The 140,494-nt window shown below is 48.2% G+C and overlaps 7 protein-coding genes across 18 annotated transcripts in view; 1 reads left to right on the top strand and 6 right to left on the bottom strand.

Annotated features, from left to right (window-relative positions):
• USP4 (ubiquitin specific peptidase 4) overlaps positions 1 to 43,023 on the bottom strand; it is a 65,068-nt gene extending 22,045 nt beyond the window's left edge. The window contains exons 1-11 of one of the 6 annotated variants that reach the window (XM_030811783.1): positions 42,769 to 43,016; positions 38,322 to 38,449; positions 28,487 to 28,617; positions 26,555 to 26,681; positions 25,735 to 25,880; positions 25,546 to 25,607; positions 13,112 to 13,252; positions 12,219 to 12,336; positions 7,025 to 7,198; positions 2,885 to 3,043; positions 943 to 1,167 (exon numbers count right to left, since the gene is read on the bottom strand). In XM_030811783.1, the coding sequence (XP_030667643.1) occupies positions 943 to 1,167; positions 2,885 to 3,043; positions 7,025 to 7,198; positions 12,219 to 12,336; positions 13,112 to 13,252; positions 25,546 to 25,607; positions 25,735 to 25,880; positions 26,555 to 26,681; positions 28,487 to 28,617; positions 38,322 to 38,449; positions 42,769 to 42,869 (1,512 nt within the window). In that variant the 5' untranslated portion in view covers positions 42,870 to 43,016. Of the gene's footprint in view, positions 1 to 942; positions 1,168 to 2,884; positions 3,044 to 7,024; positions 7,199 to 12,218; positions 12,337 to 13,111; positions 13,253 to 13,382; positions 14,213 to 25,545; positions 25,608 to 25,734; positions 25,881 to 26,554; positions 26,682 to 28,486; positions 28,618 to 38,321; positions 38,450 to 42,768 lie in introns of those variants that run through there. The other 5 variants (XM_030811782.1, XM_003257050.4, XM_030811781.1 and 2 more) reach the window with 5 other exon arrangements.
• On the bottom strand, positions 17,979 to 18,787 carry LOC105740274 (Sjoegren syndrome nuclear autoantigen 1 homolog). The gene has a single exon (XM_030811785.1). It carries the CDS (start codon positions 18,785 to 18,787, stop codon positions 18,404 to 18,406), a length of 384 nt encoding a protein of 127 aa, XP_030667645.1. The 3' UTR covers positions 17,979 to 18,403.
• A 17,187-nt stretch (positions 43,024 to 60,210) lies between the features above and the next one.
• GPX1 (glutathione peroxidase 1) lies at positions 60,211 to 61,742 on the bottom strand. Of its 3 annotated transcripts, none has more exons than XM_003257059.4 (2): positions 61,053 to 61,742; positions 60,211 to 60,779 (listed from the first exon to the last, which is right to left on the bottom strand). In XM_003257059.4, exons 1-2 carry the CDS (start codon positions 61,296 to 61,298, stop codon positions 60,420 to 60,422), a joined length of 606 nt encoding a protein of 201 aa, XP_003257107.3. In that variant the 5' UTR covers positions 61,299 to 61,742; the 3' UTR covers positions 60,211 to 60,419. The 3 variants fall into 3 exon arrangements, with proteins under 3 accessions (XP_003257107.3, XP_030667638.1, XP_030667639.1); XM_030811778.1 differs by having other exon boundaries at positions 60,538 to 60,798; XM_030811779.1 differs by lacking the exon at positions 60,211 to 60,779 and adding an exon at positions 60,843 to 60,920.
• A 1,658-nt stretch (positions 61,743 to 63,400) lies between these two features.
• On the bottom strand, positions 63,401 to 121,250 carry RHOA (ras homolog family member A). Of its 2 annotated transcripts, XM_030811776.1 has the most exons (6): positions 121,043 to 121,250; positions 120,459 to 120,757; positions 82,017 to 82,174; positions 74,723 to 74,843; positions 66,366 to 66,496; positions 63,401 to 63,711 (listed from the first exon to the last, which is right to left on the bottom strand). In XM_030811776.1, the coding sequence occupies exons 3-6, from the start codon at positions 82,170 to 82,172 to the stop codon at positions 63,538 to 63,540; spliced, it is 582 nt and encodes a 193-aa protein (XP_030667636.1). In that variant the 5' UTR covers positions 82,173 to 82,174; positions 120,459 to 120,757; positions 121,043 to 121,250; the 3' UTR covers positions 63,401 to 63,537. The 2 variants fall into 2 exon arrangements, with proteins under 2 accessions (XP_030667636.1, XP_030667637.1); XM_030811777.1 differs by lacking the exons at positions 120,459 to 120,757; positions 121,043 to 121,250 and adding an exon at positions 107,642 to 107,668.
• Positions 120,782 to 125,408, top strand: TCTA (T cell leukemia translocation altered). Its single transcript, XM_003257056.2, has 3 exons — positions 120,782 to 121,288; positions 121,704 to 121,758; positions 123,758 to 125,408. Exons 1-3 carry the CDS (start codon positions 121,066 to 121,068, stop codon positions 123,798 to 123,800), a joined length of 321 nt encoding a protein of 106 aa, XP_003257104.1. The 5' UTR covers positions 120,782 to 121,065; the 3' UTR covers positions 123,801 to 125,408.
• Positions 125,409 to 125,710: 302 nt separating this feature from the next.
• Positions 125,711 to 131,492, bottom strand: AMT (aminomethyltransferase). 4 transcript variants are annotated; one of them, XM_030811772.1, is made up of 10 exons: positions 131,280 to 131,450; positions 131,023 to 131,190; positions 130,412 to 130,492; positions 129,135 to 129,266; positions 128,641 to 128,719; positions 128,191 to 128,336; positions 127,902 to 128,082; positions 126,752 to 126,907; positions 126,548 to 126,651; positions 125,711 to 126,242 (listed from the first exon to the last, which is right to left on the bottom strand). In XM_030811772.1, the coding sequence occupies exons 1-10, from the start codon at positions 131,367 to 131,369 to the stop codon at positions 126,120 to 126,122; spliced, it is 1,260 nt and encodes a 419-aa protein (XP_030667632.1). In that variant the 5' UTR covers positions 131,370 to 131,450; the 3' UTR covers positions 125,711 to 126,119. The 4 variants fall into 4 exon arrangements, with proteins under 4 accessions (XP_030667632.1, XP_030667634.1, XP_030667633.1 ...); XM_030811774.1 differs by having other exon boundaries at positions 131,358 to 131,444; XM_030811773.1 differs by having other exon boundaries at positions 125,711 to 126,651; positions 131,280 to 131,492.
• Positions 131,493 to 131,875: 383 nt separating this feature from the next.
• Positions 131,876 to 138,913, bottom strand: NICN1 (nicolin 1). Its single transcript, XM_003257063.4, has 6 exons — positions 138,691 to 138,913; positions 135,183 to 135,359; positions 134,813 to 134,926; positions 134,297 to 134,368; positions 133,879 to 133,983; positions 131,876 to 133,804 (listed from the first exon to the last, which is right to left on the bottom strand). Exons 1-6 carry the CDS (start codon positions 138,820 to 138,822, stop codon positions 133,763 to 133,765), a joined length of 642 nt encoding a protein of 213 aa, XP_003257111.2. The 5' UTR covers positions 138,823 to 138,913; the 3' UTR covers positions 131,876 to 133,762.
• Between the last annotated feature and the right edge of the window lie 1,581 nt (positions 138,914 to 140,494).

The following is a 140,494-nucleotide window of genomic DNA, read 5'->3' as shown; positions in this document are numbered from 1 at the left end:
GGCGCCCGCCACCATGCCCGGCTAATTTTTTGTATTTTTAGTAGACACGGGGTTTCACCGTGTTAGCCAGGATGGTCTCAATCTCCTGACCTCATGATCCGCCCACCTCGGCCTCCTAAAGTGCTGGGATTACAGGCGTGAGCCACCGCTCCCGGCCCTCAACTTTCTTTAGAGATAAAGAAACCAAAGCCAGAAGGCTAAGCAATACAATTACTCAGTGAGCCATCAGCAGGGTTAGACACTAAGACCTGCTGCTCACACCTCTCATCTGGCCTAATCTTCTGTACAGGCTGTCCTAGGTTATTTGAGGGTATATCTGAGTACGAAAAGTACCCTGCTTCTGGTTCCCCAACATTCAGATTCAAGAACCACTTAGTAGATCAGGTTACTTTGGTCGCGTGAATGAAGTGTGGCCAAAAAAGTGACAGAGGCTGGGTGCGGTGGCTCACGCCTGTAATCCCAACACTTTGGGAGGCCAAGATGGGCAGGTTACTTGAGGTCAGGAGTTCTGGCCAACATGGTAACATCCTGTCTCTACTATATCTCCACTAAAAATACAAAAATTAGCTGAGCGTGGTGGTGCACACCTGTAATCCCAGCTACTGAGTGGCTGAGGTAGGAGAATCACTTGAACCTGGGAGGAAGAGGTTACAGTGAGCTGAGATCATGCCACTGCACTCCAGCATGGGCGCCAGAGCAACTCTGTCTCAAAAAAAAAAAAAAAAAAAAAAAGTGACAGAGAAGCAGAGAAGCCCCAAAGACCTTCACAATAGGCCTTAAATGATATGGGATTACACAAAGCTGTGATGGAGGCCAAGGGCCCATACCCAGGCAAGTACCAAGGGGACTCAGAGGCAGCCAATGCAGCAGATAGGAGCAGTCCCACTGGGATCTGGAGACCACTTGCAGTGAGGGGTGCCATAAGGGTGTGGATTCTGTCACCTGAGTAGGTCTGCAGTGAGGGTCAGCAGGAACCAGGAAAACCTCCATAACTCGATCTTTCTTCAAGGGCAGCGGCAGCGTTAGATAGCAAAATGGGTCAAAGGTCACAGAAACCTTAGCACATTCTGGGCAAACCAAAGTAGATTTGAAGAGGCCATGGAAAGTATCCACAATCACAGAATCATTCCTCAACCTGTGATTCTCCCAGGCTTCCTTTGCCACCACCTGCGTGAAAGGGATAAATAGGACATTCTCAACACCTCTCACCCCTTGCCCCTGCATCCAGAATGACTCACAGCAAACCTGGAGATGAATCAGGTGGCAACCTGTAGAGCCAAGAGCTTGATCCAGGACAAGCAAGGCCAGGACTACTCTTAGTGTATCATACTCATACCACATGCCAGCTCTACACCCAATCCCCACCCCAACACACATATATATATTTCACATGTTTATATATATATATATATATATATATATATATTTCAAATATATATTATATTGATTGATTGAGACATGGTCTTGCTCTGTCGCTCAGGCTGGCGTGATCATGGTTCACTACAGCCTCGACCTCCTGGACTCAAAGCGATCTTCCTGCCTCAGACTCCCAAGTAACTGGGACTATAGGCATGCATCACCATGGCTGGCTAATTTTTTTTAGGTTTGGTAGGGATGGGGGTCTTACTATGTTGACCAGATGGTTCTAGAGCTCCTGGCCTCAAGTGATGCTCCCCCTCAGCCTCCAAAGTGCTGGAACTGCAGGGGTAAGCCACTGCACCTTGCCCTAATCCCCACACTTAATAAGGTTGGCAACATAGGACCTATTGGAAACTAGGGGTCTGTGTGTCCTGATAGGAAACAGAAGCCCAGAGAACACTATGGGTACAGAGACATGGCCAGGGCAAGGAAAGCCCCCCATATATGTTTCCAGTGATCTAAAGTAAGGTTTTTGGCCGGGCACGGTGGCTCACACCTGAAATCCCAGCACTTTGGGAGGCCGAGGCAGACGGATCACCTGAGGTCAGGAGTTCAAGATCAGCCTGGCCAACATGGTGAAACCCCCTCTCTACTAAAAATACAAAAATTTGCCAGGCGTGGTGGCACGTGGCTGTAGTCCCAGCTACTCAAGAGGCTGAGACAGGAGAATCGCTTGAACCCGGGAGGTGGAGGTTGCAGTGAGCCGAGATCGCGTCATTGCACTCCAGCCTGGGTGACAGAGTGAGACTCCATCTCAAAATAAATAAATAAATAAATTTTAAAAATAAAGTTTTTATCTATACTACAGTTCAGCTAACTCACAGTTTTTCTAAGAAGATCTAAATTTTACTTTAAAGCATTCATATTGATTATCCCAATGTGATAGGGTAACTGAAATACTAAAATCCTCTTTCACTGATCAGAAAATCAAGGCAAAAAGTATAAATGTCCTAATGATACTAATAACAAATTAAGTAATCATGGATGGATTTTACTGTGAGCAGTAACAATCTTACGGGTCCTCACTATAGGTACTTTGCAGTTTTCAGAGTGTTCTTAGTCCCTAGTTCACCAGTGAAATATCAAACAAGCTCACTCTAATTTGAAAAAGCCCAAGAGGAAGCATTAGGAGTAACTAGGGTACAGTGCCTCACGCCTATTGTAATCCCAGCACTTTGGGAGGCTGAAGTGAGAGGACTGCTTGAGCTCAGGAGCTGGAGACCAGCCTAGACAACATAGCAAGATTTTGTCTCTATTTAAAAAAAAAAAAAAAAAAAAAAAAAAAAAAGTAGTAACTACAGTTAGCCCCTTTCTGACCAGAGACCATATCCCTATAACCGTAGCTACAGTGAGAAGCAACCAGGGCCCTGGCAACAACACTCAAAGACCAGAAGAATATCCCTGCACTCTCCATAGGAGGCAGCTTCTTTGGCATATTATCGTTCAGACATCATTAATGGCATACCGCGTCTGGCCGCCCACTGGCATCCTTCAGCTCCAAGTAGGGCTTTTTCTTTACTCGGTTCAGATCTTCATGCAATCCATCTAGAAGAAAGGCTAAGAGCTCCTGAGAATCTTGCTGCTGGTAGCCAGAAAATTGAGGAGCAAAACGTCCCACTTGAGTCTACAACAAAAGCAACTGCATCAGAAGGCATAATACGTAAAGAACTAGTTAAATCAAATAAGAATTGTCATCAAAAATAGCTTTGAGGAGTTAGCTGGGGCAGTGAGAGAGAACACTTGGTTGAGTAGTCCAATTAACTCCTGAAGAGCCTACAGGAGGCCAGTGGTTCCCACCAGAGAGAAGGCCTAGATCAGAAAGCCAGGAGGATGAACCTGGAACCTGGGCCACTGCCGTTAAGTCCTAAGGAGGAAGGGTGGGGTACCCTGAGTAACCACACCCAAGTACTGACATGAATCCCTCTCTAACATGTCCTTCTTTGGTTCAGAGTCTTAAACTCCATAAGGACATTACAAACGATACTTTCATCAGCTGGAGGAATCCTCCTGTACATAACAGCCCTCAGGTCCCTAAATACTGTCTGTCCAGTATTACTCTCCACCAGTTATTCTGAGAGTATGGTCCCCAGCCAGCAGCATTAGTATCACCTGGGAGCTTAGTAGAAATGCACATTCTCAGGCCCCACACCAAACCTATTCAATCAGAAACTCTGGGGATGGGTCTAGCAGTCTGTCTTGTATTAAGCACTCCCAGAGATTGTGATGTATCCTATGGAGAACCAGCCAGGCACGGTGGCTCATGCCTATAATCCCAGAATTTTGGGAGGCTGAGGCAGGCAGATCACCTGAGGTTGGGAGTTCAAGACCAGCCTGGCCAACATGGTGAAACCCCATCTCTACTAAAAATACAAAAATTAGCTGGGCATGGTGGTGCACACCTGTAATCCCAGCTACGTGGGAGGCTGAGGCAGGAGAATCACTTGAACCCAGGAGGCGGAGGCCGCGGTGAGCCGAAATTGTGCCAGTACGCTCCAGCCTGGGCGACAGAGCAAGGCTGTCTCAACAACAACAAAAAAAAATGGAGAACCGCCGTTCTACACCTGTTCTCTAATACCATAGCCACTAGCCACATATGGCAATTTAAATTTACATTAATTACAATTAAAAACCATTAAAAATTCAGTTCCTCGGTCAAATGAACCACATCTCAAGTGCTCAGAGGTGCTTGAGCTGGTGGCTACCATAACACAGTGCAGATATATATAACACATCCAACACCGAGGAAGCTCCACACTTTCCCAATATCCCTAAACACTACCTTCCAGTTGTTTATTTACATTAGCTTCAGCACAGTGTGTTGCCACCCAATTCTTTTTTATTTTTTTTTCTGGGACAGGGTCTCGCTCTGTTGCCAGGCTGGAGTGCAGTGGCGCAATCTCAGCTCACTGCAACTTCCGCCTCCCAGGTTCAAGCAATTCTCATGCCTCGGCCTCCCGAGTAGCTGGGATTACAGGCATGTGCCACCACGCCTGGCTAATTTTTGTATTTTTAGTAGAGATGGGGTTTCACGATATTGGCCAGGCTGGTCTTGAACTCCTGACCTCAAGTGATCCACCCACCTCGGCCTCCCCATGTGCTGGGATTACAGATGTGAGGCACCGCACCCAGCCGTTGCCACCCAATTCTAGTTTCTTTGTGACTTAGTATGTGAACAGTCATTTATATATTTCCCAGGGATTAATGTGACCAAGGGGATGAAAGATAATTAGTTTTCGATTTCAACAAACCACCTGAGATTTTAGTTTTCTCACTGAGCTAAGGTGCTATTTTTTTCCTCTCTGAATCATAAATATGCATGTCTTATCATATGCTTCATGAAGCTCCATGAATCCCAGTGGTACAGGCTAAATAGGATCTTTCAGATTTCAGCTTAAATCTGCTGAGCGGGAGGGAGCAAGGCACCTCCACCTCAGCAGGAAAAAGCATTTGGGGCAATGGAAAGCCCAAGTTGCTCTGAGTGTATCCATGTCTTCTCCTTAAACCTTCCTGGCTGAGGGACCCCAGTGATAACTGCCCCTCACATCACCTTCCAAGAATGTGAGCCCAATTCTTAACTCAGGGGGTCCCAACTCAAACCACAAAGCCTGTAGAATCCAGGCTCAGAGAACCTGGAAACAGCCTTCAGATGATACTAGAAGTTAAACTGAATTTTCATTTTTTTTAGAGACAGGGTCTCTGTCGCCAAGGTACAGTGGCACAATTGCAGCACACTGCAGCCTTGACCTCCCAGGCTTAAGTAATTCTCCCACTTCAGCCTCCCTGGTAGCTGGGACTACAGGTACATCACCATGTCCAGCTAATTTTGTTGTTGTTGTTGTTGTTGTTTTTGAGACAGAGTCTTGCTCTGTCGCTCAGGCTGGAGTGCAGTAGCGTGATCTCGGCTCACTGAAACCTCCACCTCCCAGGTTCAAGCAATTCTCCTGCCTCAGCATCCTGAGTAGCTGGAATTACAGGTGCGCACCACCACGCCTGGCTAATTTTTATATTTTTGGTAGAGATGGGGTTTCACCATGTTGGTCAGGCTGATCTCGAACTCCTGACCTCGTGATCTGCCCGCCTCAGCCTCCCAAAGTGCTGGGATTACAGGAATGAGCCACCGCGCCCGGACTTTTTTGTTGTTGTTTTTTCTTTGAGACGGAGTCTCATTCTGTCGCCCAGGCTAGAGTGCAGAGGCACAATCTTGGCTCGCTGCAAGCTCTGCCTCCCGGGTTCACGCCATTCTCCTTCCCCAGCCTCCCGAGTAGCTGGGACTACAGGCGCCTGCCATCACATCTAATTTTTTTTTTTTTTTTTTTTGTATTTTTAGTAGAGAAGGGGTTTCACCATGTTAGCCTGGATGGTCTCGATCTCCTGACCTTGTGATCTGCCCGCCTCGGCCTCCCAAAGTGCTGGGATTACAGGTGTGTGCCACTGCGCCTGGCCAACTTTTTTGTTGTTTTTAAAGAAACAGAGACTTGGTCGGGCACAGTGGCTCATGTCTATAATCCCAGCACTTTGGGAGGCTAAGGCAGGCAGATCACCTGAGATCAGGAGTTTGAGACCAGCCCGGCCAACATGGCGAAACCCATCTCTACTAAAAATACTAAAATTAGCCAGGCATGGTGGCGCACACCTGTAGTCTTAGCTACTCAGGAGGCTGAGGCATGAGAATCGCCTGCACCTGGGAGGTGTTGGCTGCAGTGAGCCAAGATCATGCCACTGCACTCCAACCTGGGCAAGAGAGTGAGACTCTGTCTCAAACAAAACAAAACAAAACAAAACAAAACAAAACAAAACAAAACAAAACAAAACAAAACCAGAGTCTCACTATGTTTTCCAGGCTGGTCTCAAACTCCTGGGCTCAAGGGATCCTCCCACCTCAGCCTTCCAAGAGACTGAATTTTTGTAGTCTGGCTTAGGAAACTGACCATTTATTTAAATACTGCCACCACAGAATACAGCATTCTGAGGAGGCAGCTTACAAATAACTTCTGCACCAGGCTGGAGTGCAGTGGCGCAATCTTGGCTCACTACAACCTCCACCTCCCAGGTTCAAGTGATTATCCTGCCTCAGCCTCCCAAGTAGCTGGGACTACAGGCGCGTGCCACCACGCCCAGCTACTTTTTGTATTTTTAGTAGAGATGGGGCTTCACCGTGTTGGCCAGGATGGTCTCAATCTCTTGACATCATGATCCACCCACCTTGGCCTCCCAAAGTGCTGGGATTACAGGCATGAGCCACAGCGCCTGGCCCAGATCCCATCTTAATCCCAAAATGCGACAAAAGGAATGCCTCATAACAACACTAAACCACTCTCCCCAAAGTGGGAAAAAGTACAGGAGACTATCCCTTATCCGAAAATCTGAAATCCAAATGCTTAAAGATCCATAACCTTTCCAACACTGACATGATATTCAAAGGAAATGCTCATTGAAACATTTTAGATTTTGGACTGGGGATGCTGAACTAGTAAGCATAATGTAAATACTGTAAAAAAACAAAACAAAACAAAAAAAACCCTAAAAAACCTGAAGTCCCGAAACATTTCTGGTCCCAGGCATCTATATACAGGGATACTCAACCCATATATATATGTCTACCTACTTTGAACATGCGAGGTGCCACATGGGCATCCCTTCCAGACCACATCTGCTTAATGAGTTCGGCATAGGCTTCTGCAATTTCCCCTTTCATCCCTAGAGGGTTGTCTCTGTTGATTTCGGCTTCATACTCATCTTTGAGAAAGTAGTCCGTCAGTGGTGCAGTGTTGCTCAAGCACTGAAACAGAACATGGTGAGGGCTTTACACACCTTCTAGACAGTACCAGAGATACAAGATAAATCAAGTTCTAAAGGGTCACTGAGGGACAATGCCAACAAAATGAGGCACTCAGGAGATTCTCTGAAGGCTCACGACAGTAAAGCATAGCCTCAAGGAGGCCAAGCTGGTGGACCCCTTGCAGCTAATCTCTGAGGGACGTGGTCTTAGAGGACAGCATATGCATTGGCTAAGACTTTGTCTCTGAAAAAAACTACCTTAGGAAAAAAGCGGAATAATTGAATAATTCTTGTTTAATGAAAAAGTTTCTTTTTTTTTTTTTGAGACAGAGTTTCGCTCTTGTCGTCCAGGCTGGAGTGCAATGGTGCAATCTTGGCTCACTGCATCCTCTGTCTCCTGAGTTCAAGCGATTCTCCTGCCTCAGCCTCCTGAGTAGCTGACATCACAGGCGCCGGCCACCACACCCAGCTAATTTTTGTATTTTCAGTAGAGATGGGGTTTCACCATGTTGGCCAGGCTGGTCTCAAACTCCCGACCTCAGATATTCTGCTCACCTCGGCCTCCCAAAGTGCTGGGGTTACAGGCGTGAGCCACCGTGCCCAGCCTTTTTCATTAGTTTCTGTTCTTAACGCTATTATTTCTCTCCTTCTACTTCCTTTGGGTTCTTTTTCCTAGCATCATGAGATGGAAGCTTAAATCATGAAATTTTAACCCTTTTTGCCCTAATATTTACATTTAGAACTATAAAACTCCTCATCATTATCCTCACTCAATAGCTGAGGAAAATTGAGGGTACAAAGACTTGGAAAAACTTGCCCATGAAAAGCCAAATCACACCTCTTCTTCAGTACTAGGCTACTTCCACCTCACCACAAGAGGAAAATAATTTTTTTTTTTTTTTTGAGACAGAGTTTCGCTGTTTTTGCCCAGGCTGGAGTGCAGTGGCACAATCTCGGCTCACCACAACCTCCACCTCCTGGGTTCAAGCGATTCTCCTGCCTCAGCCTCCCGAGCAGCTGGGATTACAGGCATGCGCCACCACGCCCAGCTAATTTTGTATTTTTAGTAGAGATGGGGTTTCTCCATGTTGGTCAGGCTGGTCTGGAACTCCCGACCTCAGGTGATCCGCCTGCCTCGGACTCCCAGAGTGCTGGGAGCCACCGCACCCGGCCGGAAAATAATTTCAAAACCCAAGGGTTATCTAATCTTTCAACAAATGTTTTATGTTTTTGCTCACACTACAAAAAAATTCAAAGTTAGACTGTACGCCAGGTGTGGTAGTTCATACCTGTAATCCCAGCACTCTGGGAGGCTAAGGAGGGTGGATCACTTGAGGCCAGGAGTTCAAGACCTTCCTGGCCAACATGCTGAAACCCCATTCTACTAAAAATACAAAAAATTAGCTGGGCGTAGAGGCACATGACTGTAATCCCAGCTACCCGGGAGGCAGAGGTTGCTGTGAGCCAACATTGCACCACTGCACTCCAGACTGGGCAAGAGAGCAAGACTATGTCTCAAAAAAAAAAAAAAAAGGTGAGAATGTAAGTCTTTAAAAAAATTTTTTTTTAATTTTTAGAGACAGGGTCTTGCTTATGTTAGCTAGGCTTGGTCTCAAACTCCTGGGCTCAAGTGATCCTCCCATTTGGACCTCCCAAATCACTGGGATACAGGTGTGAGCCACTGTGCCCAGCCAGATTATCAGTTTTATGAGGATAAAAACCATTGCTGGTTTGCTTACCACTGAGTCCCTATGTAAAGAATATTGGGCCAAGTGCAGTGGCTCAGACCTGTAATCCCAGCACTTTGGGAGGCCAAGGTAGGAAGACTGCTTAAGGCCAGGAGTTTGAGACCAGCCTGGGCATCATAAGTGAGACCCCATTTCCACACACACAAAAAAAACAAACGAACAAAAAATACACATACAAAACAAAAAGAAAAAATAATTAGCAAGGCCTGGTGGTACAAACTTGTAGTCCCAGCTATTTGGGAGGCTGAGGTGGGAGGATCACTTGAGCCCAGGAGTTCAAGGTTACAGTGAGCTATGATCATGCCACTGCACACTAGCCTGGGCATCAGAGAGAGATCCTGTCTCTAAGAAAAAAAAAAAAATGAATTTTGCTTTGCTCAAACAGAAGGTCTAGCTTTGCCCCTGGCTTCTGGGATGTAATCTATTTGCCCCTGGAATGTTATGCCTGATAGGACTGCCTGTTTGCCTGGTGGGCCTTGGATCATACTGGATAATCTAACAATATAATTTTGGAGGTGGAGAAGAGGCTGATCAGAACTGTACAGTCTAGTCTTAGGTTGAGAAGGGCTAGCCACTCCAGAAAAACCAAAAATGTGACTTAGGGTGGGGGCTTTGGGTCACATGGTATCAGTTCACCTAGGTAGCCAATCATATTTATACTTTATTATATATTTTTTTGAGACAGAGTCTTGCACTGTCACCCAGGCTGGAGTGTAGTGGCATGATCTCGGCTCACTGCAACCTCCGCCTCCCGGGATCAAGAGATTCTCCTGCCTCAGCCTCCCAAGTAGCTGGGATTACAAGTGCCCGCCACCATGCCCAGCTAATTTTTTGTATTTTTAGTAGAGATGGAGTTTCACTATGTTGGCCAAGCTGTTGTCAAACTCTTGACCTCATGATCCGCCCACCTTGGCCTCCCAAAGTGCTGGGATTACACGCGTGAGCCACCATGCCCTGCCAGTCAATCATATTTATACAGTGAAGCCCCAATAAAAATTCTGGACACTGAAGCTCACGTGAGCTTCCATAGTTTGCAGCACTCCATATGCATCATTACACATCAATGCCAGGAAAGCACCATGTTCTGCCCAGGCACGGTGGCTCATGCCTGTAATCCCAGCACTTTGGGAGGCTGAGATGGGTGGATCACCTGAAGTCAGGAGTTTGAAACCAGCCTGGTTAGCCAACATGGTGAAATCCTGTCTCTACTAAAAATACAAAAATTAGCCAGGCGTGGTGGCATGTGCCTGTAATCCCAGCTACTCAGGAGGCTGAGGCATGAGAATTGCTTAAACCCAGGAGGCAGAGGTTGCAGTGAGTCAAGATTGCGCCACTGCACTCCAGCCTGGGCAACAGAGAGAGGAAAGAGATGCTGTCTCAAAAAAAAAAAAAAAAAAAAAAGGAAAGTACCACGTACTGACTCCATAAGTAGAAAACAACAGAAGCTCTACATTTTGATCCTCCTGACCTCTACTCTATATGCCTCTTCCCTTGGCTGATTTTAGTTTACATCCGCTCACCACAATAAACCATCATCATGAGTATAACTTTAAGTAAATTCCATGACTCCTTCTAAACAAATTACCAAAACTAAGGGTGGTCTTGGAAACCTGCAAACTTGCAGTTGGTTTCGGAAATGAGAGCAGTCCTGGGGACTGTGTCCTCCTAACTTTGAAGCTGGACTTTAACTCCTTGCAGCCCATGACTATTACAGTGTGTCACATAATATATGCCCAATAAATATTTGATGAATTAATAAACAAGGTTTATTTTCTTTTCCATTTTGAGACAGGGTCTCGCTATGATGCTCAGGCTGGCCTCAAACTCCTGGCCTCAAGCAATACTACCCCCTCAGCCTCCCACAGGGTTGCGATTACAGGTGTGAGCCACTGCGCCTGGCCAATAAACAAGTTTCAAAGAGGGGATTTTGGATTTTCTCTAGTAAGGAGCATGGGGTGGGACAGCTATTTTTTTTTTTGAAATGGAGTTTCACTCTTGTTGCCCAGGCTGGAATACAATGGCACAATCTCGGCTCACTGCAACCTCCACCTCCTGGGTTCAAGCAATTCTCCTGCCTCAGCCTCCCGAGAAGCTGGGATTACAGGTGTGTGCCACCACACCAGGCTAATTTTTTTTTTTTTTTGAGACGGAGTCTTGCTCTGTCACCCAGGCTGGAGTGCAGTGGCGCAATCTCAGCTCACTGCAAGCTCCGCCTCCCAGGTTCACGCCACATTCTCCTGCCTCAGCCTCTCCGAGTAGCTGGGACTACAGGCGCCCGCCACCATGCCCACCTAATTTTTTGTATTTTTGGTAGAGACGGGGTTTCACTGTGGTCTCGATCTCCTGACCTCGTTATCTGCCTGCCTCGGCCTCCCAAAGTGCCGGAATTACAAGCGTGAGCCACCGCGCCCGGCCTCACCTGGCTAATTTTTTTATTTTTAGTAGAGATGGGGTTTTGCCATGTTGGCTAGGCTGGTCTCGAACTCCTGACCTCAGGTTTTTTCCACCCGCCTCAGCCTCCCAAAGTGCTGGGATTACAGGCATGAGCCACTGTGTTGCACCCGGACTTTTTTTTCTTTTTTTTTTTTGAGACAGAGTCTCACTCTGTCGCCCAGGCTAGAGTGCAGTGGCGTGATAGCTCACTGCAACCTCCGCCTCCCAGGTTCAAGTGATTCTCCTGCCTCAGCCTCCTGAGTAGCTGGGATTACAGACGCATGCCACCACACCCAGCTAATTTTTGTATCATTAGTAGAGATTGGGGGTGGGGGGGGGGGGTTCACCACATTGGCCAGGCTGGTCTCGAACTCCTGGCCTCGTGATCCACCCGCCTCGGCCTCCCAAAGTGCTGGGATTACAGGCGTGGCCACTGCGCCCAGCTGGGACAGCTGTTTTTAGTGAAAAGGTAGTCAGCCTTCAGCAAGGCATAATTGAGCTTGGCATCACCTGCTGTAAGTTTTCCTCATCCCATCAGAGACCAATCAGGGATGCACTCCAATATTTTCTAGAGAGATCATACCTCGACAGTCAATAAAATTCAAAATAATCTTACTATAAAACCAAACACAGAGCTGACTACAAAGACATCTGGGGTCCACAAACACTGATGAAGCCATTCTATACCACCTAGTGGGAGATGCCCCAGCAGAGACTACTGAAGCACTAACAAGGGGTAGGCAGGGACTCCTGGGAGAGGATCCACCAAGTACCTTTGCAGGCCACTTCCACCCAAACCTCAAGATGCTGTATTATTTGAATGGAAGTTCTCTCCTCTACCTGCAAAGCGGAGTTCATGAAGCAGGTGTTTCCCAGGTTTCCAAGTCCACAGAGCCCAGGTTGTATATGAGAGGATGGTGGTTCCTGACAATTATACGAAGCAGAAAAGCCAGATCCACTGGAAAACACAACACACATCAGCAATAAAAGCAAGTGCAAAACACATGCCCTCAAGATGCTTTTTGAGGCTCCTATGGGGGCCTCTAGAACTTGTGTGGTAGTAAGCCCATGATGCAAATTCCCCCTGCCCCCTCCCCTGACCTCCAGACCTGCCCCACCCTTTACTTGACACACTAGCAGCTGGTAAACACATCCTTAAGGAAAGAAACGCTATTTGAATTTTCCTCTGTTAGGCTTTGGCAAATGCTAATTTTGCCAGGTGACTTTAGGGAAGACCATTTTAGTTATTAAGAGCTTGCATCTGCTACCACCCACCAGGCCACACCCAGGCTTGACTGGCCCTGAAAGTTCATGCACATTTCCTCACCTCATTCGCCCTCTTCCCCACATCTATGCCATGTGGCAGGTGTGCCTGAAATGCCTGGAGAAAGGATCACGGACATCTACAGCTAAGCACTGTCCCTTTACAACTATTCTGCCATATGTGCTAGCCCATCCCTTCATAAACAAATGCAGTGACCCCCCCACCCCCGAGACTACCTGTGATGTAGGCTGTGGGGAAAACACCAGCTCACAGGAGGACAAGCGACACAGATCAGAACTTGGAGGCACACTTTACTGTAGGTATGAAATGGAGTGAGAAACTACATGCAGCATGTTCCCATGAGGAACTCTAACCCCACTATGCTTAGTGTAGCGGCAGATGAGCTCTCAAGATACAGCCTGGGAAAGGACCGTGGGAAAGGAAGCAGAGTGAAAGGACCTGCTCTTACCCCCTGCTGACACCGGAACTGTGCATCCCACAGGTGCTAGTGCTATCACCATTTGCAATGAGAGAGGCAGACACTGAGGAATAGGGACTTGCTGATGATTTTGGAGAGGTAGTAAAATTTCTGCTAGGCGCAGTGCTTGATCTGGGAGAGAGAAGCAGAAACAATGCTACTGACTTTTTGCAAAGAGCAAGCCCTATTTAATGCCTTAGGTTGCTTCTCAAGGAATAAATATTCTTCATATTAAGTTAAAATAAATTTCAAAAAGCCTGTATTCATACTACTTCAAGGTAAACTTCGAGAGTCCACAAATTAACTGGTCTTCCTGTCACATCAGTCCACACCACCACATACCCTTTCAGTGTGAAAAACTACAAGGCTGACGAGGCGCAGTGGCTCATGCCTGTAATCCTAGCACTTTGGGAGGCCGAGGCAGGCAGATTGCCTGAGCTCAGGAGTTCAAGACCAGTCTGGACAACACAGTGAAACCCTGTCTCTACTAAAATGCAAAAGAAATTAGCCAGGTCGGGCACGGTGGCTCACGCCAGTAATCTCAAGCACTTTGGGAGGCTGAGGCAGATGGATCACCTGAGGTCAGGAGTTTGAGACCAGCCTGACCAAAATGGAGAAACCCCATCACTACTAAAAATACAAAATTAGGCCGGGTGAGGTGGCTCACCCTTGTAATCCCAGCACTTTGGGAGGCCAAGGCTGGCGGATCATGAGGTCAGGATCACGAGGTCAAGAATTCAAGACCAGCCTGGCCATGAGGTCAGGAGTTCAAGACACAGTGAAACCACATCTCTACTAAAAATACAAAAATTATCTGGACGTGGTGGCGGGTGCCTGTCATCCCAGCCACTCGGGAGGCTGGGGCAGAAGAATCACTTGAACCCAGGAGTGAGCTGAGACTGCACCACTGCACTCCAGCTTGGTGACAGAGCGAGACTCCATCTCAAAAAAAAAAAAAAAAAAAGATTAGCCAGATGTGATGGTGCTACTCGGGAGGCTGAGGCAGGAGAATTGCTTGAACCCAGGAGGCAGAAGTTGCGGTGAGCCAAGATCGCGCCATTGCACTCCAGCCTGGGCAACAAGAGCGAAACTCTGTCTCAAAAAAAAAGAAAATAAAGAAATTAGCCAGGCATGGCAGCATGTGCCTGTAGTCCCAGCTACTGGGGAGGCTGAGGGGCAGGAGAATTGCGTGAACCTGGGAGGCGGAGGTTGCAGTGAGCCGAGATTGCGCCACTGCACTCCAGCCTGGGTGACAGAGTGAGACTCCGTCTCTTTAAAAAAAACAACAACAACAAAAAAAAAACAAACAAACCACAAGGTTCATCTTCAAGCATCCTGGTTTGATTTACAAATCATAAACTTCCCTGAATTTTTTTTCTTTTTTTTTTTTTTTGAGACGGAGTCTCATTCTCTCGCCAGGCTGGAGTGCGGTGGCACAATCTTGGCTCACTGCAACCTCCACCTCCCGGGTTCAAACAATTCTCCTGCCTCAGCCTCCCGAGTAGCTGGGACTACAGGCGCGTGCCACCACACCCAGCTAAATTGTTTGTATTTTTAGTAGAGACAGGATTTCACCATGTTGGCCAGAATGGTCTCGATCTCTTGACCTTGTGATCTGCCTGCCTTGGCCTCCCAAAGTGCTGGGATTATAGGTGTGAACCACCGCATCTGGCCTGCTTCCCTAAATTTTAAAAATTATCAGTGAAAGGCAAAGAAAAATGGCAATAAGGCCAGGCGAGGTAGCTCACGCCTACAATCCCACCTCTTTGGGAGGCTGAGGTGGGTGGATCACTTGAGGTCAGGAGTTCGAGTCTAGCCTTACCAACATGGTGGAACCCCATCTCTACCAAAATACAAAAAATTAGCCAGGCCTACTGGCGCATGACTGTAATCCCAGCTACTTGGGAGGCTGAGGCAGGAGAATTGCTTGAACCCAGGAGGCAGAGGTTGTAGTGGGCCAAGATCGTGCCATTGCACTCCAGCTTGGGCAACAAGAGCAAAACTCCATCTCAAAAAAAAAAGAGAAATAGCAATAAGAGATGACTTTCCCCAAAAAGGCTGGATGCAAATTAAATAGCTGGCTATAAGGACATGAGAACAGAAAAATGGCAATTTGGTTTCACTACGCCTTCTATGGAGAATTTTGTTTCTCCAAATTTGCCAGTGTAACCTCTGTTTCAAACTCATGTTTTAATATTTTTCAGGCTCTTATTTTAGATTTCTACTTTCAAATTAATTCAAGGGCTAATTGCCCAAATTTTAAATTGCTATCAATTTCATCAATCTGCTAGAATCTATATAAGGACATAAGGAAGAAAGTAAATCTTATTTTAAAATTTTTAATTTTTACCTTTTTTTTTTTTTGTAATCCATAGCAACAGTCTCCTTATGTTGCCCAGGCTGGTCTCAAACTCCTGGACTCATGCAATCCTCCTGCCTCAGCCTCCCAAAGGGCTGGGATTACATACATGAGCCACTGCATTCAGCCAAAGAAGAAAGAGAATCCTCCTCCATTGTTTCAAATATAAAACTGGGATTTCCCTTCTAGAATACTGGGTTATTTTTAGAATACAGAAAATGACTAAGAAGATGTGCTGTTCCCACACAGTGTTCACCCTCATGGGATCTGATCTCAGCTTGGCTTCCCTGTGAGAAGAAAAACATGGCAGCAAAAACAAGTATGATCTTGTATACCAGCAGTGGGCACATCAGGAAATTATATAGGGCCTAAGCAGGTACCTGAACTGAGGTTTGCTCCACAATGCAGTCACAGTAAGGGAGAATGAGGGCTCCTCAGTCTCTCACCTTCCCATAAGGAAATGTACCCTTCTCTAATCCTAAAGAGGATTTCGTTCACACAGCTTCATCCTCATGCTACAAAGGAGTCCAAGAATTCAAGCAGCTGCACTAAGTGAGATTCACCACAGCCAAGGGTACTCTCATTCACCACATGGGAGACTTAAGCATGCATGCGTTCAATCCTGTCCAGTGAGATGTCCAGTGTGATTTCCTAGCCTCTTATGCATAAAGAAAGTCTGCTGCCCAAGGCTGGTCTGATATGCAATGGCAGACTCAGTCATCTCAGCACCGAGGGCAGGTAAGACAGAATAGTGAAATTCAAATTCTGATCCACAGAACCTCAAGATACATAGTACGGCACTCCTCATTTCAGTAACTATTCATTGATAACTTATCTATTTTCTTGAGCTTAAAAGGGCAAAAATCAGCCGGGCCTGGTGGCTCATGCCTATAATCTTAGCACTTTGGGAGGCCAAGGTGGGAGGACTGCTCGAGGCCAAGAGTTCAAGATCAACCTGGTCAACATAGCAAGACCCTGTCTCTATTTATTTATTTATTTTTAAAAAGGGCAAAAATCCACAAATCATTTGAGATATCCAAGACCTGTCAATTTCTTAAAGAGACAACATTTCCAGGTGATAGAAATTAAAGAAAAATTTTGACGTTTAAAATGTTCTAGAAAATACTGCCAGTAGCTTTCATAGTAAATTCAATCAAAAAGAAACCAAATTAAGGGCATATAAGGATACTTTTTATATGCTTGAAAATTTACACAGTAAAATTAAAAAAAAAAAAACAACTCTATCCTTAGGTTGGGTGCAGTGGCTCATGCTTACAATCCCAGCACTTTGGGAGGCTGACCTTGTCTCTACAAAACAGAAAAAGCCAGGCATCGCAGCACGTGCCTGCAGTCCTAGCTACTCGGGAGGCTGAGCCGAGAGGATCCCTTGATCCCAGGAGTTTGAGGTTGCAGTGAACTATGATCACGCCATTGCATTCCAGTCTGGGCAACAAAGCAAGACCCTATCTATTAAAAAATACTCTATCTTTGACAGACAAGTCAGAAGCAAAACTTCTCTTCAGAAAATTTACTACAATCTGGGAAATGCTGAGCACTAGGGCAGGGACTTGTCTCCAGACCTTCAGGCAACTGTGGAACACACCCTGGGCATTACAGGCTGGAAAATAGGCAGCCAGGGGAAATGTCTGAATCTCAGGCATATATATTAGGTAAGCAAGATCTCACTCTGATTTGTGACTGGGTCTCATGCCACACTCTGAAAACAGACACCATGCCTCCAAACAAGGATACCTCTGCTCCTAAGAGACACTGTAGTCAAGCCTCTGGACTCCCAGGCACCTTTCTACTGGTAAGTCCTGCTCCCCAGGCATATCACGTGATTATCAATTACAACTCAAACACAAGACCAGTCTGACCAACACAGAGGAACCCCATCTCTACGAAAAATACAAAATTAGCCAGGCATGGTGGCACATGCCTGTAATCCCAACTACTCGGAGGCTGAGGCAGGAGAATCACTTGAACTCGGGAGGTGGAGGTTGTGGTGAGCCGAGATCGCGCCACTGCACTCCAACCTGGGCAATAAGAGCGAGACTTCATCTAAAAAAAAAAAAAAAAAAAAAAAAGAGAGACTGACCTCAAGTATCCAGAGTCTGGTACCTGGAATTATAATTAAGATAATGATAAGCTCTTTTAACTTTATTTATTTATTTTGAGAGTGTCTCACTCTGTCACCCAGACACTGGATGGCGTGCAGTGGTCCAATCTCAGCTCACTACAGCCTTCGCCTCCCCAGTTCAAGCAATTCTCATGCCTCAGCCTCCTGAGTAGCTGGAATTACAGGTGCATGCCACCATGCCTGGCTACTTTTTTTATTTTTAGTAGAGACAGGGTTTTATCATGTTGGCCAGGCTAGTCTCGAACTCCTGGCCTGAAGTGATCTGCCCGCCTCAGCCTCCCAAAGTGCTAGAATTATAGGCATGAGCCATCAAGCCTGGCTAATTTATTTTTTATTCATTCATTCAATCATTTATTTACTTTTACAAAGATAATCTTTACTGACAGTCACAGGCCACAGGGGTGAGCTCCGAGGTTTGGGTTCTGGGATGAAGGAGAACCCCTGCCCCTTGCCCTGGGCCTCTGCTGGCTGAGGGGACCCCCATGGTGCTCAGACTACAACCAGGGCCTCCCTGGCAGCCCAGGAGTGTGGGTGCCACAGAGACAGGCCCCTTGCAGAGCTGACCTAGAGCCCACCATCCCCATAGCCTGTGTGAGCACGAAGCCAGGACCCACAGGCTGTGCCCCAGGCTTGTCACTGATGCCAGTGGAGGTTGGCAACTGCCCCTCTGAGCACTTGAGACAGTGAAAGAAGGCAGCTGCTGCCAGGAAGAAGACACTCTGTGGACAGACTTGCTGGGGCTGAGTTGAGGGGCGCACAGAGGCAGGCCCTGCCCATGGTCTGGTCAGCTGTCCCTGCCACCGCTACTTTTCTGGTCTGAGGCTGTAGCCTTGGTCAGGTTCCCAGCTTCCCTCTTCAGGACACTGAGCAAAGTCTGGGAGCTCTCCAGCATCTTGAGGTAGGTGGCCTCCGTCTCCACGATGGTCTGGTAGAACTTACTGCGAGAGGCAATCTTGCGTGCCAGGTTCTCATTGACGCGGGCCAGCTTCTCATTGACGCAGGCCAGCTTCTCTGTCAGCTGCCTCACCTCATTCTGCAGCCGCTGTTTCTCGTCCTCCTCCTGCTGGATCTGCCGGCACAGCTTCTCCTGCTTCTGGCATAGCTCCTCTATGCATTTGACCAGCTTGCTGTCGTAGTTCTGCAGCGCCACGCCCTGCTGGGTCAACATCTCCTAGGGCCCCCAATTTTTTTTTTGAGATGGAGTTTCACTCTTTTTCTGTTTTGTTTTGTTTTGTTTTGAGACAGAGTCTCGCTGTCAACCAGGCTGGAGTGCAGTGGCACGATCTCGGCTCACTGCAGGCTCTGCCCCCTGGGGTTCACGCCATTCTCCTGCCTCAGCCTCCCCAGTAGCTGGGACTACAGGCGCCCGCCACCACGCCCAGCTAATTTTTTTGTATTTTTAATAGAGACGGGGTTTCACCGTGTTAGCCAGGATGGTCTCTATCTCCTGACCTCGTGATCCGCCCACCTCGGCCTCCCAAAGTGCTGGGATTACAGGCGTGAGCCACGGCGCCCGGCCTGAGATGGAGTTTCACTCTTGTTGCCCAGGCTGGAATGCAATGGTGAAGTCTCAGCTCACTGCAACCTCTGCCTCCTGGGTTTAAGCGATTCTCTTGCCTCAGGCTCCCAGGTAGCTGGGATTACAGGCACACGCCATCATGCCTGGCTAATTTTTGCATTTTTCTTAGACACAGGGTTTCACCATGTTGGCCAGACTGGTCTTGAACTCCTGACCTTAGGTGATCCGCCTGCCTCGGCCTCCCAGAGTGCTGAAAATGCCCAGAATTTACAAGGTGGTCCTCTTTAGTGAAAAAAAGACAGTTAAATATAAACAACCGGCCAGGTGTGGTGGCTCACACCTGTAATCCCAGCACTCTGGGACGCCAAGGTGGGTGGATCACCTGAGGTCAGGAGTTCGAGACCATCCTGGCCAACGTGGTGAAATCCCGTCTCTACTAAAAATTAGCCGGGCGTGGCGGCATGAACCTGTAATCCCAGCTACTCGGGAGGCTGAGGCAGGAGAATCGCTTGAACCTGAGAGGCAGAGGTTGCAGTGAGCCGAGATCATGCCACTGCACTCCAGCCTGGGCAACAGAGCAAGACTCCACCTCAAAAAAAAAAAAAATAAACAATCACCACCACCACCAAGGAATCCATCCATGGAAACATTTACTATCCTCTGCCAAGAAATATATAAAATTGGAGGGAGAACTGTTGAGGGATAAATAAATAAATAGAAATATATTGGCCAGGCATGGTGGCTCACACCTGTAATTCCACCACCTTGGGAGGGATCGCGCCACTGCACTCCTGCTTGGGTGACAGAGCAAGACTTCGTCTCAAAAAAAAAAAAAAAAAAAAAAAAGAAATATATAAAACTGACTCTATTGGTAGGTTTTAAAAAAGTTATTAAGCCAACTAGTGACCTTCCTTCAATGACATATTCCCTTGAAGTATGTTTTCTTGTTATTTTTTGAGATGGAGTCTTGCTCTGTCGCTCAGGCTGGAGTGCGGTGGCGCGATCTCGGCTGACTGTAACCTCTGCCTCCCGGGTTCAAGAGATTCTCCTGCCTCAGCCTCCCGAGTAGCTGGGACTACAGGAGCATGCCATCACACCCAGCTAATTTTTTTGTGTTTTTAGTAGAGACGGGGTTTCACCATGTTGGCCCAGGATGGTCTTGATCTCTTGACCTGGTGATCTGCCTGCCTCAGCCTCCCAAAGTGCTGGGATTACAGGCGTGAGCCACTATTTCCATTCCCTCAGTTTCAACTTCTCTGTGTCTTTGACACACAATGTATTACTAAACATGTTTTTTGTTTGTTTGTTTGTTTGTTTTCTGAGATGGAGTCTTCTCTGTCACACAGGCTGGAGTGCAATGGTGCCATCTTAGCTCACTACAACCTCTGCCTCCTGAGTTCAAGCGATTCTCCTGCCTCAGCCTCCCAAGTAGCTGGGATTACAGGTGCACGCCACCACTCCTGGCTAATTTTTTGTATTTTTAGTAGATAGGGGGTCTCGCTATGTTCACCAGGCTGGTCTTGAACTCCTGACCTCAAGTGATCCACCCACCTCTGCCTCCCAAAGTGGGATTACAGGCCATAAACCACTGCGCCCAGCCTTGTTTTGTTTTCTTGTGTTTTGAGACAAGCTCTTGCTCTGTCACCCAGGCTGCAGTGCAGTGCACAATTATAGCTCACTGCAGCCTCAAACTCCTGTGCTCAAGGGATCCTCCCACCTGAGCCTCCCAAGTAGCTGGAACTGCAGGCACAAGCTACCATGCCCGGCTAATTTTTAAAAAATTTTTTGTAGAGACAGGAGTCTTGCTATGTTGACCAGGCTGGTCTCAAACTCCTATCCTCAAGCAATCCTCCCACTTCAGCTTTCCAAAATGCTGGGATTACAGGTATGAGCCACCATGCCTGACTCTTTTTTTCCAAGAGACAGGGTCTCCAGCCTGACCAACATGGAGAAACCCCATCTCTACTAAAAATACAAAATTATCCGGGCGTGGTGGCGCATGCTTGTAATCCCAGCTACTCGGGAGGCTGAGGCAGGAGAATTGCTTGAACCCGGGAAGCAGAGGTTGCGGTGAGCCAAGATCGTGCCATTGCACTCTGGCCTGGGCAACAAGAGTGAAACTCCATCTCAAATAAAAAAAAAAAAAAAAAAGAAAAAGAAAGAGACAGGGTCTCACTCTGTTGCCCAGGCTGGAGTGCAATGATGCAATCATGGCTCACGGTAACTTCAAACTCCTGGGCTCAAGCAAGCTTCCTCAGCCTTCTGAGTAGCTAGGACTATAGGCACACACCACTGTATCCCTGGTGTGGTTTGTCTTTTAAAGTCTGATCTGAGAGTTTGTCTAAGTTGGTAAATTTAACTCATCTACAGTGATTCTAATGCTGTTATTAGACTTAACTGAATTTAATTCAGCCTCCTTATTTCAGTTTTTCTTTTTTTTTCCCCTTTTTCCACATGTTCTAACATGTTTTCTAATTATCATACTTCTTAGTTTTTTTTCCCCTTTCATTCTTGCCTTCCATTAATTTTCCTTTTGCAGGTGTGGCAGTTTGCTAGTCGTCTCCTGATAGCTATTTTCCCTCCTTCCTTAGTTTGAGAACCCCAATTTTTAGCTGGACGTGATGCAGTCCTGCTATACAGTACATCCCAGCCTTCCTGAAAGCCAGGTATTGTCATACGATTAGCCAATGAGATACAAAGGAAGGTTTGATGTATGATATCTGAGAAATGTCCTAAAAAGGAAGGGGTAGGTCAGCTGGGTTTAATATTGCCATGGAGCTGCTACATCAGCAATGGATTGACTGCCTACATCAGAAATTCTTTTCAGAAAGATGTAAGCCTCCATCTTGCTTAATATGCTAATTCGCAGATTTTTCTTACCTGCCAGCAGGCCTTTCCTAACTAACATAGCATGTTTCAAAGTTATACATTCAATTTTCCATTTCTATTAGTTGTTCCATTAACTTATTAGGACCTCTATTTTTATTTTTCCCCATAAATTACATAAAGTTACGATTGTTCACCTTTCTCATCCCCAAGAATAGTAGTTCTGGACATTCTCATCTCTCTCTGCTCTATACTAATTCCTGCCCCCTCACCTATGTTGGAATTACCCAGAATTTATCTCTGGAATATTATAGATATTAGTTGCTTTCTTAAACCTTGATTATTATTGTACCTTTTTTTTTTCTTTTCCTGAGACAGAGTCTCACTCTATCACCCAAGTTGGAGTGCAGTGGCACGATCTAGGCTCACTGCAATCCCCACCACCATTCTCATGCCTCAGCCTCCCCAGTAGCTACGATTACAGGCATGTGCCACTGCATCTGGCTAATTTTCTTCTATTTTTTAAGAGATGGGGTTTCAGTATGTTGGCCAGCCACTGCACCTGGCCTATTATTGATTTTTTTTGGCTGGGCGCAGTGGCTCACGCCTGTAATGCCAGCACTTTGGGAGGCCGAGGCAGGCGGATCACTTGAGGCTAGAAGTTCGAGACCAGCCTGGCCAACATGGTGAAACCCCGTCTCTACTAAAAATACAAAAATTGGCTGTGCATGGGTGGCGTGCACCTGTAATCCCAGCTACTCGGGAGGCTGAGGCACAAGAATTGCTTGAACCCAGGAGGCGGAGGTTACAGTGAGCCGAGATCATGCCACTGCACTCCAGCCTGGGCTACAGAGCAAGACTCTGTCTATAAAAAAACAAAAAAACAAAACTCCTGAGTGTATAAAATCAAGAAATTTGCACCAAGTGATACATCCATGTAACCAGTACCCTGACCAAGAAACAGGACACCCCCAGACCCCTAGGTGTCCTTCTCACAATTCAGTCGCAATTCTTCCCAACACTAACCAGTCCTGACCATGAATCCCCAAGGTTAATTTTGCCTGTTATAAAGTTTTATGTCAACAGAATCATTATGCCCTGCTTTGTTTCCACCTTCTCTCATTCATCATTTTTCATTAGACTCATCATTGTTGTGCAAAGCTGTACAGAATTTCATTGTGTGCTTACACTTACTGCAGTTTATCCATTTACTTTTGGTGGACATTTGGGTTAGCTCCAGTTTGTAACTATGACAAGCAGTGCTAGCACAAACATCCTGAACTATGTATTTAAGAGAACATGGGATATATTTCTATTGGTTATACGCCTAACAACAGGATTGTTGAGTAGCAGAATGTGCGTATAATTCTACATTTTTGCCTCTTTTTTTACTAGTGTTGCCTGACTTTTTCGTATTGACTAGTAGGAGTTTCTTTGCAACTCTGGATATACGACCAGGTGTGGTGGCTCACACCTGTAATCCCAGCACTTTGGGAGGCTGAGGCAGGCAGATAACTACAGGCCAGGAGTTCAAGACCAGCCTGGCCAACGTAGTAAAACCCTGTCTCTACTAAAAATACAAAAATTAGCTGGGCATGGTGGTGGGCGCTTGTAGTCCCAGCTGCTTGGGAGGCTGAGGCATCAGTCACTTGAACCCAGGAGGTGGGGGTTGCAGTGAGCTGAGATCGCACCATTGCACTACAGCCTTGGCAACAGAGTAAGACTCCATCACAGGGAAAAAAAAAAAAAAGAAAAAAAATTCTGGACACAACTTGTCAGACATGGATTACAAATCTCTTCTCTCACTGTATGGCTTATAGCTTGTCTTCACTCACTGGTGAACAGACTTTTTTTTTTTTTTTGAGATGGAGTTTCGCTCTTGTTCCCCAGGCTGGAGTGCAATGGTGCAATCTCAGCTCGCTGCAACCTCCGCCTCCCCAGTTCAAGCGATTCTCCTGCCTCAGCCTCCCGAGTAGCTGAAATTACAGATATGCACCACCATGCCCAGCTAATTTTGCATTTTTAGTAGAGACGGGGTTTCTCCATGTTGGTCAGGCTGGTCTCAAACTCCCAACCTCAGGTGATCCGCCCACCTTGGCCTCCCGAAGTGCTGGGATTACAGGCGTGAGCCACCACGCCTGGCCTTTTAAAAAAAAAAAAAAAAAAAAATAGAGATGGGGTCTTGCTGTCGCCCAGGCTGGAGTGCAATGGCAGAATCATAGCTCACTGCAGCCTCAAACTCCTGGACTCAAGCAATGCGCCCACCTCAGCCTGTCAGGTAGCTGGGACTACAGGCACTCACCATTGTGCTTAATCCCATCTGCAAAGTCCCTTTTGCCATGTCACCTGACATAGTGACAGATTCTGAAACAGATTCTGGGAATTAGGATATGGATATCTCAGGGTGAAGATGAGCACAGCTATGCCTGCCACAGCTATTTTATTCACCTTGTCAACAACTGGCAACCAGGGTTTCTTAAACTGGAGTCCATGACTGGGCTTCAGGGGGTCTAACGTTTCTTCTCTTAAGAACTCATAGTTTTCATCGTTCTCAAATGACCTAGGAGCCCACTACTATGTAATGGTCCCAGTCCAAGGCCTAACAGAGGGAAAAGGACAGAGCGCAACATTGTTCCCATAACTCCTGGAACACAGATATAATTTCCAAAACTTATACCATAAGGAAAATTCATCACTTCTTTATCTCCCTAAGAACATGCACAGTTCCACATACCACATGAATATCTCTTGAGACAGATGTGTCTTTAGTCCAAGTTTTGTAGATGAACAATTCACCCAGCAAGCTCCCAGGGCAACAATGAGTAACAGGCCACTGGGCAGAAACAGGTGGAATCAAGCTATCACCTTTTTTTGTTTTTTTTGCGGGGCGGGGGGGTGGTCAGAGTCTTGCACTGTCACCTAGGCTGGAGTATAATGGTGCGATCTCAGCTCACTGCAACCTTCACCTCCTGGATTCAAGCAACTCTCGAGCCTCAGCCTCCCGAGTAGCTGAGATTACAGGTACCTGCCACCATGCCTGGCTAATTTTTGTATTTTTAGTAGAGACAGGGTTTTACCATGTTGGCCAGGCTGGTCTCGAACTCCTGGCCTCAGGTGAGCCACCTCCCACGGTCTCTCAACGTGCTGAGAGTACAGGCATGAGCCACCGTGCTCAGGCCTCAACTATCACTTTTAAGTCATATAAAACCCCATGCCTTAGCTTTCCTCTTATCCATCAAGGCCTCTAACTACAGGTGGAGAAAATAAAAGCATGATAAAAACAAAGCAACCTCTTGGTAGAGCAGCAACCTTAGACTTGATCCCTCAGATCTCTTCCTCCTTTTCTCATTCTCCACGAGGAGAGGCTCGCCACCTTGCTGAGATATCCTGACAGGCTTCCCTTAGATGCTGCCCTGCTACCAAAAGCCAGGGTCTTCATCCAGAAGCATGAACTCTGGATATACAAAATAGGCGTTGTTCATCTGAATCAGAACAATTTTTCTTAGTACAAGTAGTGCCTTAGTAAAGACTGTCTCTTTTGCACATGTGAGCCTACGACAAGGGAGAAGAAATTCACTTACTTTGACTGCAAGGTCTGCCTGGGCCATGTGCCATCTTCATTTTGAGGCTCAATTACTAGCACCTGAGTGAAAGGGGAAACCAAATGAGGAGAGTTCAAACCACCGCGCTTCCAACATGCTTAGAAGAAAGTATCTGGCCACACACCCTGGGCAGAGCTACCTGCTGGGGAATGGCCTAAGCCCTCCTACCTGACCCTGGTATAGCCCAGCATCCTGGACAGTGTTGTCTAGCTTGCTCAACTGCTCATAGGTGTTGCTCATGTATTTGTTCCAGAGCCGTGTTTCACGCTCCGCAGGGATGTTGAACAGCTTCCGCATCTCTTTCTCGATGGTTGCTATGAACAGGCAGAAATATTACTTGGGGCTTTGTCCACATGCAAGGCTAAAGACAGCCATGGCAAACTAATGCTCATCCTCTTTCTTGTCAGATGCTCACAGGTGCTCTGGATCAACCCCCTGATAACTCTTAAAATCAATCATCTCCCATGGGTGGCCTCTTGCACTCATATGCCTGGAAAGTCTCCCTATGCTTCTTCTCTAACGTGTGTTTCTCATTTATAGGGCAAAAGCAACATAGAAAGTGAGAAAGCTTATCTTTGGAGTTAACTCAGATATGGCTTCAAAAGCTAGCTCTGCCATTTTCTGGCTGCAATTTGTTTTTTAAGAGACAGGATCTTGCTATGATGCCCAGGCTGCAGTGCAGTGGTGGGATTGTAGCTCACTGTAAACCTTGCTGAGATTTTTAAATAAGTTATTCTTAAACTTCTTTGGATCTACATTTCCTTATCTTCGTTATCATAGACAAATGGGCAAGGAGCAGGCCCAGTGTTCTCTCCATAAGAATTCCTGGGGGGAAGAGGCTCCCAGGTCAGGAATGGCAACTACAGCTCGAGATGAGTTAGGTAACAAATCTAAAGAGGGAATATAAAATAATGCCCTCTTCCCTCCCATCAGCCACAATGTCCTACACTCTCTCACCACATACCAGGACCCCAGCCCAGCCTCTCACCAATGGTGTCTGCCTTGCTGAAATGGCAACTCAGCACATTGGTGGGGTCACTGTTCTCACAGAGCTTCAGTTCCAGCAAATACACTTCGACTTTGCAGTGCTTGACAAATAGGCCATGCTCCACGACCTATGAACAAGAGGCAGGGGTGAGGGCAGAGTGGTTTTGCAGCTGGGCAGTCTTGGATGTAGCATATCTTATCAGAAGCAAAAAGCAGAAAACTCATGATAGTCCATTTCCTTTACTGATCAAGGAATCGAAAGAACAGATTTTTAAAGCTACCAGTGCCTGGACAAAGAGTTTAAAAATATTTTTTCTGGCCGGGTGTGGTGGCTCATGCCTGCAATCTCAACACTCTGGGAGGCTGAGGTGGGTGGATCATTTGAGGTCAGGAATTTGAGACCAGCCTGACCAACATGGTGAAACCCCATTTCTACGAAAAATACAAAAATTAGCCAGGCATGGTGGCATGTGCCTGTAATCCCAACTACTCAGTAGGCTGAGACAGGGGAATCGCTTGAACCCAGGAGGCGGAGGCTGCAGTGAACCAAGATTGCTCCACTGCACTCCAGCCTGGTCGACAGAACGAGACTCTGTACCCCGCAAAAAAAAAAAAAAAAAAATATATATATATATATATATATATATATTTTTCTACCCACTAAGACCAAGAGTATCTTGATGATATTAGAGAGAAGCCTATTCTTCACTGTTTTTTGTTTTTTGTTTTTGAGACGGAGTCTTCCTCTGTCAGCAGCCTGGAGTGCAGTGGCTGCTGGAGTGCAGTGGGCCCACCACCACGCCCAGCTAATTTTTGTATTTTTAGTAGAGACAGGATTTCACCATGTTGGCCAGGATGGTCTCCATCTCTTGACCTTGTGATCCGCCTGCCTCGGCCTCCTAAAGTGCTGGGATTACAGGCATGATCCACCGTGCACGGCCTGATCAAAGACTCTATTTTTTTTTGCAATGGAGTCTCGCTCTGTTGCCAGGCTGGAGTACAGTGGGGTGATCTTGGCTTACTGCAACCTCCGCCTCCTGGGTTCAAGCAATTCTCCTGCCTCAGCCTCCTGAGTAGCTGGGACTACAGGCATGTGCCACCACGTCCAGTTAATTTTTGTATTTTTAGTAGAGACGAGGTTTCACCATGTTGGCCAGGATGGTCTTGATCTCCTGACCTCGTGATCCGCCAGCCTCAGCCTCCCAAAGTGCTGGGATTACAGGTGTGAGCCACTGCACCTGGCTCAAAGACTCTTAAGCATAGAGGGAAAAGCAGTATCATAATGGTTTTTTAAGATAAACAAGATGCAGGACATTAACTATATGTCCATTATGCCCCCAGTGAACTCTCTCATAGAATTTTCCAGAAAGTGCTCTCATAGCACTGCTGGGCACATTCCAAGCCACTGGGCAGCTCTGATGTTTAGAGGCCACTCATGATAATATCCTGGGTGAGCAACTTTGCTCACAACCACAATTTCCTAAAGAGAACCAGAAACAGGCCGGGCGTGGTGGCTCATGCCTGTTATCCCACCACTTTGGGAGGCCGAGTCGGGCGGATCACAAGGTCAGGAGTTCGAGACCAGACTGGCCAACATGGCGAAACCCTGTCTCTACTAAAAATACAAAAATTGGCCGGGCGTAGTGGCAGGCGCCTGTAATCCCAGCTACTCAGGAGGCTGAGGCAGGAGAATCACTTGAACCCGGGAGGCAAAGGCTGCAGTGAGCCGAGATCGTGCCGTTGCACTCCAGCCTGGACGACAAGAGCAAGACCCATCTCAAAAAAAAAAAAAAAAAGAGATCCAGAAATAAGGCCTCAAGCACCACTATTCAACCACTGAGGTATGTTCATTTTCCTAGCAAACACTAGTCAGTGTCCAACAGAAAGCACCTGCAGATAGTGACCAGCAGGTGGGACAATTCACATAACTCACTTTTCTGACGATGGGTTGCTGGCCTTCTACACAGCCGTACCAGTTTAGTAGTTTATTCCAGGCCTCGGTGGGGACCAATACGTAGTCCAATTCATCAATTAAGTGTTCTTTCAAGGTCTGACTCTCAGGATCTAAAAAAGGAAAAGAGCACATAAGTCACTGCTCTTTGCCCCAGAAATGATGGTTTTACATGATTTCCATATACTTTTCAGAAATAAGAAAATTATTTACAGAAAGAAACAGGTATGAAATTCCAAAATTCTGTCACTGGTCATTATACAGAGCAGACTTTTGTCTTTATCCATGTTTTGTCTTTATCCATGAACATTTTATGAGTAATTTGTATTTCTTCTATAATTGGAGGGAGAGAAGAGGATAAAAAAGAAAAACTCCAGGCTGGGCGTGGTGGCTCACACCTGTAATCCCAGCACTTTGGGAGGCCGAGGTGGGCGGATCACGAGGTCAGGAGTTTGAGAGCAGCCTGGCCAACATGGTGAAACCCCATCTTTACTAAAAATACAAAACGTAGCTGGGTGTGGTGGTGTGGGCCTGTAATCCCAGCTACTCAGAAGGCTGAGGCAGGAGAATGGCATGAACCTGGGAGGCAGAGCTTACAGTGAGCCGAGATCACCCCACTGCACTCCAGCCTGGGCGACAGAGTGAGATTCCATCTCAAAAAAAAAAAAAAAACAAACTCCAATTTACAAAGGGCTTCCAGATTCCACAATAAAAATTGTTCATTATGAATATTTATCTGTCTATATATATATATATTTGTTTGAGGTGGAATCTCACTCTGTTGCCCAGGCTGGAGCGCAGTGGCATAATCTCGGCTCACTGCAACCTCCACCTCCCAGGTTCAAACCATTCTGCCGAGTAGCTGGGACTAAAGGCGCCTGCCACCATGCCTGGCTAATTTTTCTTTTTGTCTTTTTTGTTTTGTTTTGTTTTGTTTTGTTTTGAGACAGAGTCTCGCTCTGTCACCCAGGTTGGGGTGCAGTGGCATGATCTCAGCTCACTGCAACCTCTGCCTCCTGGGTTCAAGTAATTCTCCTGCCTCGGCCTCAAGAGTAGCTGGGACTATAGGCACATGCCACCACGCCCGACTAATTTTTCCTATTTTTAGTAGAGACGGGGTTTCACCGTGTTAGCCAGGATGGTCTTGATCTCCTGACCTCATGATCCACCCACCTTGGCCTCCCAAAGTGCTGGGATTACAGGCGTAAGCCCCTGCACCCGGCCTAATTTTTGTATTTTTAATAGAGATAGGGTTTCACCAGGTTGGCCAGGCTGGTCTCAAACTCCTGACCTCAGGTGATCCACCCACCTCAGCCTCCCAAAGTGCTGGGATTACAGGTATGAGCAACTGCACCCAGCCAAAATATTCTTAGTGATAACACATTAAAGTCAGATATTGTCTTCCTCTGAAAGATTTCTTAAGAAACTAAATAAGGCACTGAAGTTAAATTCATTTAATCAACAGTCAATTAGCATTTTTAGCTTTAAACACTCTAAATCAAAGCCCAGCTGCATAATCCCCTGTGGAGCGGAGAGAGAACATATGCAACATGCTAAACATTCATCTTACACCCACCAGACAGGCAACAGTACTGGGAGTCAGAACTGATCACCCATGGTCTGAAACACACTTGCTCAAAGAAAGAAGGGAAGACTGATCACCTCTCACGATGGGAGTTTCCCTGCCAAGGCTATGCCCATCAACAGCCACTCAGAGAACAGTGGAAGCCACTGTTCTCCCGATGATCAATGAGGCCATGAAATTGTAAAAGTAAAATGTACACCCCATGTTGCAACTCACCTGTAACTCAAGGCAAAACAATGTTAAAAAAAAAAAAATTGGCCGGGCAAGGTGACTCACGCCTGTAATCCCAGCACTTTGGGAGGCCGAGGCGGGCAGATCATGAAGTTAAGGGATCAAGACCATCCTGGCCAACGTGGTGAAACCCCATCTCTACTAAAAATACAAAAATTAGCTGGGCGTGGTGGCGGGCGCCTGTAGTCCCAGCTACTCGAGAGGCTGAGGCAGGAGAATTGCTTGAACTCGGGAGGCAGAGGTTGCAGTGAGCCGAGATTGCGCCACTGCACTCCAGCCTGGTGAAAGAGCGAGACTCCATCTCAAAAATAAATAAATCATACATGAGGTGGTTAGGGTTTCCTACCATCCCTCCGACTGGTTTACACACCTTTTTCAGGGCAGGATTCCTTTGTTGTCATTTCAACAATGCTCATAACATCTTCACCAGACGTAGATTCCATCTCAAGAAACCATTTTCTTTGCTCACCCATAAGAAGCAACTCCTCAGCCATTCAAGTTTTATCACAAGATTAAAGCAATTCAGTCCGGGCATGTTGTCTCATGCCTGTAATTCCAGCACTTTGGGAGGCTGAGGCAGGCGGATCACTTGAGGTCAGGAATTCAAGATCAGCCTGGCCAACATGGTGAAACCTCGTTTCTAGTAAAAATACAAAAATTAGCTGGGCGTGGTGACGCATGCCTGTAGTCCCAGCTACTCAGGAGGCTGAGGCATAAGAATTGCTTGAACCCAGGAGGTGGAGACTGCAGTGAGCTGAGATCACCCCACTGTACTCCAGCCTGGGTGACAGAGCAAGACTCTGTCTCAAAATAAATAAAAATTAAAATTAAAAATAGGCCAGGCGCAGTGGCTCACGCCTGTAATCCCAGCACTTTCGGAGGCCGAGGTGGGCAGATCATGAGGTCAGGAGTTCAAGACCAGCCTGGCCAGTGTAGTGAAACCCCGTATCTACTACAAATACAAAAATTAGCCGGGCATGGTGGTGCACACCTGTAGCCCAGCTACTTGGGAGGCTGAGGCAGGAGAATTGCTTGAACCCAGGGGGCGGAGGTTGCAGTGAGCCGAGATTGGCGCCACTGCACTCCAGCCTGGGTGACAGAGGGAGACTCCATCTCAAAAAAAATAAAAATAAAAATAAAAAATAAGCAATTCAGTCACATCTTCAGGCTTCACTTCTAGTTCTAGTTCTCTTGCTATTTCCACTTTTGCTGTTACTCCCCCCACTGATGTCTTGAGCTCCTTGAAGTCATCCGTAAGTGTTGGAATGAACTTCTTCCAGACTCCTATTAATGTTGATTTCGACCTCCTCCCATGAATCATGAATATTTTTGTGCGTGTGTGTGGGCAGGTGGGAGTGGCAGGCCTTACTCTATCACCCAGGCTGGAGTGCAGTGGCATGATTACAGCTCACTGCAGCTTCGACCTCCCAGACTCAAGCAATGCTCCTGCCTTAGTCTCCCAAGTAGCTAGAACTACAGGTGCATGCCACCAGGCCTAGCTAATTTTCATACTTTTTATAGGGATAGGGTTTTGCCAAGTTGCCCACCCTAGTCTCCAACTCCTGGGTTCAAAGGATCCACCCACTTCAGCCTGCCAAAGTGCTGGGATTACAGGTATAAGCCACTGCACCAGGTGGAATCATGAATATTCTTTTTTTTTTTTTGAGACGGAGTCTCGCTCTCTGTCGCCCAGGCTGGAGTGCAGTGGCGCAATCTCGGCTCACTGCAAGCTCCGCCTCCCGGGTTCACGCCATTCTCCTGCCTCAGCCTCTCCGAGTAGCTGGGACTACAGGCACCTGCCACCACGCCCGGCTAATTTTTTTTGTATTTTTAGTAGAGACGGGATTTCACCGTGGTCTCGATCTCCTGACCTCGTGATCCGCCCGCCTCGACCTCCCAAAGTGCTGGGATTACAAGTGTGAGCCACCGCGCCCGGCGGAATCATGAATATTCTTAATGGCATCTAGAATGGTAAATCCTTTCCAAAAGGTTTTCAATTTAATTTGCCCAGATCCTTCAGGAGAATCACTATCTATGGCAGATAGTCTTATAAAATATATTTCTTAAATAATAAGACTTGAAAGTTGAAATCAAATTAGGCACGGTGGCTTAGGCCTGTAATCCCAGCATTTCGGCATGCTGAGGTGCGAGGATCACTTGAGGTCAGAAGTTTGAGACCAGCCTGGCCAACATGGTGAAACCCAGCCTCTACTAAAAATACAAAAATTAGCCGGGTGGAGGGACGGGCACCTGTATCTCAGCTACTCAGGAGGCTGAGGCAGGAGAATCACTTGAAACTGGGAGGAGGAGGCAGGAAAATTGCTTGAACCTGGGAGGGAGAGGTTGCAGGGAGCCAAGATTGAGCCACTGCACTCCAGTCTGGGCAAGAGAGTGAGACTCTGTCTCAAAAAAAAAAAAAAAAAAGTTGAAATTACTTCTTGACTCACAGGCTGCAGAATGGATGTTTTTAGTAGGCATGAAACAACATTAATCTCCTCATGCATCTCCATTAGAGCTCTTGGGTAACTAGGTACATTGCAATGGAGCAGTAACTTTTTTTTTTTTTTTTTTTTTTTTTTTTTTTGAGACAGAGTCTCGCTGTGTCCCCCAGGCTGGAGTGCAGTGGCGCGATCCCAGGCTGGAGTGCAGTGGCGCGATCTCGGCTCACTGCAAGCTCCACCTCTCGGGTTCATGCTATTCTCCCACCTCAGCCTCCTGAGAAGCTGGGACTACAGGCACCCGCCACCACACCCGGCTAATTTTGTTTTTGTATTTTTAATAGAGACGGGGTTTCACCGTGTTAGCCAGGATGGTCTCAAACTCCTGACCTCGTGATCCGCCCACCTTGGCCTCCCAAAGTGCTGGGATTACAGGTGTAAGCCACTGCACCCGGCAGCAGTAACATTTTGATAAGATTAGCTCAGTGCTTTTTCTGAGCAGTAGGTCTCAACGCTGAGCTAAAAATATTGGGAGGCTGGAGGCCAGAGGCCGGGCGCGGTGGCTCACACCTGTAATCCCAGCACTTTGGGAGGCCGAGATGGGTGGATCACGAGGTCAGGAGATCGAGACCATCCTGGCCAACAAGGTGAAAACCCGTCTCTACTAAAAATACAAAAAAATTAGGCCGGGCATGGTGGCTCACGCTTGTAATCCCAGCACTTTGGGAGGCTGAGGCGGGTGGATCACGAGGTCAGGAGATCGAGACCACGGTGAAACCCCGTCTCTACTAAAAATGCAAAAAATTAGCCGGGCGTGGTGGCAGGCGCCTGCAGTCCCAGCTACTCGGAGAGGCTGAGGCAGGAGAATGGCGTGACCCCAGGAGGCGGAGCTTGCAGTGAGCCGAGATCGCAACACTGCACTCCAGCCTGGGTGCCTGGGTGCCTGGGTGACAGAGCGAGACTCCGTCTCAAAAAAAAAAAAAAAAAAAAAACAAAAAAATTAGCTGGGCGTGATGGCAGGCACCAGGCGCCTGTGGTCCCAGCTACTCGGGAGGCTGAGGCAGGAGAATCGCGTGAACCTGGGAGGCGGAGCTTGCAGTGAGCCGAGATCATGCCACTGCACTCCAGCCTGGATGACAGAGCGAGACTCCGTCTCAAAAAAAAAAAAAATATTGGGAGGCCGGGTGTGGTGGCTCATGCCTGTACTCCCAGCACTTGGGGAGGCCGTCGTGGGCAGATTACCTGAGGTCGAGAGTTCGAGACCAGCCTGACCAACAAGGAGAAACCCTGTCTCTACTAAAAAAACAAAATTAGCTGGGCGTGGTGGTGCATGCCTATAATCCCAGCTACTCAGGAGGCTGAGGCAGGAAAATCGCTTGAACCTGGGAGGCAGAGGTTGTGGTGAACCAAGATCACACCATTGCACTCCAGCCTGGGCAAAAGAGCGAAACTCCGACTCAAAAAAAAAAAAAAATCGGTAAACTTGTTGTGGTGGCTCATGCCTGTAATCCCAGCACTTAGGGAGGTCAAGGCGGGTGGATCGCTTGAGGCCAGGAACTTGAGACCAGCCTGGCCAGCATGGCGAAACCCCATCTCTACTAAAAGCACAAAAATTAGCCAGACCTGGTGGTGCATGTCTGGAATCTCAGCTACTTGGGAGGCTGAGCCATGAGAATAACTTGAACCCGGGAAGCAGAGGTTGCAGTGAGCCGAGATTGCGCCACTGCATTCCAGGCTGGGTGACACAGTGAGACTCTGTCCCAGAAAAATAAAATAAAAACAAAAATATTTGGTATACTGTGCTGTAAATAAATATGCTATCATGCAGGCTTTGTTGTTGCTGTGTAGGGCACAGGCAGAGCAGATTTAGCATAATTCTTAAGGGCCTTGGGATTTTTGGAAGGATAAATGAGCACTGGCTTCAAACTAAAGTCACCGTCTGCAGTATCCCTTAAGAGAGTCAGCCTGTCCTTCAAGGCTCTGAATCTGGCCGGACAGAGTGGCTCATGCCTATAATCCCAGCACTTTGAGAAGTCAAGGCAGACAGATCACTTGAGCCCAGGAGTTGGAGACCAGCCCAGGCAACATGGCAAAATCCCATCTCTACAAAAAAAAAAAAAAAAAAATACAAAGCTGGGCGTGGTGGCTCAAGCCTGTAATTCCAGCACTTTGGGAGGTCGAGGCGGGTGGATCACCTGAGGTCAGGAGTTCGAGACCAGGCTGGCCAACGTGCTGAAACCCCCATCTTTACTAAAAATACCAAAAAAAATTAGCTGGGTGTGGTGGCGGGTGCCTGTAATCCCAGCTACTTGGGAAGCTGAGGGAGGAGAATCACTTGAACCTGGGAGGTGGAGGTTGCAGTGAGCCAAGATCGTGCCATTGCACTCCAGCCTGGATGACAGAGTGAGACTCTGTCTTACAAAAAACAAACAAACAAACATATAAAAATCAGCCAGGCATGGTGGCAAGCAACTATAGTCCTAGCTACTCAGGACGCTGAGGTGGGAGGATCACTTGAGCCCAGGAGGTTAAGGCTGCAGTGAGCTGTGATCACACACTACAGCCTGGGTGACAGGGCAAGACCCTGTCTCAAAAAAAAAAAAAAAAAAAGGCTCTGAACCCAGGCACTGACTTTTCCCCTCTAGCAGCAAAGAGGTAGATGGCATCTTCCCAATAGAAGGGTGTTTTGTCTACATTTAAAATCTGTTGTTTAGGCCAGGCACAGTGGCCTGTAATCCCAGCACTTTGAGAGGCCAAGGCAGGCAGATCACTTAAGGTCAGGAGTTTGAGACCAGCCTGGCCAACATGGTGAAACCCCATGGTGAGACTCTGTCTCAAAAAAATAATAATAATAAATAAAAATAAAATAAAATAAAATAAAACCTGTTGTTTAGTCCGGGCGCAGTGACTCACACCTGTAATCCCAGCACTCTGGGACGTCAAGGATGGAGGATTGCTTGAGCCCAGGAATTCAAAATCAACCTGAACAACATGACAAAACCTACAAAAAATCTCTGCAAAAACTACAATAATTAGTCGGGTGTGCTGGGGCCCGTCCAGTTACTCGGGAGGCTGAGGTGGGAGGATCACCTGAGCCTGGGAAGGTCAAGGTTAGCTACCTTTTTTTTTCTTGAGACAACGTGGCACCTTGTCTCAAAAAAAAAAATAAATAAACAACTTTCTCCATATCAGCAATAAGGCTGTTTCAGGCTCTTATAATTCATGTGTTCACTAGAGTAGCACTTTTTCTTTTTTTTGAGATGGAGTCTCACTTCTGTCGCCCAAGCTGGAGTGCAGTGGCGCAATCTCAGCTCACTGAAATCACCATTTCCTGGGTTCCTCCATCTCCCGGGCAACATGACAAAACTCCATCTCTACCAAAAAAAAAAAAAAAAAACCATATAAAAATAAGCCAGGAATGCTGGCAAGCACCTGTAGTCCTAGCTACTCAGGAGGCTGAGGTGGAAGGATCACTTAAGTCCAGGAGGTTTACATTTACATTCACAATTTGGCTAGCTATATGGCACAAGAGGCCTAGCTTACAACCTATTTCGGCTTCCTTAACCAAACTCAAATCATTTCTAGCTTTGATATGAAGTGAGAGACATGCAATTCTCCTTTTCACTTGAACATTTAGAAGACGTTGTTAGGGTTACTAAGTGACCTAATTTCAATGTCATTGTGTCTCAGGCAATAGCAAAGCCTGAGGAAAGAAAGAGAGATGGAATGGCTGGTTGGTGAAGCAGCGAGAATACACACAATAATTACCAATTAAGTTCACTGTCTTACATGGGCTCCCTTCAGGATGCCCCAAAACAATTACAATAGCAACATGAAAGATCCCTGTTGGCTGGGCACAGTGGCTCACGCCTGTAATCCCAGCACTTTGGGAGGCTGAGGTCGGGAGTTCAAGACCAGCCTAACCAACATGGAGAAACCCCGTCTCTACTAAAAATACAAAATTAGCCGGGTGTGGTGGCACATGCCTGTAATCCTAGCTACTCGGGAGGCTGAGGCAGGAGAATCACTTGAACCCAAGAGGCGGAGGTTGCCATGAGCCAAGATCGTGCCACTGCACTCCTGCCTGGAAAACAAGAGCAAAACTCCATCTCAAAAAAAAAAAAAAAAAAAAAAAAAGAAAGCTCCCTGATCACTGATCACCATAACAAATAATAATGAAAAACTTTGAAGTATTTTGAGAATTACCAAAATGTGGTAACAGAGACATGAAGTGAGCACATGCTGTTGTAAAAATGGAACTGACAGATTGTCAAGGCAAGGTTGCCAAATACCTACAAAATTTGCGAAAAATGCAGTATCTGCAACATATAATAAAGCAAAGCACAATAAGCCAAAGTATGCCTGAATTTAAAACCTTAAGATTCTCCATTTCATAAAAATAAGAAAAAGAACAAAATGTGAACATAATGAAATGATTCCTTAGGGCAACTTCGTGGCATAGTGCCACCATCTGACCTATTTCAGGAAACAAAGTAAATGATATTGTTTATACCATGTAGACCTCTCCTAAAACAAGGTCTGAGCTGAAGCACTGCTCATTTTTAAAAATATCCAAGTTAGGCCAGGCACAGTGGCTCACACCAACACTCTGGGAAGCCAAGGTGGGAGGATGGCTTGAAGCCAGGAGTTCAACTAGCCTGGGCAACATAGCAAGACCCCATCTCTAGCAAAAAACTTAAAAAACAGCTGAGAGTGGTAGAACACTGTAGTCTCACTGACTAAGGAGGCTGAGGCAGGAAGATAGCTTGAGCCCAGGAGCTCAAGGCCATCCTAGCCAACGTGGTAGAGACGGGGTTTCACCATGTTGGCCAGGCTGGTCTCGAACTCCGGACCTCAGGTGATCCACCTGCCTCAGCCTCCCAAAGTGCTGAGATTACAGGCGTGAGACACCACTCCTGGCACTGCCCTGATTTTTGACACCCATGATAGATCACCTCTATCATGACTTTAAAGAGGTCTGAAGTCAGGCAGAAGAAAGCCTGGGAAAAGCTGACTCTGTCATCTCAGTGCATGTACAAGTGCAAGCAAAGCTCTAGTGTGTTACATGTCAGTTCCCATTGGGAGCTGACTATAGTCATAACTCTGTCTACTGACCTTCAACCTCTCCTCACACTAGTTATATGATAAAAACAGCCATCATAGGAATTCTTGATGAAAGTTCACAGGTTTACAATTTGTTCCACTGCAAAGGTAACAAAAATTCTGGTTCTTAAATTTTAGATACAATTTCAAAATGACATCCTATTTCTTTCCATGCCATATACTAACTTAAAATGTGAAATAGCTAGCAGAACTAATTTGCAAAGAGAGAAAGTTAAAATGTTAGAAGCATGCTCTTATCAGATGCAGTTAATTTAAGGGAAAAAAGTAGCTTAACTTCTCATTAAGGGTTTGCAAAGACTTCTGCTATAGATGCAAAATGAGGATACTTGTTTCTATCTCCTCACACTAGGAAAGTTCACAACATCCATGTTACAGATGCACATAACATCAGGCCACTGCCCAGGTGAATGTTTAGCTAGAAAAGCAACATTTACTATACCTGAAAATAGCCCAGAGTTGTCTATTGGGCCAGGAAATAGGTTATGTTCACCCACATTGTACATGTCCCAGCTGTCAAAGCCCACATACTTCTTCCACTGCTTGAACCACCGGCTGTCAATAAGATACCTAGAGAGAGACAAAAATTTACTGTAGCAGAAAAGCTGAGATTATAAATTTCTGCAGCTGCTTCCTTAATCTTTTTTATGGTCCTTCCACTTGGGGCATATGCAATCCACACTAAAGAACACTGTCACAAGAGCAAGAGCAGGGCCCAGGCCTCACATGGCACAGAGAGTCCGGCCCAGGGTATGCATCCATTAAGTGAAATGATTGTTCAAAGAGTGAATAAAGGAAAGAAAACAAGTGGCTTCAAAATGCTTATTTAAATGGAGTCTTTCTTTTTTTTTCTTTTAGACAGAGTCTTGTTCTGTCGCCCAGGCTGGAGTATAGTGGCACAATCTTGGCAATCACTGCAACCTCGGCCTCCCAGGTTCAAGCGATTCTCCTGCCTCAGCCTCCTGACTAACTGGGATTACAGGCGCCCGTCACCACTCCCAGCTAATTTTTGTATTTTTAGCAGAGACGGGGTTTCACCATGTTGGGCAGGCTGGTCTCAAACTCCTGACCTCAGGTGATCCGCCCACTTCAGCCTACCAAAGTGCTGGGATTATAGGCATGAGCCACTGCGCCCGGCCTCTTTTTTTTTTGAGACAGAGTTTTCACTCTTGTTGCCCAGGCTGGAGTGCAGTGGTATGATCTTGGCTCACTACAACCTCCACCTCCTGGGTTCAAGCAATTCTCCTGCCCCAGCCTCCCAAGTAGCTGGGATTACAGGCATGCACCACCAGGCCCAGCTAATTTTTTTGTATTTTTAGTAGAGATGGGGTTTCACCATGTTGGCCAGGCTGGTCTGGAACTCCTGATCTCAGGTGATCCTCCTGCCTTGGCCTCCCAAAGTGCTGGGATTACATGCATAAGCTACCACACTCAGCCTAAATGGAGTCTTTTTATGGGTAAAATTACCCATAAAAGTCATTAACTTCTTTTTTTTAACTTCTTTTTTTTTTTGAGACAGAGTTTCGCTCTTGTCACCCAGGCTGGAGTGCAATGGTGTGATCTCGGCTCTCCGCAACCTCCGCCTCCCGGGTTCAAGCGATTCTCCTGCCTCAGTCTCCTGTAGCTGGGATTACAGGCATGTGCCACCACGCCTGGCTAATTTTTAGTAGAGACAGGGTTTCTCCATGTTGGTCAGGACAGTCTCAAACTCCCGACCTCAGGTAATCTGCCCACCTCGGCCTCCCAAAGTGCTGGGATTACAGGCGTGAGCCACCGCGCCCAGCCCCAAGTCATTAATTTCATAATGATCTTTACAGAGGTCCCAGTCCAGGCAGACAGTTTGGTTACACTGTTTTGCTTGACATGAACAGCACTAAACTAATGCTCTTTCTGAAAATGGGTTAGAAACACCACCCACTTCAGTTTTCCTTTAAGGACCAAATGAGTTCCAAAAATGTACACACAAGGCCAGGCGCAGTGGCTCACACCTGTAATCCCAGCATTTTGAGAGGCTGAAGCGGATGGTCACTTGAGCTCAGGAGTTCAAGACCAGCCTGGGCAACAAACTCCGTCTCTACTAAAAATACAAAAATTAGCCGAGCGTGGTGGCACATGCCTGCAGTCCCAGCTGCTCAGGAGGCTGAGGCACAAGAATCACTTGCACCGGGGAGACAGAAGTTGCAGCGAGCTGAGATCACGCCATTGCACTCTAGCCTGGGCGACAGAAATAAAACCCTGTCAAAAAAAAAAAAAAAGTATATAACATGTATGTACATATATAAATATACACATACACATGTACATATGATAGTGCCTAGGTATGTTCATCTTGTCAAAAAGCATTAAGTTGTGCTTCATATTCAACTTACCACTTTTTTACTTAAATGTAAGCAAATGTGGTATTTTATTTACCTATTTATTTCCTTAGAGAGAGGATCACCCAGGCTAGGGTGCAGTGGCACAATCATAGTTCTCTGTAGCCTCAAACTCCTGGGCTCAAGTGATCCTCCTACCTCAGCCTCTGAGTAGCTGTGACTATAGGCACATACCACCATGCCTGGCTAATTTATTTTTTTATTTTTATTTTGTAGAGGCTAGCTCTTGCTATGTTGCCCAGGCTGGGCTTGAACTCCTGGCCTCAAGTGATCCTCCTGCCTCAGATTCCCAAAGTGCTGGGATTACAGGCATGAGCCACTGCACCAGACCTGTTTATATTTTTAAATTATCACTACACTGGCCGGTAGCGGTGGCTCACGCCTGTAATCCCAGCACTTTGGGAGGCTGAGGCAGGTGGATCACGAGGTCAGGAGATCGAGACCATCCTGGCCAACATGGTGAAACCCCAACTCTACTAAAAATACAAACATTAGCTGGGCATGGTGGTGCATGCCTATAATCCCAGCTACTCGGGAGGCTGAAGCATGAGAATCGCTTGAACCCGGGAGGCAGAGATTGCAGTGAGCTGAGATCGTGCCACTGCACTCCAGCCTGGTGACACAGCGAGACTTCGTCTCAAAAAAAAAAAAAAAAAAAAAGTATCACTATGCTGTTTTACAATTTAAACAGAATCTCTGTGGAGCAACAAAGCATCAACAATTATATTGGTGCATCCTTAAAATTTTATAACCAACAAATGTGAGAGGAGGTCAGGCAGCTTCCCAGAGGTCACAAGGATTCATAAACACATCCGTCTCTAAAATGCTATTTTTCTTCCAAATCCCTTGAGCAATACCTTCCATACAATTTTACGTATGATTTTAGTCTATCTTAAATTTCCTCTGCTTCTGCTGAGTATTCTTTATGAACCCTATACAGGTTAACTTAAAAAGTACCTCTGCTAGGCTGGGCGCAGTAGCTTCCGCCTGTAATCCCAGCACTTTGGGAGGCCACGGCGGGCGATCACCTGAGGTCAGGAATTTGAGACCAGCCTGACCAAAATGCAGAAACCCCGTCTCTACTAAAAATATAAAAAAAATTAGCCGGCCATGGTGGTGCATGCCTGTAATCCTAGCTACTGGGGAGGCTGAGGCAGGAGAATCGCTTGAACCGGGGAGGGGGAGGTTGCCGTGACCCGACATCGCGCCATTGCACTCCAGCCTGGGCAACGAGAGCGAAATTCCTTCTCAAAAAAAAAAAAAAAGAAAAAGAAAAGAAAACACAAAAAAGGTACCTCTGTTTACCTTGCCTTTCACAAACTGGTTAGCTCAAGGTGAATACATAAGCTGTTATCTGTACTCCTCGTAACCCCAATTTTTCTATTCTCCCGCTCAATTCCTCTGCAGATCATCACCACAATGATTTCTTAAAGATGGGTAACACTCGGGCCGGGCACGGTGGCTCCCACCTGTAATCCCAGCACTTTGGGAGGCCGAGGCGGGTGGATCATAAGGTCAAGAGTTTGAGACCATCCTGCCCAACATGGTGAAACCCGGTCTCTACTAAAAATACAAAAAAATAGCTGGGCGTGGTGGTGTGAGCCTGTAATCCCAGCTACTCGGGAGGCTGAGGCAGAAGAATCGCTTGAACCCGGGAGGCGGAGGTTGCCGTGAGCCAAGATCACACCACTGCACTCCAGCTTGGGCAACAAGAGTGAAACTCCATCTCAAAACAAAACAAAACAAAACAAGATGGGTAACACTCAATCATACTCAATGCAAAGTCTAGCCTTAGTTTTTCTACTCCTACACAATAATATCACCCAGGAATCTCTCCAGTAGTACAAAGTATTGTCCCCTCTACTAAACAATCTATTAAGATGCCTAATAACTCAGCCTGGGTCTTCTAAATTCTGGACTCTTCATCTTCTATCTAGCTCCAGGACCTAGGCTATCCTCCTCTCCCACTCCGAGATACTGCTGCCGCAAATATTTTTGACACTTGCTACCAAAATAATCTGGGGTTCTCAGACATTTGTTCAGCTTCTGACCTTGACATCTGTTGGAAGTTTACAAGTTACAAAGTATCTACTTCTGATTTTCCCCTCAACCCACTGAGGGCGGTGAGATAAAAAATATTGCTATCATAGTTTTAACAGTGAGGAATCCAGGTCTGTGACACCTTCGCCCAAGGTCACACGGCGAGTCCTCATGGTAAAGGGCTCTCCCCACCCTTAGGGTCCCCACCAACATTCCCCTTCTCCACATCCTTCCTCCTGGCCCCCGCCGGGCCCGCCCCCTAGGGCTCCAAATGAGCTGAGACGACCCTCAGGCCCCGCCTGCGCTTTCCCAGAGCTGATCCTGGAGTTCTTCTCCTGAGGGGCAGGTGTCAGGCTACTCTTCCAGGGTCGCTACATATCATCCCCGCCCAGCCCCTACTCTAGCAAAGAAAAAGGAGGCCCCTTTTTCTCGGCCCCTGGTTCTGCATAGAGGAAGAGCGAGCCAGGAGCTCACCACTGCGCCCCGCGTTGGAGTGTGGTCCTCATTAAGGCTCCAAGCTCGGACTTCTGAGTCTCCGCATCCGGTCGCTCACAGCAGCCTCCACCTTCCGCCATCTCGTCCGCGGCCCCGGCCCAGCCGGCCCGGACATCCGCCCCGCGCGCGGCGTGCTATAGACCGCGCCCACGCACGCACGCTCGCGTGCCCGCCCCTGCCCCACCTCGAGCCGCGGCCTTCGGCTCCTGCAGCCGCTGTCTTTCCTCCCCTCCCCTCTCGCGCCACCTAGCTCACCGGCGAACAGTGGAGCGGAGAGGCACACGCGAGAGGAGTGGGCGGGGAGCAGCAGCTGCTACTTCCTCCCGCCCTGCCGCCCGCTACGCGGCCGTCGGGCTCCCCTTCCTCTGTTCAGGATGGCGCTACACTTCGAAGCTCTGTTCAGCCCGCCGATCTCAGGGAGTTAGACAGCAAGCCCACGACCCATCGGGCACCCGAGCCTGGCCTTCGAGGTTATCCTGGTCCTAAATAAATGCAAGCCAGGTGCGAGAATCCCGGTAGTTAGGTCTGCTCATTCTCACCCCTGCCATTCCGCTTTCAGCTGGAGACCTTAGGCGAGTCAGCTGCCCAAACGTGGGATCGGGGCTCCTGCCCCAGCGGCCCTGCAGGGATTTCGGGAAGTACCATGTGCACCAGCGCCTTGGGACCAAGACTCAATGGTGTGCTGTAGTCATTAACAGTCGCCTTAAACAATCGACGCCAGAGCCACCTGGCCCACCGCAGAATTCCGTCAGATCTTCATACTGAGCTACTTGCCAAGCAGCCACAGAGGGGCGATAGCAACAGGGGAAGGAGAGGTACTCCACATTAGTTACCCAGGCACGTACTTAGTTCCTGGAACAAGATACAACGTCCTGAACACTATGTTTTCCAGTCGCCCCGCTCACACACACAACCTTCCTCTTGGAGGGAGAAGTAAACCCAGAGGAAAGAGGAAGTCAGGCAGTTGGTCTAGATGCGTCTCCATACACTTGTCTAACAGTCCTTGTCCTCAGAGAAAAATAAGACCTAGTTCCTGCCCTCATAGAATCTAGTAGGAAAGAAGAGATGTTTCAGAAATAACCCCAATGCCTAGCCATATGTGGTAAGTGCCATTAAAGGGTGTGAACCAGGCCGGGCGCGGTGGTTCAAGCCTGTCGTCCCAGCACTTTGGGAGGCTGAGGCGGGAGGATAGGTTCAGCCCAGGAGTTAGAGACCAACCTCGGCAACATGGCGAAATCCCGTCTCTACAAAAAATACAAAAATTAGCCGGGCAGTGGCGCGCATCTGTGGTCCCAGGTACTCGGGAGGCTGAGGTAGGAAGATCCCTTGAGCCCAGGAGGTCGAGGTTGCAGTGAGTCAAGATGGCACCACTGCACTCGAGACTGGAAGGCAAAGTGAGACCCTGTCTCAAAAAAATAAATAAATACAAATAAAGGGTGTGAACCAGGCCAGGCGCGGTGGCTCATGCCTGTAATCCCAGCACTTTGGGAGGCCGAGGCAGGAGGATCACCTAAGGTCGTGCGTTCAAGACCAGCCTAACCAACGTGGAGACCGAATGTCGTCTCAAAAAAAAAAAAAAAAAAAAAGGCCGGGCGCCCAGCGCGGTGGTTCATGTTTGTAATCCTAGGACTTTGGGAGGCCGAGGAGGGCAGATCACGAGGTTAGGAGTTCGAGACCAGCGTGGCTAATACGGTGAAACTCCGTCTCTACTAAAAATACAAAAAAAAAAAAAAAAATTGCCGGGCGTAGTGGCCCACGCCTAGTCTCAGCTACTCGGGAGGCTAAGGCAGAAGAATCGCTTGAACTTGGGAGGCAGAGGTTGCAGTGAGCCGAGACTGCGCCACTACACTCCAGCCTGGGCAACACAGCGAGACCCCCTCTAAAAAAAAAAAAAAAAAAAAAAAAGGCCGGGCGCTATGGCTCATGCCTGTAATCCTAGCACTTTGGGAGGCCGAGGCGGGCGGATCACGAGGTCAGGAGATCGAGACCACGGTGAAACCCAGTCTCTACTAAAAATACAAAAAAATTAGCCGGGCGTGGTGGCGGGCGCCTGTAGTCCCAGCTACTCGGAGAGGCTGAGGCAGGAGAATGGCGTGAACCCGGGAGGCGGAGCTTGCAGTGAGCCGAGATCGGGCCACTGCACTCCAGCCTGGGTGACAGAGCAAGACTCCGTCTCAAAAAAAAAAAAAAAAGGAGCCTCTCACTATGGAGGCGGCTGTGAGAGAGAAGAGGAGAAACAGAAGAGCCATGTCTATTTTATTTTATTATTCTTATTTTTCTACCTATTCCTGTTGAAAAGATGAGCTATGTTTTGTGTCAGGGGTGAAGGAAGGGGAACTGGCCCAGTGAAAATATGGTAGGTCATTTGAACGGATTTACTATTTTTATGTTGGGTTTGGCCAATTGAAATTAATTTGTATTCCCTGGCTCATCCATCAAACACCATCTGATAAGAAAGGCCTCTTGGCAGTTGGGTAGATAGTAGGAGAAAGTAAATGTGGAATTAAAACTGCCTTAAATAACCACATAGCAATTAATCCCCTGTAGATAAGAGTTACCACCACATGATGATTCTACATCTGCAGAGCCAAACCTAACAAGTCTGCTTCTATGAAAGTTCTTTGAAACTCGTTTTTTGCTTGTTTTTTTTTGTTTGTTTTTTCTGAGACGGAGTCTTGCTGGGTCCCCCAGGCTGGAGTGCAGTGGGGCAATCTCAGCTCATTGCAACCTCTGCCTCCCTGGATCAAGTGATTCTCCTGCCTCAGCCCCCTGAGTAGCTAGAATTACAGGCGTGTGCCACCACGCCTGGCTAATTTTTGTATTTTTAGTAGAGATAGGGTTTCACCATGTTGGGCAGGCTGGTCTCAAACTCCTGACCTCATGATCCACCGGCCTCAGCCTCCCAAAGTGCTGGGATTAAAGGTGTGAGGCACCGTGCCCGGCTGAAACTCTTAAAAATGTTATCAAAAAAGAAACACTACGTTTAGTCCTGTTATTTATGGAAAAAGAAAGTTGAGGCCAGCCGCGGTGGCTCACGCCTGTAATCCCAGCACTTTGGCTTTGGAAGGCCAAGGCAGGCGGATCGCCTGAGGTCAGGAGTTCGAGACCAGCCTGGCCAATGTGGTGAAACCCTGTCTCTACTAAAAATGCAAAAATTAACTGGGCATGGTGGCGGGCGCCTGTAATCCCAGCTACTCAGGAGGCTAAGGTAGGAGAATCTGCTTGAACCTGGGAGATGGAGGTAGCAGTGAGTCAAGATCACACTACTGCACTCCAGGCTGGGTGACAGAGCGAGACTCTGTCTCAAAAACAAAAAAAAGAAACTTGGTTACTGACATCGGTTCAGAATCTACATTTCAGGGTGTCTGCTTCCGTCTTCTTTTTTTAGCAGTTTCACCAAACCATTTATGGCAGTCTTAAGGAGGACAAGTAGGACAAGTCCTCAGCACCACTAGAAAAGGGGACAAAACCTAATTATAAAAATGAAAAATTTGGACAATATTTTTAAGTCAGGAATTTAGTGCTTTTAATAGCTATGAAAATAGCGCACTAATTATTGGTAGTCCTTTAAAATTAATATTAGGATTGCAAAATATCCTTCTTGATATCTGGGTATTTGGAGGGAAAAAAAGAAAAATAAATAAATAAAAGATTGCAAAATGCTGGTAGTTGAAATGTGAAGAATAAAGTGAACTCCATAGTTAGAAGATCACCTTTTTTTTTTTTTTTTTTCTTGAGACAGGGTCTTTGTTGCCCAGGCTGAAGTGCAGTGGTGTAATCACGGCTCACTTGCAGCCTCGACCTATTGGGCTCAAGTGATCCTCCTACCTCAGCCTCCCGAATAGCTGGGACTATTGGTCTGCATCACCATGCCTAGCTAATTTTCGTATTTTTAGTATAGATGGGGTTTCACCATGTTGCCCAGGCTGGTCTTGAACTCCTGGCCTCAAGTGATCCTCCCTCCTTGGCCTCCCAAGTGCTGGGATTCCAGTCATGTGCCAGACTACAAGGTCACCATTATTTACAAAGTCTTTAAACTTTGTTAGCGAGTTTGTTTGATTTAAATGGTGGGGGTGGCCAGGCACAGTGGCTCATGCCTGTAATCCCAGCACTTTAGGAGGCCAAGGCAGGCAGATCACGAGGTCAGGAGTTCGAGACCAGCCTGATCAACATGGTGAAACCCCATCTCTACTAAAAATATAAAAATTAGCTGGGCGTGGTGGCATGCGCCTGTAATCCCAGCTATTCAGAAGGCTGAAGCAGGAGAATCGCTGGAACCCGGGAGGCAGAGGTTGTGGTGAGCCAGGATCGTGCCATTGCATGCCAGCCTGGGCAACAAGAGCAAAACTCCGTCTCAAAAAATAAATAGGCCAGGCGCGGTGGCTCATGCCTGTAATCCCAGCACTTTGGGAGGCCGAGGCGGGCGGATCACGAGGTCAGGAGATCAAGACCATCCTGGCTAACACGGTGAAACCCCGTCTCTACTAAAAATACAAAAAATTAGCCAGGCGAGGTGGCGGGCGCCTGTAGTCCCAGCTACGCAGGAGGCTGAGGCAGGAGAATGGCGTGAACCCCGGGGGGCAGAGCCTGCAGTGAGCCGAGATCGCGCCACTGCACTCCAGCCTGGGTGAAAGAGCGAGACTCCTTCTCAAATAAATAAATAAATAAACGGTGGGGGTTTCTTGTTTGTTTTTGAGACAAGGTCTCATTCTGTCATCCCCGCTGGAGTGCAGTGGCACAATCTTGGCTCACTGCAACTTCTGCCCTGCTCCCCAGGGCTCAAGCGCTCTGTCCACCTCTGCTTCCCAAAGTGTTGAGATTACACGTGTGAGCCACCGCGCTGAGCCGTTTTTTGTTTTGTTTTGTTTTTTGAGACAGAATCTCACTCTGTAGTCCCAGCTACTTAGGAGGCAAAAAAAAAAAAAAAAAACGGGGCCAAGCATGGCTCACTCCTGCAATCCTAGCTAGCACTTTTGTAGGCTGAGGTAGGCGAGTCACTTGAGGTCAGGAATTTGAGACCAGCCTGGCCAACCTAGTGAAAGCCAGTCTCTACTAAAAACACAGAAATTAGCTGGGCATGGTGGTGCTTGCCTGTAATCCCAGCTACTTGGGAGGCTGAGGCAGGAGAATCACTTGAACCCAGGAGGCGGAGGTTGCCATGAGCCAAGATCACGCCACTGCACTCTAGCCTGGGCAACAAGAGCGAAACTTCATCTCAAAAAAAGGAAAAAAGAAATTTAAAAATTTAAAATAAAACAATTAGCCTGGCATGGTGACGTGCACCTGTAATCCCGGCTATTAAGTAAGCCAAGGCGGGAGGATCTTTTTAGCCCAGGAGTTTGAAGTTGCAGAAAGCTGTGATCCTATGATCGTGTCACTGCACTCCAGCCTGGGTGACAGAGCAAGATCCTGTCTCAAAAATAAAACAAAAAAGAGAACTGAAAACAATGAACATCTGCCTGCGTGTTCCTGTTGTGGTAGTGACCTAGGGACTTGGGAGGAAATGACAAGGGTAACTGATTCAGCTCCAGAGACATCTTGGCCCCAGGGCTGTGTTCTATGTTGAGCCACTTTATCCTAGAGAGAACCATAGGCCCGGTAGGACACCAAGATCCCAGAAGTGGACAATCCATCCATTACCAGAGGACCTTGGGCCACAAGAACAGAAGAGAAACCAGGAAGGGAGCTAGAAGAAAACCTGGCTTATTGGTCACGTAGTGGTTGATCTTGGACTGTGATGTCTAATTAAATATTCACAATGTTGGCCGGGCGCGGTGGCTCACGCCTGTAATCCCAGCACTTTGGGAGGCCAAGGAGGGCGGATCACGAGGTCAGGAGATCGAGGTCATCCTGGCTAACACAATGAAACCCCGTCTCTATTAAAAATACAAAAAATTAGCCAGGCGTGGTGACGGGTGCCTGTAGTCCCAGCTACTCGGGAGGCTGAGGCAGGAGAATGGCATGAAGCCAGGAGGCGGAGCTGGCACTGAGCTGAGATTGCGCCACTGCACTCCAGCCTGGGCAACAGAGCAAGACCCCGTCTCAAAAAAAAAAAGGTTCATGATGTCGGGCCGGGCATGGTGGCTCATGCCTGTAATCCCAGCACTTTGGGAGGCTGAGGCAGGTGGTTCACCTGAGGTCAGGAGTTTGAGACCAACTTGACCAACATGGTGAAACCCCATCTCTATTGAAAATACAGAATTAGCTGGGCATGGTGGCACATTCCTGTAGTCCCACCTACTTGGGAGGCTGAGGCAAGAGAATCGCTTGAACCCAGGAGGCGGAGGTTGCGGTGAGCCAAGATCGCGCCACTGCACTGCAGCCTGGGCAACAAGAGCGAAACTCCGTCTCAAAAAAAAAAAAAAAGATTAATAATGTCTGGGTATGTGAACTGTAAGCTTTTTTTTTTTTTTTTTTTTGAGACAAGGTCTTACCCTGTCGCCCAGCCTGGAATGCAGTGGCGCGATCTCAGCTCACTGCCACCTCCGCCTCCTGGGTTCAAGGGATTCTCCTGCCTCAGCCTCCCTAGTAGCTGGGATTACAGGCACCTGCCACCACACCCGGCTGATTTTTGTATTTTTAGTAGGAACGGAGTTTCACCATGTTGGCCAGGCTGTTCCTGAACTCCTGACCTCAGGTGATACACCCACCTCGGCCTCCCAAAGTGCTTGGATTACAGGCTTGAACCACCGCGCCTGGCCTTTAAGCTTTATTTGATTCCAGATCATAAGGTTTCTGTCTTAGCTGCTACCACAGTTTTCTTTACACCTGATAGGACTTGGCTCTCCCAAGTTATTCTTGGTCCACACTTGGCCAGCACTAACAGAGCACACATGGCAGTATTCACAAATATTAGACATACTTTAATTGGAGGTGGCAACAGGGGAGAAATATTTTTGGTTCCTTCTCACCTGTGCCTCCTTAACCTGCCCAGGGGACTGTGAAAAGAAAGACTCTAAAAGTACACTTTAGAAAAATTAAATGTCTTCTCAGTGATTTCTAACCTCTGTTATATAAGGGTTAGGTTATTGCAGAAGATAATAGAGGCAAAAAACTGAACAAATCTCACAGAGAGGAAGTGGGATCACTTTTTTTATATGGGGGAGTTGTGCCAATGGACAGATTCCATTCTGGTTATGCCACTTGTGTTTATGGCCAGCCCTCTTTGAGCAGAGGGTGTGGCAGCCTGGGCCCAGATGCCTCCAGTGTCTTGTCTTCCTCCTGTAATTCTATTACCATCACAGTCTTAACCACGAACCAGTATTTAACATTAATTCGCGTGTATCCTTTGCCCTTTCCAGAGTGCAAATTCTCAGTAGGCATTTCTTGTATAAATGAAAGAAAGAATGATCCAACTATTAGTCATTTATTCACTGGACTAATAGTACTTGAGTATTATGTGCTCATGGTCCCTACCCTCCAGGGGTTCACAGTGTGGTTAGGGATGGAGGATGTTTACATATGTAATACAGTATTGCATGTTGTGTGATAAAAGTGTCACAAGGGCTGGGTGCAGTGGCTCATGCCTGGAATCCCAGCACTTTGGGAGGCCAAGGCGGGCAGATCACGAGGTTAGGAGAGCAAGACCAACCAGGCTAACACCGTGAAACCCTGTCTCTACTAAAAATACAAAAAAATTAGCCAGGTGTGGTGGTGGGCACCTGTAGTCCCAGCTACTTGGGAGGCTGAGGCAGGAGAATGGTGTGAACCCGGGAGGCAGAGCTTGCAGTGAGCCGAGATCGAGCCACTGCACTCCAGCCTGGGCGACAGAGCAAAACTCTTTCACAAAAAAAAAAAAAAGTGTCAGAAGAACATGAAGGGTCATGCTTGCAGATACTTCTCTGGGAAGGAAACTTAAGCAACTAGTGTAGAAAGCAAAGGCATACTTAATATTCCTTTTGGCCTTTGGGGGTAAATATGATGACATCCACAAAGGATGCTCAGGAGACGAGGACTTTATTTTTTATTTTTATGTATTTATTTTTTTAAGACAGAGTTTCACTCTGTCGCCCAGGCTGGGGCACAGTGGCGCAATCTTGGCTCACTGCAAACTCCGCCTCCCGGGTTCACGCCATTCTCCTGCCTCCGCCTCCCGAGTAGCTGGGACTACAGGCGCCCGCCACCACGCCCAGCTAATTTTTTTTTTTTTTGTATTTTTAGTAGAGATAGGGTTTCACCGTGTTAGCCAGGATGGCCTCGATCTCCTGACCTCATGATCCGCCCATCTCAGCCTCCCGAAGTGCTGGGATTACAGGTGTGAGCCACCGTGCCCGGCCTATTTTTTTATTACTATTTTTTGTGTGTGTATGTGACAGAGTCTCAGTTTGTTGGAGTGCAGTGGCACAATCTCGGCTCACTGCAACCTCCACTTCCTGGGTTCAAGCAATTCTCATGCCTTGGCCTCCCCAGTAGCTGGGACTACAGGCACGCGCCACCACACACACAGCTAATTTTTTTTTGTATTTTTGGTAGAGATGTGGTTTCGCTGGGCCAAGCGTGGTGGCTCACGCCTGTAACTCTGTAACTTTGGGAGGCCGAGGCCAGTGGATCACCTGAGGTCAGGAGTTCAAGACCAGCCTGGCCAACATGGTGAAATTCCATCTCTACTAAAAATACAAAAAATTAGCCAGGCATGGTGGCACGTGCCTGTAATCCCAGCTACTCAGGAGCCTGAGTCAGGAGAATCACTTGAACCCGGGAGGCAGAGGTTGCAATGAGCCGAGATCACACCACTGCACTCCAGCCTGTACAACAAGAGCAAAACTCCAAAAAAAAAAAAAAGAAAAGAAAAAGATACGTGGTTTCGCCATGTTAGATGTTGTCCAGACTGGTCTTGAACTCCTTATTTCAGGTGATCCACGCGCTTCGGCCTCCCAAAGTGCTGGGATTACAGGCGTGAGCCACTGTACCTGGCCTGAGACCTGGACTTTAGATTCATTCACTTGTACATGCACACACACACACAGTCACGTGCTGGGGACAAAGGTAACTGGGGTATTCTGCTGCAGGGAGATTTAGATTCCCTTTACTTGCTTCCCTATGAAGCCAGGTGGTCTTCAGAACTGTAGGACACCACTGAGGGTAAGCTACATTTGTTCCTGAATGCTGCTAGAAAAATGCTGCTAGGAATTTGGATCAAGTGGGCTTGCTTTGTGGTCTTCTCTACTGGTCTTGAGGGCCACAATTACACTGGACCTGTGAGGGGCACTAAAAGTGGGTCTCCCAGGAGCCTCTGCGTCTCTTCACAGCCAAAATCAGGTCACCTGCTCTTACATTTACAACAGGTAAGGCTGGCTAGGAAAATATTCTGCCAGCCAGTTAGGGGCAACAAGTTGCCTAGCACCCCTGCCCAACACACCACTGTCATGTCATGTCAGTCTCAATGCTTCTAGATGCAACTAACAGAATCCCCAGCAGCAATTGGCCCACCCATTTGGTGGTTCTTGTTTTTTCACATGACACGTCTGGAGTTGAGTTCTTGGGAAGGTCAAAGCTGAAAGACATCAGTTTGTTTCTCTGGGGCCTTCTAGTTCTTTGCCTTCAAAGCTCCAATGTGGCTGCCTTGCTCCCAGAATTTTGGGTACCCTCAACAACACCCACCAGTGAGAAGGGAGAGAGGAAACAGGATCCTCTTTCCTGGGATCATGGGGGCTTTCCCAGGAGCCTCTGAATCTCTTTGTAGCCAAGATTAGGTCATCTGCCCCTATTTTTACAGCAGGAAAGTAGATTCTGCCAGCCAGCCAGGAGGAAGGACTTGGGAATGGCTGTTGAGTAGAGATCAGCAATGTCTCTGTACAAAGCCTCTCTGAGAGGCAGTGAGAATTAAACCATTTCAGGGCCAAGGCCTATGAGACCTCATTCCTTGGACAAGGACTTCTGACATTTGTCCCCCTCAGCTCCCAATCAGTCAGTGTCTGATGTGAGGCAGATACCCATTAATTTATGTGGCTGGCTGGAGCTGGGCTTTATTTTAGTGCCGGCCCAGGTGTGTCACACCTGTATGTGAATGCATACTCTTCCCGCTTACTTGGTGAGTGCAGTAACAAAAACATGTCAATTCAGAGTACTCTGATAGGGATCATGCCCTGCTCTTTATAAACCCATGCTGTTGGCTGGGCGCGGTGGCTCATGCCTGTAATCCCAGCACTTTGGGAGGCAGAGGCAAGCGGATCACGAGCTCAGGAGACCGAGACCATCCTGGCTAACATGGTGAAACCCCATCTCTACTAAAAATACAAAAAATTAGCCGGTCTGGTGGCGAGCGCCTGCAGTCCCAGCTACTCAGGAGGATGAGGCAGGAGAATGGCGTGAACCCAGGAGGTGGAGCTTGCAGTGAGCCGAGATGGCGCCACTGCACTCCAGCCTGGGCGACATAGCAAGACTCCGTCTCAAAAAAATAAAAATAATAAAAATAAAAATAAACTCATGCTGTGTTTTCTTGGGAAAGAAAAAATTTTGTTTTTTGAGACAGGGTCTCTCTCTGATGCCCAGGCTGGAGGGCAGTGGCACGATCTCAGCTCACTGCAACCTCCGCCTCCTGGGTTCAAGCGAGTCACCCACCTCAGCCTCCCAAGTAGCTGGGACTACAGGCACATGCCACCATGTCTGGCTAATTTTGTTTTTGTTTTTGAGATGGAGTCTCACTCTGTTGCCTAGGCTGGAGTGCAGTGGCACAATCTTGGCTTCTGTAACCTCCATCTCCCAGGTTCAAGCAATTCTCCTACCTCAGCCTCCCAAGTAGCTGGGACTACAGGAGCACACCACTATACCCAGCTAATTTTTGTATTCTTAGTAGAGATGGGGTTTGACCATGTTGGCCAGGCTGGTCTCAAACTCCTGACCTCACATGATCTGCCCACCTCACACTCGGCTAATTTTTGTATTTTTTGGTAGAGACAAGGTTTGACCATGTTGGCCAGGTTGGTTTTTTGGGGGGTTTTTTGTTTGTTTGTTTGTTTGTTTTGAGACAGCCCAGGCTGGAGTCGCGCAGGCTGGAGTGAAGTGGCACAATCTCAGTTCACTGCAGCCTTGACTCTCTGGGCTCAAGTGATTCCCCCACCTCAGCCTCCTGAGTAGATGGGACTACAGGTGCATGCAACCATGCCTGGCCCCTTGGGGAAATCTTTAGCCAGTACTTTTTACTCTATCTTATCCAAAAGTTAAAATGTAAGAGATTTATTAGACTTATCAGGCCAGGAATGCTTTTCTGAAAATAAACTTGTTTTATTTATTTTGAGACAGGGTCTCATTCTGTCTCCCAGGCTGGAGTACAGTGGCGCAATCATGGCTCAGTGCAGCCTCGATCTCCTGGGCTTAAGCAATGTTCTGACCTCAGCTGCCCAAGTAGCTGGCTGGGACCACAGTCATGTGCCATCAAGTTTGGCTCTTTTTTTTTTTTTTTTTTTTTTGAGACAGAGTCTTGCCCTGTCACCCAGGCTGGAGTGCAGTGGCCCAATCTCAGCTCACTGCAACCTCCGCCTCCCAGGTTCAAGCGATTCTCCTGCCTCAGCCTCTGGGGCAGCTGGGACTACAGGCGCGCGCCACCACGCCCAGCTAATTTTTGTGTTTTTAGTAGAGACGGGGTTTCATCATATTGGCCGGACTCCTGACCTCGTGATCCACCCGCCTTTTCCTCTCAAAGTGCTGGGATTACAAGCACGAGCCACCTCGCCTGGCCAGTATTTTTTTGTAGAAACAGTGTTTCGCCATGTTGCCCAGGCTGTTCTCAAACTCCTGAGCTCAAACAATCTGCCCACCTTAGCCTCCCAAAGTGCTTGGATTATAGGTGTGAGCCACTGCATCGAGCCTGAAAATAAACTTGTTTTAAATGTTGTTTTTAAGGCCGGGCGCGGTGGCTCACGCCTGTAATCCCAGCACTCTGGGAGGCCGAGGCGGGCGGATCACGAGGTCAGGAGATCGAGACCATCCTGGCTAACACAGTGAAACCCCGTCTCTACTAAAAATACAAAAAAATTAGCCGGGCGACGTGGCGAGCGCCTGTAGTCCCAGCTACTACGGAGGCTGAGGCTGAGGCAGGAGAATGGCGGGAACCCCCGGGGGGCGGAGCCTGCAGTGAGCCGAGACCGCGCCACTGCACTCCAGCCTGGGAGACAGCGAGACTCTGTCTCAAAAAAAAAAAAAAAAAATAAATGTTGTTTTTAGGACTACATTGAGTCAGAATAAGGAAGTCTTTTTTTTTTTTTTTTTTTTTTTGAGACAGAGTCTCGCTCTGTCGCCCAGGCTGGAGTGCAGTGGCGCAATCTCAGCTCACTGCAAGCTCCGCCTCCTGGGTTCATGCCATTCTCCTGCCTCAGCCTCTCCGAGTAGCTGGGACTACAGGCGCCCGCCACCACGCCCAGCTAATTTTTTGTATTTTTAGTAGTGACGGGGTTTCACCATGGTCTCGATCTCCTGACCTTGTGATCCGCCCCCCTCGGCCTCCCAAAGTGCTGGGATTACAAGCGTGAGCTACCGCGCCCGGCCTAGGAAGTCATTTGATCAACTGCTAATTGTGCAAGAAATGCCTGACCTAATTTTATCAGATTTAATGTTTGAAAAAAAAACCCAAAAGCAGCCCTTCTGCAAGAACTGCTGAAATGGAAGTTTCTGAACCTAGGTCAGTGGCCTAAATGCTGTATGTGTTTTCTGTGCAAGCAATGCTCTGCAGCCATTTCTGCTTTTAAAGCCAGGACTTCACACAGGCTGAATGTCATTTCTACTCTTTTACTTGTTCGTTTGAGCTGCTGATTCACAATGGGGTGGGGTGGGTATCGGTCAGAGCAGTAGCAGTTGCATGGTTGAACGAAAAGAATGTGTATGTGTGAGAGTGTGTCTGTGTGTGTTGGGGGAAGACAGTGAAGTCTTAACTGGCTTTACTCTGAAACTTCCTGGAGAAGAGAGAGTTAGAAAGGACTGGCCAGGCATGGTGGCTCATGCCTGTAATCCCAGCACTTTGGGAGGCCCAGGTGGGTAGATCATTTGAAGTCAGGAGTTCAAGACCAGCCTGGCCAACATGGTGAAACCCTGCCTCTACTAAAAATACAAAAAATTTACCTGGGTATTGTGGCGGGCGCCTGTAGTCTCAGGTACTCGGGAGGCTGAGGCAGGAGAATCGCTTGAACCCAGGAGACAGGTTGGAATGAGCCAAGATTGCGCCACTGCATTCCAGCCTGGGCAATAGAGCGAGACTCCCTCTCAAAAAAAAAAAAAAAAAAAAAAAGAAATGACTTCTAGTTGAGAGAGGAGGCATACAGCTTAAAGTCTGAGGAGGAATGTTCTCCAGCCAGGATCAGGCATACTGGGAGTTCAGAAGTTCCCTTTACTGAAGCTGAGTAATTTCAGGGGAAACCAAAAAAAGTTCCCTTCACTGGTAGTCCAAGGCATAAACTGAGATGGTGGGGGTGGCATGGGGCAAGGAGGGGTGAATCACCAGGCATCCTGGAGAGAAGTTAGAATTTTTTGGAAAGTTCTGTGTTCCCATCCTGTAGCCTAACCAGAGAGTGTGGCCTAGGCCACATTGACCCTGTACAGGAAAGGGGAAAGTTGAAGTGGGATGTCTCTTCTCACAGGTCCAGCTGGAGAACACTGAGTAGGACCCTAGGTCCCTAGACTTTCCACTTCAGCGTCTCTGGAGGTGGGTCATGGAACATATATTTTCATAAGTAGCTGGGTGACTCCTGGGCACTATATATTCATCTCCTAGAATAGGACCTGGTACCTCCTAGACACATGGCTTTCTAGCTTTGGTTCCAGCTGCCCCCTGAGACTGCAGGTGGTCCAGAAGCATGGGTTCCAGCTAACTATTCTTTAGGAACTGTCCCTTCCCTTGGCTCCTTGCTCCAGCCTTGTTCCTCCCCAGCTATTTCTCTCTGCTATCTAATCTGGAAGGATTGTGAATCTATAGGCCTCAGGCCCAGGTGCCCTAATCTTTTTCTTGCCACTTTCCCCACGTGACCTCATCCTCTCCAGTGGCTACTGCTCCCGTGGCTAGACCATTGCCTTTAAACAGTCTCTTCTTCTGCGCCTCTTGTAACTGCCTGCCCCAGATACCTCTGTCTGCATGTCTAATGCAATATATCTGAATCTGAACACATCCACCTACCCCCAAAACCTGCTCCACCTGTTGCCGACTCAGTCAATAATGCCAACTTCCCATCTCAGGATCTCACACACTATACTCCCTGCCTCCCCACCCGCCATCAGCTTATTCCTTAACCAACTGCTTCTTGACTTCTTTTCAGTCTCAATTTTTTTTTTTTTTTTCTCTGAGAGGGAGTCTCGCTCTGTCACCCAGGCTGGAGTGCAGTGGCGCAATCTCGGCTCACTGCAAGCTCCGCCTCCCAGGTTCACACCATTCTCCTGCCTCAGTCTCCTGAGTAGCTGGGACTACAGGTGCCCGCCACCACGCCCGGCTAATTTTTTGTATTTTTAGTGGAGATAGGGTTTCACCGTGTTAGCCAGGATGGTCTCGATCTTCTGACCTCGTGATCCGCCCGCCTCGGCCTCCCAAAGTGCTGGGATTACAGGCATGAGCCACCGCGCCCAGCTATTTTTTTTTTTTTTTTTTTGAGATGGAGTCTCGTTCTGTCGCCCAGGCTGGAGTGCAGTGATACCATCTCGGCTCACTGCAAACTCCGCCTCCCGGCTTCAAGCAATTCTCCTACTTCAGACTCTTGAGTAGCTGGGATTACAGGCGCCCGCCACCACGCCCAGCTAATTATCATATTTTTAATAGAGACGTGGTTTCACCATGTTGGCCAGGCTCATCTCAAACTCCTGACCTCAAGCCATCAAGCCATCCGCCCACCTCGGCCTCCCAAAGTGCTGGGATCACAGGTGTGAGCCACCACACCCAGCCTCACTGTCACGTTTTCCAGGAGGCATGCATGAGCCTCCCTACTGGGCCTGGTTCTCTTATTTATTCTTTTTTTTTAACTAGCGTAAGGTGCCCAATTTTATTCTTGTCTTTTTTTCCTATTCTCAAAGCACAAAACATGCTTTTTTGCTAATTATATACTGTCCTTCTGACTTCTTCAGGAACCTGGCAGAGCACATGGCACAGGACTGGATTATGAATGAATAAGGGAGCAAAGTGCTTTTGGGGAAGAGACATGTAGGACATTAGGGGTCACAGGTAATCTGGGTCTACCCAGATTTACATGTTGCTATTCTCCATTCCAGGAATCAGATTTGAAGTCTACAAATGTCAAAAAGCCTTGGTACCATTTGAGTGGATTTTTTTTTTTTTTTTTGAGAAAGAGTCTCGCTGTGTTGCCCAGGCTAAAGTGCATGATCTCGGCTCACTGCAACCTCCACCTCCCAGGTTCAGGCAATTCTCCCTGCCTCAGCCTCCCAAGTAGCTGGGATTACAGGCGCCCGACACCACACGTGGCTAATTTTTGTAATTTTGGTAGAGACAGGGGTTTCACCATGTTGGTCAGGCTGGTCTCCAACTCCTAGCCTCAAGTGACCTGCCCTCCTTGGATTACTTGGGATGATAAAATGCAGGGATTATAGGTGTGAGCGTCCATGACTGGCCACTCAGGAGTCTTGATTGCATTTGTGAATGACTAATCTTCTTCCCCAAAAGTTAACAGTCTAGGAGGGGTACAGGGGCTAGCCATCTCAGGGCCCACAGGGCCCGGCATATGATATTCATCACAAATATTGGTCTATTAATATAATAACATTCTACTCTGGCAGGGCGCAGTGGCTCACGCCTGTAATCCCAGCACTTTGGAAGGCCTAGGCGGGCAGATCACCTGAGGTCAGGAGTTCGAGACCAGCCTGGCCAACATGGTGAAACCCCGTCTCTACTAAAAATATGAAAAGTAGCCAGGCATGGTGGCAGGCACCTGTAATCCCAGCCACTGGGGAGGCTGAGGCAGGAGAATCGCTTAAACTTGGGAAGTGGAGGCTGCAGTGAGCTGAGATCATGCCACTGCACCCCGGCCTGGGCAACAGAGTATGAGACTCCTGAGAGTTCCAAGGAACAACACAGGTAGAGTGAGGTCCAAAGGGGAAGCTGATAGTTCTGCCTGGGTCACCTCAAGGGGGACTCAAAGGCTGGGGCAGAGAGAACCAGAGGGAGGTGGGCCTGTTCAGTTCTCAGGATGGAGCCAGAGCAGGTCCAGAAGGCCCTACAATCCTTAGTGACCTAAGGGCAGACAAAAGGGGAAAGCAGCAGCAAAGATCGCTGCTTAGGGCAAGAGGAAAAGTCCTTGAGAGTTAGTTCAGACATAAGGACCTTGAGTCACGAATTTGAACACAAATGCTGGGACTCCAGAACCTCTGGTCCACAGTCAGCTGGATGAACAGCACTACCATGTCTCTGGGTACCTGTTTGCACAAGTGGAAGCTACACCCAGGCCCTGCAGTCCCCTGCACTGCGTTAGGAAATGGCTCCAAATCTGTCTTGAAAGATTATTGCCGCTCATGCCTGTAATCCCAGCACGTTGGGAGGCCGAGGCGGGCGGATCACGAGGTCTCAGGGAATCGAGACCATCCTGGCTAACGCGGTGAAACCTCGTCTCTACTAAAAAGTAGAAAAAAATTAGCCAGGCGTGGTGGCGGGCGCCTGTAGTCCCAGCTACTCAGGAGGCTGAGGCAGGAGAATGGCGTGAACCCGGGAGGCAGAGCTTGCAGTGAGCCGAGATTGCACCACTGCACTCCAGCCTGGGCGACAGAGCGAGACTGTGTCTCAAAAAAAAAAAAAAAAAAAAAAAATTAAAGATTATTGGCAGCAGGGTCAACAGATAGGCTGGACCTGAGTGGTGCCCGAGAAGCAGCAGCTGGCTTCAAAGACAAGCCCTTATCCTGGGCCTGAATGTGCAACTGCACGTTTAAGTGTTGGGCAGGGCATAGTCAGAAGGGCCAGTTAAATTGTAGTTTTCTCACTCTTGAACACATGAGGCAGAAACTTGTAAGATCAGCATCACAGCAGTTACAAGCACTTGGTAGCAACATGGAAAGATCTAGCGAAATAACAGAATTTACAACATTGCATGAGCTTCCAACTGTGCAAAATGGGCTTGTGTGGACCTAACAATTGGAGAGGCCATGACTCCAAACGTGAGTGGGGGCTCATGTTATTTTGTGACAGTCATTTCCGTGTGCAGCAAGTAGTCAGAAGTCTATTATTTGAGTTAGGCAGTCAATCCTTGCCTTGTGTCTTTTTTGAAGTAAGGACTTTGTTTTAACTGGGTCTTGGGATGGCCCTTTGCATGTTCTGGTGAAGGCAGAAATGCAGGCCAGGAGCCAGACTTCCCACAAAGGAAAGAGTGGATCCTACACGCTGCAGACAAAAGGACAGAAAGTTCAGACTTGGCTAGGATAAGGGAAGGAGGATTAAGTTCCCACCACTACGACAATGAGGTTAGAAAAAGTATCCCCAAATGACAATGACACAGGACATACACACAGTTCTGCTGACACCCGGCACTTTATTAGTGGGGAAACTCGCCTTGGTCTGGCAGAGACTGGGATGGACAGGACCAGCGCCCATCTCGAGGGGGTATTTTCTGAAAGATCAAGTGTTCCTCCCTTGTAGGTTTAAAGGAAACACCCTCATAGATGAAAACCCCCCAGAGAGCAGCGCTGCAACTGCGAAGCAGCGGGGTAGGAGGGGCGCCCTAGGCACAGCTGGGCCCTTGAGAGAGCAGGGCTTCGATGTCAGGCTCGATGTCAATGGTCTGGAAGCGGCGGCTGTACCTGCGTAGGGGCACACCGTCAGGGCCCACCAGGAACTTCTCAAAGTTCCAGGCAACATCGTTGCGACACACCGGAGACCAGGTGATGAGCTTGGGGTCGGTCATAAGTGCAGTGGCGTCGTCGCTGGGGGCTGGCAGGGCCTCCCGCAGGAAGGCGAAGAGAGGGTGCGCCCCCGCACCGTTCACCTCGCACTTCTCGAAGAGCATGAAGTTGGGCTCGAACCCACCACCAGGTCGGACGTACTTGAGGGAATTCAGAATCTCTTCGTTCTTGGCGTTCTCCTACGGGAGAGAAGGGCAGCTAGGACCCGGGGTCAAGAAGGGGAGGGAAACGTTCTAACCACAAACAAGGGAGTTTTTCTATGAGTCACCGGGATTTTGCCCTCCATGCGCAATCCCAAGGGCGGACAGGAATTTCAGCAGCTACGAGCAACAGAAAGGAAGCGAGAGGGTAGCTAGACTCTCCGCGCATGGAGCCTACGGCACCCACCAGCACACCGCCAGCGCCCCCAGCCACCACTGCACGTCCGCCCCCGCCCCACCCGCCCGGCGCACCTGATGCCCAAACTGGTTGCACGGGAAGCCGAGCACCACCAGGCCCCGGGGCCCGAGGCGCCGCTGCAGCTCGTTCATCTGGGTGTAGTCCCGGACCGTGGTGCCTCAGAGGGACGCCACATTCTCGATAAGTAGTATCTTGCCCCGCAGGGAGCCCAGGCTCACGGGCTCCCCGCCGGTCAGCGGGCGCGCCGAGAAGGCGTACACCGACTGAGGCGCCGCCGCCGCTAGCCGAGCAGCACACATGGCGCAACTGTCCAAGCCAGCGGAGTACCCCGAACAAGCACTGTGAGGGGATGCCAGGAGGCGCCTCCTTTTAACTGGCCGGCGGCGGGTCACGTGGCGCAAGCAGTTTTCTGTACCGGAGGGTCCCACCTCATCCGGTCCCCGCCCTACCCGGAGGGCTCGGCTCCTACTCAGCCGGGAAAAGGCTGGAGAGTGCGCCCGAGCGGGACGCGTGCTCCTCCCAATCGGGGAGGAGCCGCGGGCATGTCTGCTCTGGCCCAGGCAACCAGGCGGCAGCGGTCCAGGTTACCCTTCCAAGGGCTGGGGCCCTCGAGGGCTCCGTTTTTTCTCAGAGGTTCCTCAATTAGGATGTGTGGTTTGGCATAGGAGGCTGGTGGGCGACGGCAGCAGCTGCAGGAGCTGCCCATACACAAACAGCCCTCCTCTCCTGTGCCATGTTACCAGCAGTGCAGGGGACAGCCAGAGGGATCTAGGCTTCCGGTCTCCCTCCTCCCTGTCTCCAAAGCGGCACCGCCCTCATGCGGGTTTTCTAACAGGGCAGAGTCCTGGAAGCTCTGCCCCAGCCTCCTGAAGTGGAGCCCAGTAGCTCGCCAGGGCCAAGGAAACGCGGCCCGAGTCCTCCCTCACTGGCCTCCTCAGTAGGCTGCATTCACCCTACCCCCAAATCTGAACTAGAATGCGGTACAGGGTAATCACTTCCGTGTTGTTGGGCGGGACCAGATTAGCTGCTGGGTGGGAGGGAGGTGGGGCACAAGCTAGTCTTTTGCACCCTCAACAAGCCTCTCCAGGGTGAGCTAGGCCAGGAAGTCCTTGCATCCTCCTGCCCCCAGCCCTGGAGACAGCAACACAAACAACAGGATACAGGAAGTTTAGAAAACTGCCTTTATTCTATTAGTAGTTGGAAAAATTAACTGGTACAGAAAAAAAGTTTAGTCAGCTGGAGAGAAGACTGAGTGCCACCCATGAGAACTGGTGGCTCCTCTGGGAGGGAACCTGGATACAGTGAGGAGAAAAGAGCACTGTGAATTAGAGCCAGACGCTGAAGTCCAGGTGAGACAGGTTATGCCACCTTCCAAAGTGTCTAATTGCCTCAGGCGTGAAACCAATTCCTATTTACTTAGCCCAGCTCCAGATAGGGGTACTGAGATACATGGGGCCGAAAAGGGGTAATATGGCCATCTTTTATCAGAAAAAGTGACAAAACGGGAATTTAAAAAATGAATTTTCCATCTGACTTTATTTCCAAATACACTTTCCTTTTTAAAAAACCAATACACTTTCTTTGGGGATGACAAATATCAGTATTAGGAAATCCAATTATACAAAAAATACTACATCTAGTCTGGGGTAGATATATTTATTTTTGGTAACATACATTAAGTGGCACTAATTACACAGTAACTATAAGGTAACTAACATGAAACCACAGAACTGTAACTCTGCCACAGCTGCATGAACTTGGGCTTTTCTGGTTGAGCCCATTTTCTTTTTTATTTTTTTTTTGAGACGGAGTCTCGCTCCGTCGCCTAGGCTGGAGTGCAGTGGCGCGATCTCGGCTCACTGCAAGCTCCGCCTCCCGGGTTCACGCCATTCTCCTGCCTCAGCCTCTCCGAGTAGCTGGGACTACAGGCGCCCGTCACCACGCCCGGCTAATTTTTTGTATTTTTAGTAGAGACGGGGTTTCACCGTGGTCTCGATCTCCTGACCTCGTGATCCACCCGCCTCGGCCTCCCAAAGTGCTGGGATTACAAGCGTGAGCCACGGCGCCCGGCCGCAAGCCCATTTTCAAAAAACTACCCACCCCAGAGCTATGCCAACAAAATCTGTCAAGGAGTAAAGCCCTGAAGTGGTGACTCACCAGAGTACCTTGCAGCTGACAAATAATAGGCAGGACATGTTAGTTATAAAGTAGTTACAGCCTAATTCACAAAAGTTACCAACTGTTTCTCTTTCTAGAAAGAAGCAAGAAGTTAAGAAATTCCTTGAATTAGCGCCTGGTGTGTCAGGTGGGAGTGCAGAGGAGGGCTGTTAGAGCAGTGTCAAAAGGACCCTGGTGGGCCAGACGGGTTGGACATCATTAATAATCATAGTTGGCTTCTAAATACTGGTAGCAAGATGACTTCTGATTTGTAATCTTAGGTAAATTATAGATAAATGAAAAAGGCCAGTAATCACACACTAAGATTAATAAACAGCACTTCAAAATTAACCGCATAAGGGCTGTGCTTGCAGCAAGGTTTCACAAGACAAGGCACCCAGATTTTTTCTTCCCACGTCTAGCTTGCAGAGCAGCTCTCGTAGCCATTTCAAAAACCTCTCTCACTCCATCTTTGGTCTTTGCTGAACACTCCATGTACCCAAAAGCGCCAATCCTGTTTGCCATATCTCTGCCTTCTTCAGGTTTCACCGGCTCCTAGCAAAGAGAAAAAAATAGTCCTTTTAGCTAATAGTGTCGCATACATATAGTAAGTAAAGAATATTCAAATTCAGCTAAAAGATTTTTTTTTCTTTTTTTGAGACAGTTTTGCTCTTGTCAGTCGCCCAGGCTGGAGTGCAATGGCATGATCTCAGCTCACTGCAACCTCCACCTCCTGGGTTCAAGCGATTCTCCCGCCTCAGCCTCCCGAGTAGCTGCGACTACAGGTGCCCACCACCACGCCCAACTAATTTTTTAGTAGAGATGGGGTTTCACCATTTTGGCCAGGCTGGTCTCGAACTCCTGACCAAGTGATCTGCCCACCTCGGCCTCCCAAAGTGCTGGGATACAGGCATGAGCCACTGTACCCAGACTAAAAAAAAAAGACTTTCAAAAGCTGTTAAACTTGGCCAGGTGTGGCGGCTCACACCTGTAATCCCAGCACTTTGGGAGGCTGAGCTGTGCGGATCACGAGTTTAGGAGATCAAGACCATCCTGGCCAACATGGTGAAACCCCTCTTTACCAAAATACAAAAAATCAGCTGGGTGTGGTGGTGGGCGCCTGTAACCCCAGCTACTCAGGAGGCTGAGGCAGGGGAATTGCTTAAACCTGGGAGGCGGAGGTTGCAGTGATCCAAGATTGTGCCACAGCACTCCAGCCTGGTGACAGAGTGAGACTCCGTCTCAAAAAAAAAAAAAACTGCTAAACTTATGAAATTTTAAAACTGACATATGGTAACTAACCCCTACCAAACATAAAATCTCCAATAAACATGGTATTCACTGGGAAGTAGAAAGAGGGAAGAGGTCAGAGGAGCCCTGGAAGGTTAAGGAGTCAATCAAGAGCAAAATTACTCAAGCTACCAATCCAGAACTAAATGCCCTGAAGGAAATAGAGCCTACCCTTGACATTCAGACAGAGAAACCTGAGTAAGAGAACTTAGGTTGAAGATCTCAATGCTTCTCCTCCAGTAAGGAAGCCCTGCCATTAGGCCAGCTGGTTTCTGAGAGGCCAAGATGCCACATCCATCATCACTTTTAAAAAGGCATTAGGGCCGGGCACGGTGGCTCACGCTTGTAATCCCAGCACTTTGGGAGGCCGAGGCGGGTGGATCACGAGGTCAGGAGATCGAGATAGAGACGGTGAAACCCCGTCTCTACTAAAAATACAAAAAAAAAAAAAAAAAAAATTAGCCGGGCGTGGTGGCAGGCGCCTGTAGTCCGAGCTACTCGGGAGGCTGAGGCAGGAGAATGGTGTGAACCCGGGAGGTGGAGCTTGCAGTGAGCTGAGACTGAGCCACTGCACTCCAGCCTGGGGGACAGAGCAAGACTGTCTCAAAAAATAAAATAAAATAAAATAAAATAAATAAAAAAAATAAAAATAAAAATAAAAAGGCATTGGGAGTGGGGGAGAGGGAAGGCATTAGGACTTTCTATCTGGACTCCCAGCCTTCATGATTTCCTTATCTTTCAGTTGCCACTAATTTATCTTTGGCCTCACATGTACCAAAGTAATAGCTAGGGAAGGCAATCAAGAGTCTTAACAGGGCTGGGTGTGGTCGCTCACAACTGTAATCCCAGCACTTTGGGAGGCCAAGGCGGGCGGATCACAAGGTCAGGAGATCGAGACCACGGTGAAACCCCGTCTCTACTAAAAATACAAAAAATTAGCCAGGCGTGGTGGCGGGCACCTGTAGTCCCAGCTACTTGGAGAGGCTGAGGCAGGAGAATGGCGTGAACCCGGGAGGCGGAGCTTGCAGTGAGCCGAGATTGCGCCACTGCACTCCAGCCTGGGCGACAGAGCGAGACTCCGTTTCAAAAAAAAAAAAAAAAAGAGTTTGAGACCAGCCTGACCAACATGGAGAAAACCCATCTCTACTAAAAATACAAAAATTAGCCAGGCGTGGTGGCACATGCCTGTAATCCCAGCTACTTGGGAAGCTGAGGCAGGAGAATTGCTTAAACCTGGGAGGCTGAGGTTGCGGCGAGCCGAGATAGCACCACTGCACTCCAGCCTGGGTGACAAAAGCAAAACTGTGTCTCAAGAAATAAAAATAAGAGTCTAACAGAGGCCGGGCACAGTGGCTCACAACTGTAATCCCCACACTTTGGGAGGCAAAAGCGGGCAGATTACTCGAGGTCAGGAGTTCAAGACCAGCCTGGCCAACAGGGTGAGACCCCATCTATACTTTAAAAAAAAAAAAAAAAAAAATTAGCCAGGCATGGTGGAGGGCGCCTGTAGTCCCAGCTACTCGGGAGTCTGAGGCAGAAGAATCGCTTGAACCCCGGAGGCGGAGGTTACAGTGACCTGAGATTGCACCACTGCACTCCAGCATGGGTGACAGAATGAGACTCCGTATCAAAAAAAAAAAGTTCCTACATCTAGAGCCACTGACTACTAGCTACTGATGAAATGGTTCATTCTCAGGCCAGCAGTCCTTATGGGCATAGCACTACCTCATAAAAAAAATTCCATCTCACAGGACTAGTGAACTATCTTATCCCAATTAATAAGGGACAGAGGGCCACAGAGGGGCTTCTGAGCCTCTAAAACAACCTGGCCTGTGAAGGTTCCTGCTGGGCTCCCCAAACCTCCAAACTTGGGGCCCTAGTTCAAGAATACTACAAGACAGTCCTGCCCCAGATCATGCCTGCTTCATCTTGGCTAGCTCCCGCCTTGTGTGCTCATCATTCCGAAGATCCTTCTTATTCCCAACCAGGATGATGGGCACGTTGGGACAGAAATGCTTGACTTCCGGGGTCCACTTTTCTGGGATGTTTTCTGAAAGAAAAATGTGGAGAATTTGGGGATACATACAATTCTATCTTGAAGACTTTCCAAGAACCTCAGTGAAACTGCAGAGACACTTTCTTTGTGGCTTCAGAAGAATGCTAGACATTTAACGAAACCCACTAGTTTCAAAACCATAAAAAAGGGGAAATATAATCCCTTTCCTTCAAACAGAGAACCACCAGCTTTTTCTCAGTCCAGCCGAGAGTGGTGCTGAGCATCTCTGTAGGTGGGGCCCGAGTAAGGGCTCTGGAGGAGCAAAAGATCCACAACACAAGGTAGTTTCACGGGGGGTACTTCCTGCCCCACAAAGGCAGACACTTTACAGGACATCTGTCACTGCTGGTAGATGATTCTGACATAGCTTACAGAAGGGGGTCCCCATTCTAGGGCAGCAGCTGACCCAGAGTCCACATGCTCTAACTTGTTCATGGACTGTCAGCATAACTTCTACCCTATGGGGTTTACTGGTATTTCAAATGGCTCAAGAGTGACTTTTGGTCAGGAGTGGTGGCTCACATCTGTAATCCCAGCACTTTGGGAAGCGAGGTGGGCGGATCATGAGGTCAGGAGATCGAGACCATCCCGGCTAACACAGTGAAACCCCGTCTCTACTAAAAATACAAAAAAATTAGCCGGGTGTGGTGGTAGGCGCCTGTAGTCCCAGCTATTCTGGAGGCTGAAGCAGGAGAATGGGGTGAGCCCGGGAGGCAGAGCTTGCCGTGAGCTGAGATCGCGCCACTGCACTCCTGGGCGACAGAGCAAGACTCCGTCTCAAAAAAAAAAAAAAAAAAAAAAAAAAGTGACTTTTGAAAATAACCAAAAGAGGCTGGGTGTGGTGACTCGCACTGGTAATCCCAGCACTTTTGAGAGGCTGAGGCAAGTAGACAGCTTGGGCCTAGGAGCTCAAGAACAGCCTGTGCAACATGGCCAAACCCCATCTCCAGCCAGCGTGGTGGCTCATGCCTATAATCCCAGCACTTTGGGAGGCTGAGGTGGGTGGATCACCAGAGGTCAGGTGTTCGAGACCAGCCTAGCCAACATGGCGAAACCTTATCTCTACTAAAATTACAAAAATTAGCCGGGTGCGGTGGCGCACACCTGTAGTCCCAGCTACTTGGGAGGCTGAGGCAGGAGAATCACTTGAACCCAGGAAGTGGAGGTTGTGATGAGTCGAGATCACCACACTACACTCACTCCAGCCTGGGCAACAGAGTGAGACTCTGTATCAAAAAAATAAAAAACCCATCTCCACAAAAACATACAAAAACTTAGCAGTTTACAGTGGTACATGTGCCCACATTCCCACCTACTTGGGAGGCTAAGGTGGGAGGATCACTGAAGCCCAGGATTCAAGGTAGCAGTGAGCTATGATCACGCTACCACTGCACTCCAGCCAGGGTGACAAAGTGAGACTTCACCTCTTAAAAACAAATAAATAGGCTGGGCACAGTGGCTCACGTCTATAATCCCAAAACTTTGGGAGGCCGAGGCAGGTGGATCGCCTTAGGTCAGGAGTTTGAGACCAGTCTGGCCAACATGGTGAAACCCAATCTCTATTAAAAATACAAAAAGATTGCCAGGCGCAGTGGCTCACGCCTATAATCCCAGCACTGTGGAAGGCTGGGGCGGGTGGATCACCTCAGGTCGGGAGTTGGAGACCAGCATAACCAACATGGAAAAACCCCGTCTCTATTAAAAATACAAAATTAGCTGGGCGTGGTGGCGCATGCCTGCAATCCCAGCTACTCGGGAGGCTGAGGCTGGAGAATTGCTTGAACCGGGGAGGCGGAGGTTGCGGTGAGCCGAGATAGTGCCATTGCACTCCAGCCTGGGCAACAAGAGCGAAACTCCGTCTCAAAAACAACAAAACAAAACAAAAAAATTAACTGGGCATGGTGGTGCACGCCTGGAATCCCAGCTACCAGGAAGGCTGAGGCAGGGAAATTCCTTGAACCAGGGAGGTGGAGGTTGCAGTGAGCCAAGATCGTGCCACTGCCCTCCAGCCTGGGTGACAGAGCGAGACTCTGTCTCAAAAACATAAATAAATAAATAAAATAAATAGGCCAGGCACAGTGGCTCATCAGGCCTGTCATCTCAGCACTTTGGGAGGCCGAGGCAGGTGGATCAGGAGTTCGAGACCAGTCTGGCCAACATGTTGAAACCCTGTCTCTACTAATAATACAAAAATTAGTCGGGCGTGGTGGTGCATGCCTGTAATCCCAGCTAGTTGGGAGGCTGAGGCAGGAGAAGTGCTTGAACCTGGGAGGTGGAGTGCAGTGAGCCAAGATTGCACCATTGCACTCCAGCCTGCGTGACAAGAGCGAGAGAAAGTCTGTCTCAAAAAAACAAAAATAAAAATAAAACAGCATACAACCATGACCCACCTCTACAAATGTTATTTGTAATATTTACTGTTACTGGGTTTACTGTTGTTATTTTCTGATTTACTTTTTTGGGGGCATTGAGGGGAGCCTATTCTGTCTTCCCTCATCTAGAACAGAAGTTTTTTTTTTTTTTTTTTTTGAGATGGAATCTTGCTCTGTCGCCCAGGCTGGAGTGCAGTGGCACGATCTCAGCTCACTACAACCTCTGCCTCCCAGGTTCAAGCACTTCTCCTGCCTCAGCCTCCCGAGTAGGTGGGATTACAGGCATCCGCCACCACGTCCGGATGATTTTTTTGTATTTTTAGTAGAGACAGAGCTTCACCATGTTGGCCAGGCTGGTCTTGAACTCCTGACCTCAGGATCCACCCACCTTGGTCTCCCAAAGTGCTGGGATTACAGGTGTGAGCCACAGTGCCTGGCCTAGAATAGATGTTCTATTAGTAAGTGCTGTAGTTATTTCCTGAATATGTGAAATTATACCAATAGTCTACCCCCTTCCTGGAGTTTGAGGTACATTGAATTTGAATAAATTGACTCGTCACTTTTGATGAATAAATTTTCAAACTTTATCTATTTGTTTTTTTTTTTGAGACAGAGTCTCACTCTGTCACCTAGGCTGGAGTGCAGTGATGCGATCTCGGCTCACTGCAACCTCTGCCTCCCAGGTTCAAGCAATTCTCCTGCCTCAGCCTCCTCAGTAGCTGGGATTACAGGTACATGCCACCACACTTGGCTAAGTTTTGTATTTTTAGTAGCGACGGGATTTCACTATGTTGGCCAGGCTGGTCTCAAACTCCTGACCTCAGGTGATCCGCCAGCCTTGGCCTCCCAAAGTGCTAAGATTACAGTCATGAGTCACCGCACCTGGCCCAAACTTAATTTTAAATGTTTAATTCAGTATGTTGATCACGTGTAATCTCTCCCAGCCCCAAAGTAATGTGATCATATCAGGGCACATTACACGGATTTACAGTAGGGTTTCTCACAGGGGGACTTTGGGAATTCCAGAGAACTAGATAGAGAAAAGAAATCTTTATCTACATCAGGAGTCAGAAAATAAAATCTTGCCCACAGTAGACATAGGGTCTCACTATGTTGATCAGACTGGTCTCAAGCTCGCTCTTGAGCTCAAGTGATCCTCCCACCTCGGCCTCTCAAAGCTCTGGGATTATAGATGTGAACCACTGTGTGCCTGGTCTATATATTAATTTAAAAGCTTAGGCTGGGTGCAGTGGCTCACGCCTGTAATCCCAGCACTTTGGAAGGCCAAGGCAGGTAGATCACGAGGTCAAGAGATCGAGACTATCCTGGCCAACATGACGAAACCCCGTCTCTACTAAAAATACAAAAATTAGCTGGGCGTGGTGGCACATGCCTGTAGTCCCAGGTACTTGGGAGGCTGAGGCAAGAGAATCGCTTGACCCTGGGAGGCGGACGTCACAGTGAGCTGAGATCGCACCACTGCACTCCAGCCTGGCAACAGAGCAAGACTCCATCTCCAAAAAAGTAAATAAAATAAATAAATAAAAACAGTATCTCTGGGTCTCAAAGGAGGTCTTTGGCTTTCAACCTCTTCCTTTTTTATACTATAGTCATGACTTGTTTCCTTCTGGCCCCTCCCACAGAGGGCATGACCTAGAGAAGAGAGCCACAGTAGAAAGTGAATAGGCAAATTGGTCTCCTCTCTGATGCACACCTGGGGATAGGGTCTGGATGGTGGAGAATGCTGCACTCTGACCAGTTATCATTGCAGGAGAGTTTAATAGATAGGTGGGGCCCTTTTTCTGAGCTGACTGACCTAGCTTGATTTTGTTATGGGCCATTTAAAAGTTCTCAGTTATCTTGACTAGGGAGTCGGCAGAATCCCACCAGTAGTTTGCCTCACTAACATGTGTCATCAGAAGTCAAATGTCTGTATCAACAAAATAAAGAGCTATTAAATAGGAGTATACCATATAAATAAAAAGAAAATAAACTGGTGGCTGGGTGCAGTGGCTCACGCCTGTAATCCCAGCACTTTGGGATTGCCTGAGGTCAGGAACTCAAGACTACCCTGGCCAATGTGGTGAAACCCCACCTCTACTAAAAATACAAAAAAAATTAGCCAGGCGTGGTGGCACACGCCTGTAATCCCAGCTACTCGGGAGGCTGAGGTAGGAGAAACGCTTGAACCCGGGAGGAGGAGGTTGCAGTGAGCTGAGATTGTGCCATTGTACTCCAGCCTGGGCAACAAGGCAAGACTATCTAAACCAAACCAAAACAAACAAAAATAAGCTGAGCAGGATGGCTCACACCTGTAATCCCAGCACTTTGGGAGGCCAAGGTGTGGGAAGATGACTTGAGGCCAGGAGTTCAAGACCAACTTGGGCCAACATAGAGAAACCCCATCTCTCTCTCTTTTTTTTTTTTTTTTTTTGAGATAGTCTCACTCTGTCACCCAGGCTGGAGTGCAGTGGTGCAATCTCGACTCACAGCAACCTCTGCCTCCTGGGTTCAAGTGATTTTCTCTTGCCTCAGCCTCCCAAGTAGCTGGAATTACAGGCTCGCACCACCATGCCCGGCTGATTTTTGTATTTTTAGTAGAGATGGGGTTTTGTCACGTTGGCCAGGCTGGTCCCAGACTCCTGGCCTCAAGTGATCTGCCCGGCTCGGCCTCCCAAAGTGCTGGGGTTACAGGTATGTGAGTCACCACGCTTGGCTGCAAAACCCCATGTCTACAAAAATATATATATATATTTTTTTTTTTTTGAGAAGAGTTTTGCTCTTGTTGCCCAGGCTGGAGCGCAATGGCACGATCTCAGTTCACTGCAACCTCCACCTCCCGGGTTCAAGTGATTCTCCTGCCTCCGCCTCCCAACTAGCTGGGATTACAGGCATGAGCCACCGCGCCCAGCTAATTTTTGTATTTTTAGTAGAGATGGGATTTCACCATGTTGGCCAGGCTGGTCTCGAACTCCTGACCTCAGGTGATCTGCCTACCTCAGCCTCCCGAAGTGCTGGGATTACAGGCGTGAGCCACCATGCCCGGCCTAAAAAATATAAAAATTAACCAAGCACAGCAGTTTGTGCCTGTAGTCCCAACTACTGGGGGGGACTGAGATGGAGGATTGTTTGAGCCCAGGAGGTCGAGGCAGCAGTAAGCTGAATCATCCAACTGCACTCAAGACTGGGCAAGAAAGGGAGACCCTGTCTCAAAAAGAAAAGAGTGAGACTGAAGAGACAAAATGTTTTGCTCTGGAGGCAGTTTTTTCCCTCAAGAATTATACCCTAGATAACGAGGGCAAAGGCACACAGTCCTTCTCATTCCGATAGGATCTAGGTGAAGTTATTTATGTGTGTATCTGATTGGAGAGTGTCAACTAGCTCAAATTTTCTCTGTGGCCTAAAGCTCCGCCCAGCCTCCAGGGCCTTCCAGCAGCTTCACAAAAGGAAGTCGTATTAGTCTGAAAACCAAAACTAGGCTGGGTGCGGTGGCTCACACCTGTAATCCCAGCACTTTGGGAGGCCAAGGTGGGTGGATCACCAGAGGTCAGAAGTTCAAGATAAGCGTGGCCAACACGGAGAAACCCAGTCTCTACTAAAAATACAAAAAGTAGCCAGGTGTGGGGGCATATGCCTGTAGTCCAAGCTACTCGGGAGGCTGAGACAGGAGAATTGCTTGAACCTGGAAGGCAGAGGTTGCAGTGAGCCGAGACTGTGCCACTGCACTCTAGCCTGGGCAATAGAGCGAGACCCTGCCTCTAAATCAATCAATCAATCAATCAATCACAACTGCTGAAAATGATCTAAGTGAACCAATGGCATGGAATACGTGCTCTTACTCTGTCCTGGGACATACTGCACAGAGGACTCAATCTTAGCTCGGCTCCTTGGGCCAGCATGACCTTAAACAAGTGGCTCAATGTATTGGAGCAACCCCAGTTATCATCATTAAGGTGTGGACAACCATAACAACACAATCACTCTAACACTAACGCAACCCGAGGTCAAAGGCTGTTCGTGGTAATGATGACAACATCTTTGACCCACCTGCTGCCCTGTCGTGACAGGGAGGGCTGCAGCACAAGTTTATTAATAGATACCTCATCATCTTCAGCACAAACTGAAAGCAAGTTTTTTCAAGCCTGGTTTCACAGAATGTCAGGTCAGCATTCTTCAGCCTTTTTCTAAAGAATACTGACTTCTGGGTCGGGCGCAGTGGCTCACGCCTGTAATCCCACCACTTTGGGAGGTCGAGGCAGGTGGATCACGAGGTCAGGAAATCAAGATCATCCTGGCTAACATGGTGAAACCTCATCTCTACTAAAAAATACAAAAAATTAGCCGGTGTGGTGGCAGGCCCCTGTAGTCCCAGCTACTCAGGTGGCTGAGGCAGGAGAATGGTGTCAACCCAGGAGGCGGAGCTTGCAGTGAGCCAAGATCAAGCCACTGCAATCCAGCCTGGGAGACAGAGCAAGACTCCCTCTCAAAAAAAAAAAAGGGCCGGGCGTGGTGGCTCACGCCTGTAATCCCAGCACTTTGGGAGGCCAAGGCGGGCGGATCACAAGGTCAGGAGATCGAGACCATCCTGGCTAACACAGTGAAACCCCGTCTCTACTAAAAATACAAAAAATTAGCCAGGCGAGGTGGCGGGCGCCTGTAGTCCCAGCTACTCAGGAGGCTGAGGCAGGAGAATGGCGTGAACCCCGGGGGGCAGAGCCTGCAGTGAGCCAAGATGGCGCCACTGCACTCCAGCCTGGGCGGCAGCGAGACTCTGTCTCAAAAAAAAAAAAAAAAAGAATACTGACTTACTGACTTCTGAATTATGTGGCTGTGTTTAGGCTAATGAAATGATCACATTCAATCTTCTATCAGCTAAGACACTTCAGAAAAAGGCTAAGACAGCAACCAAAAAAGAACAGTCTCTCCCCAAAAGAGATGGCTTTACATTTGGAACTCATCTAGTTTGCTTTTTTTTTGGGGGGGAGATGGAGTCTGCAGTGCAGTGGCACGATCTTGGCTCACTGCAACTTCCGCTTCCCAGGCTCAAATGATTCTCCTGCCTCAGCCCCTGGAATAGCTGGGATTACAGGTGCATGCCACCACACCCAGCTAACTTTTGTATTTTAGTAGTGACAGGGGTTCACCATGTTGCCTAGGCTGGTCTCAAACTTCTGACCTCAGGTGATCTGCCAGCCTTGGCCTCCCAAAGTGCTAGGATTACAGGTGTCAGCCACTGCACCAGCCTTAGTTTACTGATTTTTGTATTTGGAATTCATCTAGTTTACAAGGCAGTTAGATTTTTAAATAACATTTAATATTATTTAGTAATAATAATAATAATTATTTTTGAGATAGAGTCTTGCTCTGTCGCTCAGTCTGGAACGCAGTGCCATAATCTCGGCTCACTGCAATCTCTGCCTACCAGGTTCAAACGATTCTCCTGCCTTGGCCTCCCAAGTACCTGGGACTACAGGCGTGCACCACCATGCCTGGCTAATTTTTTTGTACTTTTAGTAAAGACGGGGTTTCACCATGTTGGCCAGGCTGGTCTCAAACTCCTGACCCTCAGGTGATCCATCCGTCTGGGCCTCCCAAAGTGCGGGGATTATAGGTGTGAGCCACCGTGCCCTACCTAGGTGGATACATTTTAAATACAGTAGCCACAGGAGACCTAGGCTGAAAGGGACCCAAGGCCCACGCTCTACAATCCCAAACTCCAGGACTCCGGCCACTGATGATGATTGCTTCTCTGAAGTTCATGTCTGCTTTTCAGCCACTTGATGCCCAGAAACCAGATGCCAACTAGCTACACAGGCAGTGATAAACATCAGGGTGCAGGGCCACTCACCTAAACTATCAGGACTGTCGATGGAAAAACACATCAGTATAACATCGGTATCTGGGTAGGAGAGGGGCCTCAGGCGATCATAATCTTCCTGCCCAGCTGTGTCCCACAAAGCCAACTCTACCTGCAATGGGAAAAACAACCACAGGAGTGCAAGGTTAATCCCCCCACCCACTTTTAGAAAAAGTGACACTTACCATAGTACATTGAAATGGCAGATGGTCTAAAACAGTAAAACATAGCAGTATTTACATATTTTCTTTTTTTTTTTTTTTTTTTTTTTTGAGATGGAGTCTTGCTCTGTCGCCCAGGCTAGAGTGCAGTGGCACGATCTTGGCTCACTGCAAGCTCCACCTCCCGGGTTCACACCATTCTCCTGCCTCAGCCTCCCAAGTAGCTAGGACTACAAGTGCCCGCCACCACACCCAGCTAACTTTTTGTATTTTTAGTAGAGACGGGGTTTCACTGTGTTAGCCAGGATGGTCTGGATCTCCTGACCTCATGATCTGCCGGCCTCGGCCTCCCAAAGTGCTGGGATTACAGGCGTGAGCCACCGTGCCTGGTTTTTTTTTTTTTTTTTTTTTTTTTTTTTTTTTTTTTTTTTTTTTTTTTTTTTTTTTTTTTTTTTTGAGATGGAGTCTCACTCTGTTGCTCAGCAGTGGCGAGATCTTGGCTCACTGCAAGCTCTGCCCCCGGGTTCATGCCATTCTCCTGCCTCAGCCTCCTGAGTAGCTGGGACTATAGGCGCCTGCCACCACGCCCGGCTAATTTTTTGTACCTTTAGTAGAGACGGGGTTTCACCACATTAGCCAGGATGGTTTTGATCTCCTGACCTCATGATCTGCCTGCCTCGGCCTCCCAAAGTGCTGGTATTATAGGCATGAGTCACCACACCGGCCGAGTATTTACTTTTATGAGCATCAAGCTCAAATGAGAGTATGTTTAAATTATTTTAGGTTGAAATTTCTCAAAATTGAAAATCTGAGAGCCTACCTCTACAAAAACACCTTAAAAATTAGCTGAGTGTGGCCGGGCGCGGTGGCCCATGCCTATAATCCTAGCACTTTGGGAGGCTGAGGCGGGCTGATTGCCTGAGCTCAGGAGTTCGAGACCAGCCTGGGCAACATGGTGAAACCCTGTCCCTACTAAAATACAAAAGAAATTAGCCAGGCGTGGCAGCGTGCACCTGTAGTCCCAGCTACTCATGAGGCTGAGGCAGGAGAATTGCTTGAACTCGAGAGGCAGACGTTGCAGTGAGCTGAGATCGCGCCACTGCACTCCAGCACTCCAGCCTGGGCGACAAAGTGAGCCTCTGTCTCTACAAAAATATAAATAAAAAATAAAACTTAGCTAAGTGTGGGCCGGGCGCAGTGGCTGATGCCTGTAATCCCAGCACTTTGGGAGGCCAAGGCGGGTGGATCACCTGAGGTCGGAAGTTCGAGACCAGCCTGACCAATGTGGAGAAACCCCGTCTCTACTAAAAATACAAAATTAGCTGGGCGTGGTGAAGCATGCCTGTAATCCCAGCTACTCAGGAGGCTGAGGCAGGAGAATCACTTGAACCCAGGAGGCGGAGGTTGCAACGAGCCAAGATTGCACCACTGCACTCCAGCCTGGCCAACAAGAGCAAAACTCCATCACAAAAAAAAAAAAAAAAAAAAAAATAGCTGACTGTGGTGGTGCATGCCTGTAGTCCCAGCTACTTGGGAGACTGAGGTGGGAGAACTGCTTGAGCCCAGGAGGCAGAGGTTGCAGTAGGCAGAGATTGTGCCACTGCACTGCAGCCTAGGCAGCGAGACCTTGACACAATTAGAAAAAAACAAAAAAACAAAACAGACACTAGAACTGAACCAAGTGGCATAATTCAAAATGTCAGGTCAAAAATAACTCTGGAGCTTATAAAAGTGTTTAATTATAAGTAACATTCTACTAGGAAAGAAAGCAGATAGGAGGGAAGAAATCAAATTTTAAATAACATTCCACCAGGCATACAGGCAAGAGAGGAAGATATAAGACTAAGTAAATTTTCTGCTATAATGTGGAAACCATGGAGACAAATCTGTATTTTGAGTTGGTAGGTAGGAAAAGACACCATGCTGGCTCTTCGGCAAGGCCTGAGATGACAGGAAAGCCTTTTTGGCTGTGCCTTTACTACTCAAGAAATGTCTGAAATAATGCATCACGTAAGGTGAGAGAGTACTCCTTTCACATCCGGGTACATCCTCACTCTCCTGTGGTAGAAGGGTAAACTGATGCCTGGGCTCTGAATACAAGTCCCATTCAACACTGTCCAGGACTGCACCCAGCTCTGCTATCCCACTGTTATCACCAGACTCCATGTTAAACATCCTCTGTACAGAGGCCCAGGAGGTCTCCCTCCAATACTTGGAACACATCTTTCTTCTCTTAGCACCTTCACAACTCAAATTTGTTTCTAAATGATTTCTTCCTTAAAATTGATGGCTCTTCCACCCCCCAACTTTTGCCCCAGGATGCATCACAAAGAACCTCCACAAGGCCCACTGTACTTCTGTCATGTACACCATCATTCTGGCATGTGTTACTAAGATATACTGATGCCCAATTATCACAATCTGTCTGCCCTCACAATAATGGAGCTCATTTACTCCCTGGCAAATCCCACTCTCCCGGCCCCCTCCACCCCATGGTGTTTAGTCATATATCCAGCCTCTATTGGCACTTGATAAAATGCTTCCAAGGTGTTGAGTCTGTCTCATATCAGAAGGGGCCTTTTCATTGTGAGCAGGCCTACTCTTGGTACCATGATCACCTACAATCTTGTATGGTTCCCTAGGCTGCACTACTGCCTGGTTTTTTTGTTTGTTTTTTTGAGACAGAGTTTCGCTCTTGTCGCCTAGGCTGGAGTGCAGTGGCACAGTCTCAGCTCACTGCAACCTCTGCCTCCCGGGTTCAAGTGATTCTCCTGCCTCAGCCTCCCGAGTAGCTGGGATTACAAGTGCCCGCCACCACGCCCAGCTAATTTTTTGTATTTTTAGTAGAGATTGGGTTTTGCCATGTTGGGCAGGCTGGTCTCAAACTCCTGACCTCCGGTGACCCTCCCGCCTCAGCCTCCCAAAGTGCTGGATTACAGGTGTGAGCTACCGCATCTGGCCTTGTATTATTGCATACTGTTAAACGAATATTCCTACACAGTACCCTCTCCCATCTTGGGGACTCTTGAGTTGCTCTGAGGCAGGCAGGTAGGTAGTCTGTGATAGGCTCTTCAATCACACACTTTTATTCCAGGGGACTCTCCTCAAGTGAGGACCTCCCCCTATCTTGCGAGGGTCAGTGATGTCCAAGGTTTGCAGCACAAGAAAAATACTCACAGACCATGCCTCAAGGTTTTAAGTTAAGGTCTCTAAATTTCTTATGGGCAAGATTCTGGTTGTTCCAAGATGCCCAGGCAGAGATGATGTTTCCAAGAGAACCAAAGAGCTGCTTCTAAAACATACATATTGCCACAGATGGAAAAGACCCTTCCAATTCAGTCTCACAGACATGCAGCAATTAACAGCCACTCTCTGGAGAAAATGTTAGGATACAACCAGTAATACACATTCACTACTAGGCTTTTGAGAAATGAGCTATGAAAATGCCAACCTGACATTGCTTCCCCAAGCCAATGGATCTTTCTATGTATGGTGTATCAATCTAAGTTAGGTAACAGGGCTATAACTTGACACCAATCCTGAAGATGTCATCACATTTCTACCTAGTTTGTCACAACTGGACCCTGTATCCATATAAAACCAGTCTTCCTATCAGGACCACAAAAACACCTATGTCCAAGCATCCATGCAGAAGACTGAGGCTGAATTAACACTCTCTGTATTGGTTTGCCACCTTCAGGGTACATCCCAAAATTCTGTTAGGCTGGTATTTGTTGTATTTTTTCCATCTATACTTGGGCCAAAAAGTATCTTAAAGTTCCTATTAGCATAAGAGCAATCATCGTGGCTCACTCTGTATTTGAATAAAAAAAGACTACAAACTACAGGACTGGCGCCGCGGCTCATGCCTGTAATCCCAGCATTTTGGGAGGTAGGCAGATCACGAGGTCAGGAGATCAAGACCATCCTGGCTAACATGGTGAAACCTGTCTCTACTAAATATACAAAAAATTAGCCGGGCGTGGTGGTGGGCACCTGTAGTCCCAGCTACTCCAGAGGCTGAGGCAGGAGAATGGCGTGAACCCAGGAGGCAGAGGTTGCAGTGAGCAGAGATCACGCCACTGCACTCCAGCCTGGGCGACAGAGCGAGGCTCCATCTCAAAAAAAAAAAAAGACTACAAACGAAAAAAGAGGGTTTTGAGCATGGCAGTATTCATCTCTTAGAAAGCGCTGGCCAGGCGCGGTGGCTCACACTTGTAATCCCAGCACTTCGGGAGGCCGAGGTGGGCAGATCACGAGGTCAGGAGATCGAGACCATGGTGAAACCCCGTCTCTACTAAAAATACAAAAAATTAGCCGGGTGTGGTGGCGGGCGCCTGTAGTCCCAGCTACTCGGAGAGGCTGAGGCAGGAGAATGGCGGGAGGCGGAGCTTGCAGTGAGCCGAGATCGCGCCACTGTACTCCAGCCTGGGCGGCAGAGCGAGACTCCCTCTCAAAAAAAAAAAAAAAAGAAGAAGAAAGCGCTTTGGTGCCTCCAAACATTTTCCGTTACTTCACAAAACCCTGATGTCACCTATAAAAACCGTTTTACAAATGAGGAAGGCTCAAAGGTCAGGCAGCTTACTGATGGTCAAACAACTATCAGGAAGCCCTACAATGAGGGACCCTGGAGCTCTGAGCAGCTGATCTAACCCACATTCCTTACACGGTGCCACAAAAGGAGGCTAGGTGGCCCTGGGACAGAAAGAAATAAGTATGTAGACAAGCAAGAAGTGGCCAGATGCGGTGGCTCATGCATGTAATCCCAGCACTTTGGGAGGCCAAGACGGGCGGATCACCTGAGGTCAAAAGTTCGAGACCAGCCCGGCCAACATGGTGAAACCTCGTCTCTACTAAAAATACAAAGATTAGCCGGGCTTGGTGGTGGGCACCTGTAATCCCAGCTCCTCGGGAGGCTGAGATAGGAGAATCACTTGAACCCGGGAGGCAGAGGTTGTTGTAAACCAAGATCGTGCCATTGCACTCCAACCTGGGTGACAGAGGGAGACTCTGTCTCCAAACAAACAAAAACAAAGTAAGAAAGGAGAAAGGGGATGAATTAATGGAAGCTAATATATCAAGTGTCAGCAGCATATGAGACATATAACTGAATGCCCAAGAAAAATGAGAATGTTGGAGAAAAGCACCTCATTCTAGTTTTAGGCGTTTTTTCCTTTCAGCTGACCCACTTCAAAAGATGTATAGGACAGCTGGGCATGCTGGCTTGTGCCTGTAACCCCAGCCACTTGGGGCTGAGGTGGGAGAACTTGAGCCCAGTTGTTTGAAACCAGCTGGACCAACACAAGGAGACCTCATCTCTAAAAACATAAATTACCCAGGTGTGGTGGCATATACCTACAGTGCCAGCTATTTGGGAGGCTGAGGTGGAATGATCACTTGAGCCCAAGAGTTCAAGGCTGCAGTGAACTATGATCATGTCACAGCACTCTAGGCCTGGGAGACAAAGTAAAATCCCTGTCTCTTTATTTAAAAAAAAAAAAAAACATGAGAGGCCAAGTAAAGCATTACTTAAGACAACAAAAGGAAGCAGAAGATTAAAAAAAAAAACCAAACAAACCAAAACCAAAATTAAAACCCAAAAAAACCCTCCAATTTCACAAGAGCTTTGTTCCAGTCTTGCCAGAGGGCTTTTAGGACAGAAATGGGGAAGCACAGTCCTCACTATCAATGACAATAAAATAAAACAATTGTGGCAGGCTATTTTATGTTAAAGCAAAAAAAAATCTTTTGGCCGGGCACGGTGGCTCATGCCTGTAAACCCAGCACTTTGGGAGGCCGAGACGGGCGGATCACAAGGTCAGGAGATCGAGACCATCCTGGCTAACACGGTGAAACCCCATCTCTACTAAAAATACAAAAAATTAGCCGGTCTGGTGGCTGTAGTCCCAGCTACTTGGGAGGATGAGGCAGGAGAATAGCAGGAACCCAGGAGGCGGAGCTTGAACTGGTAATCTAATACTGGGACATTTGATTAAATACTTTGACAGAATTTTTTTAAAAGTCCAAGCATACAGAGAAGTTCATCTGAGCATTATCTATATGGCAATGAACTAAACTTCAAATATACGTGAACTTGAAAAGAGCACATATGGCTGGGCAAGGTGGCTCACACCTGTAATCCCAACACTTTGGGAGGCTGAGGCAGGTGGATCATCTGAAGTCAGGAGCTTGAGACCAGCCTGGCCAACATGGCAAAACTGCATCTTTACAAAATACAAATATTAGCTAGGCATGGTGGCGCGCACCTATAATCTCAGCTACTCTACTCTGGAGGCTGAGGCAAAAGAATTGCTTGAACCCAGGAGGTGGAGGTTGCAGTGAGCTGAGATTGCGCCACTGCACTCCAGCCTGGGCGACAGAGCGAAACTCTGTCTCAAAAAACAAAACAAAACAAAAAACAAACAAACGAAAAAAAACACATATGCTAAGGACACCATGTGAAATACGTATGAAGGTAAACAAAATCTGGATGAGTAACAGTTAAAAATGAAAAAACAGCCAATCACCTGAGGTCAGGAGTTCATGACCAGACTGGCCAACGTAGTGAAAACCCTTTTCTACTAAAAATAGAAAGATCAGCCAGGTATGGTGGCACATTCCCATAATCCCAGCTACTGGGGAGGCTGAGGCAGGAGAATCCTTTAAACCTGGGGGAAGGCTGGGCACAGTGCCTCACTCCTGTAATCCCAGCACTTCGGGAGGCTGAGGTGGGTGGATCACCCGAGGTCAGGAGTTCGAGACCAGCCTGGTGAAACCCTATCTCTACTAAACAAAAAATGAGCTCAGCGTGGTGGCACATGCCTGTAATCCCTGCTACTTGGGAGGCTGAGGCAGGAGAATCGCTTGAACCTGGGAGGCAGAGGTTGCAGTAAGCCAAGACTGAGCCACTGCACTCTAGCCTAGGCGACAGAATGAGATTCCGTCTCCAAAAAAAAAAAAAAAAGAACAAACTTAGACTAAGATGGCAGGATGAGAATGGATTATTCTTTCCAACATTTTTGTTATATAGTATACTGAAGAGGCAAAAAGCTCTAATTCTCTACATGCTCCATAAATATTCTAACATGGAAAATGGCATCAGTTGTTATGAAAAGTATGCTCACCTGCTTTCCATCCACCTCGATATCTGCCACATAGTTCTCAAACACTGTGGGCACATACACCTCTGGGAACTGGTCCTTGCTGAAGACTATGAGCAAGCATGTCTTTCCACAGGCACCATCACCAACAATCACCAGTTTCTTCCGGATGGCAGCCATTGCTGAAACACAAAACACAGATGTTACCTGCAATGCACAAGAAGCCATAGGTAACTTACAGGCTATGACACATGCTTTGGTAACCACGGGGCATAAGTCTCTATTAGCATACTCAAATTCAAACTTCTAGTACACCGTTCCACCTGGCACCAAAAGGTTATACATTAAAAACTCGTAACTAACATTATACTTAATGGTGAAAGACTGAAAAAAAGGTCTGCCCCCTAAGATCAGGAACAAGACAAGAAAGTCTATTCTTGCCACTTCTTTTTTTTTTTTTTTTTGAGATGGAGTCTCACTCTGTCGCCCAGGCTGGAGTGCATTGGCCCAATCTCAGCTCACTGCAACCTCCAGCCTCCTGGGTTCAAGCGATTCTCCTGCCTCAGCCTCCCAAGTAGCTGGGATTACAGGTATGCACCACCACGTCCAGCTAATTTTTGAATTTTTGGTAGAGACAGGGTTTCACCTTGTTGGACAGGCTGGTCTTGAACTCCTGACCTCAGGTGATCCAACTGCCTCAGCCTCCCAAAGTGCTGGGATTACAGGCATGAGCCACTGCGCCTGGCCTGTTCTTGCCACTTCTATCCAGCAGGATATTGGAGGTCCTAGCCAGGGCAATAAGATAAGAAAATGAAATAAAAGACATCCAAATTGGAAAGGAAGAAGTAAAACTATCTCAATTCATACATGAGATGATTTTGTAATGTGGGAAATCCTAAACAAAACTTTTAGAATAAACAAGTTCAGTAAGGTTGCAGGATACAATATTAACATTAAAAAATCAATTGAGCCAGGCGCAGTGGCTCACGCCTGTAATCCCAGCACTTTGGGAGGCCGAGGCGGGTGGATCACGAGGTCAGGAGATTGAGACCATCCTGGCTAACACGGTGAAACCCCGTCTCTACTAAAAATACAAAAAATTAGCCAGGCACAGTGGCAAGCGCCTGTAGTCCCAGCTACTTGGGAGGCTGAGGCAGGAGAATGGCGTGAACCCCGGGAGACAGAGCTTGCAGTGAGCCAAGATCAGGCCACTGCACTCCAGCCTGGGTGACAGAGCAAGACTCCCTTTCAAAAAAAAAAAAAAAAATTTATCAAGCAGGGTAAAAACAATGAAAGGACTGATGAAAGGGAGTACCCAAGGGAGGAAAGAACCGAAAAAGTCACTGGCGGGTTGTTTGGGTAGACATTCTGCAATCTTTCTAAGTTTGGATATTCCTTCTTTTACCAATCTAGATTTGTTTGTAAAGAAACAGCATTCTTGGCTGGGCGTGGTGGCTCACGCCTATAATCCCAGCATTTTGGGAGGCCGAGGCAGGCAGATCACCTGAGGTCGGGAGTTTGAGACCGCCTGACCAACATGGAGAAACCCTGTCTCTACTAAAAATATACAAAATTAGCCGGGCGTGGTGGCACATGCCTGTAATCCTAGCTACACGGGAGAACGAGGCAGGAGAATTGCTTGAACCTGGCAGGCAGAGGTTGTGGGAGCCGAGATCGTGCCACTGCACTCCAGCCTGGGCAACAAGAGCGAAACTCCGTCTCGAAAAAGAAAAATCAGCTGAGGCCGAGCACAGTGGTTCATGTCTGTAATCCCAACACTTTGGGAGGCTGAAGCAGGAGGAATGCTCAGGCCCAGGAGTTAAGAGACCAGCCCTGACAACATAGTGAGACACTGAGAAAGGAAAGAAGGACAGAAGCATGAGGGGAGGGGAGAAAGAAAAGGGCCGGACTCAGTGGCTCACGCCTGTAATCCCAGCAATCTGGGCAGCCGAAACAGGTGGATTGCTTGAGAGTCCAGGAGTTCAAGACCAGCCTGGGAAACATAGTGAAACCCTGTCTCTACTAAAAATACAAAAAATTAGCCAGGAGCGGTGGTGCACGCTAATCACAGCTACTTGGGAGGCTCGGGTGGGATAATCCCCTGAGCCTAGGAGGTGGAGGCTACAGTGAGCTGAGATTGCATCACTACACTCCAGCCTGGGGAACCACAGTGAGACGCTGTCTCTAAAAAAAGAAAGAAAAGAAAAAAAAAAAATCAGCCAGTTGTGGTAGCATGCACCTGTGGTCCCAGTTACCAAGGAGGCTGAGGTGGGAGGACTGCTTGAGCCCAGGAGGTGGAGGATATGGTGAGCTATGACTGCATCACTGCACTCCAGCCTGAGTGACAGAGTGGAACCTTGTCTCAAAACTCTTATGACTCAACTACAAAAAAAACAGCTTAGGATGGTGGTCTGGCTCAGGATCTCTTGCAAGGTTGAAGTCATAAAGAACTCTTTTTGGGCTGGGCACGGTAGCTCACGCCTGTAATCCCAGCACTTTGGGAGGCTGAGGCGAGCAGAACACTTGAGGTCAGGAGTTCGAGACCAGCCTGACCAACCCAGCAAAACCCTGTTTCTACAAAAAATACAAAACTTAGCCGAGTGTGGTGGCGGGCACCTGTAATCCCAGTTACTCGGGAGACTAAGGCAAGAGAATCACTTGAACCCAGGAGGCAGAGGTTGCAGTGAGCCCAGATTGCACCATTGCACTCCAGCCTGGGCAACAGAGTGAAACTGTGTCTAAAAAAAAAAAAAAAAAGAGAACTCTTTCTGGCATGAAGTACAACAGCATGCTATTTATCTATCCATCTATCTATTTTTTTTTTTTTTGAGATGAGGTCTCACTCTGTCACCCAGGCTGGAATGCAGTGGCGTGATCTTGGCTCAATGCAATCTCCACCTCCAAGGCTCAAGTGATCCTCCCACCTCAGATTCCCCAGTAGCTGGGACCACAGGCATGTGCCACCACGCCCAGCTAATTTTTGTCTTTTTGGCAGAGATGGGGTTTCGCCACGTTGCCCAGGCTGGTCTCCAACTCCTGAGCTCAAGTGATCTACTCGCCTCGGCCTCCCACAGTGCTGAGGGATTACAGGCGTGAGCCACCGCCCATCTATCTATGCATCTATCCAATCTATGTACCTATCTAACCTATCTATGTATTTATCTATCATGTAGTTATTTTCAGAAAGGGTCTCATTCTGTCACCAAGGCTGGAATGCAGTGGTGCAATATTGGCTCACTGCAGCCTCTGCCTCCCAGGCTCAACTCAAGTGATCCTCCCACCTCAACCTCTCCAGTACCTGGGACTACCAGGCTCCTGCCACCACAGCTGACTAATTTTTATACATATGGGGTTTCACTATATTACTCAGGCTGGTCTCGAACTCCTGGGCTCATACAATCCTCCCGATTCAGCCTCCCAAAGTGCTGGGATTACAAGCATAAGCCACCTCACCAGGCCTAAATACAGTATATAGAAAAAATTAAAAAATAAAGAACTCTTACAATTCAATAATAAAAAGACAAATAATCTAATCCAATTAAAAAATGAGCAAAGGATGTGAGTAGGTAGGACCCTGCAATTCTATTCCTAGGTATATATCTAAGAGAAACAAAAACATATGTCCACATAACAACTTGTTCCTCTACATGAATATTCATAGTAGGATTATTCATAATAGTCAAAAAATGTAAAGAACCCAAATATACAACAACTGATGAATGTAATATATCCATACAATGGAATGGAATTATTATTCAGTGGTAAAGGATAAAGTACTGATATATGCTATAGTATGGATGGATCTTGAAAATGTTATGTAAGTGAAAGAACCCAGTCACAAAAACCAACATGCATTATTCCATTTATATAAAATTGCCCAGAATAAACAAATTCAGAAAGAGAAAACAGACTGGTAGTTGCCCAGGGCAGGGACTTGGGGGTGGAGAGAAATGGAAAATGACTAATGGAATAGTGGAGTTTCTCTGGTAAAAAGACTTTTCCAAAATTATTGTGGTGATAGCTGCACAACTCTATGAATATACTATAACTATTGATTATAGTATATATAATTCACACATTTTATTTATTTTGAGACAGGGTCTCATTCTGTTGCCCAGGCTGGAGTGTAGCGGTGCGATCTCCACTCACTGCAACCTTAGCCTCCCCAGGCTCAAGTGATCTTCCCATCTCAGTCTCCCGAGTAGCTGGAACTAAAGGTGCATGCCACCACACCCAGCTAATTTTTTGTATTTTTAGTAGTGACCAGGTTTCACCACGTTGCCCCAGCTGCTCTCAAACTCCTGAGGTCAAGCGATCCTCCCACCTCTGTCTCTCCCAGTGTGTTGGGATTACAGGCATGAGCCACCGCACCCAGCCCACAGTATATATAATTCACACTTTAAAAAGGTGAATTGTAAGGTATGTGGATTATATTTCAATGAAGCTGTTACCACCACTCTTGCCCCCAGTGGGGGGTAAAAAAAAAAAGAAATCTGCAGATTCCTTCCATCTGGCAGACAGTGATGGTCAACCATCCCAATTCCCACCCTTCTCTCTTAGACCATACTTCAATTTTTAGCTATGTACTTTGTGGTAGACTACACCTCCTAGCTTCCCTTGGAGACATGGCCATGTACCATGAGATGTGAGAATCAGCAGTATGTTGTGGGACTTCCAGAAAGTCTTTCTTAAAGTGAAGTCTTCTTCATTATCCTCCTCCTTTCCTGCTGCTTAAATCTAAAGGGCGGGCTGGTTTCTAAGCAGCCATCCAGGTATGTGAGAATGAATGCCATACCGTGGGGCTGGAGGAACCAAAAGGTAAAAAGGAGCCTGGATCTCAGGTGATCTTGGGAGCCACCATCTCAGCCCCAAGACTGCCTACCTTCCATGTGTCTTCCACATGAATGAGAAATAAATGACTGTCTTATTTAAGGTGGTATTTTTCAAGTCTCTGTTACCTGTAGTCAAACTAATCCTAAATAATATATACTCGGCTGGGCATGGTGGTTCACGCCTGTAATCCCAGCACTCTGGGAGGCCGAGGCCGGCAGATCACAAGGTCAGGAGTTTGAGGCCAGCCTGGCCAACATATGAAACCCCATCTCTACTAAAAATATAAAAATTAGCCAGGCATGGTGGGGTGAGGCAAGAGAATCGCTTGAACCCAGGAGGTGGAGGTTGCAGTGAGCCAAGATCATGCCACTGCACTCCAGCCTGGGTGACAGAGACTCTTGTCTCAAAAATAATAATAATAATAATAAATACTCATCATCAAAACTATACTGTCTAAAGGGTATGTTCCCCAACCAGAATGGATAAGACAATCCCCAGGGGTACCAGAATAAAACTCAGAGGGCAAACAACAATGACAAAAATAAAAAATGAAAACAAAACAAAAAATCTCAGAGGGCTGACTGTGCTACCATTACTCATTTGTGAATTCTCAGGACAATATTACATATAGCAGTGAATATGTATATACATAGATAGATATAGATATTATAGAATTTTATCCAAATCTACAAAATCTAGTGATTTAACTTTTTTTTTTTGCGAAAAGGGAGTAAATTGAAGATACTACTAATCATGAAAGCACAATAAGAAGCATATTGATGATAAGGAAATGTGCTCAATACAAATCTTCAAACAAAAGCATGCGGTCAAGGCTGGGAGCAATGGCTCATGCCTGTAATGCCAGCACTTTGGGAGGCTGAGGTAGGCGGATCACTTGAGGTCTGGAGTTCAAGACCAGCCTGGCCAACATTGTGAAACCCCATCTCTACAAAAAATATAAAAATAACTTGGATGTAGTGGCATGTACCCATAACCCAGCTACTCAAGAGGCTGAGGCATGAGAATCACTTGAATTCGGGAGGCAGAGGTTGCAGTGAGCTGAGAACGCGCCACTGCACTCCAGCCTGGGCAACACAGTGAGACTCTGTCAAAAAAAAAAAAAAAAAAAAAAAGGGTGGGCACGGTGGCTCACGCCTGTATTCCCAGCACTTTGGGAGCCGAGGCCTGTGGATCACGATGTCAGGAGTTCGAGACCAGCCTGACCAACATGGTGAAACCCCATCTCTACTAAAAATACAAAAAGTAGCTGGGCATGGTGGTGCGCACCTGTAATCTCAGCTACTCAGGAGGCTGAGGCAGGAGAATCACTTGAACCCGGGAGGCGGAAGTTGCAGTGAGCTGAGATCGTGCCACTGCACTCCAGCTTAGGCAACAAGAGTGAAAATGCGTCTCAAAAAAAAAAAGAGAGAGTGAAGTTCCCCAGTTAGAGTCAAGTGTGGCAACTCATGCCTGTAATCCCATCTACTCAGGAGGCTGAGTAGGCTGAGGTGGGAAGATAGCTAGAGTCCAGAGTTTGAGACCAGCTTGGGCAAAATAGCAAGACCCTATCTCGTAAAAATAAAAAAAATTGGCCATGCGTGGTGGCTCACACCTGTAATCCCAGCACTCTGGGAGGCCGAGGCGGGAAGATCACGAGGTAAAGAGATCCAGACCATCCTGGCTAACACAGTGAAATCCCGTCTCTACTAAAAATACAAAGAATTAGCCTGGCGTCTGAAGGGTGCGCCTGTAGTCCCAGCTACTTGGGAGGCTGAGGCATGAGAATGGCGTGAACCCAGGAGGTGGAGCTTGCAGTGAGCTAAGATCGTGCCACTGCACTCCAGCCTGGTGACAGAGTGAGACTCCGTCTCAAAAATAAATAAATAAATAAAATAAAAATAAAAAAACATACGCTGGGCACGGTGGCTCACATCTGTAATCCCAGCACTTTGGGAAGCCGAGGCAGGCAAATCGCTTGAGCCTAAGAGTTGGAGACCATCCTAAACAACACAGTGAAACCCCATCTCTACCCAAAATACAAAAAATTAGCTGGGTGTGGTGGTGTGCATCTGTGGTCACAGCTACTCAGGAGGCTAAGTGGGAGGATCACTTGAGTACAGGACGCAGAGGTTGCAGTGAGCTGAAATCACGCCACTACACTCCAGCCTGAGTGACACAGTAAGACACTGTCTCACAAAATAAAAAAAAGATTTAATAAACTTTACATCTCTCATAAGGCCTAATCTGTATGGGTTTTTGCCCAAAGTCAAACAACCATGACCCTATGGGATGCAAAGAAACATCAACAGGAACTCCCCATTTCAAGAAAAGGCTGCTTTGGCCAAGTGTGCTGGTTCATGCCTGCAATCCCAGTACTTTGAAAGGTGGGTGGATCACTTGAGGTCAGGAGTTCAAGACAAGCCTGACCAACATGGTGTAACCCCATCTCCACTAAAAATACAAAAATTAGGTGGGCGTGGTGGTGGGCACCTGTAATCCCAACTACTGAGATGCTGAGGCAGGAGAATCACTTGAACACAGGAGGCAAAGGTTGCAGTGAGCCGAGTTAACGCGAGTTAGCGCCACTGCACTCCAGCCTGGGCGACAAGAGCAAAACTCCATCGCATCCAAAAAAGAAAAAGAAAAGGCTGCCACCTTTGAGAAGCATCCTACCTAGAAGACATTCAATTCTTGAGAAATAACCTCTTTCGACCAGGTGTGGAGGCTCACGCCTGTAATTCCAGCACTTTGGGAGGCCGAGGCGGGAAGATCACGAGGTCAGGAGATCGAGACCATCCTGGCTAACATGGTGAAAGCCCGTCTCTATTAAAAATACAAAAAATTAGCCGGGCATGGTGGCGGGCGCCTGTAGTCCCAGCTACTCAGGAGGCTGAGGCAGAATGGCGTGAACTCGGAAGGCGGAGCTTGCAGTGAGCTGAGATCGCACCACTGCACTCCAGCCTGGGCTACAGAGCAAGAATCTATCACAAAAAACAAAAACAAAAAAGGGCTATCTTTGCTTTGTTTATAGTTCAACATACCCACAATATTTGTTCCAGTATTGACTTAAATCTTGTTATGGTTTGAAAAGTATCCTTATAGATAGAGAATAAATCATTGCCTGTTCTTGGGCCTTCTCCAGCCCCACCTTCCTCCCTGCACTTTCAGCCTGCACTCCATTCCTTCTGGGTGCTTTGGTGTGTTTGAGATTACTGCATATGTCTTCTATTCTGTTTGTGCCTTCCCTTCCTAGAAATGTCCAGACTCTGTCTCCACCTTTGCTTATAGGGAGGGAATTCACATTTAAAGACCCCAGTCCAGCCAGGCACAGTGGCTCATGCCCATAATCCCAGCACTTTGGGAGGCCGAGGTGGGTGGATCACTTGAGGTCAGGAGTTCGAGACCAGCCTGGCAAACATGGCAAAACCCCGTCTCTACTGAAAATACAAAAATTAGCTGGGCATGGTGGCACCTGCCTGTAATCCCAGCTACTCGGAAGGCTAAGGCACGAGAATCACTTGAACCTGGAAGGTGGAGGTTGCAGTGAGCCGAGATCTCACTACTGCATGGGTGGCAGAGTGAGACTGTGTCTCAGAAAAAAGAGAAGTAAAAAGTACAAGCACAGAAAATCAAACTTGCTGTTTTTTCCTTGAAAAACGCAGGAGAAACTTTGCAGAATTATCTTTCCTTTCCACTTTGCTATAATCCAGCGTTCTTTACAATTACATGGTTTGTCAAGAAAGGAAATCACGCTTAGCTCTCTCAGACGTGTCATTTTCCAGGATAGGTTTAGTCTCAGAAATAACTTGAGTTTGGAGTAGAGGTTTATTTATCCAAAAGTCAGTTATATCTAATTAAGTCACCAGTAACAATATACAAATAACAGTATTTCTTTTACAATTTTTAATTTTTTTTTGAGACAGGGTCTCACTGTCATCCGGGCTGGAGTGCAGTGGTGTTATCATGGCTTACCACAACCTTGACCTCCCAGGCTCAGGTAATCCTCCCACTTCAGTCTCCCAAGTAGCTGGGAGTACAGGCACACACACCACGCCCAGCTAATTTTTGTGGTTTTTTTGTAAAGACAGAGTTTCACCATGTTGCCCAGGATGGTCTTAAAACTCCTGGGCTCAAGTGATGCCCCCACTTTCTAAAAAATTAATTATCTTGGCTGGGTGCAGTGGCTCACACCTGTAATCCAAGTACTTTGGGAGGCTCAGATGGGCAGATCACTTGAGGTCAGGAGTTCGAAACCAGCCTGGCCAACATAGTGAAACCATTCTGTACTATGAATACAAAAATTAGCCTAGCGTGGTGGCAGGCACCTGTAATCCCAGCTACTCAGGAGGCTGAGGCAGAACTGTTTGAACCTGGGAGGCAGAGGTTGCAGTGAGCCGAGATCGCGCCACTGCACTCCAGCCTGGGTGACAGCAAGACTCTGTCTCGGGGGAAAAAAATTTAATTATCTTTTATGTAGAGATGGGGTCTTGCTGTGTTGCCCTGGCTGGTCTCAAACTCCTAGCCTCAAGTGATTCTCCCATGTTGGCTCCCTAAGTGTTGGGACTACAGGCATGAGCCACTGCACCTGGCCCATTGCCCCCCGCTCGCCTTTTTTTTTGAGACAGAGTCTTACTCTGTCACCCAGGCTGGAGTGCAGTGGCGTGATCTCGGCTCACTACAACCTCCACCTCCCAGGTTCAAGCAACTCTCCTGCCTCAGCCTCCCAAATAGCTGGGATTACAGGCGTTTGCCACCACACCTGGCTAATTTTTGTATTTTTAGTAGAGACGGGGTTTTACTGTGTTGACCAGACTGGTCTCAAACTCCCGACCTCAGGTGATCCACTTGCCTCGGCCTCCCAAAGTGCTAGGATTACAGGAGTGAGTCACCGCACCCAGCCCCTATTGCCCATTTTTAAACTCAGTTTTTTTACTTTCTTGATGATGTCCTTTGGGGCACAACGTTTTTTATTTTGTTGAAGTCAAATTTATCTATTTTTCCCTTTGGTTACTGATGGTTTAGTGGCATATCTAAAATACCACTGCCAAATTCAAGGTCGTAAAAAATATATATATGCTTCTTTCTATAGTTTTAAGTCTTACACTTTAGGCCTTTGATTCATTTTCAGTTAATTTTTATACATGATATGAGGTAAGGGGTCCAACTTCATTCTTTTTCATTTGGAAATCCAGTCGCCTCAGCATTATTTACTGAAAAGACTATTTTCCCCCCAACTGGATGGTCCTGGCACACTTGAGAAATCAACTAATTATCAACTGAGGGTTTACTTTTGGATTAATCCTATTCCATTGGTCTATATTGTCTACCCTTATACTAGTACCACAGTCTTGATTACTGTTGCTTTGCAGTAAGTTTTAAAATCTGGAGGTGTGAGTCCTCCAGCTTTGTTTTTTTCCAAGATTATTTTGGTTATTCTGGGTCTCCTGAATTTCCATATGCATTTTAGGAACAGTTTTTCAATTTCTGCAAAAAAGCCAGCTGGAATTTTGATAGGAATTACACTGAATCTATAGACTGATTTGGGGAGTATTGCCATCTTTACAATGTTAAGTCTTCTGACATATGAACATGGTCGCCTTTCCATTTATTTAGATCTTTCATTTTTTTACTTCCTCTTTCCTCTCTTCCGTTTTCTCCTTATACTTAGAACCACAGGCATCAAACTAAAGGTAGGGAAGCCTTGTCTCCCACCACTACTTTGTAGAAGAGGAAAAACGTAAGAAACAGCTAACAAATAATGTAGTTATAAACTTTAAACAGACAATCCTCGCAACAGTCCTCCTGTAAGGTAAGTTCTAATACTCTCATTTACAGATGAAGAAACTGAGTACGGAAAGGCTAATTTGTTCAACGTCAGTCACACTGCTAGCCAGTAAGAGGCAGAATTGGACACTGAAGCAAATTAAGCAATCCGTTTCAGAGTCCACATTTCTAAACATTCCACTGTCTTACCCTCCTTCCTTCCCTGCGTCAAGAGAAGTGATTCTACAGTTTTAGCATATTATTCTCCTTTGCCTACTCAGGCAAACCTTGGTGACACTGTGAAAGACTCGATTAATTAATATGTAACTTAGGGCGATTAACTAGTTTGAATATTTTTCCTTAACTTCACAAACTCAGTCTCTGATGTATTTCATTAACTCTATGTCTACATTCAGTGTGACCATATGGGCTTTTTAAAACTTACATGACCGGGCGTGGCAGCTCACGCCTGTAATCCCAGCACTTTGGGAGGCCGAAGCAAATGGATCACCTGAGGTCAGGAAATCGAGACCAGTCTGGCCAACATGGCGAAATCCCGTCTCTACTAAAAATACAAAAAAAAATTAGCCAGGCATGGTGGCGGGTGCCTGTAATCCCAGCTACTCAGGAGGCTGAGGCAGGAGAACCGCTTGAACCTGGGAGGCGGAGGTTGCAGTGAGCCAAGATCACGCCATTGCACTCCAGCCTGGGCAACAAGAGAGAAACTCCGTCTCAAAAAAAAAAAAACAGGCCGAGCGTGGTGGCTCACACCTGTATTCCCAGCACTTTGGGAGGCCGAGGCAGGCGGATCATGAGGTCAGAAGATTGAGACCATCCTGGCTAACATGGTGAAACCCCGTCTCTACTAAAAATACAAAAAATTAGCCAGGTGTAGTGCCACGCCCCTGTAGTCCCAGCTACTTGGGAGGCTGAGGCAGGAAAATCGCTTGAACCCGAGAGGCGGAGGTTGCAGTGAGCCGAGATCGTGCCATTGCACTCCAGCCTAGGTGACAGAGCGAGACTCCATCTCGGGGGAAAAAAAAAAAAAGGGCCGGGTGTGGTGGCTCACACCTGTAATCCCAGCACTTCAGGAGGCCCAAGGCAGGCAGATCATGAGATCAGCACAGAGACCATCCTGGCTAACACGGTGAAACCCAATCTCTACTAAAAATTTTAAAAATTAGCCAGGCGTGGTGGCGGGCACCTGTAGTTCCAGCTACTGAGGCTGAGATAGGAAAATGGCACGAACCCGGGAGCAGAGGTTGCAGTGAGCCGAGATCGCACCACTGCACTCCAGTCTGGGGGACAGAGGGAGACTCCGAGTCACAAAAACAAACAAACAAAAATCCTATTATGTTTGTTTTCTATCCTTTTTTTTTTATTATAATTTAGGTTTTAGGGTACATGTGCACAATGTGCAGGTTTTGTTACATATGTATCCATGTGCCATGTTGATTTCCTGTACCCATTAACTTGTCATTTAGCATTAGGTATATCTCCTAATGCTGTCCCTCCCCCCACCCCACAACAGTCCCCGGAGTGTGATGTTCCCCTTCCTGTGTCCATGAGTTCTCATTGTTCAATTCCCACCTATGAGTGAGAACATGCGGTGTTTGGTTTTTTGTCCTTGCGATAGTTTATGATGTTTTTGCATACATTTCTTTTAGATGTGTGTATCTTTTTTCTGTACACACCAGAGGAAGAAATAATGTCACATATGTTTGAGTCACTCTGAAATCATCAACTCTTGGTTCTTTGGTTCTAGCATGTCTTACACCTGTTTACTCTTGAGTGTTTTGATGTCTGTTTACTCATTACAGATGATGTCAAGGAAGGGCGTGGCTTTCTCTTTTTTTTTTTTTTCCTGGAGACAAGGTCTCACTCTGTTGCCCAGGCTGGAGTGCAGTGCTGTCATCACGGCTCACTGCAGCTTCAAACTCCTGGGCTCAGGTGATCCTCCCACCTCAGCCTCCCGAGTAGCTGAGACTACAGGTGTGTGCCACCATTCCCAGCTAAATTTGTGTGTGTGTGTGTGTGTGTGTGTGTGTGTGTGTGTGTGTGTGTGTGTGGAGATGGGGTTTTGCCATGTTGCCCAGGCTGGTCTCGAACTCCTAGGCTCAGTGATGAACTACTAGGCTTAAGTGACCCACCCACCTCTGCCTTCCAAAGTGGTGGGATTATAATAGGTGGAGCCATGACATCCAGCCAGCTGTGGCTTTCTGAGCTTTAGGGAGCTCTGCTATAGAAAGAATGATAAGTGAAGGCCAGTCCTTTTCACACTTTACAAGTCAAAGTGATTTCCTGGGATAACTATAGCTCATCTGCACTGCTGCCTGCCTTGCTTACCTGGGTGCTGAGTGTGGGAGTGGTGTGTCTATCATATGTTCTTCAGATGCTACAGTGGCTACTGACTATGCTTCAGTAGGTAAATTAAAACCATGCATTAATGAGCAATTCTCTGCATTTCACATAGCAGTCTTTGGCAATTTTCTCTTTTTTTTTTTGAGACGGAGTCTCGCTCTGTTGCCCAGGCTGGAGTGCAGTGGCACAATCTCAGCTCACTGCAAGCTCCGCCTCCCGGGTTCACGCCATTCTCCTGCCTCAGCCTCCGAGTAGCTGGGACTACAGGCGCCCGCCACCACGCCCGGCTAATTTTTTGTATTTTTAGTAGAGACGGGGTTTCACCCGTGGTCTCGATCTCCTGACCTCGTGATCCACCCGCCTCGGCCTCCCAAAGTGCTGGGATTACAGGTGTGAGCCACCGCACCCGGTGCAATTTTTTTTTTTTAAGATGGAGTCGCACTCTATCACCCAGGCTGGAATGCAGTGGCACGATCTCAGCTCACTGCAGCCTCCACCTCCCAGGTTCAAGCGATTCTCGTGTCTCAGCCTTCCAAGTAGCTGGGACTACAGGCACCCGCTACCACGCCCGGCTAATTTTTGTAGTTTTAGTAGAGATGGGGAACATCTTGGCCAGGCTGGTCTTGAACTCCTGACCTTGTGATCCACCTGCCTCGACCTCCCAAAATGCTGGGATTACAGGCGTGAGCCACTGCACCCAGCCTTAATTTTTGTATTTTTAGTAGAGACGGGTTCACCATGTTGGCCAGGCTAGTCTTGAACTCCTGACCACAGGTAATCCGCCTGCCTTGGCCTCTCAAAGTGCTGGTCTTACAGGTATGAGCCACCACGCCCAGCCCTATGTCAGGATTTAATTCACACCTTACTTGGGATGCTAGCCAGTTTGAACCAGTCAACATGTAAAAGGAAAATACAGATGTAACAAAAGTTGGACTGGAAAAACATGTGGCTTAATCCTCTGTCTAGTAGTCCAAGGAAAATTTACAAATTTTGATAGAGTGACAGTAGAGAAACTGAAAAAATCTATTTCAGAAAAGGTAAAAGGCGTCATGGATATTAATTTAAAAGATTAAGGGGCCAGGTGTGGTGGCTCTCCCCTATAATCCCAGCATTCTGGGAAGCCAAGGCGGGCAGATTACTTGAGGTCAGGAGTTCGAGACCAGCCTGGCCAACATGGTCAAACCCCATCTCTACTAAAAATACAAAAATTTGGCTGGGCGTGGTGGCTCATGCCTGTAATCCCAGCACTTTGGGAGACTGAGGCAGGAGGATCATGAGGTCAGGAGATCGAGACCATTCTGGCTAACACGGTGAAACCCCATCTCTACTAAAAACACAAAAAATTAGCCAGGCGTGGTGGCACACACCTATAGTCCCAGCTACTTGGGAGGCTGAGGCAGGAGAACCGCTTGTACCTGGGAGGCAGAGGTTGCAGTGAGCCGAGATCGCACCACTGCACTCCAGTCTGGTGACAGAGCAACTCCGTCTCAAAAAAAAAAAAGAAAAGAAATACAAAAATTAGCCGGGAGTGGTAGTACACACCTGTAGTTCCACCTACTAGGGAGGCTGAGGCGGGAAGATCAGTTGAACTCAGGAGACAGAGGCTGCAGTGAGCCAAGATCGTGCCACTGCACTCCAGCTTGAGTGGCAGAGTGAGAATCCCTCAAAAAAAAAAAAAAAAGTAAAAATTATACATACGTAGGGAGCAGAGTCACTGCTTCAAGTGTGAACACAACAAAGTCTGGATTGCATTCAATCCTAAAACTGGTAATGTCACAGCTTCACTGCCCAATGTGGTAGCTAGTAGCCACATGTGACTTTTTTTTTTTTTAAGACAGAGTTTCGCTCTTGTTGCCCAGGCTGGAGTGCAATGGCACGATCTCAACTCACTACAACCTCCACCTCCCCGGTAGCTGGGATTACAGGCATGCACCACCACGCCCAGGTAATTTTGTATTTTCAGTAGAGACAGGGTTTCTCCATGTTGGTCAGGCTGGTCTGAACTTCCCAACCTCAGGTGATCCGTCCACCCTGGCCTCCTAAAGTGCTGGGATTACAGGCGTGAGCCACTGTGCCCAGCCTATCTTTTTTTTTTTTTTTTTTTTTCTGAGACAGAGTCCATCTTGTCCCCCAGACTGGAGTGTAATGGCGCGATCTCAGCTCAGTACAATCCTGCCTCCCAGGTTCAAGCGATTCTCCCGCCTCAGCCTCCCAAGTAGCTGGGATTATAGGCATCCACCACTACGTCCAGCTAATTTTTGTATTTTTAGTAGAGACAGGGTTTTGTCTTATTGGCCAGGCTGGTCTCGAACTCCTGATCTCAGGTGATCCACCAGCCTCAGCCCCCACAAAGTGCTGGGATTACAGGCGTGAGCCACCGAACATGGCCGATTAATTTATCGTTAAAAAACAAAAAAGAAAAACAAAAAAACAATGCTGGTCAGGCACAGTGACTCCCACCTGTAATCCCAGGATATTTGAGGCCAGGAGCTCGAGACCAGCCTGGGCAATACAGTGAGACCTCATTTCTACAAAAAATAAAAATTAGCCAGGCGTGTTGGTGAGCGTCTGTAATCCCAGCTACTCGGTGGGTAAGGGTGGGAAACTGAGGTGAGAGGACAGCTTCAGCCAGTAGGTCAAGTCTACAGTGAGCCATGATCGTACCACTGCACTCCAGCCTGGGTGCCAGAGTGAGACCCTGTGTCAAAAACAAGAACAACAAAAAACTGATGTTTAAATTTTAAAATGTTCTTCCTTTTTATCAAGTAAGTAAAAATTTTAAAGTATTGAATAAAAGGTCTTGCCATGTTACCTAGACTGGTCTCAAACTCCTGAGCTCAAGCCATCTGCCTGCCTCAGCCTTCCAAAGTGCTGGGATTACAGGTGTGAACTACTGCACTTGGCCTAAAAATTTTCATTTTCAAATTCAGTTCCTTGGCCACACTGACCATATTCAATGCTCGATAGCCACATGTGCCTGGCAGCTACGGTACTGGACAGTGCAGATATACAGCATGTCCACCATCACAGAAAGACAGCGCTGTTCTAAACATGTCTCCCACAGCTGCTGGATTGGTCAAAAGAAGACATATCCACAATTTAATGTTACAAGTTTTTCTAGAAAATGGTCACCACAAACATCAGGTCTTTTAGAAGCCGGGCGTGATGGCTCACGTCTGTAATCCTAGCACTTTGGGAGGCCCAGGGGGGGTGGATCAGCTGAGGTCAGGAGTTCAAGACCAGCCTGGCCAACATGGTCAAACCCCATCTCTACTAAAAATACAAAAATTACCCAGGCATGGTGAACGTGCCTGTAATCCCAGCTACCTGGGAGGCTGAGGCAGGAGAATGGCTGGAACCTGGGAGGCGGAGGCTGCAGTGAGCCAAGATCGCACTACTCCAGCCTCGGCAACAGAGCAAGACTCTGTCTCAAAAAATAAAAATCAGGTATTTTAAAGATAAATTCTAAGTGCTCCCATCCATCTTTTATGCTTCCTTCTTAGTCACTCTACCACCTACTACTGCAGTGCAATGGTGATCTTCTCCTTGCCAGGCCCAGTGGCCTTGTGTCAACTTTTTTTATCAGAGAAGGTCTGCCTCTGTCACCCAGACTGGAGTGCAGTGGCGTGATCATGGCTCACCGCAGCCTCAACCTCCCATGCTCAATCAGTTCTCCCACCTCAGTATCCCAAGTAGCTGAGACCACAGGTGCACACCACCACATTTGGCTAATTGCTGTAGATATGGGGCTCCATCATATGGGCCAGACTGGTCTCAAACTCCTGGGCTCAAGCGATCTACCTGCCTTGGCCTCCCAAAGTGCTGAGATTACAGGCGTGGGCCACTGCACTGGCCTTTTTTTTTTTTTTTTTTTTTTTTTAAGACACAGGCTCAGCCTCAAGAATAGTTGGGACTACAGGTCCCTTGTCTCAATTCTGTGTGTGTGTGTGCGTGTGACATAATCTTGCTCTGTCGCCCAGGCTGGAGTGCAGTGGTGCAATCTCGGCTAACTGCAACCTCTGCCTCCCGGGTTCAAGCAGTTCTCCTGCCTCAGCCGCCTGAGTAGCTGGGATTACAGGCGTGCACCACCATGCCTGGCTAATTTTTTGTTTTTTTTTTTGGAGATGGAGTCTCCTCTGTTGCCCAGGCTGGAGTGCAGTGGCGCGATCTTGGCTCACTGCAAGCTCTGCCTCCCGGGTTCACGCCATTCTCCTGCCTCAGCCTCCCAAGTAGCTAGGACTACAGGCACCCGCCAACATGCCCGGCTAATTTTTTTATTTTTTATTTTTAGTAGAGACAGGGTTTCACCGTGTTAGCCAGGATGGTCTCAATCTCCTGACCTCGTGATCTGCCTGCCTCAGCCTCCCAAAGTGCTGGGATTACAGATGTGAGTCACCGCCCCCGGCCTAATTTTTGTATTTTTAGTAGAGACAGGGTTTCACCATGTTGGTCAGGCTGGTCTCGAACTCTGACCTCACGATCCGCCCGCCTCAGCCTCCCGAAGTGCTGGGATTACAGGCGTGAGCCACTGCATCTGGCTCCTTGTCTCAATTCTTATTGCCCTGACCAGTCTCAAACAAACCACTTTTTTGTTTTCATTTTTTTGAGACAGAGTCTCTCTCTGTTGCCCAGTCTGGAGTGCAGTGGCGTGATCTCAGCTCAATGCAACCTCCTCCTCCCGGGTTCCACCAATTCTCCTGCATCAGCCTCACGAGTAACTAAAATTACAGGTGCGCACCACCACGCCCAGCTAATTTTTGTATTTTTAGTAGAGATGGGGTTTGACCATATTGGCCAGGCTGGTCTCGAACTCTTGACCTCAAGTGATCTACCTGCCTTGGCCTCCCAAAATGCTGGGATTTCAGGCGTGAGCCACTGCATCCGGCCCCAAACCACTGTCTTCTATGGGCCATTCCTTGTTCTAGCTACTAGAGATGTGGCTTTATCTGGAAAACACTCTTAGGGAAAACAGCACAATGTAATTAAGTGCTGTAACAAAAGCTTATCTTCTCTGGTATGAACTCAGAGAAAAAGCAAGTGATTCTGCCAGAGGGCTTCAGATAAGATGATATCTGACCTGGATGGACCTTGAAGAAGGAGGGCAAGTCCCCTGGGAAGAGTGGTAATGATGGTTCAGGAATACTTTCTAAGGTGAGGAAACAGCTTGAGCAAATAACCTCAATGACCAGTAGTACAAGAATTTGGTGGTCGGGCGTGGTGGCTCACGCCTGTAATCCCAGCACTTTGGGAGGCCAAGGCGGGCAGATCACGAGGTCAGGAGATTGAGAACATCCTGGCTAACACGGTGAAACCCCGTCTCTACTAAAAATACAAAAAAATTAGCCAGGTGTGGTGGCGGGCGCCTGTAGTCCCAGCTACTCGGGAGGCTGAGGCAGGAGAAAGGCGTGAACCCAGGAGGCGGAGCTTGCAGTGAGCCGAGATCGTGTCACTGCACTCCAGCCTGGATGACAGTGCAAGACTCCGTCTCAAAAAAAAAAAAAAAGAATTTGGAAAGGAGATTTTTGAAAATAAGGCTGGAAAGATGGGGTGATGGTTAGACTGGAGGATATCGTATGTCATGCAGAGCAATCTGCATTTTATTCTGTAAGGAAGGGAAAGCCACTGGACCAGCATGATTAGGTCTGTAATTAATAGAGAAACAAAGCCTGGCCAGGCACGGCTGTTCACACCTGTAATCCCAGCACTTTGGGAGACTGAGGGGGGTGCAGATCACCTGAGGTAAGGAGTTCAAGACCAGCCTAGCCAACATGGTGAAACCCCATATCTACTAAAATACAAAAATTAGCCAGGCGTGGTGGTGGACGCCTATAATTTCAGCTACTCAGGAGGCTGAGGTAGGAGAATCGCTTGAACCCAGGAGGTGGAGGTTGCAGTGAGCCAAGATCACGCCACTGCGCTCTAGCCTGGGCAACAGAGCGAGACTCTGTCTCCAAAAAAAAAAAGAAGAAGAACAGAGCCTTGGCAGGGCAAGCAAAGTGACTGAGTGGTTAACTGGATAGGGATGAGAAAACTACGGCGAGGGTACGAGGGTGCCCAGAAGAAAGAACCCTAATGGAAGGGGAGGTGGAATGGGCACAATCTAAGGAGGCGTTTTCCAAACCTCACAAACATTTCCCCACAGTCAGCTGAAAAATATCAGTGCCCAGGTAAGCTGTTATTACAGGTAAAAACAGCATAGCCTTCAAGTGTATGGAATGGAGAGGGTCAGTGATCTAGCCAAAGAGTGCCAGCAACACAAAGGAAGTGGTGGGAATGAAGAAGCCAGAGATAACTGAAATGCTCAAAAAGGTATGATGATAATTAACACCAAGAAAAAAGGAAGAACAAATTACAAGAAAAGAGTCCAAACTACATGCTTGCAAAAAGAACACAGGCCTATGAAGAGGTGTCCAGCAAGAGAAGAAAACCTTTTCATATAGCCACAGGGAAGAGTAGATGGCAGTGAATTAAGGAAACGTGGGCACTGAGATATGTGGTGGAAAATGTTCTTTCAAGAAGTCAGCCCAGGGCCGGGCCCGGTGGCTCACGCCTGTAATCCCAGCACTTTGGGAGGCTGAGGAGGGTGGATCATTTGAGATCAGGAGTTCGAGACCAGCCTGGCCAACATGGTGAGACCTGACTCTACTAAAAATACAAAAAATTAGTTGGGCGCGGTGACTCGCACCTGTAATCCCAGCACTTTGGAAGCCGAGGTGGGTGGATCACGAGGTCAGCAGTTCGAGACCAGCCTGGCCAACACAGTGAAACCCTACCTCTACTAAAAATACAAAAATTAGCCGGACATGATGGCACACGTCTGTAATCCCAGCTACTCGGGAGGCTGAGGCAGGAGAATCGCTTGAACCTGGGAGGTAGAGGTTTCAGTGAGCCAAAATCGTACCACTGCTCTCCAGACTGGGCAACAAAAGCAAAACTTCATCACGAAAAAAAAAAAAGGCCGGGTGCAGTTATTAGCACTCTGGGAGGTTGAGGTGGGAGAATTGCTTAAGCAGGAGTTCAACACCAGGGCAACATAGTGAGACCACATCTTTACTAAAAAAAATTTTTTTAAAGTAATCAGCCTCGGCTTGGTGGCTCATGCCTATAATCCCAGCACTTTGGGAGGCTGAAGTGGGAGGATCACTTGAGCCCAGGAGTTCAAGACTAGCCTGGTCAACATAGTGAGAGCTTGTCTCTACAAAAAATAAAAATATTACCCAGGCGTGGTGGCACATACCTGTGGTCCCACCTACTCTGCAGGCTGTGGCAGCAGGATCGCTTGGGCCCAGGAGGGCAAAGTGGCAGTGAGTAGCGATCAAGACACTGCACTCCAGCTGGGATGACAGAGCAAAATCCTGTCTCAAAAAAAAAAAAAGTCAGAAAATAAATGTTACAACATGGATGAACCTTTAAAACATTACATAAATGAAAGAAGCCAGTCACAAAAGACAATATATGATTCCATTACACGAAATATCCAGAATAGGCAAATCTATAGAGACACAAAGTAGATTAGTGGTTACCTAAGGCTGGGCCCGTGGTGATAGGGAGATTGAAGATGACAGTTGAAGAGCACAGGGTTTCTTTTTGGGGTGATAATAGTGTTCTAAAATTGACTGTAGTGATACATGTAGAACTCTGTGAATATACTAAAACCCACCAAACTGTTCATTTCAAATGAATGGTGTGATATATGAATTATATCTCAGTAAAACTGTTCCCAAAATAGTTGGTTTTTTTTTTTTTTTTTAAATAAGCGTTGAAAGTATGGCAGAGACTGCCTGCTTATCTGCCTCAATAGCTTTCCCCTTCATAGTCACACGGCTGCCAGTTATAAAGACTACATTTCCCAGCATTCACTGCAGCTAGGTGGGGTATTAAGATCTGACCAACAGACTGTATGCAGAAAATGATGATGCAGGAGAGGAGACAACTGCTAGAGCAACATTACCAGATTAGAGGGGAATGAGATTTAGCTTGCAAGTGGAAAGGCTGACCTTAGATAGAACAATGGACTCCCAAGGGACTGATCCACAGGAATAGAGAAATAAGAAGCAAGATCCGAACAGTTGATAGAGGCAAGGAAAGGGAACAGGAGATTTGAGCCAAAGGACATGGTGCTATATTATCCTAAAAGGGGGAAAATAAACGGACTAAGGAATCTTAGTGGGACTGCTAGGCAGCCACCTTTGAGGTCAAGGGTCCATGAGTTCAAAGAGAGACAAGTCAGTGAATTTTTTCTTTCGCTACATTCAGTCAAAAGCACAGAATAGGTAAAGAGTAGGATTTAGGCTAGGCGCGGTGGCTCACACCTGTAGTCCCAGCACTTTGGGAGGCTGAGGTGGGCAGATCACTTGAGGTCAGGAGTTCGAGACCACCCCGGCCAACATGGTGAAACCCTATCTCTACTAAATTAGCCAAGTGTAGTGGTGCGCTCCTGTGGTCCCGTCTACTCGGGAGGCTGAGACACGAGAATTGCTTGAACCCAGGAGGCGGAGGTTGCAGTGAGCCTTGAGATCGCACCACTGCACTCCACCCTGGGTAACAGAGCAAGATTTTGTCGGAAAAAAAAAAAAAAAAAAAGTAAGATTTAAACCAGGGCTGAGATTTTGCCAGATAAGATAAAATGAGAGACAGAACAGGGAGTGGAGAATACATAAAAGGGGGTAATTACAGTGATAAACTAAAGGTGAGGAGCAGTGAAAGGGTAGGCAGTAGGATCAATAGATTTTAAGCCCCAGTGGGGGCTTAAAGAATTTTGCTGGCAGGGCGCAGTGGCTCACGCCTGTAATCCCAGCACTTTCGGAGGCCAAGGCGGGTGGATCGCGAGGTCAGGAGATCGAGACCATCCTGGCTAAAACACCGTGAAACCCCGTCTCTACTTAAAAAAAAAAAAAAAAAAAAAAATTAGCTGGGCATGGTGGCGGGCACCTGTAGTCCTAGCTACTCTGGAGGCTCAGGCAGGAGAATGGTGTGAACCCAGGAGGCGGAGCTTGCAGTGAGCCAAGATCGCGCCACTGCTCCAGCCTGAGCGACAGAGCGAGACTGTCTCAAAAAAAAAAAAAGAAAAAGAATTTTGCTGTCTGAGTATTACAGTATTATTACAGGGCTTTAATACTGGTGGCTCACACCTGTAATCCCAGTTATTTGGGAGACTGAGGCAGGAGAATTGCTGTCTCGGGAGGCGGAGGTTGCAGTTAGCTGAGACTGGACCACTGCACTCCAGCCTGCGTGACAGAGCAAGACTCCGTCTCAAAAAAAAAAAAAGGCTGGACACAGTGGCTCACGCCTGTAATCCCAGCACTCTGGGAGGCCGAGGCAGGCGGATCACGAGGTCAGGAGATCGAGACCATCCTGGCTGACACAGTGAAACCCCGTCTCTACTAAAAAATACAAAAACTTAGCTGGGCGTGGCAGCGGGTGCCTGTAGTCCCAGCTACTCGGGAGGCTGAGGCAGGAGAATGGTGTGAACCTGGGAGGCGGAGCTTGCAGTGAGCCGAGATTGCACCACTGCACTGCAGCCTGGGTGACAGAGCGAGACTCCATCTCAAAAAAAAAAAAAAAAAGTGTGTTAACAAATGATCTCTAAGACAAGATTATTTAATGAAAAAGGTGAGGTGCCAAATATGTCATATGCTATCATACTATAGTGTAATGGCGGGATGTACAGATATACAAAACAGGGCTTGACAGAGGTGCACAATATTCACCAATAAACACTGGTATTTGTATAGACTGTCTCTAGAACAGTACACAGGACCTTTTTTTTTTTTTTTTTTTTTCCAGAAAGGGTCTCGATTTGTCACTCAGGCTGCAGTGCTGGAGCACAGTGGAGTGGTCATGACTCACTGCGGCCTAGAACTCCTGAGCTCACCTCAGCTGCCCCAAGTGCTGGATTACATGCACTGGTCTACAAGAAACACAACAGGTACCTCTAGGGGCCATATATCCTTTTGCACTGTTTGAATTTACCAAATAAAACTATTATGTTTTCGAACAAGGTAAATTTTTAAATGTATGGACTTTGAAAGATTTATATAGTAGATTACATCAAGGGGGTAAGAAATAAAGCAATAAATATGCAAAAATCCATCTTTGAATCTGAACTCAAGAAACTACAGAAGCGGCCAGGCACGGTGGCTCACGCCTGTAATCCCAGCCCATTGGGAGGCCGAGGCAGGTGGATCAGGAGTTCAAAACCAGCCTGACCAACATGGTGAAACCCCGTCTCTATTAAAAATACAAAAAAATTAGCCGGGCATGGTGGCATGTGCTTGTAATCCCAGCTACTCAGGAGGCTGAGGCAGGAGAATGGCTTGAACCCGGGAGGCGGAGCTTGCAGTGAGCCGAGACTGCGCCACTGCATTCCAGCCTGGGTGACAGAGCGAGACTCCATCTCAAAAAAAAAAAAAAAAGAAAGAAACTACAGAAGCATACTGCCCCCCTCTCTCCCAACAACTTCCCTAGTCTAACCAAAACTGGCCACCCTCCACCTCCTGTTTCTATAAGGAGATAAAACAAGATTATCTGTGTTCAGGCCAAGGGTTGATTCCCACTACTCATAACGTTTCCCCTAAACCTCATTTTAAAGGCCAAGAGTTACACCCTCACCACCAGAGGCCTCAGTGGCTTCGTGGCTACTCCACTATAAATTCTTCTTCATCCCTGAACTCCTACAGCACTTCGTCTTTCAGTGCTGTTTCAGGCCTATGTGAGCTTGAATCAATACTTTGTTCTGGTACAGAGAAGGCTGTATCAGGACTTGGTGCCATGTATCTGTAATCCTAGCTACTCAGGAGGTTGAGGTAGCTGGATCCCTTGAGCCCAAGGAATTCAAGGCTGCAGTGAGCTATGATCATGCCACTGCACTCCAGCCTGGGTGACAGAGCAAGACTGTAGCCAAAAAGGTGAGGTAGGGGGATGGTATATAAGAGTTAATTTCCAGCCGGGCACGGTGGCTCACGCCTGTAATCCCAGCACTTTGGGAGGCTGAGGCAGGCGGATCATGAGGTCAGGAGATCAAGACCATCCTGGCTAACTCGGTGAAACCCTGTTTCTACTAAAAATACAAAAAAATTAGCCGGGCATAGTGGCGGGCGCCTGTAGTCCCAGCTACTCGGGAGGCTGAGGCAGGAGAATGGCATGAACCTGGGAGGCAGAGCTTGCAATGAGCTGAGATTGCACCACTGCACTCCAGCCTGGGTGACAGAGTGAGACTCCGTCTCAAAAAAAAAAAAAAAGAGTTAATTTCCAAAGCCCAAATTACTAATATCAGACACTAGGGCCTTCAAATGTACTTCCTCTAAGTTACTACCCTTCTTTTCTGAATTGGCCTTAGGAAGTTACTTCTTTCCAAACAAGATCTACAAGTAACAACGCATAGTATGTAAAACTCCTGACCAGGTGCGGTGGCTCACACCCGCAATCCCAGCACTTTGGGAGGTAGGAGGACTGCTTGAAGCCAAGAGTTGGAGACCAGTCTGGGCAATACAGTGAGACCTCATCTCTTAAAAAAATATGAAAACACACAGGCAAGGTAGCTTATGCCTATAATCCCAGCACTTTGGGAGGCCATGGCAAATGGATCACTTGAGCCCAAGAATTTGACACCAGCCTGGACAACATGGCGAAACCCTGTCTCTATAACATACACAAAAATTAGCCAACCAAGCGTGGCGGCTTGCGCCTGTAGTCCCAGCTACTGGGGATGCTGAGGAGGAATAATCACCTGAGCCCAGGAAGTCAAGGCTTCAGTGAGCTGTAAATCACACCACTGCACTCCAACCTGGGTGTCAGCGTGAGATCCTGTCTCAAAAACCAAATAAATAGCTGGGTGTAGTACTGTATGCCTGTAGTCCCAACCACGTAGGAGGCTGAAGGGGGAGAATCACTTGAGCCCAAGAGTTGAAGTCTGCTGTGAGCTATGATGGTGCCACTGTACTCCAGGCTGAGTGACAAAGCAAGACCCTGACACTAAAAAAAATTCTTACAACCCAAATTAGCTGAGTAATTTTGATAACCTGTTTATGAACTACACATTTTACAATACTTATTTTCTTACATTCACAGCAAATCTCCCTCTGCACAATTTTCAGCTTGCTTTTGGCATATAATAAACCACAAAAGATGTTTTGAGGTGGTACTAGGTTATAATGAATGCATTATAAACACATTTATCAGCCAATCACTATAAGCCAACACAAAACAGTTCTCCAGCCAAGAAACAGAATTAGAAATAACTCAACTGTATAACTATGGTGCTTCTACCAGATCAAGATCTTTACAATATTTTGGAAGGATAATGAATAAATTTCCATGGAGATAAAATAATCATGGCCTTAAAAATGACTAATTCGGCTGAGCACGGTGCCTCATGCCTGTAATCCCAGCACTTTGGGAGGCTGAGGCAGGCAGATCACCTGAGCTCAGGAGTTCGGGATGAGCCTGACCAACATGGAGTAACGCCGTCTCTACTAAAAATAGAAAACTAGCTGGGCGTGGTGGCGCATGCCTGTAATCCCAGCTACTCCAGAGACTGAGGCAGGAGAATTGCTTGAATCCGGGAGGCAGAGGCTGTGGTGACCCGAAATCATGCCATTGACTCCAGCCTGGGCAACAAAAGCGAAACTCCATCTCAAAAAAAAAAAAAAAAAAAGACTAATTCATCATACTTAAAATAATTATAATTTTACCTCATAATTCTCCAAAGAGCTCATTCTGCAAAAGAAAGAGTGATGATTACAGCAAGCTTTCTTCCATTTCTCAACTATCCAAGAAATAGAATCTACACAGCATAGCTCTGGACGTGACTTAATTTTCACATTTTTACCGCATTTGTTACTTTAATTTTATTTATTTTTTTTTTTTTTTGAGACAGAGTCTCGCTCTATTGCCCAGGCTGGAGTGCAGTGGCGCAATCTCAGCTCACTGCAACCTCCGCCTCATGAGTTCAAGCAATTCTCCTGCCTCAGCCTCTCGAGTAGCTGAAACTACAGGCCCACGCCACCATGCCCAGCTGATTTTTTAATTTTTTATAGAAACAAAGTCTCACCATGTTGGCCAAGCCGGCCTCGAACTCCTGGCCTCAAGTGATCTGCCAGCCTCGGCCTCCCAAAGTGCTGGGATTACAGGTGTGAGCCACCACGCCCAGCCTGTCTTCTATGTTCTTAAACACAGGCTACACCACCTTCTCACCCAAGCATGCATTCTTTTTTTTTGGAGACAGTCTCACTTTGTTGCCCAGGCTGGAGTGCAGTGGCATGATCTTGGCTCACTGCAACCTCCAGCTCCTGGGTTCAAGTGATTCTCTTGCCTCAGACTCCAAGCAGCTGGGATTACAGGCGCGTGCCACCATGCCCAGCTAATTTTTTGTATTTTTAGTAGAGGCGGGGTTTCACGATGTTAGCCAGGATGGTCTTGATCTACCGACCTCGTGATCCGCCTGCCTCGGCCTCCCAAAGTCCTGGGATTACAGGCATGAGCCACTGCACCCAGCCCCAAGCATGCATTTTTCTAAACTGCTGTGAACTGTGCTACTGGCCAATCAGACTTACAGAGTTGTCTAAAATAAGAGCACATAATTTTCCTCCAAAGTTTCTACTTGCCAAACTCCATTAATGTAAGAAACATATCTGTCTTATTCACCATTTTCGGACAAGCACAGGCACAAGCATCTAGTTGGGTGCTCAAATTGCTGAAAAAAACAAATTTCTAGAAGCAAAGAAACATTATATAACCAATTTGTGGCACAGAGATTTTAAAAAGAAAATGGTTTCACAATCAGCTGCGCACCACAGTCGGATCAGCTGCGCACCACAGCAGTGAAGCTACCAGTTAGGATACTTTTAGTAGGTCAAGAATTCGGCCAGGCGCAGTGGCTCACACCTGTAATCCTAGTACTTTGGGAGGCCAAGGCAGGTGGATCACTTGAGGCCAGGAGTTCAAGACCAGCCTGGCCAACATGGCGAAACCCCATTTCTACTAAAAATACAAAACTTAGCAGGGCATGGCAGCTGACGCCTGTAATCCCAGCTACATGGGATGCTGAGGTGGGAAAATTGGTTAAATTCAGGAGGCAGAGGTTGCAGTGAGCCAAGATGCCACCACTATACTCCAGCCTGCACAACAGAGTGAGACTCTGTATCAAAAGAAAAATAAAAAAATAAAACCCCAAAACTGTTTCAGTGCAATTGGTAGAAACCTGTCCTGTCTATCAACCCCAACTTTACCCACAACCAAGACTGTGCATAGCACAGAGGAAATACCATTAAACTTTTGGGAAATAGGGCCGCGTGCCATGGCTCATGCCTGTAATCCCAGCACTTTGGGAGGCTGAGGCGGGCAGACTGCCTGAGGTCAGGAGTTCGAGGACATCCTGGCCAACATGGCGAAAATCCATCTCTACTAAAAATACAAAAAAAATTAGCCAGGCGTGGTGGCACATGCCTGTAATCCCAGCTACTGGGGAGGCTGATGCAGGAGAGTGGCTTGAGCCTGGAAGGCAGAGGTTGCAGTGAGTGGAGATCGGGCCACTACACTCCAACCTGGGCGACAAGAATGAAACTCCGTCTCAAAAAAAAAAAAAAAAAATTGGGGAAATGAAGTTGAAAACATAGAGCTGTTTATTTTGTTTACTGACTGCATGGGAAATTCCTGATGAAAGGGCCAAACTACCATCCATCCATCTGTCCATAATGAACTTGAGCCTGGTATAGGTTGAGTATGGCTTATCCAAAATGCTTGGGCCCAGAAGTGTTTCAGATTTCAGAATTTCTTCAGATTTTGGAATATCTGCATTATACTTACTGGTTCAGTATCCCAAATCCAAAAATTCAAAGTCTGAAAGGCACCACTAGGCATTTCCTTTGAATGTCATGCCAGCACCCAAAAAGGATCTTGAGGCATTTCAGATACTCAACCTGTACTGCCATTATTTGGCCATCCTGATCAAGTGGCTGCCAAGAGCTGGTGTTAGTTCAAGAGCTTTCCTTTCTGTAGCAGTAAGGGCACATGGAGATCAAGAGCAGCAGGCATGAAGCAGATGGTGGTAAGCAATGAAGAAAACCTTCAATTTTCTGCCAAGTGAAAATCACTTCAAACTCAAGTTCTTTGGGGAAAGACGGGCAAGGAACAATCCCTGAGGTAACATACCTTCAAGTTTCCTAAATAAGAGCATGAAATCATTTATCTCAAAATGTAAATTTTTTTTTTTTTTTTTTTTGAGACGGAGTCTCGCTGTCACCCAGGCTGGAGTGCAGTGGCGTGATCTCGGCTCACTGCAAGCTCCGCCTCCCGGGTTCACGCCATTCTCCTGCCTCAGCCTCTCCGAGTAGCTGGGACTACAGGTGCCCGCCACCACGCCTGGCTAATTTTTTTGTATTTTTAGTAGAGACAGGGTTTCACCATGGTCTCGATCTCCTGACCTCGTGATCTGCCCGCCTCGGCCTCCCAAAGTGCTGGGATTACAAGCGTGAGCCACCGCGCCCGGCCTCAAATTGTAAACATTATAAGGTTAACCTTCAATGGATGCACAGAATCAGGATTTGACTTTGGCCTAATTCCAAACTTACATTGCCTCTAAGACAATGCGTATCTAGTAAAACTGACAGAGAAAAATGAACCATTAGGTATCTCCCAGTGAGCTGGCTAAAAATTTATATATGCTTATTGTAAACCTTATTGCAGGATTTTACTTTTACCAAGTATATATATTTCTTAAAATAAAAAACTAGGCCGGGTGCAGTGGTTCACACCTATAATCCCACCACTTTGCGAGGCCAGAGCTCAGGAGTTAGAGACCAGCCTGGACAACATGGCAAAACATCATCTCTATAAAAAATAAATTAATTAACCGGGTATGGTGCTGCTTGCCTGTAGTCCCAGATGCTCGTGAGGCTGAGGCAGGAGCATTACTCGGGCACAAGAGTTAGAGGCTGCAGGCCGGGCGCGGTGGCTCACGCTTGTAATCCCAGCACTTTGGGAGGCCGAGGCGGGCGGATCACGAGGTCAGGAGATCGAGACCACGGTGAAACCCCGTCTCTATTAAAAATACAAAAAAATTAGCCAGGCGTGGTGGCGGGCGCCTGTAGTCCCAGCTACTCAGAGAGGCTGAGGCAGGAGAATGGCGTGAACCCGGGAGGTGGAGCTTGCAGTGAGCCGAGATTGCGCCACTGCACTCCAGCCTGGGCGACAAAGTGAGACTCCGTCTCAAAAAAAAAAAAAAAAAAAAAGAGAGGCTGCAGTGAGCCATGATAGCAGCACTGCACTCCAGCCTGGAAAACAGATCAAGACTCTGTCTCAAAAACAAACCAAAACTTGCCATATTCTAGGAAGCCAAGCAAATAAAACGAATGAACAAAAAAACTAGTCTAAAAAACTTCAGGCCAGGCGCAGTGGTTCACACCTGTAATTCCAGCACTTTGGGAGGCCAAGGCAGGCGGATCACAAGGTCAGGCCTTCGAGACCAGCCTGGCCAACATGACGAAACCCCGTATCCACTAAAAACACAAAAAATTAGCTGGGCGTGGTGGCAGGTGCCTGTAGTTCCTGCTACTCGGGAGGCTGAGGCAGAAGAATCGCTTGAACCCGAGAGGCGGAGGTTGCAGTGAGCTGAGATCGCGCCACTGCACTGCAACCTAGGCAAAAGAGCGAGATTCCATCTCAAAAAAAAAAAAACCACTGGGCACAGTGGCTCACGCCTGTAATCCCAACACTTTGGGGGGCAGAGGCAGGCGGATCACAAGATCAGATCGAGACCATCCTGGCTAACATAGTGAAACCCCATCTCTACTAAAAATACAAAAAGTTAGCTGGGTGTGGTGGCACGCACCTGTAGTCCCAGCTACACGGGAGGCTGAGGCAGGGGAATCATTTGAACCTGGGAGGCGGAGGCTGCAGTGAGCCAAGATTGCGCCACTGCACTCCTAGATGACAGAACAAGACTCTGTCTCAAAAAAAATAAATAAAAATTTAAAGCCTTGAGGAAATGCTCTTTAACTCGACTGAGTGGCAATTACATGGGTATAGACATTTATCAAAATTTATCAAACTGGCGGTTTGTGGTGGTTCATGCCTATAATCCCAGGGCTTTGTGAGGCTGAGACGAGAGGATCATTTAAGGCCAGGAGTTCAAGACCAGCCTGAGCACATAGTGAGAACCCTCTCTCTACAAAAAAAAAAAAATTAAAACATAAAAATGTAGCCAGGTGTGGTGGTGCACACCTGAAGTCCCAGGTATTCGGGCAGCTAAAGTGGGGAATTCTTGGGCCTAGGAGGTCGAGGATGTAGTAAGCCATGATTCCGACACTGCACTTCAGCTAGGTGACAGAACAAGACCCTATGTCTAAAAAAAAAGAACAAAAAAACTATCAAACTATCATTTAAAGTATGTGCATTTTATTGCACGTAAATTATACCTCCATGAAGGTAATTAAAACAAACCTCAGGTGATTCCAACTTGGGGAACTGGATTCCCAGTTTGGGAACAGTCGAGTCTAGGAACCACTGTTCTCATGTACCAGGAACCAAGCAGTAAGCCCTGTTTTATTCCAAGAAATCTTAGGGTGCTACTCCCGCTATCCTCCCCACCACCCCCAAAAAAGGGTACTACAAACTGTAACCTGAATAGTGAAAGTTGAAGATAGCTGGACTCAGTGGCTCATGCCATACTTGCAGCACTTTGGGGGTCTGAGGTGGGAGGACTGTTTGAGCCCAGGAGTCAGTGACCAACCTGGGCAAGACAGTGAGACTCTATCTCTACAAAATGTAAAAATATTAGCTGAGCGCAGTGTCACACACACCTGTAGTCCCAGCTACTAGGGAGGACGAGGAGGAAGGATACCTTGACACCAAAAGTTGGAGGCCACCATGAGCTATAACTGTGCCACTGCACTCCAGCCTAGATGACAAAACAAGACCTTATCTCTCAAAAAAAAAAAAAAAGGCCGGGCATGGTGGCTCACACCCGTAATCCCAGTACTTTGCGAAGCCGAAGCAGGTGGATCACAAGGTCAGGAGTTCGAGACCAGCCTGGCCAACAAAGTGAAACCCCATCTCTAGTAAAACACACCACCACACACACACACACGCACGCACATTAGCCGGGCATGGTGGCACACACCTGTAGGCCCAGCTACTTGGGAGGCTGAGGCAGGAGAATCGCTTGGACCGTGGTAGGCAGAGATTGCGCCACTACACTCTAGCTTGGACAACAGAGCAAGACTCTGTCTCCAAAAAAAAAAAAAAAAAAAAGCCAGAAGGCCAGGCACGGTGGCTCACAGTAATCCTAGCACTTTGGTTTGGGAGGCCAAGGCAGGCAGATTGCCTGAGCTCAGGAGATGGAGACCAGCCTGGGCAACATGGTAAAACCCCGTCTCTACTAAAACGCAAAAAAAAAATTAGCCAAGCATGGCAGCATGCACCTGTAGTCCCAGTTTACCTGGGAGGCTAAGGCAGGAGAATCGCATGAACCCAGGAGGCAGAGTTTGCAGTGAGCCAAGATCACGCCACTGCACTCCAGCCTGGGTGACACAGCGAGACTCTGTCTCCAAAAAATAATAATAAAAAAAGTAGGCCAGGCGCAGTGGCTCACACCTGTAATCCCAACACTTTGGGAGGCAGAGGCAGGCAGATCACCTGAGGTCAGGAGATCAAGACCATCCTGGCTAACACTGTGAAACCCTGTCTCTACTAAAAATACAAAAAAAAAAAACAACTAGCCGGGCGTGGTGGCAGGCACCTGTAGTCCCAGCTACTCGGGAGGCTGAGACAGAGGAACTGCTTGAACTCGGAGGGCAGAGGTTGCAGTGAGCCGAGATTGCGCCACTGCACTCCAGCCTGGGTGACAGAGCAAGACTCCGTCTCAAAAAAAAAAAAAAAAAAAAAAAAAAAAAAAATTAGCTGGGCTTGGTGACATGTGCCTGTAATCCCAACTAATCGGGAGGCTGAGGCAGGAGAATCACTTGAACCCGGGAGGTGGAGGTTGCAGTGAGCTGGGATCGCGCCATTGCACTCCAGCCTGGGCAACAAGAGCAAAACTCCATCTCAAAAAATAAATAAAATAAGTTAGTTGACGGGCTACAGGTCTGGCATTTGAGGTAAGTGCTTCTCTCTCACTGAAATCTCATGGCGCTCCCTTACCATTCCCTTTCTACAGAAGAAAAAAACTGAATTACAAAGGAGTCATATTACTGTCAAGGGTCTCAAGCCAAGTGTCAGAGCTAGTATTTAACTGTCAGTTTCTCTCCAGAATCCATGCTCTTAAATAAGACACTCTACTGCCTTCCTTTTCTTTCCTTCTTTTGTGTGTGTGTGTGTTTGAGAGGGAGTTTCGCTCTGTTGCCCAGGCTGGAGTGCAGCAATCTTGCCTCACTGCAACCTGCGCCTCTCAAGTTCGAGCGATTCTCCTGCTTCAGCCTCCTGAGTAGCTGCGATTACAGGCACCCACTAACACACTCGGCTAATTTTTGTATTTTTAGTAGAGATGGCGTTTCACCATGTTGGTCAGACTGGTTTCGAACTCCTGACCTCAGGTGATCCACCCAACCTCGGCCTCCCAAAGTGCTGGGATAACCGGCATGAGCCACCGTACGCAGCCTGCCTTCCTTTTCTGAACTTAAGATCTTCAAAAGATAAACAGAGCTTCATTATGAATAACTGGAAAAGTTAAACAAGAGATTTCATCCAGAAAAGAAATTTTCCACACACACACAAAAACAGGTATTTCCAACAAAGCTGCCATATCACATAATAAAATTATCTTGTAGAAAAAGCATTAACGTAGTGTTACAACATTAAATATCCATCTTAAATTTACTCCCTTAACCTCTCAAAGCCTATATCCCAAACAACAAAGTTACAAAAAAAATCCCAGTAGGAGAGCACATGATCTCTAGGTCCATGGAAGAGACACCAGAGAATCACAACTCATCTGCAACATACAGAGTAGGATACAATGGCCGTAAGAATACAGTAAAATAAAAATGTACACAAAACGAAAATTAGAATGCTCAACCATATACTTGAAGTCAAAACAAGCAACTTTTTTAAATCATGGAACTGAATCCTTGTGCTTTAGAGCAGCTATAAGCTTCAGAAATTAAAAATCTTGGCCATGGTAGCTCACGCCCGTAATCCCAGCAGAAAGCTGAGGCGGGTGGATTGCCTGAGGTCAGGAATTTGAGACCAGCCTGGCCAACACGGTAAAATTCTTGTCTCTACTAAAATACAAAATACAAAAATTAGCCGAGGGTGGTGGGCAGGTGGTGGATGGCACCTGTAATCGAGCTAGTGCTAGTGGGTAGGTTGAGGCACGAGAATCGTTTGACTCACACCTGTAATCCCAGCACTTTGGGAGGCTGAGGCAGGAGGACCACTTGAGCCCAGGAGTACAAGATCTGTCTGGGCAACATAGCAAGACCCCAACTCTAGTACAAAAAAAAGAAGAAGAAAAAAAAAAGCAAAAAAATTTAAAAAACAAATCCTTGGTGGCTCATGCTTGTAATCTCAACACCTTGGGAGGCCAAGATGGGCAGGTCATGAGGTCACGAGGTCAAGAGATCTAGGCCATTGGCCAACATGGTGAAACCCCGTTTCTACTAAAAATACAAAAATTAGTCGGGCATGGTCACACACACACGCACCTGTAGTCCCAGCTACTCCAGAGGCTGAGGCACGAGAATCGCTTGAACCTGGGAAACAGAGATTGAAGTGAACAAAGATAACTCACTGCACTCCAGCCTGGGTGACAGTGAGACCCTGTCTCAAGAGAAGAACCAATGACTTCAAATAAAATAGGCTGAAGTCATTAAGTCAACGAAATTAATATTATGAAATCCTTTCCCTTTTTTTTCTTTTGAGTCTCGCACCGTCTCCCGGGCTGGAATGCAATGGCGGGATCTCAGCTCACAGCAACCTCCGCCTCCCAGGTTAAGGTGGTTCTCCTATCTAAGCCTCCTGAATAGCCGGGATTATAGGCGCCTGCCGCCACGCCCAGCTAATGTTTTATATTTTTAGTAGAGACAGGGTTTCACCATGTTGGCCAGGCTGGTCTCAAACTCCTGACCTCAAGTGATCCACCTGCCTCGGTCTCCCAAAGTGCTGGCATTACAGGCATCAGCCACTGCTCCCAGCCAGGAATTCCTTTTTGTATTTCTCCAAATTACCATATTAGTTTACTATTTAGTCAGAATGGAATTAGATCTACTCCTACTTACAGTGATTCTAATTTTTTTTTTTAATATCAGATCATGTCATTCCCTTTCTAAAGAATATCTAAATGACGTCTAATCTCAGAACAAATCCAAAGAATTTCCCATGTCCTAAAGGCCCTATATGATTTGGCCCCTGCCCACCTCTCTAACCTCTTTTTACCTCCAACTTTTCCTTTCACTCCACTTCAAACTTACTTCATTGGCTGTGTATGTTTTCCTCTTTCCCTTCGCTTAAATGTAAGATACTACTATAAATATGCTTAAATATGGACAGGTGTAGTGGCTCTCACCTGCAATCTCAACACTTTCAGAGGCCAAAGGGGGCAGATCACTGAGGTCAAGAGTTCGAGAGCAGCCTGGCCAACATGGTGAAACCCCGTCTCTACTACAAGTACAAAAATTAGCTGAGCACAGTGGCGTATGCCGGTAATCCCAACTACTCCAGAGGCTGAGGCACGAGAATCACTTGAACTAGGAGGCGGCGGTTGCAGTGAGCCAAGATAGTGCTACTGCACTCCGGCCTGGATGACAGAGTGAGACTCAGTCTCAAAAGAGAAAATATATATACATACACACACATATATATACACACATACACATATATGTATATATACGTATATCCACATATATGCTATATATACATATATACACATATATACACATATATATACACATATATACGTACACATATATACACATACACATATATACGTATATATACACACACACACATACATATGCTTAAATATGTATACTCATCCTCTTAAAAAAATGAAATCAAGCTCAGTTTGGCATAAACTGCATACTGATTGCAATTTTGCAAGTGTATTTGATGTTTTTCATTATTATTAGCTATAAAAATGTATTTGGAGAAAGCATCAATAAACTGAGACCAACACCCAGAATGAGCAGCTTCAGTGCCTGATTTTCAGTCACATGACTATGGTAATTATGAACATACCGAGGCCTTCACTTGATACTACAGCTCCACAGATTAAAGATGAGGGATTTTATAGTAATTACAAACTTCAAACTGTCTTGGAAATTTTAATCCCACAAATACTTAATGAGAATGTCCCCAAAGAGCCCCAAGTATAGCAAGGCATGTAACATTAATAGGTTCAAAATTTAGTTGTATTAATGTGTAGTTACAAGCAAACAGTTCCATTGGACAGGTAAATAAAGGAATAAACTAAATGGTAGAGTCAGGCAAAATACTTACGATCCTTTTTTTTTTTTTTTTTTTTAAGACGAAGTCTCGCTCTGTTGCCCAGGCTGGAGCACAGTGGCGCGATCTCAGCTCACTGCAAGCTCCGCCTCCCGGGTTCACGCCATTCTCCTGCCTCAGCCTCCAGAGCAGCTGGGACTACAGGCGGCCGCCACCACGCCCAGCTAATTTTTTTTGTATTTTTAGTAGAGACAGGGTTTCACCGTGTTAGCCAGGATGGTCTCGATCTCCAGACCTCGTGATCTGCCTGCCTCGGCCTCCCAAAGTGCTGCGATTACAGGCGTGAGCCACCGTGCCCAGCCAGGATCCTTTTAAAACTACAAATATGGGTGGGCGTGGTGGCTCACCCCTGTAATCTCAGCACTTTGGGAGGCCAAGGCAGGCGGATCACCTGAGGTCAGGAGTTCAAGACCAGCCTGGCCAACACGGTGAAACCCCGTCTCTACTAAAAATACAAAAATTAGCCAGGAATGGTGGTGGGTGCCTGTAGTCCCAGCTACTCCAGGGGCTGAGGCAGGAGAATCGCTTCAACCCAGGAGGCAGACGGTGCAGTGAGCTGAGATCGCGCCACTGCACTCCAGCCTGGGCAACAGAGACTCCATTTCAAAAATAAAAATAAATACAAAACTACAACTATATGGCCAATTTTAAAATCCAGTGACTATGTACTATTTATCATAATCACTAGTAACCACAATGCAATTAAACCCAAGGTGCTGTCTACAGAAGGCCAGCAGCTTCAAATTAGCTCTCTTAGAAGCTGAACTATCAGTCTTTCTTCTCAGAGTTAACATAAATCTCTCAGCTCTCTACCACAATTAAAAAGACGCAAACTAGCACCTTCTCCAGTCACTGCATGGACTCCACCCCATGGGCAAGAAACACTTGAAGAGCTGCCTGTTTTTACTCTCCTAATAACTTACACCCCCATATGACCAGAATAAACTTTCAAAAAGGAGTTAACTGACAAATGGAAACAAATCAAGACTACGAAAATACTCCACCACCACCACCACATACATGTGCACAGGGAATTGTTTGATACATGCAGTACCCCAGATCAATAGTCAAAAGTGCCCACAGTTAACTAAAAATATCTTAGCCTGACCTAAATATCTTGGTTTTGAAGCAGTAAAGTGTAGGCCTTGCTCTAGAAGTTGGTCCCTTAAAAAAAAATCCCAACACTTAAAGCCATGATTAGGCCAGCCAGGCACCCTCCTACCTTCATCTATCTCCCTCAATTGAAGGCAAGACCATACAGTTAACAAGGGGAGAGTGCTGTGTAAGCTAATGAACTGATATTTTTTGGCAAATGAACAGTTTCTCCCAAACTATTCACCATCAACAAGGTTTAAAAGAAGAAACAATGGAATAAGCTGGAAGTCCTGAATTTTAGCTGACTCTGGAGGCCAACTGCTTGGGAGTAAATGGAGAATACCTTAACAGAACAGACAGTTCTGGTCTGCTCCTGACTAGATAGATAATCTTGGGAAATTTACTTAAGTCTCTGGGACTCAAGTTTGCTCATCTGCAAATGGGGTTGGACAACCAGTCCTGAAAGATTCCTCTTAAATCTAAAACTCAAGAACTACACAGTATTCCTACTCTCTTCCTCCCTCCAACAGCGATTTTTATGAGAACAGAGAGGATAAATCTAGCACCAGACTTTAACTCAAACCAAGGTGCACCTTATATATTTAATGACCCCAAGAGCCATCAGTGCGCCACAAAAGTAGATGGAACCAATTAAGACAAGTTATCCAGAGATCCTTCAATAAGTCATTCTTTACAATTAAAAACTAGTCTTTTTTCAGTCCAACGTCACTTGTGCCAAATGCTCAAAACAGTACCTCCGCCAATCTAGCCACATCTAAGGTGACTATCATCCACATGGTACACATTACACATCTGGGTGATACTAAGTGGTTGAAAAATTCTCACCACATACAACATTTTAAATTATGGATGTTTTTTGGTTTTTCAATTTTTGTCCTTCAGAAAGGCAGAATGAAATATAATTTACTTACACACCTGCAAGAAACGTTTATTTTAAAAGACTTTCTTCAAGACAAAAAGAACCAAACACGTCAACAGAGGTAAAAATTTAAAATCAGAACTATTAAAAAACACAAGTGGAACCAACTCTTAGGTAAAAAGGATTCCAATTTTCCACCGTAAACTACTAAACAAGGTTTGTGAACAAATCAACTTGGATGCAAATAGCGCTATTCAATGAAGACAACCTGTAACTGTAGATCCAATCAGTAACTAAGGTACAGATGTTTAGGTCATTCCTAATCAATACAGCGACTTCGACTAAGCAACATTGCATCTATTTTCATGCAACATCGCTTAAATCATTTATAGTTTTGAGTGTTTTTTATTTTTCCAACTGGAAAATACCCCTTTTCCACTCAATACAGACCCCAAAGCTTTCAGAGTTCGGGCGCGTTCGGGGTGGTATGGCCGTAGATCATACCTCTGAGTTCAATACAATCTTTTACTTACTTACACAGTCTCCAACAAGTCTGCATTAAAAGAAAACCTACCCAAAGTGTAACTGGACTTTAATCAATATAAAACAGTGATTATCGTTTCTCGTTAAACGTAAAAAGCAAAATGGAGTTGTAAAGAGTTACTTTCCCATTTCAACTCCGACAGCCACGCGCGCTTTCAGCGGCCGGCTACATTGCGCGGTCGCGGGGCCCGGCCCAAAGCCCCCGCCCTGCCCGGCGCTGCCAGGAGAGGAAGCTGCGGGACCGAGGGCGGGCAGGCGGGCAGCTTGGGCTCCACCAGGCCCGGCCGGGCGGGGGAAGGGGCACAGGAGACTACGGGGCGCGCTTCCGGGGACTGCGCGGGCGGGGTCCCCGCTTGGGGCGCGGGGCTCGGGCTGCGAGTCAGGTCAAGGGTCAGGGGCCAGGGGCGGTTCGGCCAGGGACGGCTCGGCCACGAGCAGCCAGTGGGGCGCGGCCGCGGCCGCGGCCGCGGCGGGGCGGCGGCCTGCCGGCCGGAAGAGTCCCGGACGGGCGGGCCTGGGGCCCCGCGGCGCTTGGAGGGAACCCTTCCGCTCACCTCAGGCAACGAATCCGAGTCCAGCCTCTTCGCTCCGGGGACGCCGGTCCGCGAGTCGCAAGCTCGGAGACGAAGGCGGGCAGCTGAAGACCAGACCGTGGACTAACGAGAGAACCCACGGAGCACCGCGGGCTGCGGGAGGGGAGCGCGAGAAAGCGAGGGCGGGCGGCGGCGGGAGGGCGGGGAACGACGTGCGCGCCCCCGAGTGCCCAGCGGGCTCGAGCCGGCACAGGTCGCGGCCCCGCGAACGCGCGCGCACTCACAGCTCATCCACTATTGCTCAGGAGCCCGTCCACGCCCTAAAAGCAAAACCCTTAACCAATCATTGCAGCCGCGTGGGGCATCACGGGAACTCCGGGGCTATAAAAGACCTGGTTGCTATTTTGTACTCCCGGAGTCACTCATCCCTTAAGCAAGTGGGGTGGGGTTAGGTGCGCGTGCGCGGTTTTAATACTCCTCCCCGAACTGCCAACTCTTCACGCATGCGAAGTAGGCCCCGCCCTGCTTGGATTTACGCGTGCGCACTAACGGGCCTGGTCCCAGAAGACCACACGCGTGCGTGGTGGGGACTACGGTGACAGTACCTCGGGTGGGGCGAGGGCCAGTCATGGCGGAGTCCTGGTCTGGGCAGGCCTTGCAGGCTCTGCCGGCCACGGTACTGGGCGCGCTGGGCGCGCTGGGCGGCGAGTTCTTGCGGGAGTGGGAGGCGCAGGACATGCGCGTGACCCTCTTCAAGCTGCTGCTGCTGTGGTTGGTGTTAAGTCTCCTGGGCATCCAGCTGGCGTGGGGGTTCTACGGGAATACAGTGACCGGGTTGTATCACCGTCCAGGTGAGGCTTCCTATGAACCTCCGTGGGCTGGCCGCCCCCGCCCCCACCCTCTCCCGACTGTACCATTGGGTTCCCCACTATCCTGCAAGAGGCTCATCAGAACTTAACATTGGTTCATGGCCTTGCCACCCTGAACGCATCTGACCTCGGAAGCTAAGCCGGGTACTCGGATGGGAGAACTTAACGTTGTGCCCTGACTCATGCCACCATACCATTTTACGCCAGAATCCCCACCAGTCCACCCATCACATTGTATCTGTTCCTCAGAACTCTCACCTGGCAATACCATTAGTCCCTTAGGACCCTCACCAGACTTCACCAAACAATACCAGTGGTCTGTAACCTGACCTGGGCTGATGCCTGCTCAGATTCCCACCCCAGCCTGCTGCAGCTCTGGATGTGTTTTTGCCTCCAGGTCTGGGTGGTCAGAATGGATCCACGCCTGATGGCTCCACGCATTTCCCATCGTGGTGAGTAAATCTGTCCATACCGCAACCCCATGCTTGGCATTCCAAGGACACTCCTGTGCTGGTGACAGAGAGGGGAGTTCTCAGGCTATAAGCCCACCAGCTTAATGGCCTTTGCAGCAAGCTTCAAGTCTGCACGCAGAGCTCAGGCTTCAAGTTAGGATGACAGCAAGGTCTGGACAGTCCATCAGCATGCTGTTCAGCAGCCTGTAGGATAGGTGGTGTTATTGTCATAATTTCAGAGAGATGAACTGACAGGTTTGTTGGATTCCACTCCGCACAATCCCCTCAGTTGGGAAGGCAGTAATCTCTGTCCTTAGCACATTGACCTCATCAGGGTCAGCCTCCTCTTCTGCAAAACATGCACTCACTAATCAGGGCATTCATTCAGATAATCTCTGGGCCCCTATCACATGATAGGGGCCACACGAGGCCCAGAGAACAAAGACAACCCGGGCCCTGCTCATGGGGAGCCAGGGATTCATTAGGGGAGGGCAGCAGTGCATGGGGCAAGGGTGGTCAGGGAAGGCTTCTCCCAAGAAAGACAACTAAGCCGAGATCAAAGGCCACAGGGCAACAAAGTGTACCAAGCAAAGGGAATAGATAGAGCAAGGCTAAGAGGGAAGGATAAGGGTGACATATTAGAATAGGTAAGACTGTGATGCTGGAGCTTGAATGTGAGAGCTTGTTGGACCCTGGGAACCATTGAGAGACTAACTCAGCAAGGCTGTGGTCTGATCTAATTTGCCTTTATAAATGCCTACTTCATGGCAAGTAGATAAAGGGGTCCAAGAGTTAGGACTAGAGGTTAGAAAGGCTGCCACTGCCCAGGTTTCTGTCTTAGAGAAGAGGCCAGGCCCCATGGCTCATGCCTGTAATCCCAGCACTTTGGGAGGCTGAGATGGGCGGATCACTTGAGGTCAGGAGTTTGAGGCCAGCCTGGCCAACAGGGAAACCCCGTCTTTACTAAAAATAGAAAAAATTAGCTGGGCATGGTGGCCTACGCCTGTAATCCCAGCTACTCAGGAGGCTGAGGCATGAGAATCACTTGAACCCAGGAGGCAGAGGTTGCAGTGAGCCCAGATCACACCACTGCACTCCAGACTGGGCATCAGAGTGAGACTCTGTCTCAAATAAATAACAGGCCGGGTACGGTGGCTCACGCCTGTTCCTAGCACTTTGGGAGACTGAGGAGGGTAGATCGCCTGAGGCCAGGAGTTTGAGACCAGCCTGGCCAACATGGTGAAACCCCGTCTCCATTAAAAATACAAAAATTAGCTGGGTGTGGTGGCAGGCGCCTGTAATCCCAGCTACTTGGGAGGCTGAGGCAGGAAAATTGCTTGAACCCAGGAGGTGGAGGCTGCAGTGAGCTGAGATCTTGCCATTGCACCCCAACCTGGGCGACAAGAGTGAAACTCCGTCTCAAAAAAAGAAAAGTAGGCCGGGTGCGGTGGCTCACGCTTGTAATCCCAGCACTTTGGGAGGCCGAGGCGGGCGGATCACGAGGTCAGGAGATCGAGACCACGGTGAAACCCCGTCTCTACTAAAAATACAAAAAATTAGCCGGGCGTGGTGGCGGGCGCCTGTAGTCCCAGCTACTCAAAGAGGCTGAGGCAGGAGAATGGCGTGAACCCAGGAGGCAGAGCTTGCAGTGAGCCGAGATTGCGCCACTGCACTCCAGCCTGGGCGACAGCGAGACTCCGTCTCAAAAAAAAAAAAAAAAAAAAGAAAAGTAATAACAATAATAATGAATAAAAAGAATAAAACTAGAGAAGGATGGCAATGCCGTACTAACACGGAGAACCAGGAAGAAGAATGGGTCTGCAGGGAGAAGGTGCTGGGCCCAGGGTGGGCTGTGGGAGATCAGCAGAGAGGTCTGGATTGTTATGTGACCTTACTGAGCCTAGCTCAGCCCCCAAGAAGGAGCTTGGGAGAGCCAATTTCAGCAACTGTTCTGCCCATGGAATAACCCCTCTCTCTTCTCTCTCTCCTTCACTTTCAGGGAAATGGCAGCAAATGAACCTCTCAAAACCCACAGAGAATAAGGGAAGGCAGCAGAGGGTCTCCAAGGGCATCACTGGGTCTGCTGGCTTCTACACTGGGTTCTGCTACTCCCCAGACCTCAGGGACAACTGCCGGGGGTTCAGGGTTGGTAGCAGGGAGTACCCAGTGCCTGCAGGGCTGGGCCTCTTCTGCCTCTTGACCCTGCTTCCTCACCCAGGTACTGGGCAAGTGAAGAGTTTGCCTGTACCCTTATCTGGGTGCCTTAAGGAGAGAGATTGTGTTCCTCCTCTCTCAGGGGTGATAACTCAGGAAGCCTCTGGGTTGGGAAGACCATCAGTTCTTTTGTCTTAGGTTTCTTTTCCTGTCCCTCTTCCCATCTCGAAGATGTGACCCCATAAAAATTTTTCCTGAGTTGGCCAGGCATGGTGGCTCACGCCTGTAATCCCAACACTTTGGGAGGCTGAGGCAGGCAGATCAGGAGGTCAGGAGTTCAAGACCAGCCTGACCAACATGGTGAAAACCCCATCTCTACTAAAAATACAAAAATTAGCCGGGTGTGGTGGCGCACACCAGTAATCCCAGCTACTCAGGAGGCTGAAGCAGGAGATTCACTTGAACCTGGGAGGCAGAGGTTGCAGTGAGCCAAGATTGCACCGTTGTACTCCAGCCTGGGCGACAGAGCGAGACTTCATCTCAAAAAAAAAATTTTTTTCCAGAGAGGAAGCCTGAGGTTGACCAGCTCTGGGGTTTGTAAGGCAGGTCTGTTTTCTCCTAGGCCCTGAGTTTTCTGAATCTCTGGTTTTGCTTTGTTGGCAAGGAGCCAGGGAATCCTGACCTGAGCCAGACCTTAAGCTCTATGGTTATTTAGCTGGCCATTCAGGTATAAGGCAGGGTGGTGTAACTGCTGGCATCATCCAGATGGAGGCACCAAACACCCACATACCTGGCCCAACCAGACTTCTCCCGTGAGCCAGGCAAAGGAAATTGTCATCTGCCAACTGTCCTACTCATATTCCTCTCAGTCCTTCTTGGGGGTAAGCTGAGTACCTGAAGGAGGACAGCTGAACCCCTGGGGTAGCCTCCTACCCACCACTGCTTAAGTGCCTATGGGAATGTGAGTCTGTACCTTGTCCCCTCATAGGATGGTACCAAGCATTTAGTGCACATCATAGCCTGCAGCCTCATCATTTCCCATCTGGACCTGGCACAATGCACGTCACAGGCTCAGCTCCTCCCCACTAGCATCTTCTCTGCCTTCAAGAACCAGGCAGCCCTGCCATGTCACAGTAGGCCAGGGTAGTTTCCAAAGATGTGGGTGGCAAATGCCCCTATAGAAACACCAGTACCTGAAAGCACTGTAGCCCTGGACCTGCCTCCTTCCCTCGTGGCCGTACTTCTGTTTCCATCTGCTGGGCCACCAGCCACTTTAGTGACCCCTGCCTACTTCCTCCCTGTTGGATGTCACACTTCCATCTGGCTGCCTTTGCCTAAGCCATCTTTGTGGTAGGGGGCCCTGGAATTGCGGCTGTACTGAGGATAATGTTATTCACAGCCCCTGGCCCACCCACTAATACTACTGCACAGAGTCAGGATCTCACATTTCACCCCAGGCTCAACTGAGGATGTGGCTTATTAAACACGGAAGTGCATCGGTTGTTGTGGTTATTCAGACAGAACAAGGGTGTGCATGCACAGGGGCAGTGAGAGAGGGAACATCCTGGAAGCTGTTGCCCCTTGGGACCCAGATGCAACAACTTGCAGGGAGGGGAGAGGTGATGCCAGCTCCCTGGAGGAGCAGGGATGGGGTGCCCAACAGGGGCAATATCTCCATTTTTATAGACTGGCCCCTTTCAAGGAGAACCTATTCCAAGCTTGTCTTGGAGGCCAGGAAGGCAGGCATTGGGTTGGCATTTCAGGAACCCTGTGAACAGAGAACTATGAAGCTAGAGACTGGCAAGTAAGAATGAAGTTTAATTTTTTTTTTAGGATTCAGTGGAGTCCATTAATGCATACCAGGGGCAAAGGTCAGCCCAGGGTAAGGCAAGTCTGGGAGGAAGCCCACCCTGCCCTACAACAGCCCTGGAGCTCAGAATGGGTGGTGAGCCTGCCATGGTTTGCCACTGGGCAGCACACTAGACCAACTTGGGAATGTGGAAGAGTGAGTCTGTATTCCCTCAGCCATCCCTAAGTTTACACACAGGCATGGCAGCCCTACTGTGAGTCAGCAATCATTCCTGACTTGCAGTAGGGACAATTTGCATTTATGGAAAGCAAACTGGAGAGGGTAGCCTAAGTCCACACTACCCATGTTATTACCCTTTGCAATGTGAAAAACCATGGTGAGGTAGGTTGGGCAGGTTTTATCTTCCCCGCAAAGGTGAGCCTTTGCTCCACAGCCAGCACCTGACAGAGTGGGAGAGATGGCAGAACCAAAGATTCTCATTACTCTCCAGCAGGCAAGAGTAGGTCAGTGGGATCATGGACTGAAACAAGACATTGTGTGAGCTGGTCCGTCACTCAGAAGCAGGGTCCTGAAGGAAGCTGGAGTGGCATGAGTTAGGTGGGGGGAATAGGTGGTGTGGCTCCTCAACCAGACAATTAGAATCAGCCTCCACCTTAACTGCCCACCCCCAGTGAGTTCTGCCTCAGCTTCTTGACTGACCCCTTGTAGGGGCAAAACTCCTGGAAGGGACAGCCCCACCCTAAGCCAGCTTCACTTGAGGGTATAGTACTTTGTGGGCACAAAGGGCATCTTGCTGACTACAGCCATCTGCTGCTTCCGCCGCACCTCTACCAGCAGCATTGTCCCTGGACGACTGTACTCGCAGGGCACATAACCCATCGCCACATTCTTCTTCAGAGAGGGCGAGGGGCAGCCACTAGTCACAGTACCTGTCAAGCAAGCATAAGCCATGCATCAGCACCACCCTGCCGGTGCCCCCACCCTCCTGGGGAAGAGACAAGGGCTTCCCAGCTTCCTTGGTCCACCTACCAATGTTGATACCCTCCATGTTCAGGATGGGACTGTGTGCCCGCATGGGGGCCCCCTCGCACATCAACCCCACACGCCTCCGCTGCACTTTGCCCTTCAGCTGGGGAACAATGACCTTGGCTCCAGGGAAGTCCATAGCAGCTCGGCGGCGCTTCCCTGGAGAATGACACGAGACATAAGCCACAGCCCATAGAAGCCCTGGCCACAGGAGGTCCTTATGAGGTCCTCAAGTAACACACTATCTAGCATCAAGGCCCCTTCGCTTGGGCTACTCCAGGCTCTATTCCTCCCCTCACTGCCGTCAGCCAACCAACCACCTCCTATCCCCTAGAGGCCATGCTGCCCACCTGCTGAGCATCTTCAGTTTCTTCTTTTTTTTTTCTGAGATGGAGTCACTCTGTCCCCCAGGCCCAGAGTGCAGTGGCACGATCTCAGCTCACTGCAAACTCTGCCTCCCAGGTTCAAGTGATTTACCTGCCTCAGTCTCCTGAGTAGCTGGGATTACAGGCACCCGCCACCATGCCTGGCTAATTTTTATATTTTTAGTAGAGACGGGGTCTTACCATGTTGGCCAGGCTATTCTCGAATTCCTGACCTCGTGATCCACCCACCTTGGCCTCCCAAAGTGCTGGGATTACAGGTGTGAGACACCATGCCCGGCAGCATCTTCAGTTTCTTTTTTTTCTTTTTTTGTTTTTTGAGACGGGGTCTCGCTCTATCGCCCTGGCTGGAGTGCAGTGGCGCGATCTCGGCTCACTGCAAACTCCACCGCCCAGGTTCATGCCATTCTCCTGCCTCAGCCTCCCGAGCAGCTGGGACTATAGGCGCCCGCCACAATGCCCAGCTAATTTTTTTTTTTGTATTTTTAGTAGAGACGGGGTTTCACCGTGTTAGCCAGGATGGTCTTGATTCCTGACCTCGTGATCCGCCCGCTTCGGCCTCCCAAAGTGCTGGGATTACAGGTGTGAGCCACCGCATCCGGCCAACATCTTCAGTTTCTAATGGGCAAAGCCACAGTGGCACCTTCAGGGAAGGGAGGCTCAAGAAGGCTCCAGGCTACATAACCTTTGGAGGAGTCATGGGCTGGCTAGTCTTATTAAGGGTCACCCCAACCTCCAGGACCCTATCCTTGAGTGCTGGCCCAGCTCACCCAGTGTCCAACTGAGGCTGCCCTCCACAGGTGTAGTGTGTTCATTAATGTCATTCCCGTACAGGCAGAGGCCTGCCTCCAGGCGCAGGCTGTCCCTGGCTGCCAGCCCTGCCAGCTTCACCTCTGGGTTTTTCAGAAGAGCTGTTGCCAGGTGAACTGCCCCCGCTACTGGCACCGAGATCTGTATGAAACACCAGAGGGCAGATGGGAAGCTCCCTGTACCACATACCCCCAACCCCTCACATGCATCTTTGCCCTGTACTGCCCCCTACACCACTTCTTGACACACCTCCACACCATCCTCTCCTGTGTAGCCACAGCGGGTCACGCGGCAGCCAGACACGCCAAACACCTCCATCACAGCACTGGTCATGAAGGGCAGTTTCCTCAGGTCATCTGCCACGCCGGCCTGTAGTACCTGGGCTGCAGTGGGGCCTGAGCCCAGGGAGCCAGTGACCAAATATCCAGGTCCCAACATCCCTCAAAGCTGGACTAAAGCCTTATTCAGGGACGAGAACAAGCCCTGAGCACGTCTTACTCTGCAAGTGGGAGAAGATGCCCTTGTCCCTAGCCCATGGACCCTTGTGGTAGGTAGGAAGAGGGCAAGATACCAAACTTAAAATTATGGCACACAAGTATCACACCTTCCACACCTTCTTCTTGGTATGGCCTCTGTGCTAAGCAGTCAATGAAGCCAGGAAGGCAAAGGTTGGCTCCAACTCCAGCCCAGCCCTCTCACCTTGCAGAGCTAGCAGGGCATTATCCAACACCTCCAGGCCCACATCTCTGCCCTGGTTCTGAAGCTCCCTGAGCTTGTCCTAAAAGACAGAAACACAAGAGCATCTGGGGCCACTTACTGAGCACCTACCATGGGCTGGACACTGCAGAGCTGGACAGTAGTGAGACAGTGGAGAGGAGGAGGAGGGAGGAAAAAAAAAGGTAGTAGGCTGGTTCCCATCTTATAAGGTCACATAGCTACTAAGTGATAGAGATGACCCAATCCCAGTTCTGCCACCTCACACCAGAGGGGACAAGACCCCCTTCCCATGCCTGGTAATCCCCCACCACCAAACCCTGGCATGCTCCAGAGAGGGCCTGCTCTTGAGTCTCATAGCTGTTCATTCACTCAGCCATTTTCCAGGTCCCTTGTCTGTGCCAACCCTGTCTTGGACAACAAGGATGCTGCTCTATGAACAAGGAAGACGAGGTGCCTAGAACACAGAGGGGGTGTACCTGCATGAGGGCCAAATCTTTCTCCCAGCAGCCAGCGTTGGACACCACATACAGGTGGCCCTCGGAAGTATTGGTTACAATCAAGTCATCTAAGATGCCTCCAGCCTCGTTGGTAAACAGCGACAGTGTCCCCTAGGACCAAAGTGGAGCGTTTTGGCTTCCAGGTCCAGGAGGGCAAGGCCAAGGGTGAGCCAGACACAACCCTGGACCCACTTAGCTACCAAAAGGTTATGAACCCTAATGTGAAGGACTCAGGGTGTGCAAGGTACAAGTCTGGGCCCAAGTCCAAGGTCTTTGATCCTCATGCACCAAGTAAGTTTTCATCCCCTCCCTACCTTGGGGTGCTTCCCTGATCTGGTGAGACCTCTGCACCCCTCCCCACTCTGTACTGAGAGCCCCATCTTACGCTTAATCTATGACACCTAGGACCTGCTGCTTCACCTACCCAAACCTGGGACGACTCAGCCCATGTGCCAACCCACAGAACAAAAGCTTCAAAGGTCATCTTGATGATCTCAGGCTCTCCTAAGTATTCCATAGCAATGCCCCCCAAAAACTTCCTTAGCCTCCCCACTGGATGGACAAAAAGCCTGAGGTTGAGGGGTCACATGAATCACCTGGGGATCTTGTTAAAATGAAGGTTCTGATTCAGCAGGTCTGGAGCAGTGCCTGAGAGTATATTCCTAACAAGCTCCAAAGACGTTGGTTTAGAGACCACACTTTGTTGTTATTTTTCTTTTCAGACTGAGTCTCGCTCTGTCGCCCAGGCCAGAGTGCAGTGGTGCAACCTCACCTCGCTGCAACCTCAGCCTCCTGAGTAGCTGGGACTACAAGCACGTGCCACCACGCCCGGCTAATTTTTGTATTTTTAGTAGAAACGAGGTTTTGCCATGTTGGCCAGGCTGGTCTCGAACTCCTGACCTCAGATGATCCACCCACCTTGGCCTCCCCAAGTGCTGGGATTACAGGTGTTTGAGTCACGTCGCCTGGCCAGGGACCACATGTTGAATAGAGAGGGGTTAGGCAGAAGGGATGGCCAGAAAGTAGCATATTAACCGTGGTTTCTGGCCTCCTAGCCTGATGTAGTAAGGCTGGGATATTCCCCTCCCTACAAATGTCTGTGTCTCTGGAAATGACTCAGGGATTCTGTCCAAGACTGCAAGCCCTGAGAAGCTGTGTTTGACTCATCTCTGTGCCCCTAAGCCTGAGGTAGGGACTCAGCCCATTTGCTGGCTCATGACTAAGAAAACTCATAGAGCAGAAACAAAAGGGCCCACCTGGTTTGGTCTTAGCTCTGCAATGTCTCCAACCACTAGACTCTCCATCAGCTTCACCCGGTCACTACCAAGTATCTTGGTCTGGGGAAGAGATTGAAAGCCTCAGGCCATTGCAACAGCTACAATCCAAAAGGCCACTAAGCAAGGATGCATCCTCCCTGCCATCCACAGTGCAGTCCAGCCCACCCAAAGTGACTAACCAGTCTTTTGGTTCTGTACGTGGCAAAGGACCACCTTCTGATTTCCTGACCTCCCCCATCACTCTGTGCGGGGCGACTGCCAGGGAACTGGACAGGACCTAGCACTTTCCTGAAATAACCCCTTTTCAAACCAACACCCAGCCCAATACATGAGAGTGGGTGTCAGCCCTGGAAAACCCAGGACATTAAGGCACACCACTTAGTTGGGGCAAGCTAGAAGGATGAGATGATGAGACCCTCTGAGCTCATTTCCTTGGGGCCATTGACCTATCCATGACACCCCCATGACCTCTAGCTCTTCTGGGAAGGCTGTCCTTGGAATCCAGTTCACAGCAAACAAAGCCAAGGAGTGGACCACTCTAAACAGGGAGGAAGGCCTGATCAGGCGGCCAGCGTGCTCCCCCGGCTCACCTGCAGCATATGAGACACATCAAAGAGCGAGCAGTGCTGGCGTGTGTGCAAGTGCGAGTCAGTGTGACTGTCCCGGTACTGCACTGGCAGACTCCAACCCGCAAACGCCACCATTTTCCCGCCGTGGGCCAGGTGGAAGTCATAGAGCGGTGTCCTGCGGAGCACCTCCTGCGGGCGGCTGGGCTTAGTGCCACCAGGGCCCTAGTCCCCAGCCGCTTCCCTCCCCCACCCTCCAGGATCCGCACCCTCTATCCCACCTGTGCACAACTAAGTGGACGACACAACGCCGGGGGGAATGCCTGCAGGCGAAAGCCCAGACAGGCCACCACACTTACAGCCCTCTGCATCGTCGCCTGCAACGAGTGCAGACGGCGCACAGAGGCCACCACACTGCCAGGCACGCCGGGAGATGTAGTCCAGGCCTCTGCTCGGACAGGTCTCTCTCCGGAGCAAAGGATCTGAAGGGGGCGTGGGCAGCCCCGAGGGCAGGCTGGGATTTAGAGCAGAGAATGCAGGAACTCGCAACCACAGGGAAACAGCCTCCGGCTCTTTCGGCTGGCTCTTCAGGGCAGCTTGGGCAATCCAGAGCTGATTGGGCTGCCCAGAACAAAGCTAGGGGCTAGACCGCCCCCTGCAGAACCGCCCTCTGCAGAACCACCCTGTCTCCAAAGGGTCAAAGTTCTGGAAAGGGCTGAAAGGTCTGAATCATACCTTTAGGACCTCAAGAGAGTAAGGTCAAGTGGGGGTGGGGAAGGTGGGCCAGCCTGGCAGGTAGGCAGCACCACAGTAGTCTGTCCTCATGTGGACCCCTAGTTCCACAGCTCTCCCACCAGGCAGACACAGGCAGCCAGCAGTCATGCATTCTATAAGTATTTATTGATCTTACTGCATACCAGGCCCTCGGATGGGGACACAGCCAGGAATGAAGCATGGTCTCTGCTACCATAAGGTCCTCTTCACTCACACACACACTGAGGACTACTGCTCCATCACGCTTTCCGAAGCAGCTGAGTGGGGCTATGTAAGTGACCTTGCAGATAAAGTCGCCACCTGCAAGAACTCACAGGTGAGAGCAGAGGGTGGCCACCAAAAGGTCACTGAACTCCCCCAAGAAAACTGTTTGAGCCGCACACATGTCCAACTTTCCAGGTCCAAGACATACTGCAGTACTGCTTTGTAATAGCCAACAGGTGCAAAGCCAGGAAGAACCAGAGGGAAACAGGTTTTTCTCACATGAAGGAAGAGCAGCCTGCATCACTTAATGGTTGGCCTGAGTTAATGGAGGACCTAGGCCTCTTAAAATGCAACAATGGGAACCCTTACTTGGACCCACTCCCCACCGTGGTTGATCTCTCATCATGCTAAGCATATCTCTTGGAAAGGGGCAGGCCAGGCACGGTGGCTCATGCCTGTAATCCCAGCACTTTGGAAGGCCAAGGCAGGTGGATCACCTGAGGTCGGGAGTTCGAGACCAGCCTGACCAACATGGAGAAACCCCGTCTCTACTACAAATACAAGATTAGCCAGGCATGGTGGCACATGACTGTAATCCCAGCTACTCGGGAGACTGAGGCAGGAGAATCGCTTGAACCCGGGAGGCGGAGGTTGCAATGAGCCAAGATTGCACCACTGCACTCCAGCCTGGGCAACAAGAGCAAAACTCCACCTCAAAAAAAAACAACAAAAAAGGAGAGGGGCAACTGGGAGAAAGGATAGAGATGTGCTTTGGGCTATGTCAGATGGCAGAAGGGTCCCAGTTCTTTTTTTTTTTTTTTTTTTAAGATGGAGTTTTGCTCTTGTTGCCCAGGCTGGAGTGCAATGGCACGATCTCAGGTCCGCAACCTCCACTTCCCGGGTTCGAGAGATTCTCCTGCCTCAGCCTCCCAAGTAGCTGGGATTACAGGTGCCTACCACCACACCCAGCTAATTTTTTGTATTTTTAGTAGAGACGGGGTTTCTCCAGGTTGGTCAGGCTGGTCTGGAACTCCTGACCTCAGGTGACCCACCTGCCTCAGCCTCCCAAAGTGCTGGGATTACAGGCGTGAGCCACCGCGCCCTGCCTAGAAGGGTCCCAGTTCTTATTCTCAGGCCCTGGTTTTGCTAGAGACACGTGCCCAGGCCCTATGGGCACACCCACTTGAACATATATTCAGCAGCCAGCTCAGAAACCGAGAGACTCAGGCTGCCCAAATCTTCAGGTTTCCTTCCTAGGCAGGCAGCAGAAGAGTTTAGACAGGAAATTTCTTTCTGTGGCATAACACAAATGGAAAGAAAACCACTAGGGGACACACAGGAAGAAATAAGGTTTCTGTTTCTTCCTCAAGTGTCCCAAGTGCCATGGCAGCAATGGCCTTCCAGGTCCATACATGGAGCAGGTTTTAGTAGGTCAGCCCAGCCCTACTGCACTGAGGTGAGGGAACAGGCAGAAGACAGGAATGTGCATGTTGGCAGAAGGGGCAGAGGGCACTCAGGGATTCTCAGTAAGTACAACTGACGAGTGTTTTTGGGTAGAAGGAAGAATTGAGTTGCAGCCAGGCGAAGACAGAGCACCCCCTGCCAGGAGCTCATGCTGAAGTAACATGGTAAGCCCCTGAGAATCTTGAATCTGTGAACGTGGCCCAGACAGAACAGGCATGCAGGCAACACTTGGAATGCACAGGAAACACACTTCAGCCTCTGGTGGCCAAAACCAAGTCTGGGTGGGCACAGAAAGGCCAACATCTTGGCTAGGAGCAACCATTCAAGTGTAGGAGAGCAAGTTCAGGTCATAACAGCCATCCACCTGAAATACAAAAGACCATCAGGTCTGATCTGCTCAGGGCAAAGCAAGCCAAGCAGAGGGAAGCGATTACTTACATCAAAGCGGCCGATCCTTGTGGAGGTGTGACTGGCCCGGATCATCTCTGTCAGTGCCCACATCTGCTGCACCTCGGAGGATACCCTGCTGGGGTCTGGGAGACCCTGCTCCAGAAGGAGGGGTCAGTGGCCATGGGTCTCTCCCCAGCAGTGCCCTTAGGGCTCCAGAGAGGCCAACCTGGGCTAGGGGCCCTCCAGCTGAGACCAAGAACATTCTCAGATGGCTTATGAAACATGAGGTTAGGGCCTGATGTAGCCCCACAACAGAGATGCCTCAAATCCCACAGAATACCCAGGAGGAAGATAACACCCAAGGGCCCTGGGCCCAGCCCCAGAATTTTACAGGAAGGGGTCCACCTGGCCTGTGCTGGACACTAGAGCCATTCACACGTGGTTCTTACCTAGGGTGAGGGCTTACCTCACGGAGGAGTGCAGGTTGCTCACAGGGCACTGGGTGGGAGAGCCACTTGGGAAAGGTCACGGAGGGGCTCTGCAAAGCAAAGATGTACTGCCCTGAGTGAGACAAAGTGGACAGCTCTGGGACCAGGTTCCAAGGTCCTAGGAGCAAAGAGAAGGGCCCCTGGGCCTCAGACACTGGGAAAACCCTGTTTAGGGAGCCCACAGAGACCTAAAGGGACAGTCAGACTACCTAAGTTCTCCTGCTGTGCAGACGGAGTCCTCAGAAACATAAGCTCAAAAGTGTCTCCCAGCACCTAAAGGCTCCAGCTCTGAAAGTAGCAGGTGGCCCCAAAGGTCAGGGGATGTGGGGACATGGCCTCACCTCTCATTGTGAGCTTCCAGCATTCACACCCAGCTAACCTCCATGAAGGCCCCATTCACAATCTTCACCCATTACCCACCCCACCACCTAGCTTTCCCAGTCATAGAAGCTTTCTGGGGAAAGGGCCAGCCAGCAGCTGAGCTAGTCACTTACCTTTGGTCCCTGCTGATAGATCTGCAGCTCCTCCACTGTGAAAGACAGCCACAGTGGTGATGGCTGCCGCAGAATCAGGCGTAGCTCCGATATTCTAGCCATGTCACACAGCATCTGACACACACACACAAGGACCCAGCGAGGACCCAGCTCACTGCCCAAAAGCCTCCCAACCAGCAATGAGCCAGAATGCTGCCCACCCCGCAGGCCTTTGGGAAGGAAGGAACAGCAGTCCCTCCAAGGCACTTCCCTGGAAGCCACAGTCTAGGCCAGACTGGCCCCCTCTTCCCTCTTGGTATATTGATCCAATACCCCCACCTCTGATAAGTCCTCATCTGGGCTGCCCTGGCCATCCTGAGGCCCAGCTGACCTGATGCTTGAACAGCGATACATACTCCTGGGCTCCCTCCTCACTGTGTGGGTCGGGCATTAGACAGTAGTCCCGCAGGCAGGTCACCCACTTGGCAGGTGTGTGTGCTGAGGTGTGCTGACGGACACGGATGCTCAAAAAAGCTGTGTAGTAATTCTTAAAAGTGATTTCCTGCAACTAGAACACATACAACCCATTACAACAAGTCAGACCCAGGCCCAGGGCCTGAAAAGCTCAAAGGTCAAAGATGCCACCTCTTCCTTCCCTGCTTTTTTTTTTTTTTTTTTGAGAGGAAATCTTGCCCTGTTGCCCAGGCTGGAGTGCAGTAGTGTGATCTCAGCTCACTGCAACCTCCACCTCCCAGGTTCAAGCGATTCTCCTGCCTCAGCCTCCCTAGTAGCCGGGACTACAGGTACATGTCACCACTCCCAGCTAATTGTTTTGTATTTTTATGTAGAGACAGAATTTCACCATGTTGGCCAGGATGCTCTCACATTCCTGACCTTAGGTGATCCACCTGCCTCTTCCCCTTTGAATGTACTCTTCTACTAAATTAACAATTTCAACAAGTATCACTAGGGCCCAAAGACAATTCTGCCTTCCTAAAGGTGTTCACAGTCTAAATGAGTAGGTCATGGAAACAAACCATGACTGCAGATCTTGCCACATGTCCAAGATGCTGCTAGAGGGCAGAGTTCTAACCCTGGAAGAGGCAGAAAATGTACATATGAGGCCTGAAGGAGGAAGAGTTCACCAAGTGGACTAAGAAATGTAGAAAACGTGGCCAGGCACGGTGGCTCACACCTGTAATCCCAGCACTTTGGGAGGCCGAGGTGGGCGGATCACGAGGTCAGGAGATCGAGACCATCCTGGCTAACATGGTGAAACTCCGTCTCTACTAAAAATACAAAAAATTAGCCAGGCGTGGTGGTGGGCACCTGTAGTCCCAGCTACTCGGGAGGCTGAGGCAGGAGAATGGAGTGAACCCAGGAGGTGGAGCTTGCAGTGAGCTGAGATCACGCCACTCCACTCCAGCCTGGGCGCGACAGAGCGAGACACCGTCTCAAAAAAAAGAAATGTAGAAAATGTAGGCTGGGTGCGGTGGCTTACATCTGTAATCCCAGCACTTTGGGAGGCTGGGGCGGGCGGATCATTTGAGTTCAGGAGTTCGAGACCAGCTTGACCAACATAGTGAAACCCAATCTCTACCAAAAATACAAAAAGTTAGCTGAGCGTGGTGTGGCATGCCTGTAGTCCCAGCTACTCGGGAGGCTGAGGCAGGAGAACTGCTTGAACCCAGGAGGTGGAGGTTGCAGTGAGCCAAGATCAAGCCACTGTAACTCCAGCCTGGGTGACAAAACGAGACTCCTTCTTAGGGAAAAAAAAAAAAAAAGAAATGTAGATAATGTAAAAGTAGCATATACAAATAATTGCCAAAGGGTGAGAGAACCTGGTGTACCACTGGAACAGCCAGTGATTCGGCTTGACTACTGCAGTGGATCTTGTCATTGGATACTCATCAGAATTACCCAAGAAAATGTGTTACTAAATAAATTATCCAGGCTTCACCTTAGTCTACTAAGTCAGGATTTCCAAGGTTGGGCTCTTTAATTAAGTTTCCCAGCTGATGGTAAGGAACAGCTTGGGGGAGAACCACACACCACAGCACAAAGCTCCTGAGACAGAGAGACAGGGCTGGGCGCGGTGGCTCACACCTGTAATCCCAACACTTTGGGAAGCCCAGGCAGGTGGATCACCTGATGTCACGAGTTCGAGACCAGCCCGTCCCACATGGTGAAACCCCGTTTCTTTTTTTTTTTTTTTTTTTTTGAGACGGAGTCTTTCTCTGTCCCACAGGCTGGATTGCAGTGGTGCAATCTCGGCTCAATGCAAGCTCCGCCTCCCGGGTGCACGCCATTCTCCTGCCTCAGTCCCCCTGAGTAGCTGGGACTACAGGCGCACGCCAACACGCCCGGCTAATTTTTTGTATTTTTTTTTGTATTTTTTTTTTTTGAGACGGAGTCTTTCTCTGTCCCCCAGGCTGGAGTGCAGTGGCGCGATCTCGGCTCACTGCAAGCTCCACCTCCCAGGTTCACGCCATTCTCCTGCCTCAGCCTCTCCGAGTAGCTGGGACTACAGGCGCCCGCCACCACGCCCGGCTAATTTTTTTGTATTTTTAGTAGAGACGGGGTTTCACCGTGGTCTGGATCTCCTGACCTCGTTATCCGCCCGCCTCGGCCTCCCAAAGTGCTGGGATTACAAGCGTGAGCCACCGCGCCCGGCCTAATTTTTTGTATTTTTAGTAGAGACGGGGTTTCACCGTGTTAGTCAGGATGGTCTCCATCTCCTGACCTTGTGATCCGCCCACCTCGGCCTCCCAAAGTGCTGGGATTACAGGCTTGAGCCACCACGCCCGGCCAGTGAAACCCCGTTTCTACTAAAAAATACAAAAATTTAGCCGGGTGTGGTGGTGGGTGCCTATAATCCCAGCTACTTGGGAGGCTGAGGCAGGATAATTGCTTGAACCCAGGAGGCGGAGGTTGCAGTGAGCCAAGATAGTGCCACTGCACTCCAGCCTGGGCAACAAGAGTGAACCTCCATCTCAAAAACAAAAAAAAAGAGACAGAAACAGGTGGGACACAGACACAAAGGGCTCTCAATGCCAGGCCATTGGAGGTGGGTTTTGCCCTCTTTGTTGAGTCATGCAGTGTCCAGTCACTCTATCAAGTGATGTGGAAGTGCAACTGGAGATTGGCAACTCGAGTCATTATGGGGATGGTGGTGAGGTAAGTGACCTCTGGCAGGGACTATAAGAATGGGGAAGAGTGGCCAGGCGCGGTGGCTCACGCCTGTAATCCCAGCACTTTGAGAGGCCGAGGTGGGCGGATCACCTGAGGTCGGGAGTTCGAGACCAGCCTGACCAATATGGAGAAACCCCGTCTCTACTAAAAATACAAAATTAGCCAGGCATGGTGGTGCATGCCTGTAATCCCAGCTACTTGGAAGGCTGAGGCAGGAGAAGTGCTTGAATCCGGGAGGCAGAGGTTGCAGTGAGCCGAGATAGTGCCATTGCACTCCAGCCTGGGCAACAAGAGTGAACTCCGTCTCAAAAAAAAAAAAAAAAAAAAAAAAAAAGGTGGGGGGAGGCGGCAAGTTTTGGGGTAAATCATTGCTTAGCGATCCCCAACTGTGGCCAGGGAAAAAATGACCCCTAACTTCTATTTTGGTTCACTATTTGGTATTTCCAGCAAAACCTAGCCCACTCTGGCCACCTGCATGCCAGCGTTGTCCTGGATGTGGGCAAGAGACAGCAGAGAACAAGACAGGAAGCTCAATTCTAGGAAAAATGTGTTAACTGAAGGACTAAATAAATGAATGACTAACTAATCTGCAAGCGCAAGGAAGACGGCAGAGCCTTTCCTGTAAAAGATTAAATGCCTGGGAAACGACCGAGATTCCAGGTCGGCCCCGCCCGGGAGCCTCGGTCGCGCCCACCAGGCTTGCTCACCTCGAAGGGAGCGACGCTGGGGAAGGTGACATCGATGACCAGCACGCCAGGCCGGCCTTGGGAGGTCCGCACGTCGCCCACCTGGAGGGCTACGGTGCCTTTCACATGGCAAGGCACCAAAACGCGGGACATGGTGACAGCAGCCGCAACTAAGTGCAACCGCCGCTCTAGGCCCCCGACCACCAGCCCTTCCCGGCATCCTCAGCCGAGCCTCAAGAACTACAACTCCCGGGAGGTCCCGCGTACGGCCAGCCCAGCCAATCACCGACGCTCAGGGTCGGCCGGGAGTCGGAAGTGCCTGCGGAATTTTTTTTTTTTTTTTCGTTTTTAACACGGCATCTCGCTCTGTCGCCCCAGCTGTAGTGCAGTGGCGTTATCTCGACTCACTGCAACCTCTGTCTCCGGGATTCAAGCGATTCTCCTGCCTCAGCCTCCCTACTAGCTGCGATTACAGGTGCCCGCCACCATGCCCGGCTAATTTTTTTTTTTTAATTTTTAGTGGAGACGAGGTTTCACCATATTGTCCAGGCTGGTCTCGAATCCCTGGCCTCAAGTAATCCGCCCACCTCGGCCTCCGAAAGTGCCGGAATTACAGGCGTGGGTCACCACGCCCCTCCCACGGAAGTTCTTCTTCAGCCAGTCACTGCGCGAGGCTTAGAGACTACCCGCGAGCCGCGCCTAGCAACTGCCCAGCCTTTCTGTATGCAAGCCATTCGGCTCCCTTTGGGTTTCTTTCACTGCTTAGGGCGGTAGTCTGTTTTTTTTTGTTTGTGGTTTTTTTTTTTTTTTTTTTGAGACGGAGTCTCGCTCTGTCGCCCAGGCTGGAGTGCAGTGGCGCAATCTCGGCTCACTGCAAGCTCCGCCTCCCGGGTTCACGCCATTCTCCTGCCTCAGCCTCTCCGAGTAGCTGGGACTACAAGCGCCCGCCACCACGCCCGGCTAATTTTTTTGTATTTTTAGTAGAGACGGGGTTTCACCGTGGTCTCGATCTCCTGACCTCGTGATCCGCCCACCTCGGCCTCCCAAAGTGCTGGGATTACAAGCCTGAGCCACCGCGCCCGGCCGGTAGTCTGTTAAAGGCATATAAATACGTAAACACAAATCAGCAGTGATTAGCCTAGATTAACCTCAAAAATAGTATTAGCCATTGGAAAAAAAAGAGAAAGGATTTGAACACGCGCTTTGCAAAAGTAGATAAATAGCCAATAAATCCATGAAAAGATACTTAATATTTTTAGAGGAAATACAAATTAGAACCTCCACACAGTCATTAGACAGGCTAAAATTAAAGACTGACAAAGATGTGGAGTGCTTGGAACCCTCATCCATTGCTGATTTCTAACCACTTTAGGGTTTTCTGTTTGTTTTAGAGACAAGGTCTCATTCAGTTACCCAGGCTAGAGTGCAGTGCCGCGATCACGGTTCACTGCAGCCTCGACTTCGCGGGCTCCAGTGATCCCACCTCAGCCTCCAGAGTAGCTGGGACTACACGCATACGCCACTGCGTCCTGCTAGTTTTGTCTATTTTATTTCTTATTTTTATTTTATTTTATTTTATTTGAGACAGAGTCTCGCTCAGTCGCCCCCAGGTTGGAGTGCAGTGGCGCAATCTCGGCTCACTGCAACCTCTGCCTCCTAGGTTCAAGCGATTTTCCTGCCTCAGTCTCCCTAGTAGCTGGGATTACAGACGCCTGCCACCATGCCCAGCTAATTTTTTTTTTCTTTTTTTCTTTTTTTTTTTTTGAGACGGAGTTTCTCTCTGTCACCCAGGCCAGAGTGCAGTGGCACAACTTGGCTCACTGCA

Source organism: Nomascus leucogenys, chromosome 4 (assembly GCF_006542625.1).
Source record: "Nomascus leucogenys isolate Asia chromosome 4, Asia_NLE_v1, whole genome shotgun sequence".
In the NCBI taxonomy this organism is placed as follows: domain Eukaryota; kingdom Metazoa; phylum Chordata; class Mammalia; order Primates; family Hylobatidae; genus Nomascus; species Nomascus leucogenys.
Note: the sequence above shows the minus strand (reverse complement) of the source record. Positions and strands in the feature narration are given on the sequence as shown.

Coding starts and splice junctions, on each gene's coding strand:
- LOC105740274 (XM_030811785.1), bottom strand. CDS start 18,787: ATGTTGACCCAGCAGGGCGTGGCGCTGCAGAACTACGACAGCAAGCTG.
- NICN1 (XM_003257063.4), bottom strand. CDS start 138,822: ATGTCCCGCGTTTTGGTGCCTTGCCATGTGAAAGGCACCGTAGCCCTC. Junction 135,360..138,690: donor CCAGCGTCGCTCCCTTCGAG/GTGAGCAAGCCT, acceptor TATGTGTTCTAG/TTGCAGGAAATCACTTTTAA. Junction 134,927..135,182: donor TATCGCTGTTCAAGCATCAG/GTCAGCTGGGCC, acceptor TGTGTGTGTCAG/ATGCTGTGTGACATGGCTAG.
- RHOA (XM_030811776.1), bottom strand. CDS start 82,172: ATGGCTGCCATCCGGAAGAAACTGGTGATTGTTGGTGATGGTGCCTGT. Junction 66,497..74,722: donor CGACAGTCCTGATAGTTTAG/GTGAGTGGCCCT, acceptor TTTTTCTTTCAG/AAAACATCCCAGAAAAGTGG. Junction 63,712..66,365: donor AGCTAGCCAAGATGAAGCAG/GCATGATCTGGG, acceptor TCTCTTTGCTAG/GAGCCGGTGAAACCTGAAGA.
- AMT (XM_030811772.1), bottom strand. CDS start 131,369: ATGCAGAGGGCTGTAAGTGTGGTGGCCTGTCTGGGCTTTCGCCTGCAG. Junction 130,493..131,022: donor ATGTGTCTCATATGCTGCAG/GTGAGCCGGGGG, acceptor TCTCTTCCCCAG/ACCAAGATACTTGGTAGTGA. Junction 128,083..128,190: donor CAGGAGAGGATGGTGTGGAG/GTGTGTCAAGAA, acceptor TGTTTCATACAG/ATCTCGGTGCCAGTAGCGGG.
- TCTA (XM_003257056.2), top strand. CDS start 121,066: ATGGCGGAGTCCTGGTCTGGGCAGGCCTTGCAGGCTCTGCCGGCCACG. Junction 121,289..121,703: donor CGGGTTGTATCACCGTCCAG/GTGAGGCTTCCT, acceptor TTTTGCCTCCAG/GTCTGGGTGGTCAGAATGGA. Junction 121,759..123,757: donor TCCACGCATTTCCCATCGTG/GTGAGTAAATCT, acceptor CTTCACTTTCAG/GGAAATGGCAGCAAATGAAC.